Source organism: Lissotriton vulgaris, chromosome 7, assembly GCF_964263255.1.
Source record: "Lissotriton vulgaris chromosome 7, aLisVul1.2, whole genome shotgun sequence".
NCBI classification, from domain to species: Eukaryota; Metazoa; Chordata; class Amphibia; order Caudata; family Salamandridae; genus Lissotriton; species Lissotriton vulgaris.
Genome location: NC_141695.1, coordinates 677,895,675 through 678,039,853, shown reverse-complemented (window position 1 = coordinate 678,039,853; position 144,179 = coordinate 677,895,675).

Below are 144,179 nucleotides of genomic sequence, written 5' to 3'. Positions count from 1 at the left end.
TTATGCTAATAAACCTGCAGCTACTTTTTCCCAACAACAAGTTGTCTTGTCTATTTATTTTCTGATGTACTACATGTTTATTGGGGAGTTGGTGTGCGGGCCGATATTGGCACTATGATGAGCCAGGCTCTCACAACAGCTAAGAGTTGCACAGAACAAGTAGCAACTGGGGCGGTGGGAGGAGCTAGGCAGTGGCCCCTGACTTTCTTTACAACACAGTGACGACATAGTCCTGCAGGGCAAAACGCAGTGGTGGAAGTGCATTTCCAAAAATATAGAAACTGTGATTGTTGACGAATGGCGCGGAATGCTGTTCTTTTATTAGAACCAGTGCAAGTGTATATAGTGTAATAACTGCATAGAAAAACAAGAGAGAGCTAACAGGCACGCAGCCCATGACACAAAAATGTGTTGCAAAACAACTTTCCCTACATATTATGGACAATAATCTCCTCGACGTTTTCCAGTCTGGCTTCATTCAAATTTGCAGCACTGAAACAGCCCTGCTGCAAGTAATTGATGATGCGCTGCATATACTCGACTCTGGGGAATCGTGTCTTCTGATTCTTCTAGACCTCTCTGCAGCCTTTGACACTGTTAATCATAATACCCTCCTTAACACTCTTCAACATAGAATGGGCTTGAAAGGCCCAGTGCTTAAATGGTTTGCCTCTTTTCTCTCTGACAGATCCCAAATGATCAAGATAGTGAACAGTCTGGTGTCTCCATTGGCTGTAGGTCAAGGCGTCCCTCAAGGTTCTATTCTTGCACCCACTTTGTTTAATCTATACCTGGAACCATTAGGTAAGCTCCTAAGTAAATCTGGCATCCATTACCATCTCTAAGCGGATGACACTCAAATCTACCTGAAGGTGTCTTCCACACACGATCTCTCAATACTCCACTCCACTCTCAACTCTATTCACAAGTGGTTATTAGCTCACCAACTCATTCTAAATCCCTTCAAAACTGAATTCCTCCTCCTATCTGCCTCTTTCTCCTCTCCTCCTGTTCAATCTTGGATGGATCTGCTGAACCTACTCAACAAAAAACCCATCATTGTCGACAGCGCCAAATCCCTAGGTGTCATACTTGACAAAAGACTCAACCTAGAATCCCACATCAACTCTATTGCTAAGAACGCACATTACCAGTTGCGCCTTCTGTGGGGGATTCGTCGGTTCTTCCCAGACAAAGACCTAAAAACCTTGGTACAATCACTGGTTCTCTCCAGATTGGATTATTGCAATTCTCTTCTGACAGGACTACCCAATTCCCACCTCTCCCCTGTCAAATCCATACTCCATTCAGCGGCTCCCTTTATTTTCAGGATCTAAACAAAGCAACCACATCACTCCTATCCTGTCTTCTCTTCGATAGCTTCCCATAGAGGCAAGATCTATTTACAAAACTACCTGCATGACCCATAAATCAATGCACACGTCATCCTCTTGTTACCTGGTAAATAAATTGAAATTATCTGGAGGCTCTAGACCTTCTCCCAATGCGGAAACGTTTCTGCTTGAACCCCCCCCCACCCCTTCAAAAGGGACAGATCAACGGCGCAATCCTTCTCAGGTAATGCGGAGAGAATCTGGAACTCGCTTCCTCTATTGCTCTGTGCCACCTCCTCTTCCTGGATCTTCAAAGCAGACCTGAAATCTCTTACCTTCCAAAGACACTCTCAGAACTAATACCTTCATTCTCAGGCCCCTATAGGAAGTTCGCTCTTCATTGTAAATTTGTAAAACAAAAAATTCTGTAAATTCCTCACCCTTGCATTCTGTGCTGATTTTGTCTTTGTGTACCTTACCTTTTTAGTCTCCTGTTTATTTTTGTAAAGTTCTATTGTGTAACACTTTTCTCATGTAAAGTAACGGGTCCTACTGTACGGGTAATGTCCGCGCTATATAAAAATGCACTAAATAAGTAAATAAAAAAACGCAGAACATGGAAATAAATGAAGAGATAAATACATCTACAGAAAATTAAAATGGACACGCTGGGATGAGAGCCAGATGTAGTTTGTTTTTACAGGGACTGGGGTCTCATTAAGAGATGAAGTGCCACATTTATCATCATGCCTGCCTTTAAATAGCGATTGTGGTAAAATGCGTGTACAGGCCAGTGACGACCCTTAGAGGTGGAAAGGGATCGCCATGAAGCCATCTGCCAGGCTTCACAAAGATCCCATGGAGAGGGTGGCCGGGGCTGGGACTGGGACAGGGTCAGAGAGAGGCGTGTGGCGATGAAGCATTTCTCTGGCCAGAGCTTCACTTCCTGGTACTGTGGGGTGTTTCCAGCCCTCCCCAAGTCGTGCCGCAGCCCTTATTGCTTACTGGAAGCAATATTTTAAAAGAAACAAGCAAAGGACTACAGAAGGATGCTCATGGACAGTGCGCTGCTGAAATAACAGAGAAAAGCACATCTGTCAAGGGATGGCCAACCAAGAGGAACCATGCACACAGTGGTAGGGGTGGAGAATTGTAGGATGATGGCGCCCCAAAGAAATCAACAGAAAATATTATCTAGATACAAAGTTAATGTGGTGCTAATGAGCTAGGGAGAACCACCCTATTCCCTAATATGTGGTTATAGACAACATGAAAATGCAAAAGTCGACCTCAAGCACACGCTCAAAAGTATGTCAACAAATGACATCAATTTAAACAGACAGTCGTTTTCTTCTTTTTGTTCTTTATGGATTCTTTATCCAGTAAGTTGTATCACTCTCTAGCCAACACATGTTTTGTCACCTAAATGGAAAGAGATCACACAACTTCCTCTTTAAATGTATTACTCACTAAATTACTTACTTACTTACGTAATTCCGTCCCGAAAGCCATCTGCAAATAATAATTCCCAAATCTCTGTTGTGCAATTTGCATCTGAATTGTTTTCCTCAGTGGGGTGCTCCAAATACGAAGCCTGCTTGTCCCCGTACCCAATCCTTGAATATGAAAACACATTCAGAATTACTCCTTTGGATCTAATGTTCAGCACTAAAGTCACAAAGAGGTGATATCGCAACACATTTCTATAACAACACATTATAGTGATTATTTGTTTTTATATCTGTACTTTCATAGCCCTGAGGAAGTCAGAACATACTTTTGTGTGTGTGAGCGGAGGTTGACTTGTGCAATTTCAAGGAACCATGCACATGTTGAAGTAGTGTGGCTCAGTGTGAAGTAGTGTGGCTCACTGGTTAGAGGCAGCAGACCCGAGAGCAGAGGACGGCCCGGGACCAGGGTTCGAATCCCGGCGCGGCAGGTTTCTGGACCAGGGTCAGCGGACTCGATAATTCTCTCGCCTCGGTGCCCACTCTGATCAGCGATCACACTCGGCAACTCTGGGCATTAGCTTACCTCAACTTCACTAACGGCCCCACCAGACCGCCGGGGATGCCTGGTCTCACCCTGGAGATACCCATTAAGGGACCATCTCTCAGGGAAGCCAGGAAGGGTTTCGCAGCGGTCGAAGCGCCTTGGGACCCTACGGGTAAGTAGTGCGCTATATAAATGCCTACACATTTACACACACACACACATTTACATGGCCGAACCAAAAGAACAATGCAGTGAAATTGCCTGGGTGTCAACGAGGCTCCCAAAGGAGGGACAAAAACATTGAATGCACCAATAAGTAGTCTGCTTTTCTGAATGGCCCAGCAAGTAACGAATGGTAATGATGGGTGTGCCAAAAACACACAGAAGAGACTACAACACGTCTTCCAGACAACACAAGCTCCGTTTTAGGCTCGACCTAAAAAGGAACGGATGGACTATTCACACTGTACATGTGACCATTATAGATATATGAACGTAAACAACAGCACTTCTGGCAGAACTAAAACTCACTCAATATTTAAACCGAAAAATTAGGTCTTCAAAGTGAAATCATTTTGGGATATACAGGGGTATTTCTGGACATTAAATTACGTTTCAATCACATAAAGCAGCAACAAAGTCTCTGACTGCTCATGTGTCCATCAACCCATCACTAAGATTCCTCAACCAGTTTGTGCTTTCACTTCTTGTCGGACCCTTCCCACTCTCTTTGCCTGCTTCCACTCTGTGCCAATTTTTACTTTGTACCCCTCACAAGCTATTTGTTCTCTTCACTTGCTCTTTGTTCCCCTCACAAGCTCCTTGTTCATTATTCACACTGTGCTACATCAATAACACTGTGTGTATTTGTAACATTGTTCACCCATTCCGTTCCCTTATCCTCTCAGTGCCCCTCCATCCATGCTGTACCCTCTCACCCACAGGCCAATGTCACCAACTCTGTCTACCCTACTTTGTGTCACCTTACCCCCTCCACACCCAAGACCTTTTACCCACTTTGTTGTCTCATTCACTGTAAAAACCCATGCATGAAATTTCCCCTCAGCCTTCTGTGCGCTCCTCACCCACTATGTGCCTGTTCATCCACTTTATGCTGACTCCCACTCTATGTGACATCATCCCAATGATTTTTCTTCTTTCACTCTTAAACCGTCTTCCCAGGGATGAACTGGGACTGAAAAGAGGCTTGGGCACCAAAATAAACTGAATTAGATAGCTAAAACAGTGGTGCATGTTTGTAAACTTGGGCAATTTTGATCTTGTAAAGTGTAAGTGTTTTGCAGGGTATGGAAGAATACTTGGATTTAAGGTAGACCTAGGATCACTCTGGTAGCCCTGGTTCAAGTGATGTCAAGCAGTAGGAGAGGCCTCTGAGAACTCAAGGCAGGCTCCAGGCAGCAATGCAGTCCTTCTAGGTGCAACAAAATAGTGTTGCGGAGCATACATCAGGCAGTAGTATAGTGTAGCCCTGATCTTTGGACTGGGTAGGAGTGGTCTGCTTAATTCAGACAATCTGTCCATCACCGCCCCCGTTTTTGAATCGTTTTGTCCACCATAAGCGTGGAAGGGTATACTCAGATGTGAGTCCCTTGCTCACTGCACCATCAGGATTCAAGCAAGCCGGGCCGAAGACGGCTGTAATGCCAGAAACCGGTCCCCGGAAGCTTGTTTCCTTTCCAGTACAAGAATTGGCTTGGTAGTTTGGTCTGCCCTGTACCCATGATGCACTGGGCCAGGGACAGACTAATTTGCATCTAGCCATGTTCTGAGCTGGGATGGTGCAGTGAGCTAAAAAACGGTGATGGATCAAGCCCTGATCTTTAGACTGGGTAGGAGTGGTCTGCTTAATTCAGACAATCTGTCCATCACCACCCCCTTTTCTGAATCGTTTTGTCCACCATAAGCGTGGAAGGGTATACTCAGATGTGAGTCCCTTGCTCACTGCACCATCAGGATTCAAGCAAGCCGGGCCGAAGACGGCTGTAATGCCAGAAACTGGTCCCCGGAAGCTTGTTTCCTTTCCAGTACAAGAATTGGCTTGGTAGTTTGGTCTGCCCTGTACCCATGATGCACTGGGCCGGGAGTCCGAGAAACAAGACCCTGGTTAGAGCATGCCGTAAAGACTATAAATGGAAATTTGCCAAACGCAAGTCTGTTCTGACGGAGGAAGAATGGAGGGAGTTGACTGAGGCAAGTACTCTGAGGAACAGCTCTAGATTCTGGATCATTATTAATATTCCGTTTTTAGAGGATAACGTAGGCATCACATAGGGTGCACACATTACCGAGGATGAGTGGGTATTTTAAAACCATGTTGAATGCTTGCCAGAGTCTATCTGCCACACAGATTGAGGATTAAACCTTTGGGTTGTGGGAGGTTGAGGGGACTTCGCTGGTCCAACAAGTAATAAAGCTCCGGGAACGACAGTATCTCCCCGGACCTATTTAAATCTGACCCAACTTTTTGGGCACCAGTTCTTGCTGCCTTAATTAATGCGGGGGCAAGGAATGGATGCCCTGAGTCCTGGGCTATCTCGACTATTGTATCGGTTTTTAAAAAGGGCGACTGTGACAGTACACACTGATATAGGCCGATCTTTCTTTTGGATTCAGTGGTCAAGGTGGTGGGCCGTGTGCTTTTAGATAGGCTGTCCACCTGGGCAGAGGAACACAAAATACTCTCAGATGTACAGTAAGGGTTCTGCCTAGGTCGGTCCACTGGGAACCAGTGCCTTAATCTTACCATGATTCTCTATAAATAAACTGTTGCATATTCCGTGACCATCTACCTAGCTTTCAAGGACTTATCTTCTGCATTTGACCGTGTGAACAGGGCTAAACTGTGGCAGTCCATAAAAGATATCAGGGTAGACAGTAACATCATCCATTTTTTAGAAGATCTTCACAGGGCAACTAAGGCCAACGTTAGATTCGTAGAATTTTCTTAGAATTTTGATATAAAAAGAGGTGTACACCAAGGATGTATCTTGGCCCCATTTCTGTTTAATCTTTATATCAATGACCTAGATAAGGCCATCTTATCAACAGGGGAGATTACCTGCATGTAGGGCAACGTGGTCTCCCTGTTCTACTCTATGCGGATGACGCAGTTCTTATATCTAGGACTGCTAGGGGGCTTCAAACCCTGCTTGATGCCTTCATGTCAGAACAGGACTTATCTATAAATAACTCAAAATCTTACATCATGCAAGTGGGGACACGCCCCAAAATATGTTTTCAATTAAGGGTAGGCCCTGATAAGGTACCTCGCACTGACACTTTTTCATATTTGGGGGTCATACTGGATGAGCAAATAAAATGGGGGCCTCTTAAAACAAAGAAAGAAGGGGGATCGGGTAAGGGCGAAAGTGGCCATCTTTAACTTCGCCTCTAAACTAGGTAAAAGACCCATTGCAGCTTTGCTGAAGATCTACCAAGCCAATCGTGTTGTGACAGCCTATTATGGGAGCGAAATATGGGGGCACACCTCCACTGACACTCTCCAGGTGGCCGAGAACACATTTTTGAAGCGTTTATTGGGTGTTCCACATGGCCTGTCTAATATGGTGGTACATGAGGACCTGGAAGTCCCTTATTTAATAGACATTTTGTCACTCTGTCCCCTAACATTCTGGCTAAATATCTGGCTGAACGAGGGATTATCAATGATCTAGTCGATTCTAAAAGAGTGTATGACCCTTCACCACGCTCGCAATATACCTTGGCTCCGATATATTAAGAGCAGTATTGAAAAGTTAGGACGAGTTGAACTGTACACCAACCCTGAACAAATACCAAAAAAGGATGTGGGGATAACAAGGGAGTCTTTTAGCAGTTTGAGGAAACTACAAAGGGTATGAGCTGGAACTGCAAAAGACTAGTGTCCGTAGATTTCTCATGTTGAAGACTACATCTCTAGCTGAGCCTTTCCTTATAGGGCTTTTATCTGTCTATGAACGTTTTTTACTGACCAAGTTTCGCCTGGATCATTTTCACCTGCTGCTCGCCATACCTAGTAGTAGAGGTCAGTTGCTCACCCTGTGGCTGCGACTGAGAGTCTCCACAGGTTTTGGTTATGTTATTTTGTAAATTTTATGAGGCCCCCAGGAATTCTTTTATTGTTCCGGTTTTTAAAGGGGATGAATTTTAGGCAGTCTCACCCAGCTCTTCTGTACCTACAACTGCTGAATGATGGTTGTATTTTCTTTGTCCTTGGTTATTTGAAATCTATGGTGAAGTCTAGGGCTTGCATTGACTAAATGCTAACAAGGGTCAGGGTTCAAGATCTCTTTTAAAATGTATATACACCAGTGGGACGTGATAATTTTAGTGGAACCCTTTTTTGCATTTGTATTTTGCATCTTATTTTACATATTACCATGGACTGTTGTGGAAAGTATTTTAACTGGGACAATTTATGTTGCTATTGCATGAAACTTGATCTATTGATAACTTTTATGGTTTTACTTTTATGAAACCGAATAAAGTTGATTGATTGACTAAAAAAGTCATAATCTGGCGGGTGGTGCGCACACAGGTTTGACGATGCAGGAGAGGGACGACGGCATAGCGGTCCCACACCTGCGCCGCCAAACTCATAATCAGCCCTTAGTCTAATCAGTACCAGGGTACTCACACCATTTTGATACTTTCTCCTGTGTATAGTAGAGCATACAATTAGTCTTACATTTTTGTAGTTTTATAGAATGCACTGCACAATCCATGTTCTTTAAGGTACTATGAATTTCTGATGCCAAGATCTCAGAGGTGAGCATCCTGCTCCACTTAGCCACAAGTAGTGGGCTATCATCAATACTATTGAGCCCTTGTTAAATTATGCTAATTAAAGGTTTCATAGGTGCATTAAGTAAGTAAGACCTAATATTCAAACCTTCCATATCAATTGGGTATTTACAGCTCAATAAAAATGTATCCTTTAGCTGTAAGTATTTAAAAAATAAATGATGGGGGAGATCGTATGAGGCCTAAAGCCCAACGAATGAACAGAATCCATTAAGGTTGGAAAACTGACCAACAGTTTCCACCCCATATCTTATCCAAGCCTTACCCATTGGGTCAAGGAGACTTCCAGAAATGCTGGATTATAATGGCAGCCACAATGCAAAAAAGCTAAAGAATATTTTACTCAAATTTCTAGCCACATACGTATAATATCCCTAATGAATTTAAATCTTACGTATTTATAGTAAGTGGGAACCCCTATTCTATAGAAAAATAACCTAAATTTGGGCCCTAATGCTAATCCATAACCAAGAACGAGGCCGGCATATGCTGCCCAAAAATCGAACTTAAAATCAGGTAACTGCAACCCCCCCCCCCCCTCCTATAAGGAAATTTCAGAAAATAAATAGCATGTCTGGTCTGTCTGTAACTCCATATAAAACTGCCTACAGCACCTTCTAGACATTTAAAAATGGCCCCAAATAAATACAAACAGTTCGTCAAGATATTTATTTTTATGATATTGTCACAGCCTATGTCAGAATCCTACTCCAGAACCGTAATTTTAGAGATAACAGAAAGTAGCAGGGGTCATAATTACGTTTAAAAATATTGTATTCACAACTACTCAACAGCTGTTGTAGTTACCCCTGAGATTGATACATCTAGTTGGAAATACAATAGCACTTGTGTTTTAGGCATATTTCACTTATGTTCCAAACTTGGTTGCCTCTTCTATTATGTGAACTAGCGTGGCCAATGGGTTAGATGAAGGAACAGTGGGATCATCAGCATATGGGGTGATTTTAAGTTCACAGTGTCCAGAGATCAATGGCTGAATTCAATCATTCTGCTGTAAAATTGCAGATGTGGCTCCATATAAAGAGCAAATTAAAGAGGAGATCGCGGACACCCCTACTTCGGTATATCTTAAACAGCAATTAATATTTCCCGGCATATATTAACTTGAGACAAGGGATTCTATATAATAACTATACCCATTAACTGAACCCATCCACCACACCAAAAGGTCATATTGTGGCCCAGGAATAGTCCCATACGACCTGATCAAAAGCCTTCTTGGCATCTAATAATAGTATGCAGATTTTTTTATCAGATCTTTCTGCCATGCCAAATGCAGCAATTGCCGTTTTGATGTGACTTGTGGTATCCCTACCTAGTAGAAAGCCGTGCCATTGCTGTGAGACTAGAGTTGTCAAGAAGGGAGCACGTTGGGTGGCTAATATTGTCCAAAAACCTTTGTATCTGCATTTAGTCAAAGAGATGGGTCGGTAGGAGCCTCTGTCATCCGATGCTTTACTTTTCTTCAAATAAAACTATGGGGGTCATTAGTACGGCGGGCAGATCGCACCGCCCGTTTGGCGGTGGCATTCCGCCCACTCTTTCCCACTGCCCGCCTACCATTTGCCCCTGCCATATTACGATGGCGGAGGGGACCCTAGCGAACGGCAAGAAATCTCCTGCCTTAACAGAATGTTACTGTTGTAATTCACTTATTTAGCATAAGCTATGCATGACACTCACATGCTCGGTGAGCTCATGAGAGCTCGAGGTTCCGTGAGTTGGCGGTTGGTCGTAGCTGCGCCTCGCATGGCTTTGCTCTTGTTTACTGAATGAATTGATTGGATTTAAAGAGAGACGCTTCTTCAATTATTACAATTTTGATTACGAGGATGGGATTCAAACCCACGCAAGCAGAGCACAATGGATTAGCATGAAAAGAAGTGGATAGCTGCCCTGACACAGGATTCCACACTTACTGCGGTGAGGGAGATGATTACAAGAGGATTGAGGAGGGAGAGTTCTGTGGCTGAAGGTGTGAGGCCGTTCATAAAAGTGATGGATGAGTTAGCCCACACATACTGATCATTTGTTGTTAAGAAGGGATAAGTTTGTACCACCTTGTGCAATCAGAGTGAAATTAATCAAGTTAGTGCATGAAGGACATCTGGGGCAAACCATGACCCCGAAGATATTGCGTGAGAAGTACTGGTGGCCCCTCTTGGACAGTCAGGTTAAAGAATGGGTTGAGAGATGTGAGGCATGCATGGGGTCGGAGAAACGATTAAGGGTTGGTTTGGGATGGGTGCCGGAAGAGCAGCATGTGGCTGAAGCAAATTGTGTGTGAGATAAAGTTTGTCTGGATTTTGTTGGGCCATTTGGGATACTTCCTGAGCATGAAATATTTGCTGCAGTTTTGGTTAATGCCATGTCCACATGGTTGGAGATGGTTTTTGTGAGGAATATTTCGACTTCACACACAATTTAGATGCTGAGTGAGAATTTTCAGGAGGGAGGGGATACCCTCCTTATTACTTACAGCCAATTGAACTTAGCTCGTTTCGCAGGAGATGAAAACTTTCAGGGAATCATTGGGGATTAGGCGTGCATGTTCTTCTCTGTATTATCCTCACGGAAATGGATTGGTGGAAAGACTTAACAAATTAGTGAAAGGGACTCAGTCAGTCAAAATATCTTTATTCATACTAATGACAGCCATAACAGAACAGATAAATAGATGATAAAATTTCAACCAACCTAATTAATACCCAGGAATTCATTTTCCAACAATATTATGGAGTCGGACTGCAGAGGAGATATACTTATAAACCATGAGACAAGTGAAATAATTGTTTAAAAGAAGTAGATGGCATAATGCAGGATGTCACTTTCTAATGTTTAGCAATCTTAGTAATGGTTTTAAAAAGGTGAATCTCGGATTAAGATACAGTTTACAAAAAAACATAAAGTGCAAAGTGCTCTGTGCAGAAATTGAGTTACATGGAAACAAGTCTAATTTGGCATCACAGTGAACATCACATAGGTACGAAACCAGCAAATGAGCAATATCCATCCTAAACCTAATCAGATAAAAAAAATTGCTTGATTAAAATAAAAAGAGAGATAGGATTCAATTAGGGGGGAGTTAATTAACAATGAATGCTCAACAACCCATTTTTTATGCATCGCTTGGCTATCTCTTACATGCTTCAAAAATAAAAGGAGGTCGCTCTCAAGCTTAGCCTTAGAAATTGCATCTTTCCAAGACTACTAAAACAATCCTGCAATCTCTGTTTCTCCAATTGATCTTGCAAATAAGAGAGCCAAGGAATTTATTTTTGCGTGGTCCAGTTTCAAACAATCTAAAATGATTTGACGATTCAGTGTTGGTTCACCTTTTACCCAGATGCTGCGCCAAAGCATCAAAGGTGCTAATTGAATACGAAAGGACAATGGTGTTATGCCTAATTCGTTATGACACATGGTGGCAGAAGTACTTTTAGGTAGCGTCAACACAAGTTTTAGCACTGTGTTCTCAACTCTCTGGAGGCCCAATGTGTTAGTACAGCCCCAGAGTCCGTAGACATATAAATTGACTGCTCAAGTTTGTGCTTTGTAAATGTCAATAATTACTTTTATGGGGCGTGAGCCTAATTTTTTGGTGAATCTAAAAATGACCTCCATGTTTTTATTAAAGCCCACAATCCTAGCATTAACTAGGTGGGACCAATATTTTTTTTCATTAAAATTTCAACGCAAAAGGAATACCTAAATATGAAAAGGTTGACACCTGACATAATGTTTCATTCTTTATAAAAAAGGTTTTCAATTTAGATGGAGCTTTCCCTGTTACCATGACATGTGATTTTGCAACATTTGTTTTTAACTCGAGATCGCTCATAAAGTTGTTAAAACTGGTTAAAAGCCTTTGTAGTCCCATCCCAGTTCTCAACATTAGAACACCATTGTCTGCATATAGAAGGGCACATGTAGACTATGCCAACAGTCTTTATGCTGGCGCCCCCCTCTACCTCATTGAAAGGTTACAAATTGTTCAGAATGCGGCGGCTAGACTCATTGGAAATATCCCTGTTCGTAACTCTGTAGCCGCTTATCGGAAAGAACTGCACTGGCTCCCCATCTCCCGTCGCATTCAGTTTAAAGTTCTGATCCTTGCCTTTCGTGCTATTAATGGATTAGGCCCTGCTTATCTGAGTAAAAGACTTAAACTATCTGTATCTGTCAGATCATTGAGATCAAACAGCCTACGTCTCTTGGTGGTACCCAGATTTCGTCACGCCAGGAGTGGGGGTAGAACGTTCGGAGTGGCTGCGGCCAAGTATTGGAACAGCCTCCCTCTGGACCTTAGGTTCATTGAGTCAGAGTAAGTATTCCGTCGGAAACGTAAGACCTGGCTGTTTAGTAGTCATTAAAACATCTTTCTTCTGGGGAGGTACTTCGTAGCTCCGTGTTATGATGTACTCGGTAGCTACGTTTCATGATTGACATGTACTCTGTAGCGCCGGGACACCCACTTTGGGGGTAGCTGCGCGCTTTATAAGCTTCTTAAATAAATAAAGGGCTGGTAAAGCCCTGTGGCCTATTGTGGGTGCATCTACAGTTCCAGTTCTGGTGTGATTTTCTAAATGACTTATGGATAAACAGAATAAGAAAGGGGTGAGTACACATCCCTGTCGCTCCCCACAATCCATCTTTATGGGTGGGCTAAGCTTGCCTGCAGCACCACACCTTACTCTGCCTGTGACTCCCTGGTGCATTGCGGCTAACAAATGGACAATGGATGGATCGATGCCCATGAGCAACATTTTCTCCCACAATTTCCCCCTCTGCACCCAGTCAAAGGCGGACGTTAGGTCCATAAACCCAAGGTATTAGGACCCTGGACATAGTTCAAGAATATGGTTTCAAAAGAGTTCTTAAGGTTGCGTTAAATTATTCACAGTTGCGTCACATTTTAGCCAACAGTACCTTTAAATGTGACAAAAGTTTCAAGTGAAAAGCTGTAGCGGTGAAAAGCAAGCGATGCGTCACTCCTGAGGCCCTGGGGAGGTGATGCGACAACCCCGCTCGATGTAGCGGGCATGTTGCGGTGACTACGGTCTGCAAGGGTAGGGATGCGATACCTTGCGTGGATTCCAGTGCACAGGTTACAGTGGAAGCGGCTTGCAAAGGGTACGATGCGACGATCTTCGCGGCGGCGATGATCTCTGGTGCGGCGATGATGCGCGGCTCAGCGTCGATCTTCTACTTGCGTGGTCCCTCGATGCGATGGCTCTGCGACGACTCTCGCAGCAACGTGAAGTGGTCCGCAAGCAAGCGGTGCAACGATCTCACCCAGTGAGGACAGGCTCTGCGACCATACTCACAGCAATGGTAATCTTCCCGCACCGGACTGGTGCGTCCCGCAAACAAAGGATGAGACGCTCTGGCAGCGGCAACAGGCGCTGCGACGATCTCGGCCTTTGTAGAGGCGGGAATTTCCTCGCACTGACGGGGATGCGCTCTGCAAGCGAGCAATGCGTTAAAACTTGCAAAAAGTCTTTAAAATCTTGGTTTCCAGCTTCCCAGCACAGGTACAACTTCCAGAGGCACCACAAATGGGCCAAGCACTCCAGGAAGGACAGAACTCTCTCAGCAGAGTTCCGGAAATCAGGGGGTGAAGTCCTTTTGTTGCTGGGACTTCTTAACAGGGAGCCAGCTTTTCTTCAGGCCCTTGGAGATTCCTTCAAGCAAGGGGACACAGCAAAAAGCAAAGTCCTTCAACTCTCCTTGGCATCAAAGCAACAGCAGGTCAGTACAGCAGAGCAACAGCAGGACAGTCTTCCTTCTTCAATTTCAGCTTTCTCCTTGGCAGAGGTTGCTTCTTGATTCCAGGATGATTCATTTTCTGTTGTCAGGGGTCCTGTACTTACATCCCTAAAAGTCTTTGTTCCCTTTGTGCAGGAGGGCTTGAGCCTGGTCTGAACGAGTTCTGGGTGCTCCTTGAGCACTTTGTTTTCCTGGCCTCTCCTTTCCTTTCAGAGAGTGGGGCAGGGTCATCAGCTGCCCAGTAGGAGATGGAGCCAGCATTGTGGAGGGAGAGCACAGCCCTGGAGCACTTTATTGACATAATTCCTTCTCTCCTTTCACAGTGCAGGGCAGAGACATCAGACGCACCACGGGGGGTGGAGTAAGCACTGTGGGGGGCAGGCACAGTCCTATTCAGGTCCCAGGTAAAACTCCTCCCTCCCATCTAGATGCTGATCTCTCTATTCACCACTGGGCGGACTCATTCTGTCTCCTGGAATCCCCCAGCCCTTTCACTCACAAACCAGACAGTCAATTCACAAACCGCCAAAGCACACAGAAAGGTCAGACAAGAGAACAGCCACTTTCTAGTGCTGTTTTCAAACACAGGATTTAAAAAACACCTTTCCTAAAAGATGTGTTATTAAATTCTGAAGCCCACGTGGCTAAATGCCTATCTAATTTTGTGGAACAATTTGTCTACGTGGATCCCCACCAGGCAGGATTTCGTCCAGCCCACTCTACGGAGTCAGTGATATTAGCAGTGCTGGATAATCTACTTGGTAAAGCAGACATAGGTATCCCACAGGCCCTGGTGCTCCTGGATTTATCCGCCGCATTTGACACGGTCAACCACATGATACTGAGGGACCGTGTCAGACAGGCTGGTATCCAGGGATCTGCCCTCAATTGGATTGAATCCTTCCTAGAGGGTCGCACTCAAGCAGTACGCTTGGCCAACTTCACATCACCCAAGCTAACCAGGACATGTGGGGTCCCGCATTGCTCCTCTCTATCTCCCCACCTGCTTAATTTGTGCCTCCTTCCTCTGATCCAGTCTCTGAGGGTCAGGAATTTGACTACATTTAACTATGCTGATGATCTTCAGCTCACATTCACTATTGACAACTCCCCGAATCCAATTACCAACTTCCAGGAAACCATGCTATACATCCGTAATTAGATGGATCACAATCACCTGAAACTCAACCCAGGTAGGACTGAGGTGCTACTGATAGGGGAAAGCCAGATTTTCTGGGCCCTCAATATTGGCCAGAGGAACTTGGTTCCCCTCCAAAGCCCACTACCTCTGTAAAAAGCCTCGGGGTGACTATTGACAGTGACTTATCACTGAAAGCACATGTAGGTGCAGTGGTATCAACCTGTTTATTTCAACTGCGAAAGATCCAAAAGATCAGCCACTTGCTTACCCATGCAGCACTAATACAGGTGGTGATAGCTCTAGTACTATCCCAACTGGATTATGCCAATTCGATCTATTTGGGGATGCCACTCTTTCTGACTAAGCGGCTCCAGATGGTGGAGAACCAGGCAGCAAGATTGATCCACCAGCAACCTAGGTGGCAATCTGCCAGACCTCTCTTAAAAAGATTACACTGGCTTCCGCTTTAAATCATTAAATAGTCAGAGCCCCATATTTATCAACAACGTGCTATCTAAGTACACCCCTTCTTGTGATCTTTGCTCAAAACATCTTCACCTACTAGCTATCCAAGATTTTGGCTAAATAGGGGAGCGGGGATATAGGGCGGTAATTAGAGTAGTTTAATGGATCCGCTCCAGGTTTTTTTAGAAGAGGGACCACAATGGCATCTTTAAATACTTTAGGGACACAGCCCTGTAGCAGCGATGCATTCAAAAGAGATACAGCAGGCTGTGGAAGAATAGAAAAGATTTCTTGTAAAATGTGCGATGGGAAACAGTCCAATGGAGAATCAGATTTTACTTTGGACAGTAAGGCCAAGAAAGCCTGGGTGCTGATAGCTGGAAGTGTTCCAGTGATAGAGCATTTGTGGATGTGGGAGGGAATAACTCATTGGGGTTAAAGCGTGGAATGCTGGCTATAATTGTGGCAATTTTCTCAAAGAAGAAATTGTTCAGGTTGTCACAAAGCTCCTGAGAGGGAGTAGGTTTCGACAACACTCTGTAGGCGTTTGATAGCTCATTTACAATTGTGAACATTTCCTTCGATTTATTATCGGAATTCAATATTCTAGTGGAGAAGTGAGCTGCCTTTGCTGCAGTGATAGCTTTTTTATATTCTTTCTGCGCCTCTGCATAGAGGAGCTTGTCTTAGGGACCATAATTTAGTCTCCACTTTCTTTCTTTTTGGCGGAGTGCTAACTTCAGTTCTCTTAGTTCTCTAGAGAACGATTTGTGTGCGTCAGCGCAACGATTTAGTCTGAGTTTCTTAGATGGAGCAAACATATTGCTGGCTATTAGGAGCCATGATGAGATGTTCGCTTCATGAAGATCGATATCTTGTTTGAGCATTGGGGTTGAGCTGGACAATGAATTCATAAATTCCTTTTTTATTAAGGGTACCCCAATTCCTTATTATGCCCCCCTCATTGTACCTGTAAGTATGCTTGTTGGTATATTGTCACAGGCCATGGGCACTGGGTCATTTTATTTTTTTTGTCCTTCGAACCCAAGGTGTTTTCATATATTCTTGTTCAGGAGTAGGGTCTAAGGGGGGAGTGGGCATTATGTATTGTTCTGAATGGCTTATTGTTTTATAGGAGGGGAAGTTGTGTTGTAATTCACATATTTGGCACAGGCCCTGCATGACTTTCATGCGCTTGGTGAGCTCATGAGAGCTCGGGGCTCTGTGAGTTGACAGTTGGTCGTGGCTGCACCCACCTGGCAATACTTTGGAGTGGGCTGTGCTCTTGTTTACTGAATAAATTGCTTGGATTTAAAGAGAGATGCTTTTTCAATTATTACAGTTGCCCACATATATTAAGATGGAACGAGGATGCATTGACCTAATATTAGCATTAGCTTTGTTAATGGCAGGCTGATCCCACAGCTGAGGGCACTCTCTACCTCAGCTCTCCTCTGACAGCTGATGGCCACTGCAATGCTGCCCTACTCTGCAATCAGTATGCCGATTGTTACTGGTTGGGATAGCCACTCAAGCCACTGAACTCCGGGGTGACACTGATGTGGCAGCTCTGCGGCTGGGATCTGTGTGGTCTCCCAACCCTCCTTTGGCAAATGCGGCAGACAGCACTTCTGTGTCCTCTTTCTCACACTTTGGCAATCATTATTGGCGACATGGCAACACCATGGAGGCTCCCTAGATGGTGGGAGTCCGCAATCTAGCTAAAGTCTGTGTGGTGGATTTGGACATTGATGAAGCTGCAGAGGATGGGGCTGGCTTCCAGCCACTGCCAGCGGATGGTTGTTTCTCCCAGGTCAGCCACCCAATTCTAAAGCTGCCCAAATCGGTACAAAAACCAGTCTCTTTCAGGCATGTAACAAACAGCAGATTGTTCCAGGAGAAGAGCTCTACCTCATGGATGTTTTAATTGACGCAGCTTAAACTGGGGGGCTGGGGCCTGATACAATGATGGTGTCCACTCCTTCATGATCGACACTTGGAGGTAAACATTGCTGTGAAGGGCTTGGCACCTGTTTGCCTGCAACAAACTATCCCAGCCCTTTTGAACACCTGATGTACTTGCCCAGCTGGCTCTTGGGAATATTACAAATTTGAAGTCAGCAGGGAACCAGAACTCTGAATCCCATGTCAACACAGTGAGTACTAAGCAGGCCAGTGTGGAAGATATTGAGGGTGAGGCTGGGGGTATGGTGGAGGGGGCTAAATGGGTGGATACATCTACCCCTCCTGTGATGTCTGCCATGGTGCTACCCCAACAGGCTATAGACTCTGACTTGTCACTTTTGCCCTCACCACTTCAGCCCCTGCCTCGGTTCATGTTAATGGTGGTAGTAATAATGATAATGTTTTGGATACACTTTGGTATGGCCATATCTCATATTGAGGCACCCAAGGAAGGAGAGGAAAGCAGCCTGTTCAAAAGAGTCAAGGCAATATGAAGAAACGTACTGAATCATCAAAAGCCTCTCAGTTTGGCAAGTCAGTAACCTCACGTGTGAACCATAGGACTGTAAGTTGTAGTACCAAAGGCAGCCCATTGCTGAAATGGGTCACTTCAAAGGGGAAGGTAAAAGCCTTAATTTCCCAGCTGACCACAGTTCATTCAATGGGTAAACCAGTGACAAGGGTTGATAAAAAATTTGCTGCTGAGCAGCACTCTGCATCCCACCTCTTGAAGTCAATCCATGTATTAGGAGCAGCTTTGACTCTTCTTGCAGTGGCCCCTCTGCGTACTCTACACCAGTGGTATCGAAGGAAACCTACATTGCAGATGGAACACAGGAATCCTCTATGTTGGCAATACTAGAGCTCCGACAGGCTCAGTGGTTATAGACGCAACAGCTCTATCCTCAAGTCTGAGCAGACAGCAATCATTGGTCAAAGCACTTTAGTAAGGTAATATCTCTTACCATAGACATGAGCGAACTACAGCAGTGGGTCACTGATGCTGAGGAAGTAAAACGGCCACCATGAAGTTCATTGGGAATCATGAGCGTCAATTGCCATATGTGCAGTCTAAAATTGAAGACTTGGGTAACAGCCAGAGAAGAAACATCATAGGGTGTTTGGAATACCGGAAGGGAAAGAGGGTGATGACCTTCGGCAGTTAATTGATCAACTCTTTGGGAAAGCGTTTTCTGATCTTTGGGATTGGGACATTGTTAGTGTCTTTTTAAAGAACATTTTGATGTGAGTAGGGAGTAATAATTATGTACAACCATTTTAAGGCACTAGCACCTTGCATAAAAAGGTTTAGATTGTAGCAGAAATAGTTATTTGCATCCCTCTAGTTTTTAACTCCTTCCCCAAATTGTGATGTGAGTATGGAGTAATAATTGTGTACAACTATTTTAAGTCACTAGCACCTTGCATAAAACGTTTTGGATTGTAGCAAAAATAGATATTTGCATCCCTCTAGTGTTCAACACCTTCCCCAAATTGGCTTAGGTTGGTGTGGGGATAGTATATGTTACCCCTTTATTGTCCAACATCTTCCCCAAATTGGTATAGATTGGAATGGGAATACTAAATGTCACCCCTTTCGTGTCCAACACTTTCCAGCAATTTCCCTCAAATTAGTTTAACTTGTAGTAAGAATAGTAAATGGCATCCTTATAGTGTCCAACATCTTCATCAAATAGGTATAGATTGGAAGGGTAATAGTAAATGTCATCCTTTTAGTGTCCAACACTTTCTGAAAATTCCTTTAGCCTGGAGTTAAATAGTAAATGCCATCGCTTTTAGTGTTCAACATCTCCCCCTAATTGGTATAGATCGGAGTGGGAATAGTAAATGTCTCACTTTTTGTGTCCAACACCTCCCCCAACTTGGTTTAGAATGATGTGGGAATAGTAAATGTCACCCCTTTAGTGTCTAAAACCTTCTCCAAATTGACATAGATTGGAGTGGGAATAGTAAATGACATTGTTTTAGTGTGAAATACTAAATTTAAACTATATTTGTATGTAGTAGAAATAGTTTGTGTCATTAAATTAGTACTGTTGGTGTTTAGAAATATATTAAAAAATGTTAGGTATATGTTTGTAAAAAAAATATTAACTATTACTTTTAATCAAATTTTTCTATTTTTATTAAATAAAATAATACTTCTATATAAATAAATGAAACATATATAGTAATAAAAAGTAAATTCAATTTAAATATTATTGTATTTTGCAAATTTTTCACTTTTTCCATTGTATCCATTTTCTTAAACACTTATGAAATAATTTTATGTACATATTTTCAACATCATTTTCACATACGTTTTTTTCAGCATATTTGAATTAATTGTATATTTTTCATATTAATATTTAATTTACACTCTACAATTTTTTAACTATTTACAACATTCATTGACATGTTTTAAATGTTTACTATTTTGAAACATTTTAACACACTTATTCAGCATTTTAATATATTTTCCCATTTCTTTCTATGAAGAGAAAGGCTTTTTTGTTTTGTTTCATTTAGCGCCCATTTTCTTTTTTTTCATACCTTCTAATTTCGAGCCTGTTTATGTCATTTGTAGTCTTTTTTCCAGGAGCCAGGTTGCAGTAAGGTGCTGCTTTTCATTGGAACGGGTAGGTCCTTTTAAGGTTTTCCTAAGAGTTTTGAGGTAAGTGGGGGCAAGGGGGAGGTCTAGAGGTTTGTCATAGTGCTGTTTATAGATGTTTTGAACCTTTAGGCCCTTATTACGAGTTTGGCGGTCCAGTGGACTGCCAAACCCATAATGACAGACTGCCAGAGTGGCATTCCGACCTCCACATTAGGACTGCCACAGGACCGCTGCTGTCACCGCAGTAGCACAGTAGTCTGAGGCCTCTAATTTGCTGGTGGTGCAAATTAGGAATTTCATGGCAGTGCCACCGCCATGGAAACAGTGGCGGTGATGCAACAAATGGGGCTCTGTCGGAACTGCCTTTGATGCTCCCAGTGTGGTACCTATGGACCACCAAAGTACCGCCCCCCAGAGTAAAAATAAGTCAGACTCTGGTAGGCAGTCTTAATTGCTGTGGTGGTCTCAGAGCGGGCGGCAGAGTGGCGGCACCACTCCAAGACCGCCAAAGCCATAATAAGGCCCTCATTTGTATTAATAGCAGTGTATTTCACTGCTGTGTATTTTTTCACACACTGTTTTAGTAATGCATTGTTATAATATGTTACTTATTTTATGATAATTAAGTGCCTTATTACGAGTTTGACAGTTCAATCACCTGACCGCCGTGACAGCGGCCTCCATAAGATCACAGTCCCGGTGGTTTCCCACCCACCGTATTATGAAGTTTCCCATGGGTAGGTAGTAGTCTTCCTGGCGGCAGTTAATGTATTTCCAGATAGATCGATGCATGTGTGTACATTATGACTGCACATGTGTTGAATGTACACATATGCATGATACATGTGTAACAATACCACCTGCCCATTGCTGGAGTCTGTCCCCTATATGGCCAGTCCACTCAATGGGTATATGGTACAAAACGGATTTCAGTGCAAACAGGGTTGTTATATTCAAGGTAAAGATGCTGCTGTTGAGGGGGGACCTGGAGGCAGGGATCAACGTCAGAGACTCACAGGAAGAACAGGAATTGGGTACACACCACAAATCCTTCAATTTCGTTGATTCAAAGCAGGCGGTCTGACCGCCATGGTCTGCTCTTCGAAAAGCCAACTTGTGATATGGATGGCGGTGTACTCCTGTAGGCCCTAAGATGTCTGCTTTCCTCCCTCTACCGTGGCGTACGTCTGTGGATGGCTGTTTATGTTGGTGGTTCGCCGGCAGTCTTTCCAACGACAATCCAGCAATATGGCAGTCGAACCGCCACTGTGGCCATGGAGATTTTGTGACTCATAATCAGGCCCAACTCTAATGTATATGTGCTTTTGGGATTGTAATGCGCTTTGCGGGTAGGTTTCTTGTTTACTTTACAGGCTTTTTTTAAACATACGTGCCCTATGGGCATTGTGAGTTACTTTTTTTTCTTTTTTTAGGAAACCACTTTATTTTTAAATAAACCAATATCTGTTACTCTGATTTCCTTTTTTGGGTGTTTCCAGGAGCAAATACCTTTTTTAAATACCTTTTGGAGTGTTTTATGGTTCGTAGATACTTCAGATTCCTTGTAGGTATGTATATTGGGTTCATTTTATTTTTGCTTTTTTTTTCCTTCTTGCCATATTATGTTTGACTACATGGCTACAGAACAGTAATTCAAATTTATTTTATTTCATTTGCATCGGAAATGCCATATTTGATAGTTTGTGTTATATGGTGGTTAATATGATGTGATTGTTATTTGGAAATGTGTGGTTATGTGCTGTATTTATTTATGTGATGGATTGAGTTTGTTCTTTGAGTTTTTTAGTTGGCTAGGTTTACTATTTTTATGTAAATAATTAATATATTATTTTATTATCTGAGTATTATTTCAGATTAGAGTTTTATCAAATACTTAGACTGATTGATTTAATACGATACCTCCTGGCTGTCCCCAGAAGCTCCCCGATATACGGTTGTCATTTGGAGTTGGGTCTGGAGCACATATCTGACATCATCGCTGTTCAACCAATACTGCTACGGCACCGTATTTGGCAAACAAAAGAATGCAAATTGACCCGCTCAATATTCACTGACTGTCTAGTCTTAGAAAATTGGAAAAACATTCCTTGGTTGGCATATGTTCACAATTTTTTGATGGATGCAAATCTAGAGTCTTTCTTTATGACCCCTGAGACCATAGTCGAAGTACCCCGGAAACACCTGAAAACTCTGTGCTTATCACACTTGCGTGAGCTTCGATTAACTAAGGAGATCTCTAAGCCCTCAAATCTTCATCTCCTGACAGTGCAAGTCTCACTTGATGTCCAGCCTTACTTATTGCTTATAACTCCGTCCATCACCACAGCCTTTTGTACCGCTTTTGGCCACCATAAGTGTGGCAGGGTATGCTCAGACGCGAGTCCCTTGCTCACTTTGCCACTGGATTCAAGCAAGCCGGGCTGAAGACGGCTGAAATGCCAGAAACCGGTCCTCGGAAGCTTGTTTCCGGTCCTGGGAAGACATGGCTTGGCAGTTCGGGCTGGACTGTTCCCATGAGGCAGAGGGTCAGACTGATTAGCATATAGCCATGTCTGAACTGGGGAGGCAGAGTGGGCTAAAGAACGGTGATGGATTAAACCCAGATCTTTTGACTGGGTGTGAGTGCTTGATTGATTCAGATGCTCCGTCCATCACCACCCCCTTTTGTACCGCTTTTGGCCGCCATAGGTGTGGCAGGGAAGCGTGAGTCCCTTGCTCACTTTGCCACTGGATTCAAGCAAGCCGGCCTGAAGACGGCTGGAATGCCATAAACTGGTCCTCGGAAGCTTGTTTCCAGTCCAGGGAAGACATGGCTTGGCAGTTCGGGCTGGACTGTTCCCATGAGGCACAAGGTCAGACTGATTTGCATATAGCCATGACTGAACTGGGGTTGCAGAGTGGGCTAAAGAACGGTGATGGATTAAACCCAGATCTTTTGACTGGGTGTGAGTGTTTGATTGATTCAGATGCTCCGTCCATCACGACCCCCTTTTGTACTGCTTTTGGCCGCCATAAGTGAGGCAGGGTATGCTCAGACGTGAGTCCCTTGCTCACTTTGCCACTGGATTCAAGCAAGCCAGGCTGAAGACGGCTGGAATGCCAGAAACCGGTCCTCGGAAGCTTGATTCCGGGCCAGGGAAGACATGGCTTGGCAGTACGGGCTCGACTATTCCCATGAGGCACAGGGTCAGACTGATTTGCATATAGCCATGTCTAAACTGGGGTGGCAGAGTGGGCTAAAGAACGGTGATGGATTAAACCAAGATTTGACTGGGTGTGAGTGTTTGATTGATTCAGATGCTCCGTCCATCACCACCCCCTTTTGTACCGCTTTTAGCCGCCAAAAGTGTGGCAGGGTATGCTCAGACGTGAGTCCCTTGCTCACTTTGCCACTGAATTCAAGCAAGCCGGGCTAAAGACGGCTGGAATGCCAGAAACCGGTCCTCGGAAGCTTGTTTCCGGTCCAGGGAAGACATGGCTTTGCAGTTCGGGCTGGACTGTTCCCATGAGGCACAGGGTCAGACTGATTTGCATATAGCCATGTCTGAACTGGGGTGGCAGAGTGGGCTAAAGAACGGTGATGGATAAAACCCAGATCTTTTGACTGGGTGTGAGTGTTTGATTGATTCAGATGCTCCGTCCATCACCATCCCCTTTTGTACCGCTTTTGGCCGCCATAAGTGTGGCAGGGTATGCTCAGACGTGAGTCCCTTGCTCACTTTGCCACTGGATTCCAGCAAGCCGGGCTGAAGACTGCTGGAATGCCAGAAAAAGGTCCTCGGAAGCTTGTTTCCGGTCCAGGGAAGACATGACTTGGCATTTGGGGCTGGACTGTTCCCATGAGGCACAGGGTCAGACTCATTTGCATGTAGTCATGTCCGAACTAGGGTGGCAGAGTGGGCTAAAGAACGGTGATGGATTAAACCCAGATCTTTTGACTGGGTGTGAGTGTTTGATTGATTCAGATGCTCCGTCCATCACCACCCCCTTTTGTACCGCTTTTGGCTGCCATAACTGTGGCAGGGTATGCTCAGACGTGAGTCCCTTGCTCACTTTGCCACTGGATTCAAACAAGCCGGGCTGAAGACGGCTGGAATGCCAGAAACCGGTCCTCAGAAGCTTGTTTCCGGTCCAGGGAAGACATGGCTTGGCAGTTCGGGCTGGACTGTTCCCATGAGGCACAGGGTCAGACTGATTTGCATATAGCCATGTCTGAACTGGGGTGGAAGAGTGGGCTAAAGAACGGTGATGGATTAAACCCAGATTTGACTGGGGGTGAGTGTTTGATTGATTCAGATGCTCCATCCATCACCACCCCCTTTTGTACCGCTTTTGGCCGCCATAAGTGTGGCAGGGTATGCTCAGACGTGAGTCCCTTACTCACTTTGCCACTGGATTCAATCAAGCCGGGCTGAAGACGGCTGGAATGCCAGAAACCGGTCCTCCGAAACTTGTTTCGGGTCCAGGTAAGACATGGCTTGGCAGTTCGGGCTGGACTGTTCCCATGAGGCACAGGGTCTGACTGATTTGCATATAGCATTGTCTGAACTGGGGTGGCAGAGTGGGCTAAAGAACGGTGATGGATTGAACCCAGATCTTTTGACTGGGTGTGAGTGTTTGACTGATTCAGATGCTTTGTCCATCACCACCCCCTTTTGTACTGCTTTTGGCCGCCATAAGTGTGGCAGGGTATGCTCAGACGCAAGTCCCTTGCTCACTTTGCCACTGGATTCAAGCAAGCCGGGCTGAAGACTGCTGGAATGCCAGAAACCGGTCCTCGGAAGCTTGTTTCCGGTCCAGGGAAGACATGGCTTGGCAGTTCGGGCTGGACTGTTCCCATGAGGCACAGGGTCAGACTGATTTGCATATAGCCATGTCTGAACTGGGGGTGGCAGAGTCGGCTAAAGAACGGTGATGGATTAAACCCATATCATTTGACTGGGTGTGTGTGTTTGATTGATTCAGATGCTACGTCCATCACCACCCCCTTTTGTACCGCTTTTGGCCGCCATAAGTGTGGCAGGGTATGCTCAGACGTGAGTCCCTTGCTCACTTTGCCACTGGATTCCAGCAAGCTGGGCTGAAGGCGGCTGGAATGCCAGAAACCGGTCCTCGGAAGCTTGTTTCCGGTCCAGGGAAGACATGGCCAGGCAGTTCGGGCTGGACTGTTCCCATGAGGCACAGGGTTAGACTGATTTGGATATAGCCATGTCTGAACTGGGGTGGCAGAGTGGGCTAAAGAACGGTGATGGATTAAACCCAGATCTTTTGACTGGGTGTGAGTGTTTCATTGATTCAGATGCTCCGTCCATCACCACCCCCTTTTGTACCGCTTTTGGCCGCCATAAGTGTGGCAGGGTATGCTCAGACGTGAGTCCCTTGCTCACTTTGCCACTGGATTCAAGCAAGCCGGGCTGAAGACGGCTGGAATGCCAGAAACCGGTCCTCGGAAGCTTGTTTCCGGTCCAGGGAAGTCATGGCTTGGCAGATCGGGCTGGACTGTTCCCATGAGGCACAGGATCAGACTGATTTGCATATAGCCATGTCTGAACTGGGGTGGCAGAGTGGGCTAAAGAACGGTGATGGATTAAACCCAGATCTTTTGACTGGGTGTGGGTGTTTGATTGATTCAGATGCTCCGTCCATCACCACCCCCTTTTGTACTGCTGTTGGTGTTGCACAGCGCTTGCTTGAAGAAATATGTAACAGGTGGCATGGCTTCGGTTTCGCACCAAAGAATATGTGGCCAACCACCTGAGTGAGTCCCGGGTAACAGGAGGTGGTCCATCACCTGTACCCCCTTCTACGTCACTGGAGGCAATGGTGGAGACAACCCTGGAGCGAGAGGCAGTTGTGGGATTTGGCAGTCTTGACACGTCAGCACCTGCATGATTGCAAGGTAATGTACCCCTGTGTCACTGTATGGTAGATGCATGTGTATCTAGAACTGAGACGGGCAGATCAGCATGGTACCATTGCACAGCAACAGTAGCCCTCATGGTGCAGCATGGGACTTGTAATGCAAAAATTCAAAGGTACACACAGTGTGAGACATTTATTCAAAATATGGTGTACAACTCAATGGCATCCCCAAACAACAAAAGTAATAGGGTTCCCATTCCTCTAATAGATGCATGTGGTGAGGAAATATATTCTCAAGGTTGGAGTTGTCTCAATGGATGACAAAGGAGCAGTATTTGGAGATTGTGTGCTTTCGACACCTCATGCCCACTCCAGCAGTGCATCATTCTCACCACAGCCACATTCATGTGATGAAGAGGCGCCCGCCCATCCGCCTAACACCATCCAGCCACAAGTTGACATCTTCAAACATCAGCATACTGCAGTGCGTGCTCGTAAGCGCTGTGATAGACCTTATGTGCATACGCCTTCTTGCTTCCAGCTCAGTGCAGGACAGGAATCAATGTTTGGCAATCTTGAAGCATCCATGCTGCATATTCAGCGCAAGCAGCAGAAAGAAATAAAAGGGATGAACCGTAAATTACTTAACATGTAGCATGCTATGTCCCTCGGATGCAATACAATGGCCACTAACATGGACAGGCTGACTGATGTAATTGAAAAATTATGCACACATCTGACAGAGGACAGTACCAACAGAAGACAGAGAGAAAGGGGCAGTGATGTGCGCATGGCTGCCTTAACAAGCTCCATTGGATGTCTTGCACATGTGACCTCATCCTTATCCAAACGCACTGAGAGACTACAGGCCAAAATGGGGCAGGTCAGTGGGGATGTAGCAAGAATCCTTGGCCATATCACCATTGCTGTGGAAACCATACAGAGTGCGCAACTTGATGGTGAGGTTGTTGAATGGCTGCCTGATAGTGAGGTAAGGCCAAGTGTCAGCGGCCTCTGTTGAGAAAAATGTGTGTGCCTTTTATATTGTTTGTTAGATTTGGAGGACTCTAGTTGGCAAAGGTAGGTACTTGTGATAAATAGGGACCCTCTCTTCTAGTCAGGATAAGGTGATTACACTCCTAAAATAACCCCTGCCCACCCTCTAGGTTGCATGGCGCAAGCATTCAAGGCTTATTTCAGAGGCGTTGTAACTTACGCACTTGTGACCACATACAGTAACCCAGTGACAACACTACAAATGGACACCACACAGGTTTTATATAAAAAATAAGTAGACTTTACATAGAGTTACCACAAGATCATAAATGACAAAAAACACACTATGATTCCTTTAAGATGGTAGATTAAAGCTTAGTTCAGTCCAGTTCTTAGATGCGACACTCTGCGTCAAAGTACCTTAAGTTGCGTTGCGCTTCCATGAAAAGCAATGTCGATGGGAAATGCGGCAAAGTTCAGATACAAAGAAATAAAGACGTGACGATCTTCTAGATGCGGGCTGCTTCTCGGGGATGTGAGAAGCTCTCGGTTTGATGCGTGGACTGCAGCGGTGACATCCTTACTAAGCGACGGCAACAGCTCCAGTGGCGACGCTCTTCTTCCACGATGCATGAAGCTTCCGCTTGATGTGACAACTACAGCGGCGACATCCAAGATGCGACGCAGAAGTTCCGCCGGCGGCATGCTTCTCGGGGATGCGAGGGGCTCTTGGTCAATGCGGTGCAATGCGACAGTTCCAGCGGCAACACCCTCCTTCGGAGTTGCGACGGCAGGCACAGCGACGGCGACACGCTTCTTCTCATTGAGTCGCGCTTCCAGCTCCCTCGGAAGGCCCAAAACAGCAGCAGGCACTTCCAAAGAACTCTGGGGAGCTGGGGGGTGAAGTCTGTTGTCCCTGAGACTTCAGCAGGAGGCAAGCTCTTTTCCAAGCCCTTGGAGATCCTTCACAAGTTGAAAGCAAAGTACACAAAGTTCCTTTCTCCTTCCTTCAGCAGTAAGGCAACCACTGCAGGCCAATCCCCCAAGCAGCACTTCAGCCTGGGAATAGTCTCTCCTCAGTTTCTTCAGGGTCCTCTCCTCAGTAAAGGTTTCTTCTTGTAGTCCAAAGTGATCTAATTTCATAGGATCAGGGTCCCAATATTTATACCCCAAAATCCTTTGTTCCCTGAGGGGAGAGGGGCCTTTGCCCAGTCCAAACCCGTTCTGAAGCACTCTGTTTACCAGACTTCTCCTTTCCTTTCACAGTGCAGGGCATGCACATCAGACGCCCCACAGGAGGTGGAGCCAGCATTGTGGAAGGCAAGTCCAGTCCTGGAGCACTTTGTTTACAGGACTCCTTCTCTTCTTTCAGTGTGCAGGACAGAGACATCAGCCGCTCCCCAGGGGGTGGAGCCAGCATTGTGGAAGGCAGGCACAGCCCTATTCAAGGTTCAGGTGCAACTCCTCCCTCCCATCTAGATGCAGATCTCTCTATTCATCACTGGGTGACTCAGCCTGTCTCCTGGAATTCCCCAGCACTGTCACTCACAAAACCAGACATAGGAATACACAACCTAGCAGAGGCAGGTTTGAATGGTTAGACAAGCAAATGCCTACTTTCTAAAAGTGGTATTTGCAAACACAGAATATTAAAATAAACTTCACTAAAATATGTATTGTATTATTCTGAGTTCAGGCATACTAAACTCGAATTTCTACCATGTTCTCAGAGGCAGTTATGACTATAAAAAGTAATAACTCTAACAGCCCTTTCTGGCCTATGGAGAACAGGTAGCCTTGCAATAGTGAAAAACGAAAATGGCTGTAATTCACTATTAGGACATGCCACACACACCAGGGCTTGTCCTACCTTATTCTTACAATGCACCCTGCCCTTGGGCCTACCATAGGGGTGACTGATATGAAGAAAAGGGAAGGTTTAGGGACTGGCAAGTGGGTGCACTTGCCCAGTCAGCATGACAGTACCAGACTGCACGCAGGCTCTGCAATGGCAGACCTTAGACCCATTTTACAAGGCTGCTTCTGTGGGTGGCATAACCAGTGCTGCAGGTCCACCAGCAGTATTTGGATTTACACACCCTGGGCACACTCAGTGCGCTAGACTAAGGTCTGGCAAGTAAAACAAATAGCCAAACATGGAACCACTAATTAATACATCAATTTACAATAGGGAGCACTTGCACTGTGGCACTGGATAACAGTGGCACAGTGCCCAAAGCATCTAACACCAGCAAAAATACATGAGGCAACAGCAAAAATAGAAGGGAGACCCACGCCAATGGTGCCAGGTCTAACACTGTTGATTAAATTGTTTGTATGATTTTATTGGTTAAGGTTCATTATTGTTTAAATTTTATTGCTTAGTTTATTATTAGTTTTAATTTTCTCTATCAGTTATGTCCTTCTATTAGTAAACGCTAATTTTGATTTTGATTATAATGTTTGATATATAGTATGTTAGTTGTAAATATATAATATATATATACATATATATTTAAGTTGTTACATAAATATTTGTAGTTAATGGAAATAATTTTTGGGTTATATTTTTATGAATGTAATCATATATTTTATTGGAGTGATTGAAAATATGTTGGTGAATTAATATATTAATTTTTTATTTAAACGTGTATAAAATGTGTTTTGTTTATTTTAAATAATTGTTTAATGTAAAAAGTTTTTATAATAATGTTAATGTGATTATTATTGTAAGCCAATATTGTGTGAATAAATATTTTTGACATATTATATGTTTCTTTTAAGGTGACGATATTTGTGTTTTTGATATAAATAACAAAAGACACAAGATATAAATAAAACATTATATTTTTAGCAATTATATTTGTGTTCTCCATATGTGTGGTTTTATTATTTAAGTATTGGAAGGCAATATATTTTTTTTCATAAGAATATTTTATTGAATTTAGTACAAACAATGCAATGGGTTGCTCTAACAAAAGAACAGAAAAATCGCACACATATGTCCCTTCAAATTGACCCTCCACTCCCCCATCTATACCTTGAGTTAACTGCTGGTTGGGGATTGCCTCTCAGTCTCATCTGTTCAGGCCATGGTAAATTCACCATTTGCCCTAATGTTTCACATATTTGTGTGGCATCCCTTCACGGTGTAGATGCTGTTCTCCATCTTCGTGCACCAGTTTATGTCGTTCGTCCATGCCCTTAACGGAGGAACAGAAGGGAAGTTCCACTGTTTGGCAATATCTCCTTTTCTCAGAAGTGTGCCGAGCTCTACCAGGATTTTGTCCCCTCGAGGGCTTCCTATGTCATCTAGGATGCCCAGAAGTGCTAGTTTGGGTGTGTCTCTGCGTGTGTGCCCATTACGTGTGACGGGGTAGGTAGAATATTTTCTCAGTGCCTCTTGTGGATAACTAGATAAGACCACACCATGTGGAAGAAGTCACTGTTCGGGTCTTGGCATTTGATGAATGCTGGGGAGGGGAAGATTTGGACTGTCTAAATATTCCTGTTGTAAGTACTTGAATTGTAGAAGTCTACATTGCTCCAAAATGGCTAGCACTTGTGGCGTCATACACGACTTCAACTAGAGTTCCTCCTGCAGCTCCCACTCCCAGTCCTCCCATTTTACCTTGACGGAGCCCATCAGGTCTGCTGAGTGTATAGGCAGTTTGTTTTGAGCAATATTTATTTGTTCGAATTGTTTGTGTTTGAATATTGTGTGCATCAATAATTATGTCAGTGATCCAGCACAGCAGCAGCTTATGTTTCCAAAGTTTGGCAGTTGGGGAAATGCCAGCGGCTAAATAATGTCCAGTACATCTAACGACTTTAAAAGCAGGGGCATAACACAGGCCCCGTATCCCGGGCGGTGCGGGCGCCGCCATGTTCCAGGGGCCTCCCTCCGCACAGCGCTGCGTTCGGATAGCTCCTGATTGAGCTCGGAGGGGGCCCCTCCACTTACCTTGCAGGGGGGTCCCCTCAAGTTCTGTTATGCCACTGTTTTAAGGGACAGCCAATCAGTATGAGGCAGTTACCCTCGCCAGGGAATCCTTTGGGACAGCCCTGTCCCAGAATACTGTGCATTGCAAAAGATGAGAAAGAGAATTGGATGATAGGGTTTGGATTGGTAGACAGCACTCATTCTTCATCTTGCAAATGTTAACTGTAATGTAAATGTTTACAAATGGTTATGTGTAACCCTCGTGACAGGTATACCAGCAATATCCACAAAGCTTTTTACCTTACCGCTTATACTAATGTTCTTGTAGGGTTACGCCACTGATGGCGGTGCAAAATTTTTGTGAATGTTATATTTACTAGCAAAAAGAATAAAAATATAGGAGCCGCTATCAGCCCAGAGCCTCTCCTTTTAAATGACATGTAAAGGCTAGTAAACCACTCTAAGTGTGTCTAGGTACCCTCAAAAGTATACATTAGATTGCCACTAGCCTGTGCTTGAGCTGAGGGTGTTCGGGAGGCTATATCCTGAAGGATGGGAAGAAATATTGTGGATCTCCCCTCCGAAGACACATTCAGTGGGTCGCTCTGAAGACTATCTACCTGCGGTTTGGGGGGTTCCTAATAAATAGGGAACCACAGACTGTTAACAAAAAGTTACTTGTAGGGGGAACTTCAAGAATGAAAGAAAGAATGGTGGCTTGGCTCAGCTGCACAGTGTATCAGGTACTTTCATCATTAGACTTCAACCAAATGTTTGCGTCTTTGCTCACTTGAGAGAGGTGCATGTGGTGTGTGCTTGTCGGGAGTCACTGGCATCACACTCCTCCTATTCTTGTTGGGTATATGATTGGCTCATAGTGAACATTCCCATACACCCCGAGCATTTCTCATATGACTCATACTCGGCAACCACACACAGAAGGAGTCATATGTGATGGTGTTGCCCTCTCATATTTTGCACTATTGCATAGCCTCTCTTTCTAGGGGATTCTGGAACTCTACCTTTTCTAACTTTCTTAGCTCTTCATTGAATGTGTTTTCTCCTTCCAGGCAAGCACTTTATTGATCTTCTGCTATGGCAGCATTCATCTGTTAAGCGACTGGTCACAGACGTTGTGACACATTAAGCGTGACCTGGTATTTTACAGCTTCATTTACACGTACCCGTTTGTAAGATGATTTAAATGTGTGTCTGTAACTTTCTGTCACCATGTCAGCCGTCACCGCCTTTGCTTTCAGTGCTGTCCTGGGATGGCACTTCAGTCATAATTGTCTATCTGCCAAGGAGACCTCATTGTTACTCCCGTTCTCTATTCTTTTGATGTTTCACGTCAACTGGCATGTGTGTTGGGAAGAATTTGTAGGGACTTGTTGGGCAGTCCGACATTTTATGTGACATGGCAAGGCTGTTCCAAGCTGTGTTTTGTCTTCTGCGAGTGTTTGCATTGATTTCCTATTACCAGTTTCAGACTGGGACAATCCTGACCCCTGTATGAGCTCTTTGTTGTTGTATATATATAGGCCAGTTAGTGGCTTCAATTTCTAGACAATGAGACACGTATATTTGTCCGTGACATTTCCCTAAATGCATGAGCGTGTGGGCTGAGACCAATCTGAAAATTTTCTTCCCGAGTTGGAGTTGTAAGGCTTGTGTTTTTGCTGAGAATGGCATGAGGGATGAACCTGTGGTGTGGCATTGTGAATCCATCACCGACAGTAGTTCACTGGCTGGCCCGTTTTCAGGGGTGCGTGTAGATACTACCCTCTCCTAGAACTGCTTTGCAATGGCCTGTCCCAGCCAGTGCCGAAACATCACAGGTGTGTCAATGCTGTTATTGTTACCCCTAGTCAATTTGTGTCATGGGATTTTTTCAGATATAGTTGAGCGCAGTGCTCTGATTGTGTAGGATAGATTGTATTTCGGTTCACAGGCAAAGACATTTGTGAGACGAGGACACTGAATGTCTTTATACGATGCATACTTGTTCTGCATAATGCCTTCCTGTTATCTGCTGGGCTTCAGGGGCGGAGGCTGGATGTACACATCATTGTTGTGAGCTCACATTCATTACTCTGTGTTTTCTTTCTGTTTACTTTATAAGACAGCAGTATAGTGTTTCTTTTATTGCTTTTCCATGCAAATTCGTGGCATCTGCGCCTGCACGCAGAGCCGATGGCACCATGATTGCGTGCTCATTCACAAATACAACAAGCATTGGCATAGCCAATAGGTCTCGCCTTTGGGAACTTATAAGTGTTTAGCCATAGATATTAACTTTACCTCTGTGTTTAAGCTGTGCTGTACAGAAGTTTGCAAAAAACACAGTTGATGGACAGAATGTAGAACAATGTCATACATTCACCCCAGTACAAGGATCTGGGCCTAAATCCATCGTTTTTTTGCACTCCACACCACCCTGGGTTAGACACTGGCTATATGCAAATCAGCTCTGACCCTGTGCCTCATGGGAACAGTCCAGTCCGAACTACCAAGCCATGTCTTTCCCAGACCGGAATCAAGCATCCAAGGACCGGTTTCTGGCTATCAGCCTTCTTCAGCCTGGATAGCTTGACTCCAGTGGTGTGGAGAGCCTGGGACTCACGTCTGAGTATGCCCAGCACACTCGGGTGAAAATTGCAAAAAACACAGTTGAGAGAGTGTGAGAGAGTGTCTGTGAGAGAGTGTCTGTGAGAGACTGTGGGAGAGTGTCTGTGAGAGAGAGAGTCTGAGAGAGAGTCTGTGAGAGAGAGTCTGAGAGAGAGTCTGTGAGAGTGTATGTGAGAGAGAGTCTCAGAGAGAGTCTGTGAGAGAGTCTGAGAGAGTGTCTCTGAGAGAGTGAATCTGTGAGAGAGTGTCTGTGAGTGTCTGTGAGAGTCTGTGAGAGTCTGTGAGAGAGTGTCTGTGAGTGTCTGTGAGTGAGTGTCTGTGAAAGAGTGCCTGTGAGAGAGTGTCTGTGAGAGAGTGTCTGTGAGAGAGTGTCTGTGAGTGTATGTGAGAGAGTGTCTGTGAGAGAGTGTCTGTGAGAGTCTGTGAGAGAGTGTCTATGAGAGAGAGTCTGTGAGAGAGTTCTGTGAGTGAGTGTCTGTGAGTGAGTGTCTGTGAGAGTCTGAGGTAGAGTCTGTGAGAGAGAGTCTGTGAGAGAGTGTCTGTGAGAGTCTGTGAGAGAGTGTCTGTGAGAGTCTGTGAGAGAGTGCCTATGAGAGTCTGTGAGAGAGTGTCCATGAGAGAGTCTGCGAGAGAGTGTCTGTGAGAGAGTGTCTGTGAAAGAGTGTCTGTGAGATTCTTTGAGAGAGTGTCTGTGAGAGTCTTTGAGAGAGTGTCTGCGAGAAAGTCTGTGGGAGAGTGTCTGTGAGAGAGAGTCTGTGAGAGAGTGTCTGTGAGAGAGAGTCTGTGTGAGAGTGTCTGTGAGAGGGTCTATGAGTGTCTATGAGAGTGTCTGTGACAGTCTGTGTGAGAGTGTCTGTGAGAGAGAGTCTGTGATAGAGAGTCTGTGCTAGAGAGTCTGTGAGAGAGAGTCTATGAGAGAGTGTCTGTGAGAGAGTGTCTGTGAGAGAGAGTCTGTGAGAGTGTCTGTGAGAGAGTGTGAGTCTGTGAGAGAGTGTCTTAGAGAGTCTGTGAGTGAGTGTCCGTGATAGTGCCTGTGAGAGTCTGTGAAAGTGTCTGTGAGAGTTTGTGAGAGAGTGTCTGTGAGAGGCTGTGAGAGAGTCTGTGAGAGTCTTTGAGAGAGTGTCTGTGAGAGTCTGTAAAAGAGTGTCTGAGAGTGTGAGATTCTGTGAGAGTGTATGTCAGAGTGTCTGTGAGAGAGTGTCTGTGAGAGAAAGTCTGTGAGAGAGAGTCTCTGAGAGTGCCTGTGAGTGAGTCTGTGAGAGAGTGTCTGTGAGAGGCTCTTTAGTGGCGAGTAGGGTCAGGATTTAATTAACAGTTATAGATGGAAAGCCTACCCAATCTCTATCCCTCAATAGTCAGCCAAGGAGGATGCTTAAGTCCTGGTCTACCATACGAATTGGCCAAGGTTGGATTTCAGCCCCCGTTGTTTCCTATTGCCATTTTTTGACATTTTCTTAAAAATTCGTAACTCCTGTTTCTGATTTTTGTGTTGTTTAAATTATTGTTTTTTTTCCCTTAAATTAGTTTAAGAATTTTTAGTTTATTTGTATTTTTGGATTTCTTAATGTTAATATTGCTTTGGTGCTACCAAAATAATTCATGAGTATTTTCAATGACGGAAACCTTTCGCTTTTAGCCACAAAAGAAGGACTGTACCCCTCGTTGAAACCTGCTTAAACTTATTATGCCCTAAATTGCATAATTTGGCAGGCATTCACATTTGTCTAAGATCCATCCAAGTCATTAAATAGTGACTGAGGATTGTATTATAAAAAATAATTTAACTTTGAAAATGGGGACTTGTAGCATTTTTGCTCAACTGTATATTTATTTTAATGGTGCCTTCTGAAATATGAAATGAGTTATTCTGTTTCATTACGCGTGGATTTTTACAGAGGAACTCATTCCAGCATTTGCAAGAGATGCAGTATCATGCAAATGAGTACTGTAGCTGTTAAACAACAGGAGAGTGAAACAACTGAAAAGTAGGAAACCTCGCAAAAATCATGTGAGGGACAGACAAGAAACAACCAAGGAGAAAAATGGTGAAACAAACACACTATTTATTGAGACTTTCCCTATGATTCCACTCATCACTTGTTTTTAACCAGTGCTGGTTGGACTACTAATAAAATAGTTGACAGTCACAACCTAGCATTTTTAATTCTTTTTCCCCCCCCTTTTTTGCACATCACCGAGCACAATTGGGTTATTCTTATCACCTCAACACACACAAGAACCAGCTTCGCTGTAAACAGGCATTGTAGCACACTGGGAGGACACTAGGTCCTTCCAGTGGGAACCCAAGCATGTCACCACTAGGCTGGTGAGTGAGGATTCTTCCTAACTATCATTCTGTGTGTTTGTTTCACCATTTTTCTCCTTGGTTGTTTCTTGTCTGTCCCTCACATGATTTTTGTGAGGTTTCCTACTTTTCAGTTGTTTCACTCTCCTGTTGTTTATCAATATTAAGACTAGGAGTAAGAGAGTGAATACTTATACCCTTACTCTCTTGTTGTTTGATTGTTCTGTAGCTGTTAGCCATGCCGTGTGCCGTAACAGGGCAGGCACCAAGGCAATAAGCCCCATTCCCATAATACACAGATGAAAGGCGCGGATAAGGAACGCATAACGGTGCTCTGCTGCTTGTGAGCACACAGTGTAAAAGAGGAGAAAGATCATCGCTGGTGATAGACAGTGAGCTTTACAAATGTACAAAATATTTGTGCAAATTGGTGCCATCTGTAGAATTGCATAATATGACAAGTTTTTCTCCCGTCGGTGCGCTCATAGAGATGCCATTTAAATGCACCACAAACGATGCTTGTATTGTTTTCTCAGTTCCGGGCCAAGGATGTTTCGTAACCTCCTCGTCTACAAAACATTGGTGAAAACATTTTAAGCTAGAGAAGTCCTTCTATGCAAGCTCAAGCCACACGCAATATACTAGATCTTCCAGTTGCTGGTGCGAAGCAGTCAGTGACCTTAAGCCCTGAGAGCTTGTGGGCCACAACACTTTCTAAACCATAATACTCTGTTTTAGAGATACATGTCCCTACATGTTGGTGTTCACAGGGGGACTCATTCTGAGTGCTAAGTCAATCCCCAGCAGTAGTCCACCTGTTTCCATTGAAGGAAAGCTGCAGCTATAAATTATTGTCACCTAAACTGCTCCTGCTGCCCCTTTCTCTGACCAATGAATCCCCAGTGGTCCTGTGAAGTGGAGATTAGGACTGACTCAGGGACAGTTTTGTTTACCATGCACGTTCAGTCGGGGTAGTGATGTTTAGGGCTCTAATTGTTTTGGCGTTTTCTCACACACCTGGACATAGGGACAGATATTCACTGATTCATCTGACTATCAAACCCCAGGTCATTAGAAAAACTATGAAAAATGTCAGGCATATCACAGCTCAATGTACGCATTCAATACACATTTGTTGAGGCTCTTGACTCATGAAAATATGCTACGGGTGATTTGTGGTGTGCAGGGCAGCCCGCAAGCTTGCCAGGTCAGAGGAGTTCCTCGCCATGCACTATTGGCAGAGGAATGTTCGCATAGAAACATTTAGAGAACATTTAGAGATCCCCATCTGGCTTGCAGCATCTCAGATGGAAGATCAGCTGTAGGTGCTATGGTTTCACTATATCACAATATGATGTCACATTGTTTGCTAGTCTGCTGTCCATTTTATTTCACTTTTCAGCAATAAAGCCCAAAGCAGGGGGTTTTTCCTGAAAATAAAAACACTGATGAGCAGGGATATTTCTCTTTTTGGTTTAAGGTCAGTCTCGAATTTTCCTTCCCAGGCCTTGCATGGCAATCTCGAGAAGAATGCATCAGTTTCCGAATAATGTGGGCGAGATTTACCGATTCTCGGCTATCCTGCAGTTCCCCCGGGGCACAAGCAGGCATCCACTTCTGTCATTACAGCTGATCGCAGCAAAAGGACAAAAGTGGATGCCTGCTTGTGCCCCGGGGTGACTGACATTAAAAAAACAAGTGCGCTGCGCCTCACGCTCTCAGCAGGGGGGAGGGAGAGAGGAGGGGTTCTGCGCCTGCCTCCCTTACGGGAAGGAGCACTGACACCATGTTTGCAATTTAATTACAAACATATGGTGTCAGCGCTCGAGCCCCCAAGGAAATAACCACACGTGCACACATTGCCATTGAAGGCAATGGAACGCGTGCACTGTTGTGGCTTAAAAAGGGGAACAATGGCTAAAGGTCTCCTCCTAAGCAGCGCATGCGCACTTCAAAGGCGAGACCTAAAAAGGGTTGTGCCTGTAAGTGTGGCATGCATTTTGAAGTATTCAGTCTGCTTGACACAATAGTAACCCCTTTCATCTCTGCTGTCTACCTCCTCCATTTGCTTGATTGGTTTGATTGGTTTGATCTCTTTTTATTGTCAAATGTTGTTTCTTGTTTTGCTGATTGCATGGCTGCTTTCGATCTCATATGAATGTTCCTTCCCAACATCCTTTCACCGTTCCACACTTTTTCTCATTCCACATGACCTCATCTTTCTTTTCACCTGTTTGTTTTGCGCTGGTTGTATTCACTCCACAGACAATGTTGTGGATGGCTGCAACCATCTCGCTGATGTTATGTGCTTGTGAAAAATTCTGCAGGTTTCAATCAATCTTCTTTGAAAATATGCCTATCACAAACTGGGGTTTGCCCGTCAATTTCTACTGTTAATATGTCGACGAGTTGGGTATAAATTACTCAGTCAAACAACACATTTATTTTGTTTCTACCTTGACTATTGTAATTGTTTTTTATACTATTTGCCTGTTTACGTTTTCACTACCCCCTAGAGTATTGTACAATTGAAGCCTCTTATCTGGCCTACCTTTCATCAATCCTCTTCTTTCCAGTAGCCACCATTCTACTCCTACTCATGTTAAATTATGTCATGCAGATTTGTAGAGCACGCCATCACCCGGGACGGTATTCTGGCACTGAACAGTGTGAGTCAAGCAGAGGGTCTAGTGGAACCACTCGAAAAGCCAGGACTTCGGCTTCTTTCGGAATTCAAGAAATGAGAAGAAGGTTCTTAGGTCTATTGGCAAGTCGTTCCATGCTTTGGGAATGATGTAGGAGAAGGCTTGACTGCCGGATCTGGTTTTTCGTATGCTTGGGATGTGTACATGTATGAGTCTGAACAAGCGGAGGTGTCTGGAAGGTTTGTGAAAGCTGATGCAGTTGTTGAGGTATGCTGGCCCATTAGTATGTAGTGCCTTGAAAGTGTGGGTGAGGAGTTTGAATTGTGCTCGTTTGTGTTTAGGGAACCAGTGGAGCTCGTTCAGGTATGATGTAAATGCAGCGTGGGATGCTGAGAGTGATTTTGTGTCCAAAGTCCTGAATGGTCTACAGCTTTCTGGTGCTGATTGGGAGACATTTGAAAATCCTTGTCGGGATCTTCTGGGTGTGGAAGCATCAGGTGGTGACGGTGGTGACAGTGGTGACGGTGGTGACGGTATTGATGTAGGCAGTCATGTTGAGTTTGCTGCCAATGAGGATCCCAAGTTCTTGGCATGAGTGGTGGGGCTGGGAGTGTGTGTGGGTCGTGGCTTTGTTGGCCAACAGGTAAACTGCCACAGTGAAGTGTTTTTCCAGACGATCACGCTTTCAATCTTGTTGGTGGTCAGCTTTAGACTGTTTGTCTTCATCAAGTGAATAATTTTAGTCATGCATCCATTGAACTTGAACAAGGTACTGGGTGTCTTTTCTGTGAGGGACAGAATGAGTTGTGTGTCATCAGTGTAAGAAAGGACGTTGAAGTAGTGAGAGCAGATGCCTTGAAAGTGTGGGTGAGGAGTTTGAATTATGTTCATTTTGTGTATGGGAAGCCAATTGAGCCTCTCAGGTGTGATGTGATGTGAGTGCAGAGTGGAAGGTTGAGAATGATTCTGGCTGCTGAATTCTGAATAGTCTGCAGCCTTCTGGTGAATTTTTGATGATCCAAGTATAGAGGTGTTACCACAGTGTAGGTTGCTTGTGACAAGGGTGTGTGTGTAACGGTTTACCAGGTTCTGATTTGGAGCCATTTGAAAATGGAAAGGGCATGGAAGCATGAGGTGGTGAATGCATTGACTTGGGCGGTCATGTCAAGTTTGCTGTCAATGACGATCATGAGGTTCTTGGCATTGCCGCTCCTAGCTCTGTTGGCTACCAGGTAGAATCCCACAGTGAAGTACTCTTCCTGAAGATTTCAGTTTTGTCAGTGTTCAGCTGTAGACAGTTTGACTTCATTCACTGAGCAGGGCGGCTTGCATGTGAGGGAGAGAATGGTCTGCGCTCCATCAGCGTAAGAGGGTCTGATTTGGAAATATATTTATATATGTGATGTATGTATTATTTAATTATTTTCTTTGTTACAAGATCTTGGGAGACAGCTAAGAAGAGATTCTTGCAACAATGCTTACCATGCAAATCTTCTGCCCCTGCAGTTTATTTGAGGCAGTAACACCAAGATCCTTACCTACAAAGTTAATTATCAAAATACCTATCTATTGGCTTTAATATAAAGGAAACAAATGTGTTTCACCCTTAAACACCTATTGAATTTAACATACACTTTTCCCAATCAATGTCAGGCCTACTGCGTTTATCATACTTTTACATAATAAACATATCAGACCTATGGCACTGGAAATATTTTTCTAAGTGTATCAATAAGGCCTCTAGCTGTTGTCTTTGGCTTGTCACCATAACCAACTCAGACCTACTATGTTGGTTAAAAGTCTTCTCACAAATCAACCCTCAGGTATACCATAATAAATTACAAATATGTACAAAGTGAAGTTCTCAAAACATTATAAAATTGCTACTAATAGAGCTTAATAAGATTCACCATAGTGCAAATCTTCTATCCCCATGGTTTATTTGGAGGAGTCACCAACGCTAAAACCTTTGCCTACTAAGGTAATCTGCAAGATTCCATGTAACAAAATGCCTGCCTACAGATTTTAGCACAGTGTAATAACAATAGGCTCTTAAAAGCCAATTCCCTTTCACAATAAGTAAGCAAAACCTACTTGCTTTTTCATAACTTTTACTTATAAGCAGATCATACCTAAGAAATATGGCATAACGTTTGCCAGTGAACTGATACGACCTCAAGCCTTTACCAATGGTTTTACACTATAAACAGCACAGGCCTATTGAAGTGCGTGTAAACTGGCAACCATTGTGTATAACGTTGTAAAATTACAAAAATTACAAAAGTACAATTGGCAAAACAATATACAACCCCTCTCAAGAGGGCCTCACATGAATCATCACAGTGAAAGTCTGCTCCCAGGGTTTGTCAGAGTGGGCGACCAACATCAAGGCCCTTGTTTACAATGGTAAACTGTGAGATTACATGTCTCAAAATACCTTGCTATGGCCTGTAACATAATGTGATAACAATACACAGTTAGAGACCCATTGACTTTACTGTGTACTTTTCCCACTAGATAAGGAGGCCTACAACCTGTGTAATAACATTTTCATAATAAACAGTCTATACCGATGGTATCTGCCATATTATTTCCCTGCACACCAATCAAGCCTATAGATGTGCTTATTGGCTTTTCACTATAGCCAACCCAGCCCTAATGTACTGTGCGTAAGCTTTTCCACAAGGCAACCATCAGACATAAAGTCAGAAAGCTGCAAAAGCATGTACAGTTACAGTTGAATAGCAAAATAATATATCACCTAACAGGGTTTAGTAAGGATTCTCACAGGGCAAACCTTCTTTAACATGGTCTGTCAGAGGGGGTAACCAACACCAAAACCCTTGCCTACTAAGGAAATCTTCCAAATTCCATGCAAAAAACATTCAGGCTTTAATTCAGAGTAATACAGTCCACCCTTAAATGCTGTTTGATTTTAACATATGCTTTCATATTTGATATGCCAGGCCTGCTTCCATCAATCATCCAGCGTGCAGTCATTAAAGGTACAATTGTATAGAAAACTACAGTTGGCAAAGTAAAATACTATCTCTCCAAAGAGAGCCCAAAAAGGATTATTGTGGTGCATATCTTCTGTCTTCAGAGTTTGTTCGGGTGAATCAACAACAACAGAACCCTTGCCTACTATGGTAATCTGTGAGATTCCATGTAACAAAAGGCCTGCCAACAGGCTTTAGCACAGTGTAATGACATTCCATCCTTAAAAGCAAGTTGCCTTTAACACATGTTTTTACAACAACCAGGTCTGGCCTACTGGCTTTATTAAATTATTTAGTAAGAAACCTGTGAAATCTGGCATAAAGTTTTCCTATGAAGCCTTTACCCTTTATCCTTGGCTTTACACCTTACTCAACACTAGCCTATTCAATTGCTCATAAACTGCCAACCATCATGCATACAGGTAATAAATTACACATATGTACGTGCACATCGCTATCAGGGAGCCACGACTGCGAGAACTGCAAGCCCCAGTATCCAAGGCAGCAGGGGAAGAGCTGACAGCGCCAGTGAGCACTACTGAAGGCCACAATGTTCCCCGAGATGTGGGACACACACATCACTATCAGGGAGCCATGACTGCTAGAACTACGAGTCCCAGTATCCAAGACTGCAAGGAAGGAGCTAACAACGCTGGTAAACAGTACATCAGACTGCACTGTTCCCTTTGACGCGGGCCGCATGTAGGACATGCTATGGTGAAGAGCAGGCCCGTCTGAGCCCGTTCTCGGCTGCCCGAAGCCGAGCTGGGCCATCCACCCATCCACTGTGGCCCCTTAATGTGAACATGCACCCCTTACTGCCACTGCTGCTAAAGACCTCGCTACACTATGGGTAAGAGAACATCTACAGCTCTAACTGCGCCAAAAAGGGACATTTAATAAGTGGCACTATTTCTAGCCTTTTGACGACTGCTATGGGTGCTAAAACTACTTAAATCGAGTGTGTGTGTGAGATACTGGATGCTACTAAGAAAACATTAACTCTGGCCTTATCTAGCGACCCCACCCCAGATAATACACTCATTAACGCAAATGTAGAGCACTCACAGGGACCTTACTGGAGAGTAGCAGTCTGGCACCAGGTAATTCATGTGTATATACCGGGGGCTTGGAAATTATTCTGGAGAGCGAGCTACATAATGGAAGGATGCCATTGGATCACCTCCAACTAAGAAAAAAAGTAATGAACGGCAGGTAAATATTGGTGCAAGGAAAAAACTATCTGGCATCTTTTGGTGTGTTTCCCCTGTCTTTTTTGCTTTTTGAGCTACTGTTTTGATGGCTTAGTTTCTCTGTGCACTTTCTCACTGCAGTTCCCTGTTAAAGTGCAAGTGCTCCTACTGAAAATAGTGATTATTGATGAGTTTGTCCATGTTTAGCTTATTTGATTTACTACTAAGACCCTAGTACAGTGCACTTATTTGATTTACTACTAAGACCCTAGTACAGTGCACTGTGCGTGCCCAAGACCTGTAACTCAAATGCTGCCTAGTGGGCCTGCAGCATTGATTGTGTCACCCACAAAAGTAACCTTTCAAGGGGTTGTTAGACCTGCTACTGCAATGTCTGCACACAGTTTTTACTGCCATGTTGACCTGGCAAGTACACCCACTTGCCAGGCCCTAATCTTTCCTTTTCTTACATGTAAGGAACCCCTCAGGTAGGCCCAAGGTATCCCCATGGGAAGGGTACAGTGTATTTGAAAGGTAGGACATTAACCGGTGTGTGTGTGTCCTGATAGTGAAATTCTGCCAATTTCGTTCAGGCTATCTGTCCCATTATAACATTCTTACAATTATAACATTCCATTGAGACAAGATAGAGAAATGGAGTTTAGACGCTCAGAACTCAGAATGTAATAACACATCTTTTGAGGGAGATAGTTTTTAAACTGGGTGTTTGAAAATGCCACTGTTAGAAACTAGGGGGCAGATTTATGTTAACTGGCGCATCCCCAGGGATGCGCCAGTTAACGTGCGCCACAGTGCGCCACAGCTCCGCCACCCATGGTGCGCCGCATTTATAATGCGGCTCACCATGGTGCAAAAACGGCACAGATGCGTGACGCATCTGTGCCGGAAATGTGGCGCATTGCTGGAGTTGCGTCGCAATTGTGACGCAGCTCCAGCAAGGCTAGGGGGTGCCAGATCTACACAATGCTGCGTCAAAAGCTACACCTGCTTCAAGCAGGCGCAGGGTTTTGACGCAGCATTGCCCTGAAAGTGACTGAGTGAAATCTCATAGATTTCACTCAGCCACTTTCAGGAGGCGTTCCTGCGCAGGAACGCACCCCCCCTGCGCAGGAACGCCTCCTTATGGCGCAGTGCTTTACAACGTAGCACATCTCCTAGATGCGTCACGCTGTAAATAGGGCGCATTGTTTGCGCCGCAGTTGCGTCAAATAAAGTGACGCAATTGCGGCACAAAGAGGCGCAACGGCCTCATAAATCTGCCCCTAGGCATTTTTAGTTTAACATTTTAACATTTCTGTGTGCCTCTGCTGGTTTGTGTACTGGCTGTCTGGTTTTGGAGTGGCAGGGACATGGGATATGTATTCACTGTAGACAGCCACAAGGGGGGTTGAGGTGTGTGTCCTGCCTTTCCTGGGTGACTTATAGTTGGGTAGAATAGGCCTAGTCTGCATTTAGAGTGGGGGATGAGTTTTCACAAGCACCTGAATAGACAATATCTCCTCTGCACAAAGTTGTATCCGCCTCCCGTTGTGAAGCTGGGCAAGAGAGGGAATAACTGGTTTGGACTGGCATCAGAGATCCTTGCCACAAAGAGAACACAGGGAAAATGTGGTATAAATATTGGGACCCTGACCCCAGGATTTTAGAAATCTTTTGGATCAAGGAGCCTGCGTGTGCTTTACTGTGTTGGCATGCAGTGGCTGCTGCTCTCTAGGGCAGAGAAAGGACTGAACTGAACTTTCTGCAACTTCTTTGTTTGAGTTTCTCCAAGGGCTTGAGGAAGAGGTTGCCCCCTCTTCAAGAAGTCTCAGGAAGAGCAAAGACTTCAAGTTGTTCTGCTATCAGCACTGGGAACTGTGTGTTTTGTACTGCAACAGAAGAAAAAGCAACCCAGCACCATCAATGCCACTGCTGCGGCTCCGTGTCCTGAAGGCACTTCAAAGGGCACCAGCGTACTTCGCTCCACAACTCTGGTCTCACAGACGATGACTTCCACCTCCACCACTGAGCCGTTGCTTGCATCATGACCTGTGGGCACCGCACTTCACACTGCCTCGCTTCACACCGCTGCCCTGGTATCTGTGATGCCACCTCTCCACACCCACTTCGACGACCACTTCTTGCACCGTGGTTTGAGGGCACCGCTCGTAAGTTATACATGCCCACCCCATCTCACATCGCAGCCTTAGACTATCGAGGCCGGCGCCATTGACTCCAGTTTGTCAGATGACGACAGCGATTCTGCAATCGCGGTGCCTCTGCCTGCACTGTGACCTGCAAGCACAGGGTACGAGTAGAGCACCATTTTGCACCGCAGCCCTGATCTCCCAACGCCTCTGGACAAATGTTACCGAGCCACTGCCTGCATCACGAGCACTGATGCCTGCCAATGCCAGCGTTCCTGACTTCAACCACACGGAGTTTGATCTGCAACGCATGTAACTTCAAGGGCACTAAAACTCCTGCACCAACCTCCGGCACCATCGTCTGTTGATGCCTACTCTTCTAGGCTCATCGTGAGGTCACTGATGCCCTGCATTTCTAAAGGTGCTGTTTGTGGGTCTTCCCGACACCGTAGCTGGCCCGCGACGCAGCTGTCAGCCACAAGTGTTTTGATTTGTTGTTGATGACACCGTGATAGCCCCAGACGGAAATATTGACTTCAAGGAACAGTTTTTAAAGTCTATTTTTTCTTAATGAGAATTCTAAGAACTCCAAGGTGGATTTTTATTATTTTATGTCTTGTTTTGAACCGATAAAATATTGGATTTTGTTCTAAAAACTAGTGGGTGTCCTTTTATAGTGTTTTTACTGTATTACTACTGGTTATGTGCAAATTCTTTACACACTGCCTCCGAGATAAGCCTGACTGCTCATGCCAAGCTACCAAGGGGGTGAGCAGTGGTTAATTTAGAAGTGTAGTAGCCCCTTACACTGACTAGGAAGAAGGCTCCCTACTTGGACAAGGTATCAACCTGGAACTAGAGAAACCCATTTCAAACATTGGTAGTCAGCTGTGAGGATAGGAGTGGCATTTGCACTTGACCTCCTGTGATTGGTGTACACTACTAACATATCGCAGACCACTATGCACCACATACTGTTTTCTTTTTGGACTATTTTTGTGTTCCCATCTTTTTTAACCTAAACCTCCTACTGCATCATGCCTGAATCAGCAGCATCATCAGTTGCATACCTAGAAGTTGCCTTTGAGGAGGAAAGGTTGGAAACCTAGAATATGAAGGAGTTGAAGGCTATTTGCAAAAGTCCAAATCAGAGGGCTCACCAGGACAGAGGAGCTAAAAAAGGCACTGAGGGCCTGGGTTGCAGCCAGGCATGGCAGTCTGGAGACATTAGTGTGGAGGTGGGGGAGCCTATTCCTAGGGTAGATGTACTTGGGTTAGGGGGCCTTCAGGCCAGGCAGCAGTAGTTTCTCCCAAGAGTAACTGGAGGACAGGAGGGATGCTAGCGTATCAGTAGAGAAGCGTTCCTCTTCCTTATAGCCAAATAAAGTACCACATAGGCTTCAAGACTTAAACCTAGATGAGGACAAGGGTGACCCCACTATTATTTATGTTAAATGCATCGAGGATGCCCTTATAACTTTGTTCAGCCACGTAATCTCAGCTATTAAGGGTCTGGGGAGCCCACAATATACTCATAAAAATAGGAAACCTTTTGAAACAAGGAGATGTTCACAAGAAAAAGTAAAGAGCAATGCATCTGACAAGACATCACGTTTCAGCATCTCTGAACACCATGGCTCATGCCAAAAATTGGAAGCTATTCCTCCATCCTCTGACACTGGCCATACATCTAGCGGGGAAGTTAAAGAACCCCTTGTGACATCATCTTCCACTATTTTACAATTACCTCCAGAGGCCACTTCTCTTGAGGTTGTGCACCAGTGTTGCAGCCAGGACAGTTTGAGGATGAGTTTCAGTTAAAGAAAAAGGTCACCCACTGGATGTGTTCATCACTGGTGAACCTTAGTTGTAACCCCTTACATAAAGAGATTATCACATTACGAAGAGTCTCATGGCTAGGTAATAGCCCTAAAAGGGAGGAAAGAGACTGTATAATTATAAACTTTAGCGACGCACAATTGAAGGGCTTTGTACTGCATAGTTTGTCCAGATTGGCTTGCACTAAAGACAACATACAGACAGTCCATTTCGGCTAATTTTACAGGTCACGTTCTGTTGTTCCGCCTAAAGCTTTTCTACTGAGATCCTCAGTGCCCATATCAATTGACATTTCATTTGTTATTCCAACTTATAGCCGTTTTTCTACTTTAGCAGAAGTTGAATGACTGGATGCTATTTAATCTGTGAATAAATCTGATTATGGGCATTGGCATTAAAAACTTTTCTGCTTCAGTGATGTATGGGGTCAAACGGAGCCACAAGGATTCAAGCCCGATTCATCGGCCCAGTTACGTTTTTCACACGCCTAGCCCTACTCTTATAACAACAGACATTTCTACTCAGAAGAAACCTGTTGCAGTGGCGTAACGAAACTCTATGGGCAAAGTGATTGGATGGTGGCCCCCACACTATGGTCCCTGTCTGGAGCTCTCAGATCCTTCCATGCACAGTGCCAGAGAGGCCCTCCTGGAGCTCGGGCCCCCTTCACCGCTGGGGCTACAGGGCTATTGTTTCGCCACTCACCTGTTGACCTTAAACCCACTCATAATATCTACTGATCTCCAAATAACTGGATCCGAAGCAAAGGATACAACTCCACTCAACAAAAATCATCAGATTTCATCCCCAAACAAACATAGTACACGTATTGTCTCAATTGTGCAGGACAAAAACATTCTCTTTTGGATTATTGCCAGGATTGCAAATAAATTGACCGATGCTAACTGGGTTAACATGATCAATGAATATCATTTTGTTTGCTTACAGGAGACATGATCATGCATAAACCAGAATATTAACTGCTTTTATTCTGTGATGACACCAGCTATGCCAACTACGCAAGGCCATAAAACTGGTGGTCTAATAACTACATTTAATGTTACATTGTCTTGCGAAATAGCAAAATCTTTCTAGAATTGCCCTATTTCCAGGTAATTTACTTATCTCTTTAGCACATCCACTTAACATCTTAATCAGTTTCTATCATAATAATTTTAACTGCAGAAATCCAGCAAGATTGAACTCATTGGATTCCATGCTTAGCAATGTACTAGGCGCAATAAAGGGGAACTATGTTTTAATATGGGGATGGGATTTCAACTGCAGCCTCTTCCCCATATCTAATAATACTGTGTGTGGTTGATGGGATAAAAATGCAGCTGACTATTCGCATTTTGAACATAATCCTTGTGGTGATGCATTGAATTGATTGTTGGTCAGGCAGAATCGTGTTCTTACTGTTGGTCTGACTAAGTAGGCGGTCAACAGACAAGTGACTTCCACTGGAGAGGGAGGTGGCAGTTTACCCAAAGAGTTGGGGGACAAAGTATCAAATTTTACCATTCCCTGTCGCAGTATCAGTGATCACCATACGCTAGCCCTAAACTTATCCCTGGGTCAGTCAATATTGCAACACAAATATACTACCCCTTCAATTGAGTATGTTAAGAAAAAGGTGAGAGCCCTGGTTTAAAAAAGTAGAGAACATTTCATGGTATGTTTAGAGCATGAAGTCAATCCATTAGATATATTGTATGCTCACAGCAAAATTTGTAAATACACCTCAGATTTCTTAATGGCCCCATTGTCGCAAGCAAAGATTGTTGTGTGGTTACATAGGCCTAGGCACTGAACACCACCATTATACATGTCCATGTATAGTCTTTTTTAAACAAAGACTCATTACTCACATTTGCTTGGTTGCCCATATGGGATTATGTACTCTGAAATGACCTTTGCTTATATTTACACTTCTTTGTTGGCATATTATCAAGGCCTTGTACAATCTATAACAGGACTAAGTTCACTGCACAACATTTTTTGTTGTCTGTTCGGCAACGGCTCCACAAGAGTAGAATTAACAATAACAGCAAGACTAGAATGGGGGTAGGGTTGAAGATTATTATAAAAACGTTCCCAGCCTTTTGTTTGGAGAGAGAAACATTTCCCTGGCACTGTTGAGGTGCCCCATAATCAGTAACCCTCATAAGGAACCCCGGGCGGAGATCACCGTTCACCCCACGGAGTGTGCGGAGATTTGCCTTCTGTGGAGAAGTTAAATCTCTGCATACTCCGCAGCGGAGCAGAGTTGGCCAGCCCCCGCCTCCACCCCCCATTATAAAAGGAAAGTAAACATTATTAAAAAAATATTCTACAACCACTTACCTGGTATGTGGTTTTCCCGGGCTACCCTTCTCCTCTTCTTCACCATCTTGCTAATCCATGTGAGAACTGCGCTTGTGCGCGTGCTCGCGTTTGCACATTTCTCACAAGAAATTAGCATTTGCGGGCGCATGCGCAGATCTCACAAGGATTAGCGAGACGGCAAAGAAGAAGAGGAGGGCAGCTCGGGGATGCCGCATGGCTGGTAAGTGGTTTAAAATTATTTTTTAATAATGGTTAATTTCCTTTTATAATGGGAGGTGGAAGCGGGTGGTGTAGCGGAGTTCCACTGAGTTTATATTCAACTCCTTGGACCTCCGCGTAGCCCCGCTACACACACTACACCTGGGGTTACCCATACAGAGGACGATGGCCCTCTACACTAACATGAACTCCCAGAGAACACATACCCTCAGGTATATAGGGAGTTAGACCAGGCTCAAGGTATTTTGGCAGGGCCATACATCCTATGCTTTATAGGATAGGCAGCGCTATGGAGGAGTGCAATTTTATGTATGCATATAATATAATGCACAGGCACAATGGTTTAATTGTTCATTCTGTCACTATTCTTGTAATGTTGGTAGCATTGTTGTGCTCCATTCTATTAATCATTACAGTGCACATATTTTACACAAGACTTGTATTGCTTCAATATATGTTTTAAATGCCATTCCTTGGGCATGCCTAAGTCATTAATGAAAGAGTAGAATTTTTTTTAATGATTTTCTTGGAAATCAGAGTTGTCATTTTCTGAGGCTACAGAGACCATCGGGTACCTTGTAAGGTTTAGAGGTCCAGCTGGCACTCTGTGAGCTAGCCAAGACTAAGGCGAACATATCCTGATGGTGTGTGTGGACTTAGTCCCACACAGGTTTGATGTTGATGTTGTCCAAATGCACAGTCTTGCTGATAAAGTAGGAACCAATTGACAGATCACTGACAGAACATCGACAGCCAAAATATCGAGAGGACAAAAAATCGAGGTAAAAATATCGACTGCAAGAATATCGACTTCCTATCTTCAAACAGGTAAGTACAAAAATATTGACTCCAAAATATCGAGTGTAAAAAACATAGACTGTCAAAAATATCGAATTTTTTAAATGTATTAAAAGTAAATTAAGAGTAAAATAATAATAAATTAAATTAATGTAAACATATTTAAAATACTTAAATAAACGAAAAATTCAGAAATAATTAATGTAACTAAAAAAAATATATATTTTTTTAATATATACATATATATATATATATATATATATATATATATATATATATATATATATATATATATATATATATATATATATATATATATATATATATTCAATGAAAAAACCATTGGTTTTAGGCCATATATAGTTAGGGATTTGCATTTACAAAACCTTATTTTACTCGCATAAAACCATTGAAATTCCATATATAGTTAGATGCGCTAACTATATATCGCGCACCCGCAATCCACTGCTGATGATGTCACATATTACATCATTCATGACATGGTCAGTGACATCACTGATGACAACTCAAATGACATCACTGATGACAACATCCAGTGACTGTATGTTTCTGTAAAGTTAAAATATGTCTTACATATTGAAGAATGAGTGGATGTATAAATGTCTGGATGAAGGATTTAGTAGGTGCATGACTGATTGTATGAGGGAGTGATTAAATGTGTCTCACTGAGTGCATGGGTTAGTGATTAAACTGTATTAATTTGTGCATCATTATATCTGTTGTTCTGTAAACTGCTGCATGTGTTGATCAGTAGCTATATGAATAACTATATGGGTTATTGATTGGTTGCTCAAGTATTTGTATGGGAGACTGAGTATGTGTGTGGGTGGCTGGGAGGTGTGTGACTCTGTGCATAGATGTGTAAGCAGTTGATTCACTAGATGTATGGTTTCAAAAGTGCTACATGTCAAAGTAAGTACATATGTAAAACACAGTACATGTGAGAGTTAACATATATAAATAACTGTGCATTAGAGCCAGTGAATGTGTGAGTGGCTGTATGGATCATTGTGAACATTTATCAAGGATTGTATAAGAGAGTAAATATGTGTTAGAATATGTTTCAATAAGTAAGGTGTGTATAACTGTATAGTTGAGGAATTGGAGGTGTGTTTGATTCTTTGCATGACTGTCTAGGTGTATGAGTAACTCCATGGATGAGTGACAATCTGTGAGTGTCTGTTTTCACTGAGTGTATCTAAGGATATATCAGAGTCTGTAGAGGTTCATCATATTAACACATGAATGATGTCATCTGTGATGTTGTCAGTGATGTCATTTGAGTTGTCATCAGTGATGTCATCAGTGATGTCATTTGAGATGTCATCAGTGATGTCATTTGAGTTGTCATCAGTGATGTCATCAGTGATGTCACTGACCATGTCATGAATGATGTAATATGTGACATCATCAGCAGTGGATTGCGGGTGCGCGATATATAGTTAGCGCATCTAACTATATATGGAATTTCAATGGTTTTATGCGAGTAAAATAAGGTTTTGTAAATGCAAATCCCTAACTATATATGGCCTAAAACCAATGGTTTTTTCATTGAATTTTCAAGGTTTTGTAAATGCAAATTCCTAACTATATATCGACTATAACCTATGGTTTTTTCAGTGAATTTCAATGGTTTTTTAATAGCAAATATGAAAAGCTTTAAAATGTCAAGTACGTGATAGATAAAAACATTTTCGTATTTATGCACGCTGATGTGCTTTGAACGCTGCACCCCCCTTCCCCTCTCTTTTCTCTTAGGAGTACTCTCTCTTTGTAGATAGTGAAGGGTAGTTAACGCAGGCCTTTGCCCCGTTGTAATCCGTCGTGCCTGCTTCTCTCTCCATTTGATTGATTGTTATCCAAGCATTTACTGTTTTAGAATTGGTTCTCTTTGGTTCATTCTCTATTTACAAACAAGCACAGAGTCGCAATACTCTGTTTAGTCTTTGCAGATAGTGAAAAATCGTTTAAAAAAACAAATGGAATCGAGCAAAATCAGTAGGCCACTAATGGGATCTCTTTTTGACCTCGCTAAAATAGAAACATTAACCACAACCCCTCATGAGAAATACGAAACTAGTGAGATGAACTGAGCTCCACACCATGAGGGCTGCAAGACAGCTCGGCTCCGTCACCCATCCCGCCCAAAATAACGACAAACCCTATGCAAATATTAAAAATATAGACAACACACCAGCAAAGAAACAGGGTAAAACATTTTATTAAATAACTATTTACATAACGTTGGTTTATAAGATGATGTCAGTAGTGGACCGATGTGTGAATTGGTCGGATGTAGCACAAGGCGCCAAGATCCGGATGGAAAGTCCTGGATGTTGGGTGCCATAGTTCAGAGTTCTGAGTTTGAGCCTTTTTCAATGCCTGTGCTTTGTTGTTTCCCCTCCATCAAAAACAAAAAAATATATAAAACTGTGCAAAAATACAAAAAAATCAAAAAATGTTTACAAAAGCAGTGCTTGTAAGACTGTCTGAAGCTTATTTCCACCTACTGCAGCTTCACTATTCTCAAAGTAAGTGAGGGTCGTTTGTGGACCTGACTGCATTTGAAAACAATGTTATATGGTACCTCCCTAAACCGCTTGACGGAGGCCCCCGAGGGGCGGTGTGATGGCACGGACTCGGAGAAGACGCTTGGCTCCGACCCCCTCCCCAAGTCTTATAGCACTGGTGTAGCCTGAGATCGCCCCCGACATAGGCGGCTGGCTCCCGGGGTCCGGCGGAACTTTTTGCCTTTTGATGACTCTTCTATTCTGGACTTTGTCCCACAATCCGTTTGACCTGAAGACACGCTGTAGTGGGGCGCCCCTTTACCGTTTTAGTTGCCATTCCGCCCGCTTTTGCTACACTGTGCCTCTTCCGCCATTCAGCTGTTTACCGCCTGCTCTTGCGACTACAGCGTCTCGCTCACCATGTAGTTAAGTTGCTCCCGCTCTTGCGGTGCAGCGATAGGCGGCTGCCACAGGACTCTCAAAATGGCGGCCGGCTCTTCGGTTTTAGGCCTGGTCCACTAAAATGGCCCTGGGACACCTTGGAACTCGGACGCTTCCCTGATAGGGCTTGGGTCCCATTCTCGAAAGCGTCCCCTCAGCCTTGAAGATTCTACAAAAGTCTTGGGGGCGCCCGACTCCCGCAGGCTTCTGGTGGGGAGCGGCTGCCATGTCTGCTCGTGAAATGGCCACGACGGAGCTACGAGATGGTAGTGCTCTCATGCTGACGCCAGCTTTAGTCTGAAACATCCAGAAACACTGTAGACTACCAATTCGATCAGTTCCGGTAGCGCCCCAACATGACCCGGAAGAGAAGAACTTGCCCTCCCCTCTTTGACTGATGGTTCTTGTTGCCTGTCCCCTCTGTTGTCATTTAACAGAACTTTTTGGACTGCTGAAAGGGGTTGTGTTCCGAACGCTGGTTGGTGGAGACATTTTGACTATATTCTTGACCTACGTTGTCACGTAATGCGTTATATGACACGCCGCGTTAGCGCACCCGGAAGTGATCCGGGGCGCGGCGCGCAGCGCGTAACGTAAGCATAACAGGTCATGTGACTTGTTAATAAAACTTTTCATTGGTTCATTTTACTTTTGTTATTTTAATGATGAAAAGCTTGGTCATATGACCTAAAAATTACGCTTTTTATTGTTTTCGAACATTATTTTTTTTTAAACATATATGTTATAATATTCCAGGCTAATGTACTTTCCCGGAAAATTTACAACTGTCCTGCAAGTAAAATATATTCCTTTTTCGAGAAAAAGGGCGTTTCTTCGTTCCATGACGGAGCCGTTGAGTAAAAGAGACTCGGCCTGCTGTCTTAGTCGCCGATACGCCTGATTATCAGATTCTTATCGATCACTTTATGTTGCAGGAGTGGAAAACACAACTGCCCTTGACCATTTATCTTTACTGCGTTCCTACATATTATACCTTTTATCCGTCATGTAATTGGACTGCTTTATTTCACTTGCCTTTTACTGATTCGAAAACAGTGACTAAAAGTAAAAACTTTACCATACTACTACCGTGTTTTGTTTTAAAAACCTTTATTGTGAAAATGTCAGTATACAAATACGGGCCTATAACCACGTGGGCCGGCCACGGAGCAAACTGAAATCGTATATGATGAGGAGACATTTACACTGTAGAGGAACGTTACGAGCGGGCCATTAGGTTGCAAGAACTAAGGTGTCTAACAGTTGCGGAATCGGTGGACGTACATTTTGTAATTAAAATAAGACAGGGCCACTTACAATAAAATTTTCTAGATATACATTTGCGGGCAAGGAGTTACGAGTCCCATTTATACCGGCGCCATTTTGGGCGAGGCCGGGCAGGTCCAAGATATAGTCAAAATGTCTCCACCAACAATCGGCCAGACCAGAACCCCTTTCGGCCCTTTATGCTACAAGATGGTGTCTTCCATTCAGAAAATATTGTTGGCAGCATTTTGAAAGGAAAGTTAAACAGCCGTTCTCCTAGTGAGTCTCACATTGTTACATTTAGGAAGAATGTTGAAGAGTAATATGTGGAAAATCTGAAGCCATTTTTCTACAAACTCTCAATCAGCCTTGGATGGAAAAAAAAATCCTGAAGAATGTACAAACTGAAAACCAATTTTTGTCTGTGTAGCATCAACAGCAACGCTTGAGTCAGCTTTGTGTCAAGCCGCCATTTTCATTCAATCAATAGCGTCCCCCTGCACACATTCAGGAACCTGGTCGTGTCTTCAGGTGAAACGGATTGTGGGACAAGCAGAAAGGAAAAGGAAAAAAGTTCCGCCGGACCTCGGGAGCCGGCCGCCTATGTCATGGGCGATCTTTGGCCACACCAGGGCAATAGTGAAGCTGCAGCAGGTGCAAAAGAGCTTCAGACAGTCTTACAAGCACTGCTTTTCTAAACATTTTTTTGTATTTTTGCACAGTTTTATATTTTTTTTTTGTTTTTGATGGAGGGGAAACAACAAAAAACAGGCATTGAAAAAAGCTCAACAGTGCAGGGCGCCTTGTGCTGGTTCCGACCTATTCACACATCGGTCCACTACTGACATCACCTCATAAGCCAACGGGGCACCCCACACTGACTTTCGGCGCAGCATTGTAGGATGGCCACACCAGTGCGGCAACTTGCTGGACACCACCTCGGTGCCATCCGGATCTCGGCGCGTTCGAGTCACTGTACCGCAAGAGTGACCGGAACTCAGCTGGTCACGCCGTCTTTAGGCGCAGCATTGTAGGATGGCCATACCAGTGCGGCAACTTGCTGGACACCACCTCGGTGCCATCCGGATCTCGGCGCGTTCGAGTCACTGTACCGCAAGAGTGACCGGAACTCAGCTGAACACGCCGTCTTTCGGCGCAGCATTGTAGGATGGCCACACCAGTGCAGCAATTTGCTGGACACCACCTTGGGCAATAGTGAAGCTGCAAAAGGTGCAAATAAGCTTCAGACAGTCTTCAACTTAGTCTGATTCTTATAATAAGCTTCAGATAGTCTTACAAGCACTGCTCAGAACTCTCAACTATGGCACTCAACATCCAGGACTTGCCATTCGGATCTTGGCGCCTTGTGCTGGTTCCGACCTATTCACACATCGGTCCACTACTGACATCACCTCATAAGCCAACGGGGCACCCCACGCCGACTTTCGGCACAGCATTGTAGGATGGCCACACCAGTGCGGCAACTTGCTGGACACAACCTCGGTGCCATCCGGATCTCGGCGCGTTCAAGTCACTGTACCGCAAGAGTGACCGGAACTCAGCTGGACACGCCGTCTTTCGGCGCAGCATTGTAGGATGGCCACACCAGTGCGGCAATTTACTGGACACCACCTCGGTGCCATCCGGATCTCGGCGCGTTGTGCTGCCTTCGTCCTATTTGCACATTGGTCCGCTACTGACGCCGCCTCACGTGCCAACGGATTTTCTACGCTTTTTGTAGCCCTATGCCGCATAACAGGTCATGTGACTTGTTTATAAAACTTTTCATTGGTTCATTTTACTTTTGGTTTCCTAATGATGGAAGGCTTGGTCATGTGACCTAAAAATAACACTTTTCATTGGTTTAGAACATTTTTTTTCCCCAAACGATGAAAGCCCCACCTTGTTTCTGGATGATTCAGACTGAAGCTGGCGTCAGCATGAGAGCACCACCATCTCGTGGCTCCGTCGTGGTCATTCCGCGAGCAATCATGGCAGCCGCTCCCCACCGGAAGCCTGCAGGAGTCGAGGGCCCCCAAGACTTTTGTAGAATCTTCACGGCTGAGGGGACGCTTTTCGAGAATGGAGCCCAAACCCTAGCAGGCAAGCGTCCGAGTTCCAAGGTGTCCCAGGGCCATTTTAGTGGACCAGGCCCAAAACCGAAGAGCCGTCCGCCATTTTAAGAGTCATGTGGCAGCCGCCTATCGCTGCACTGCAAGAGTGGGAGCAACTCAACAACATGGTGAGCGAGACGCTGTAGCCGCAAGAGCGGGCGCAACTCAGCTGGATGGCCGCCACCTGGGGAGGCCCGTTCACGCCGCCTCCCCCACGCCCCCCCCCGCCCGGGCCGCCCCACGCCAATTTTCGGAGCAGCATTGTAGGATACCAAAACCAGTGCGGCAGTTTACTGGACATCACCTGGGTGCCATCAACATCTCAGCGCGTTCTGCTGCCTTGGGACTATTCGCACAACAGACCGCTACTGACGAGGCCTCCCTCCGCAACACCCTGGACTCCCAACGCTGTTTTTCTTCGCTGCATTGTAGGATCCCAAAAACCAGTGCGGCACCGAGATGACATCACCTGGGTGCCGTCCAGAACTCAGCACGTTGTGCTGCCTTGGGACTATTCGCACAAAAGACAGCTTCTGACCATTGTTGCTTTTTTTTGTGAAAAATGTTTAAATGTTTTTACAGTTTTTGTTCCGTTTGTTATATTTAAAAGTTAATAAAGTTTTATAATCCCACTTTGTTTGAGTGCTATATATCTTTAAAAAATCGGGTGAATGGGGCCTTGAATCGGGTTATTGTCATGTGTGGGCTTTGCAAGTATACTGCTACAGGATCGGACATTTCAAACTCAAATGCACGTTCTTTTTCTTACCTTTCCGAAGCATGGAGCGCAATAGCAGACAGAGAATGGGTGATGCAAGTGTTGAACACTGCCTGGCCTGGCAAGTTGCTGGCAGTGCCCCCCCCCCCGCCCGCCCGCTCCTGAAAGAGGACACACCGCCGCCCCGAGTACTTCACAGATCTTTAAAAGACCATGCGCTTGTTCATGAGGCTTAAATGGTTTATCACCCCTTCTAGAACCCCTGCATCGACCCTCTGACGTTTCCTGGAACAATTACCACGTAACACAATACCAAGCCTTTTCAGCTGAAACCCCCGAGGAATCGTAGGGCATATTATCAAGGGGGTTTATCTCCGCTTTTTTGGCTTTTAAAGCCAAGAAAGCGGAGATAAAATTATCTCCCTATTACCAAGCTGTCGCTAACACCAGTTAGTGACAGCTAAAAGGAGATAGCGACCATCTTGGGCCCCGCTTTGCATGTCAGTGATATTTATCACTAATGACATGCAAAGTGGGCGTGCCAAGATGTTAGCGACTGGAAACAGTCCCTAACATCGCTATCTCCTATTACCAACTTTTGAAGATATTCGCGCTAAGCACGAATATCTCAAAAAGCTAACACCTGCCCTGAGCACTTCTTAGCCATGTTTTCCAATGGGAGGTGGATAACATGGCTAAGAGCATTTGCTCGATAATGCATGAATATCGCTGACTTTTCAGCGATATTCATGCATTGCGGCCGTTTTTTATCGCATTTGCGATAAACCTTGCTAATAGCAAGGTTTATCTGCGATAAAAATCGCCGATGTGCGGCGATAATTTTTGTCTCTAAACAAGTTAGAGACAAAAATTATCGCCAGTTGTTGGTAATATGCCCCCGGGTTTTTGCTTGCAGAAATCGGGAGGCGGGAGACTAGCACTGAAATCAGTAGTCTCACGCCTGAATCGGGAGGGTTGGCATGTCTCGATTCTCTACAGCTGGGGCCATAAACTACATCCGCAGGGCTAGGTGATAGCCTGGGACCAGCCTGGCATCTAAAATGGCTGCCGTGCACGACAAAATTGTGGCATTGGAAAAAAGGCAAGATGGCGCAGACAATGTTTATCAATAAGGATTCATTTATAACAAAATATTTTATCACACTGACAAATTGGCGGTCAACACTTCCTGATTTCCATCGAATCGAACGTTAACAGACGTCACGCAGCAAAAAAAAAAAAAAGCTCACGCACAGCCGCTGGAAGAGATGTATCAACATATATGAGCCTCCTCAGCCACCCTCAGGAAACATAGGGGATTAGGATACGTCTCCTGCACCCCCTTATACCTAGTAATTTAATTAAAACGAAGCACAAAATGGCGAATTCCCGTTTCGCTACCAGTTTGCGGCCCAGTTCGCGGCCCGTGAAGCGCTTCTACCGTGAAAAATCATTTTTTTTTTATTTTCCCCACGGGACCCTTTAATAACCCCAACAACATTCCTAGGGGGTCAAGAGGGGTATACCTTGCCCCCTTTCATTAAATTCCCCCTTCGTTTTTCACCTCTTCTTCTCTCTCGATCCTACCGAGAGATAAGATGGCGGCCGCTCCGGACTGTTTAGAATGTTGACAGACACCGGAGAGCCAATCAGCTTTCTGCGCGCAAAGTTCCGTTTCGCGAAAAGTAAGCGAACCGGAGCGCAGCCCGGAGCGCTGTTACAGATATATATCTTGTTTTGAACGTTAATTTCTCAAAAACTACTGGAGCACATATATTGAGACCTAGCAAAGGCACATCGGGCTAACAGTCCCTACAATTTTGCCAAGTTTCGTGCAAATCCATTTAGCCATTCGAGCTAAAAGTGAGGCCAAAGGCCCTATGGAAATTAACATGGGAAAAACGCGTTTTGGGACCCCCCTTTTTTCTCTGCCCCCCCTTGAGGAAACCCCCCCAAATTTTCAGGGGCTGCTCAGAAACAAAATGTGCCATTTTCCTGAAAATTTCAGCCGATTCCGTCCACAAACGCCAAAGTTATTAGACATAGAATTTTCAGAAATCCCATAGGGAAAAAATCCTAACTATATATACCTACTGGCGACCGCCAGTAGGTAATATATATATATATATATGTATATATATATATATATATATATATATATATATATATATATATATATATATATATATATATATATATATATATATATATATATATATATATATCTATATGTCACAAAGGGAGCGGCACACCAAATTTCTTTTAGAAGCCTTTTAATCAGCGCTTCACCCCACCAACGCGTTTCAGCCTCACAGGGCTTTGTTCACTGTGAGGCTGAAACGCGTTGGTGGGGTGAAGCGCTGATTAAAAGGCTTCTAAAAGAAATTTGGTGTGCCGCTCCCTTTGTGACATAAACTCTAATTTGGGTCAGGATCCGACCCCTGAGCCGAGCACACGCTGTTGAGCGCATCGACTGTCTGCAGGATCACTTTGTGGCAAAAAAAAAATATATATATATACATATATATATATATATATATATATATATATATATATATATATATATATAATTAACAAAACATATACAATATTTTTTACGTAGGATAGCAAAAGGGTTACATTTACTGTAATGACTCCAGTGAGTGCAACAGTAGAGAAAGCAGAAAGCATTGGATAGCGTAGAGGTAAAAATTACTATTCCCACTCCAGCAAGTGCAACAGTAGGGAAAGCGTTGGATAGCGTAGGGGTAAAAATTACTATTCCCACTCCAGAGAGTGCAACAGTAGGGAAAACATTGGATAGCGTAGGGGTAAAAATTACTATTCCTACTCCAAAGAGTGCAACAGTAAGGAAAGCGTTGGATAGCGTAGGGATAAAAATTACTATTCCCACTCCAGTGAGTGCAACAGTAGGGAAAGCGTTGGATAGCGTAGGGGTTAAAATTATTATTCCAACTCCAGTGAGTGCAACAGTAGGGAAAGCGTTGGATAGCGTATGGTTAAAAATTCCTATTCCCACTCCAGCGAGTGCAACAGTAGGGAAAACATTGGATAGCGTAGGGGCAAAAATTACTATTCCCACTCCAGTGAGTGCAACAGTATGAAAAGCATTGGATAGCGTAGGGGTAAAAATTACTATTCCCACTCCAGTGAGTACAACAGTAGGGAAAGCGTTGGATAGCGTAGGGTTTTAAATTACTATTCCAACTCCAGTGAGTGTAACAGTAGGGTAAGCCTTGGATAGCGTATAGGTAAAAATTACTATTCCAACTCCAGAGAGTGCAACAGTAGGGAATACATTGGATAGCGTAAGGGTTTAAATTACTATTCCAACTCCAGTGAGTGTAACAGTAGGGTAAGCGATGGATAGCGTAGGGGTAAAAATTACTATTCCCACTCCAGAGAGTGCAACAGTAGGGAAAGCGTTGGATAGCGTAGGGGTTTAATTTACTATTCCACTCTAGTGAGTGCAACAGTAGGGTAAGCATTGGATAGCGTAGGGTTAAAATTACTATTCCCACTCCAGTGAGTGCAACAGTAGGAATAGCGTTGGATAGTGTAGGGGTAAAAATTACTATTCCAACTCCAGTGAGTGCAACAGTAAGGAAAGTGTTGGATAGCGTAGTTGTAAAAATTACTATTCCCACTCCAGCGAGTGCAACAGTAGGGAAAGCGTTGGATAGCGTAGTCAATTTAAAATACAAATAAAAATGATTTAATAATAAAAATTAACTACTAATACTAATTATTTACCTATTAATAATAAAATAATTAACAATTTAAACGTATTTTGTAAAAATGTAATTACTTACAATTAAATTACTTCACAATCTATTCCCCTAAAAACACACAACCCACTACAGAAATGTATTTAATAAAAGTAACATAATTATCAATGAATCAATTACAATAAATTACAAAATATATTTTATTTAATTAAAAACTAATAATTAATTTACAATTAATTCTAAATAAATACCAATACTCAAAAAAACATATTTAATTAGTTATAATAAATTACTTGCCACCCTATTCCCCTATAATCCCACAACCCGCTACAGAAAATAAATTACTAAAATTAACATATTTATCAATTAATCAATAAAATGTAACTACCAATTATATTTTAATTAATTGCCAGTTAATAATTAATTAACAATTAATTCTAAATAAATACCCAAAAATTAAATTACATATTTAATTAATTATAATAAAAATACTTCCCACCCTATTCCCCTATAAACCCACAACCCGCTACAGAAAATAAATTAATAAAAGTAAAATATTTATAAATTAATCAATTAAAATTAATTAGCAATTATAATTTAATTAATTACCAATTAATAATAATTCACCAATTCATTCTAAATAAATACCAATAAATAAAATAACATATTTAATTAATTATAATTAAATTATTCCCACCCTATTCCCCTATAAACCCACAACCCGCTACAGAATTATATTACACAAAAATTAAATATTAATATTAACTTACCTTAAATTCGATATTTTTGTTGTCTATATTCTGTCTAGTCGATATTATGTCCATTCTATATTTTTGATTCAATATTTTTGCTCTTATAGTCGATATAAATTTTTTCTAGTCGATATTTTTGTAATCTATATTATCAGTCGATATTGTCTATTCTATATTTTTAACTCGATATTATGTCTAGTCGAAATTAAAAACTCGATATTTTGGCTAGTTACCCCAATTGACATGACGCCACCAACATTTTAGCTTGGGTACTTATTTAATGGGTCCTCTGAGTAGTATTTATTTTTTGTGCCCAAAACCCTACTCACCAATTGGCCAAAGACGCCCGTGGTGTTAGGGATAAATCCTCCTCAACAAAGTAGGAAGCCACATTTTTTAGCTGAAGGTTGTTCATGCTTGAATATTTAAAAGGGTTACCCCACAATAGTTACCCTCTCTTAATCCCACATTTTCAAATGGCTAATATGGGACAAATGGTTTTACCACTAAATTGCAGACATGATTTAACAAAAATGTTTACACAACATGGACTCCGTCAAGCAGTAGGAGATGTTACCTTCCTGGTGGAGGCCCACAAAGCATGTAGAACAGAGGTATTCTATTCATGGGCTACATGCACGGCAGTTAATGCCAACATAGGGAATTTTCACTCATACACTGAATCAGCAGTACCAAACAACTATAGACCATATGAGGATTTAGAAATTCTATTAACAGATCAGGAACACATGAACTGGTTCCTAGGTGCCCCACCAAATACATTGGAAAATGTCAAAATGGGTCCCCTCAGTAATGATGGAGCAACATGGCCAGTCATAGAACTGTAATGCTATTAGCACATATAGTTACACTATAGAGACGACTAATACAATTAATTATACGAACAATAACAGCAATCCCAGCAAGGGCTGTTCAAGCTCCACAACCACAATTGGCAATGTGCAGAATTAGTCAGGGAACTATTAATGCAACTATGTGTAAGGCTCCAGTCAGATGCAGAAAGATTCTGTTCTAGATTGCACAACAAACAAACTGAAGTAGTGTTTTTCCGTACGGGACCCCCATCAAATTCTCACAATGTGTCTTCCTTTAGGGATGCTTCCCCCAGTAGAAAGCTGTTGTGCCTCATGGGGCACAGTCTTGGCTGCAATCTATACCAGAACGATCGCACACCATTGTTGGCTTTTTTGCAGGAAGTGCTTAAACAGATTCAAAGTGAATACGGAGCTGTCCCAGCCCTGGAATTAGAGATGAAATAATGGGCAATTTTGCTACAGTATCCTCAAGGATATTAAGTAATAATAAAAGGGAAGCAGCAGCATTGGCAATGCACCAATGCCTTGCACAGGTTGCTTCGGGAGAATGAGAGCGTGAACTATCTAAAATATTGCAGAAGCCCATTCCTAAATAGGGCAAGATAATTTGGGAGTAAGACCTAATAAACCACAACTAAAGGGTAATTCTGATAAGGATAACTCAAAACATGCACCGAGTCTTCTAAAAAATGCTGGGATAATAGGAAAAATAAAGGAAAGACTAAACCAAGGGATGGAGCTCCTCAACAGGAATCCTCAGAGAAGTGCTACAACTTGAAAAACTGTAAAACAATGACACAGCCTGATAGATATCAGGATACCAATACACATCCTTCTCTTTCCTTACTGGAATCTAATGTAAAATACTTGGAGAGAGGGAGACAATCAGAACACTGGTCGGAGGAGTACATGAAACCGAAGAAGGACTCACAACACTCTTCTGACTTCATAATAAAAATGGAAGAAATCTTCCACAGCAATAGCCTCAATTTAAAAAGAAGAAGGTGGCTGGTAGAAAAGTTAAACATGCCACACATATTGATGCCTCAGCTGCTGAACGGGGAGTGGGATCTGACTCTGCTGGACAGTGTAGCAGAAGTCATGATAGTCTGCCAGAATCGTATGAAGTGTCTGGGGGCAGCAGCAACGAACGAGAAACTAAGGGGCGACTCTGATCCGGTAAAAAGCCGTTCGGAGCGTTTATCCCATACGAATCGTACCCTGCAACGTCCCCCGTATGTATGACGAAGTACGATTCGTACCAGGAGCTGGACTCCGTACGAATCGTACAGAGACCGTACGAATCAAATCCCCGTACGAGAATCACTCGGAACCCGCTGTACGCGACTTCTGTGCAGTTTGCGGCTGGTTTATACGACCCGGCACATACGATTTGTGTCGGGTACGCACCGTACGACCCTTTTCTACGGGAGCTGAAAACAGCCATAAAAGCAGAGTTCACCCCGAAACAGGTATGGTACGCCCCCCGTGTACGCCGCGTACCCCCATGATTGCAGGGGTATGGCACGTACCCCTGCGATCATGGGGTACCCGCCGTATACCCAGCATACATGGGGTACGCACCATACCCCATGCACGCAGGGTGTACGGCGCGTACCCCATGTACGCTAGGTGTACAGCCGTACCCCCCATGATCGGAGGGGTACGCGCCGTACCCCTGCGATCATGGGGGGTACGCGCCGTACGGTGTGTATGTGATTGTGCGCTTTTCCGTACGAATCGCCCTTACCTGACGGCATGTGTACGAGTCGTACGGAGACAGCTTCGGATGCGATTCGTATGGACGGTAATTTTACCGGATCAGAATCGGCCGCCTAGGTGCCCCAAGTCAATTATATGAATTCCAGCTCTAAATGAAGGGTGATATACCTTACACTCTTGACTTTCTCTTTTGGTAGAACTTCTCATTTGGTTCTGAAATGTTCTTGGCTGAAAAAAATTGGGCACCTGAGGTTGTTAGACAAGTCTTAGAGGGAGAAACTGTAATCTTACCAGCTTTTTCCGACCTCGTTCCAGAATCAGCTAAACATACATACGCAAAGGAGGGGGCCCTTGCGCAGGCCAAAGTTTTATACCAAAATCATGTAGGTTAGGTTGAAGATTCACCTTACCAAAAAATACTGGTAAGGCACAGCCTTCAAGTGCAACCACAATACCCCATTAAATGTGAAGCCAAACAACAGGTTAGAGAAATACTCATGCAACTTGAATACCAGGGTGTAATAGAAAGTACCACCTCACCAATGAACAATGCTTTGTTTCCAGTAATGAAACCATATCATTAATATCCCTTTGTCATAGACTATAGACAATTGAACAGCGCTATACACTCATTTGCAGTACAAAATGCACATGGCATTGCACTAATGAGCAGCATAGTGCGCAAGAAATATAAAACCACATTAGACATTTCAAATGGGTTTTTCTGCCAAAACTTAGCACCTGAAAGCAGGTATCAGGACTTAATTTACCACCTTAGTCTCTCAAAAACAAATTTGTCAATTGCCGCAAGGGCATAAGAATAGCCTTGGATTGTTCTCAGCCCTTGTAACAGAACTGTTACAAGCATTTGATGATGAAGCATTATCCTATGTCGATGGCATATACTTACCGGATTATGACTTAGCAACACGATTGAAAAGAGTACATCGTGCAATCCTGGGATTTGCTTGCTTAGGTTACAAATTTACCTTAAAAAAAATCAAAAATCGCCTATCTTAGGGGGCCCATTACGATGTCGGGCGGATTGCCCCCGACAGGCTGGCGATAGCCACTGCCAGCCTGGCGGGGGCAATCCGCCCGACATCCACACTTGTTTTCCCCCCGCCATATTAGTATGGCAGGGGGGACCTCGGCGGACGGAAAGACTGTACGCCGCTTTTTCACCCCGGTCGCCTTGCGGCCGGGCGGAAAAGGAATAATATGGTGGCGGTGTCTATCAGACACCGCCAGCCATATTAGGATGGGTAATTGTGGATGCCTTTCCCTGGTGGCAATGCTGCCACGGAAAGACATGCAGTCTTCACTCTGGGGGCCCCTATGGGCCCCCAGAGTGAAAAAGGGGTGGGGGTTGCACATGGGGGGGTACCTGTGGTACCCCCTTCATTTGCATAAACAAAGCGGCAGGCATCGCCTGTTATCCTAATAGGCCCCTTAGTGTCCTGTTCTTGTAATACGAGTTGTCAAATGAAAGCAAGAGCTTAATGACACATTTTCTAGAGTAGTGCGCGCTTTTACAATCACCAACCACAATAAAAATGTTACAATGGTTTTTAGGTTTTCTGAATGTTGGAAGAACACACATACCATATTATGCACCTTAGGTTTAACTATTTATATGAACTGATTCATCCAGGCTATGTCACAATCAACGATGGTGACACTGTACCAAATACATATAAATGACGGATATTCAAATGCAGAAATGCGTTTTGCAGCAACCACAAAAAAGTCTGACTGCGGTACAAGCAGCTGAAAGAAAGATCACTGAGTCAGGGAAAACGCATAGTTGTGGTAACCCCAATTCCAGCCTTAGAGGCTGTCACTAAGGCCAGCTTTCCCAACTCAAAAGCCTTACATCATAGATGGATATAGTGGGCCAATTCACTTACAGAAACAGATGTAGATTTTGTATTTGAGTTAACACTACAAATGCAAGCATACCTACAATATGAACAAGATTATCCCCTATCCAGTGAAATAGTGCTTCTAGATCAGTATGACTTCATAATTTATACTGATGGTTCTGCCCAGCCTGCAGTTGTAACAAAATACCAATACTCTGCCACTTGCACAGCAGTAAAGGGTAAAATGAGGAATGGCGAATTCCTACCACTTAAAACATACACACATTCACTGTAGTACAGCTGGTTGAACTTAAAGCTCTCATTTTGGCACTTGAGAATACTGATCCAAAATTCCCAACACTTATAGGGAATGATTATGACTTTGGTGATGCGGTGCTGGGTCTGCCCCGCTGCTGCACCACCAAAGTCGTGGTCAGACCGCCGGCCAGATTAAGAGCATCCTACTGCTTTTTTTGGGCGTTCCCACAGCGGTTTCTCTAAAAACGGGCACTGCAATGGGAATGCCAAAAACAGTTCCTGCATGGCATGGACTTAAACGTCCATGCCATGCAGGAACTGGTGTGCATGCACACAGGGGGCCACTAGAACTAAGGATAAAGACATGTTTTGACAGGTCCTGTTCAAAATCACATAGTTCCTTAATGAGGGCTCTGAAGTGGACAACCAGAAATTGTGAAGAAATAAAACTTTGTAGACCTCAGTATAAGGCCATAATCAGGGCAAAAAGGGGTTCATTAGGAAAGAAGGCCTGGGAACAGTTAGAGAATGCAAGTACCACTTATGATCTGTTCCTGTTCTGGAAAGTGGTGAATTAATCCTTCTGTGAAAGTAGTTACAATGCTAGTACTGGCATGTCTATGCTGTCATCAGCATGGGTGACACAATTCACCAAGGCCTTTGAACCTAAACACTTGAGAAAGTGAATAACCACGTGGTTGAAAGAATACGTACCCCATGGGAAGGAGGCCCCTTGTTATTTTCATCAAAAGAAATCATTTCAGCAGTGAGACGATGCACAAGTGACAAAACCCCAAACCGGGATGGGGTTCCCATTGATCTTTTAAAAAGCAATCTTGAGCTTTTTGCCCCACTCTTAGAAAATTTACTGCACAGAGCAATTGAGCATGACCCACTCAGGTCTTGATGAAACTTAGTTAACAACACTATTTTCGAGAAAGGGAAAGGAGGGGATGCCTTCTGTTACCGCCCTATCTCACTAATTGATTCGACAACAAAAGTGATGGTCAGGATCCTGTTGGATCACTTGGAGAATTCGGTCACTGAGAAGGGTATTTTAACGGCAGCACAGTATGGGTTCAGACAAGGGTTGGGAACCATAAATCAGTGCCTGACTCTTGACCTCATGGTTAGCATGTATGTTCCTATCAAGGGTGGGTCTCTATACCTTGCCTTCATGGACCTTTGGCTCGGCATTTGACAATATTGATGAAGGTGAAATATGATTGAGGAGGTTGGCAATGGGTGCTGATCCCAAGATTGTAAATCTAGTATACAAATTACATGAGATAGTAGTGGGATGTGTTAGACATGGGCCCAAAGGAGAATGTGCACCCCCCCATTAAGATCGGGCTGGTGTTAGGCAGTGCTGTGTTCTTCCCCTCTTCTTGTTTAGCCTCTACATTAGCAATCTGGAGACCTTTCTGTTAGGGGTAGGGACGGACCCTCCAACGGCCCGAACAAAATTTCGATCAGTCCTCATGTATGCCGATGATTGTGTCCTGATGACCAAAACAGTGGTACGTCTCCAAAGGTTGCTGCACCGATTTGTATAGTTCATGGATGGCCTGGAGTTGCCACGAACAAATCTAAAACCTTTAAAATGCTAGGTGATTAAACTTAGAAGAAGGTGAGTCCATTTTATAAAAGCAAACTGTAGACTGTCCTGACCTTTACATACCTGGGGATCCCATTCGAAGTTAAGTGCACCCGGATACATCCGATAAAAGTGAGGTGCAGGCAATTTGAGCAGAGGAGGGTATAAATATTTAATATTGCAAAGAAACTGGGCTTGACACTCTTCAGGAGACAATTAGCATATATAAGGCTAGATGATCTGGCACAGCTATGGGTTGGTGAAAATAGTTTTCTGCAAAAACTCCTCTGACTACCTAGGAGTGTCCCAGATTTTGTATGTCATGAAGAATTGCCCTACAACATCTTGGGGATATTGTAAAGCTAACCCCGACCCTGTTATGGATATCGATTTGGAACAGACCGGAACCTACACGTAATCAATTGGTGATTGCAGATAGCATACATTTAAATAAAGTGTGTAACATCCAGTGGCTACAGTATGTGAAGGCCCAATTGTACTCAATTGGGCAACAAGATTTTTTTGACAACCCACAGAATCTTGAAATGTGATCTAAAGCACTTGCCTAAATAGACCTACCATCTACCATGGCAAGAAAGAGAGCTGAAGCTGAGTGTGGCAAAAAGATGGTGGAGGCCTATGCATTACTAACCACGACCAATCAAATGGAGCCATCTCTTTAAAGTGTACCAAGTGACCAGAGATACTACTTAGTAAGATTTTGCCTCAATAATCATTATGGCCATTCGTTGCTTTCATATCGTACACAGACATACTGCGAAAATGATCTTGTGGCCTGCCCTTTAGATTCCCTATCTACTCAATCTCAGTTGCACTTTCTCTCTTTTTGTGATTTATACTGGGTGCCAAGGAAAAATATCTTAACACCTTTGCTTGGAAAGCTTAACATCAGAACTTGTAGACTAGCTCTGTCACATCTGCAAATGCTACAAACCGAAATGGTATTTCTTCCAGTATATAGGGTTATCACATCTGGTGGAAGGCTGTGTAAAATGGTTGGCAGATAACTGCACTGTGACATAAGCACTTTACATTTTAATTGTCAATATCTCATTATACCTTCTGTACTTGGTTTTGGGCTTCCTGGGTGGACTTTGGTTCTTTGGCACTGGTTATTAAAATCAAGTGCACATATTGGACTTGGCCCTTTTGGCAGGTTCACCCCTAAACTTTTTGCGTTCTCCTAGCCTTTTTCTGTAACCTGGTGTTGGTGATTTTAGGCCTCTGCTCACTTTAGCACTGTGGCCCATGGTAAAGTGCGTGCATGCATGGGGGAGATGTGTGTCCCTGGTAGTTCCTGGTATGAGAGACGTGCAGGGGCAAGTTCCGGGAAACCCTTTTTGGGTAGCTGCGCGGATTGGTGTCGTTACAACGCAGGCTATTACAACGCGGTTTTTACATCGCATACCATTACAACACATAGTGCTTTTAAGCGCTGGATAGTGAATTATTTAATTTACTATTCCAACTCCAGTCCCCATGGATAGTAGGGAAGGTGTTGGATAGTAAATTAAATATATTCCCTATCCTAGAGCGCCCCCCAGCGCAATGCGTTGTAATGGTTTGAGTTGTAATGGTTGCGTTGTAATGGTAGTGCGTTGTAATAAATGCGTTGTAAGTGATGTTTCCCAGCTGCGCGCCTTATAAATGTATAAAATAAAATAAAAAATAAAATAAATAAATAGTATGTGCGAACTCGTGAGAATAAATGCCACGCAATGGTGTGCGCAGATTTATTATGACTAGTGGAGAAGTGCAATTTTTAGAAGATGGCATTTCTGTGTGCAGTGTGTCTAACTGCCTGATGTGAATTGCATGTCTGGCTTGTGATTGACAGGGGCAGGCTGGTGTGGTTGGCTCCAGGAGCCAGGATTGGTCTGCCCGGTGGTGAATAGGGAGATCTGCATGTAGATGGGAGTGAGGAGTTGCACCTGGACTTGAATAGGGCTGTGCCTTCCCTCCACAATGCTGGCTCCACCTCCTGTGCTGCGTCTGATGTCCCTAGCCTGTCCTGTGAATAGAAGAGAGGAGCTGAGCAAAACAAAGTGCTCAGGAGCTTCCCTGAACTAGTTGTATCTGGTTCCCCAGACCCTGCACCTTTTAGACAAAGGAAATGCTGTATTAAAGAAGGGGCTGTGACCCCATGAGGTGGTTCACTCTGGTGTGCTGTTCCTGCGGGGTGTGCTGCTGGTGGGGCCCAGGAGAGACCACCATGGGGGCTGCCTCCCTGCTGGAGGGCCCTGTGTGCTGACCCCTGGGCCCTGGCATTGCCCCTGTATACCTAAATGACTTTTTGAGACCTGGTGCTTTGTTTTCTAGAACCCAGGACCTTTGGTTGTTGTCTCCTGCGCCCTGTGAGGGCTTGGCTTTATTTTGAATAGCACTTGGCTCTTTGTTGCTGAGGGAGAGCCTGGAGGGATGTGCAGCGCTGCATCCCCTTTAGAAGGGAACCCCTAGCGTAGGGGTTGCCCCGTGATGCCGGCCGAGGCGTGTGTCCATCCCTCATTTTGCTGTTGATTAGGAGGGAGCCTACCCCTCATTGCCGTTTTCGCGATGGGCACGAATGCGAGTGCCCACCCCGCTTATTTATGTGAATTGTGGGTGCCCACCCAGCATGGCTGCTGCACTTATGTTGTTATTTAAATTGTGGATGCCCACCCCATGTTTTGCCGCTGTTTAAAGCACCGCGGCTGTCCGAGTTGCAGACAGGGCGGAAGTCAGGCAACACTGAGCCTGACGCCGGGCGTGACTTACGGTTTTGCAAGGGAAGTCCCGGAGTGAGAGACGTGCCTGTGCGGGGCTCCCTTTGCTAAGGGAGAGCCCCGCCGGCGCCAACTAGTAGAGTCTGAAGGCGGAGGGGGTTTGAGGCACATTGCCGGTGCCTGACCCCACTGGGTGCATGAGGGAAGAGTGCCAGTCCCGCTCCAGAGCCCGGAGGAGGCCCGCCAAAGAGCCCAGGTGAGTGGGGCTCGAGTTACTTGGTGCCGGGCAGAGGCACAGAGTCAGAGCGGCCCGTCTCTCAGCAGGCTGCCCCTGCAAGAGGAGCATGATGGTTTTAGTGCCCAGTGTGGCTCTCACGTTGGGCATTGTGGTGTCCAGAGCCCGTCTGGCTCCCTAGGGGCATAGTTATTCTTAGAGCCTGCGGGCTCCAATGACGGGTGTAATTATTTCCCAGCGGGCCCAGAGGGGCCCATGTTCTTCCCCATGGTGTGGCACAGTGGTGCCCACGTTTTTGCAGTGATTAAGAGAGTCCCTGAGAAGGACAGAAGCAGCACAGGCGCAATTTTTTGGGGGCATGTCTGAGTTAGGAATGAGTTGCACTCCTGTGCCCCGGATATTCTCAGCTGACCAGCAAGTAGTGGGCAGCTGCAACGTTTAGGTTTGCACAGTGGAGCACCCTTGACGTTCGCTGCTTTGGCAGCGCGCCCTGACTCTGGGACATAGGGCATTTGAGCCCCTGTTTGTGATGGCCAGTTGGCCTGGGGGGGCTGTTGGTATTGTAGAGCACCAGGCCCAATGTGAAGTGGTGCTAGGAAATGTAATGCATTTAGTATGTTTTATGCACCCTGTTTGATACCTTTAAATATGGTTTATGATTATGAGGTTGTTCTACATATCATGATTTATGCTAGTGAGATTATGTTTCACTGTGTGATGTACCGCCCTAATGTTAGTTAAGCTTAGGAGGTTAGGGTCTAATGTGTTTAGACTTGAGAGATGATTGCATAAGGTGTTTATGCTGGTGAGGTAGGCGCAGAATGTAATTCGCGCCTGATGTGATACTGTGCATTATGTAGTTTATGTTACAGGCTGATGCTAAGCACAGTGATTACCAGTAGTTACTGGTGGTGCTCTACATTTATTATTTGTGCTACATTTACAATTGGTGATTTGTGATTGTTCTGACAGTGGCTCAATTGACCTTGTCATGTGTATATATTCCCCTGTAGATACTACACAGTGCCAGTTGGCACAGTATAAATTGTGTGATTATGATCTAATGTGTTTATAGTAATACAAAGGCTAATTGTATATAAAACCTTGTGTGGAGTTCCTTTTGTGGTGTGGCTAGTGTGTTGCTGCTGTTGTGTGTATGTTGCGCAAACGCTTTACACATTGCCTCCAGCATAAGCCTGACTGCTTGTGCCAAGCTACCAAGAGGGGGAGCAGGGGTTATTTTTGGCGTGTAACTCCCCAGCCCTGACTAGAGTGGTGGTCTCTGCCTGGCTTTGGGGCAAGCCTCCGCCAACCAGGGATCCCTTTTCTAACAGCACTTGTCTGCTTTTATAAGTGATTGTCAATGTATGTGGACTTTGAATTTGAATATTGAACTATTCTCTTTAAAGGCAGATATGTTTTTTCTTGTTTTTAATGGTTGAGTTTTTAATGCAATGTCATTTTATATTGTACATAATAAATTGCACTGTGTTCTTTCATGGTTTCTTAACCCTTTCGATGCTCATGATGAGCTCAGCTCGTAATGATGCACAGTTGAGCTGTGCTGATGACGAGCTGCGCTCGTCATGACACCAGCAAAATGGCAATTTTCAGCACAGGAGGGGGAAAACACCTAGCAGCCAAGGTGTTAAAGATCTTTTACTACTACTACTACACATATGCAGAAAAATATGGCTTGCATTTCAGAGTGGGAGGCCAACATCAAAACCCTTGCTACTATGGCAATCTGTGAGATTACATGCAATAAAATACCCATCTGTAGCCTGTAACACAATGTGATACCTATTAAAGGCATATAGGCTTTAGCAAATGCTTTTCACAATTAATAAGGTTGGTTAAATGCATATGTCATAACGTTTCATGAAAAGCAGACCAGATCTATAGCACTTGACATATTGTTCCGTCTGCACCAACAGGCCTATAACTTTTCACCATAACAAACTCAGGCCTACAGTTTTGAGTATACATTTTTCCACCATGAAACCATCAGACACACAATCAAAACATTAGAAAGGTATACAAAATTAAAGTTTGCTAAGCAAAGTTTTATCTATCCTAAGACGGCCTAACAAAGATTTGCACAGAGCAAATTGTCTAGATACACAGTTTGTCATGGGGTGACAAAAACTAAAATCATTGCCTACTATAATAATCTGTGAGAACCATGTAACATAATTCCTATCACTAGGCTTTAATGTAGTCCTATAACAATCCACACTTAAATGCCTATTGATTTAACTTATGCTTTTCACAATAAATGGGTCAGGCCTAGTGCCTTTATCATATCATTTCATAATAAACAGATCCGGCCGATAGCCACGATCATTGGCATGCCACCACCCACAACCAACTCCTATGGTATCAAATATAAGCTTTACCACAAGCCAATATGTGCCATAAAAGTAGTCGTTTTAGTTAATGCACACTTATTAGGCTCAATCAAATCCTGTAAATAGTTGAACCAACATGAAGATGGCACATAGTCCCCCCTCTTAATTGTACTCTGAAACTTATTTTTTGAGTGTCAAAAAGTTCATCCTGCAATGTCAAGCCAGGCCTAAATATTCATGTAGATTAGTGTGGTCCTGGGCATCCCATACTGCCTGCAAACACATAACAGCACTATGAATTCTAAACTTAATGATGACAGGGAGATGCTAGAACCGCAATACATTCCTTAAGGTTACTTTCCTACCATCTGTGCTGCTGCCAGAGAAAAACAAATGACATAAGCTATGTAGTTAGTTAAGACCATTTACCAGCATTACAATGTCATGGGTGCATTTTCAAAGTTTAAACTGAGGTAGCTGGATAAAGAAACAAAATGATCACAGTTGCGTGAAATACAAGCACTTTTTTTGTGGAAGAACACAACTTCTGTCCAATCAAAACATGTACTCCTGGAGGAGCCAAAGCCCCTCTCCTGGTAGTGCTTTTAAATTAAATTAAAGCCCTTTTTAGGTTCATCGCATAATGATCTGGCGACAGCTACACTGTCAAGCCAGGCCTAAATTGGATACTTTTGGAAAAAATATTGTTTGCCTGGGAGAGTACTGAGGAGTGTATCTGCAGCTAGGAATGTGAAGGCTACTCTGAGCGCCATGTTCTCTAATCTCCTGCTTATCCACAGGACAAAGAGGCAACAGAGTGACCACTGCGATGCCCACCCCTTCTAAGATAGTGGAGAAAAGTAGGCTCCAAGGGACAGACAGAGTGTGTTACAGCTTCTTTGAGAAAACAAAACAGCAGGTCCACTGGGAAATAGATGTGTGGCTGTGGTTCTGAAGAACGTGTTCGAGGAGGCTGCCATTTAAAAGGTTGGCCTGTTAGGCTGGTGCTCTAAAAGAAATGAAAGGAAAGCTGGGCATATTTGGAGCAGCAGAACAGGAATCACAACTGATGATTTTGACATTTCCTCCAACACTGACTTTTGAAACGTACTTAAGGAGCATCATATATTATGTCAGGTTGGAATTTAACGAGACAAGGCTCGGCGCAGTTTATTGTTTCTGATTATTCTATAATTAATTATTCAACAGTTGTTTTTTTAATAGGACTTTATTTATTCTTGTATGGCTTATTCGCTCAAATAAATAAAATATCGATTGATTAATCGATTGAAACATTTACTGCAAATGAATAAGACACATGTTCTGCTGGCCATAGTGACTTTTTCAAAAAGGGCAATCAAGTCACTGTCACACTAACATTCATACGTCAGATTTATTTTTAAATGCAAAAAGTAAGCATACTTTATACATTTTTCCTCATCACTACATCAGTTTTACTTAATGTTTGTCGCCCTTTTAGTTATTAACATGCTCTCTTTTTAAATATCTGGTTTGGGAATTTTTTCTATTTTATTACTTGACTTTACTGTTGTTTTTACTGCTAAAGACCTCTCTCTCTCTTTCTCTCTCTCTCTCTCTCTAGCACAGAGACTTTTACTTGTATATGGTAGATTGTTTGATTTTGCTGGAGCAAAACAGCTGTCACCGGGATTTAGGGTAGTCACCTTCTCAGCTATCAGTCAAGGTCCCTACAATATCCCATTTATAGTCTACTTAGGTTCCGTTTTTAAAGCTTCGGTTTTGTGCTCCAGATTAAAAGAAAATCCTGTTTTAGAAACGTATGTGAGGAACACCATCTGCAGAGTCCCTAACCCCGATGGTTTTGCCTATTGTTGGCCACGTCTTTGGGAGTCGCGCTTTGCAAGTGAAAAGTAAGTGTGTATGTACATTGAAACCCGCTTACACCCAGTTTGACGCCCATAGCAGTTTGTTCTTAATTTATCATATGTATGAAATCTGGCATAGTTTTCCCAAGTGATGCCTTTAGTGTTTGCGAATTACGTACATGCTCTGGAAGTTGCATTAACTTTTACAGTTTATACTGGAACCAATCAAACGTTTTCCGGATCACATCCATTTTACACAGCACACTTTGCACCTTCTAACTGCCCCATAGCTTTCTCCCTGTGCTCAAAAGGTGTGAGAATGATTCAAACCCTATTTTCTATGCAGTGCAATAAATTCAGGTTTCTGGTTATTGGAGAAAGTGATTACAAAGGATCAGAAATGAAGCTTGTCGATTTCCCCATTCTTGATGATTATGAATGACCACATCAATTCTTCACTGTAATCTGCAATGTCTACAGCAGTGAGAGTTTGATGATATATTTATAAACCTCACCAACTAAGAAAAGGTCAAGCGGTAGCTCAGATCAGAACATTTTGTCCTGAAAGATTAGTATCAGTAACAGAACAAAAAGACTAGCTGCATACTGGATAAGATATCTGCAAAATCTATACACCAACATATTTCCAATGTACTCAGAAAGTAATAAACCGAGAGCACATGGCAACCTTCACATTCTGCACAGATGTCTTGGTTACCTACTGCTCAGTAATTAACGCAAAAGTGGATATATATTACAGTGGGCTCAGTGGCGGCTCCTCCGCTAAAGCGGAGGAGTGTCGCTCCACGGCTTTTCTGCAGTGTAAATAAAGGAAAAATAAAATGCTAATAACTCGATGTTACAATAATTTTAATACTTCATGCTGCAGCAGCATTGTGGACAGGATGGGATGCTCTGCTGACAGAGGAGCAGGGGAGGAGTGTTGGCACTCAGTAAGTGCGCATGAATGTTTGGTTGGAAACTTTCATGTGCACTTTGCATTTTCTCCACCCAGGGTGCATTACAGACTGGGTGGAGAACATGCCCAGGCTCCCAGTCCCTTTCTGAGCGCTGTTCCATGGTGTTCAGACCAATCACAACATTGCACTACAGTGTTGTGATTGTCTTAGGGGAGCCTGGGTGCTTCCGGTTCTGTCCGCAGCGTAGGGACAACGAGAAGAGACGCGGCTAAGAGGTGAGTGTAATTTTCTTTTTCTTCTGCCACTGAGTGGGTTAGAGGGTATACCTCAGGGATTATCTACAAGGGGTAACCCAGTAATTATTAGTTTTAGTGTGGCTGGGAATTCTTATAAAAAATTAAGATGACCCCTCACCCACTAAGGGGCATGTTTCATCATCTGGTTGTCTCATCCGACCAACAGTTGTTTAGGGTGGAGGATGGGCTCCCTGATGCGTTAGGAACGACTTCGTTTTGAATCAGTGAATCCCACTTCATCGTGAGATAAGGGACCCTAAGACAATGATTGAAAATCCCTTTAGAAAAAACTGTAACAGAAGTTTATTATTGGTTTGTTGAGCGATATTAAGAACACCAAAGGAATCATGCAGGTACTCTGGCCCTGCTTCTACTCAGTCCCATGGGGCACCTCATGTTTTTAAATTGATTGAACTCTTTGGTGTGCTTTTTGTACTTTGTACTTTGATTGTGCCACATTTTCCCCTGATTAGCAGGAGCCTCTTGCTTCTGTCGCGCACCCCGGTACACCACGGTCTATACAGTTTGCGTCGAGGGTGAAGGCGGCTCAATTGCTCCTCGGCTGGCAGGCGAAGGGGAGGAGACAGGGGGGTTAGCGCTCTAGTGCACGGAACCTTTATAAACAGCCTGCCTTTCTGCCGCGTTACTACAGATGCATGGAGATACTCTGGCCCTGCTTCTACTCAGTCCCATGGGGCACCTCATGTTTTCAAATTGATTGAACCTTTGGTGTACTTTTTAAATTGATTGTACTTTGATTGTGCCACATTTTACCTGATTAGCAGAAGCCTCTTGCTTCTGCCGCGCACCCCGTCCACCGCGGTCTATACCGTTTGCGTGGAGGGTGAAGGCGGCTCCATTGCTCCTCGGCCAGTTCGCAAAGGGGCGGAGACAGGGGAGTTAGCGCTCTAGTGCGCGGAACCTTTCTAAACAGCCTGCAATCCTGCCGCGTTACTGCAGATGCATGCAGGTACTCTGGCCCTGCTTCTGCTCAGTCCCATGGGGCACCTCATGTTTTTAAATTGATTGAACTCTTTGCTGTGCTTTTTAAATTGATTGTACTTTGATCGTGCCACATTTTACCTGATTAGCAGGAGCTTCTTGCTTCTGCCCCGCACCCCGGTCCACCGCAGTCAATACCGTTTGCATGGAGGGTGAAGGCGGCTCCATTGCTCGTCGGCCGGCTGGCCTAGGGGCGGAGACATGGGGGTTAGCGCTCTAGTGAGCTGAACCTGTTTCCTCATATAAACAGCATGCTCTGTTCCCCGCGCAGTGGACGCGCACAGCAGGCCAAAGGCAAGCCCGTCTGCGCCTGTCCGCGCCACGATCGTGCCAGGGGCCATGGATGCTGCCTCTCTGCCACAAGTCCTCCGCCCCAAGTTAATGTATTCAAGGGGGGTTCTTTTAGATCTGGGTAGGAGGAATCCGCAGCTCTGTGATCACATCGCAAATATTGAAACGCTGGTTAGAAAGGGGCCCGCCGCTTGCATGCGGTGTGTCCTTTGCTTTACGGGCTGAGAAGTGAACAGCCATTCTAATATGAAAACCAGAGCAATCCCAACAGGAAGGAGGAAGACTCTACAGGGATTTCTCATCAAATCTAGGTCCCTGATTCAAAACAATGTGGCTTTTAAAGATTTTGTTCTTCAGCATTCTCCTGATTGGGTATTTTTAACCGAAACCTTAGTTTTCCGTTCCTGAGCTTGTAGAAGCTATTCCATCTGGATATCGCCTCACCAGACTGGACAGGGAGGGCCTGATATGGGGGGATCTAGCCATCTTGGTCAGGGATACCTGTACTTGTAGGTCAGAACCGCTCACCTCGACGCCCGACTCATACCAGGCACTATACTTTTCGATAAATTCAACCGCTATGAAAAGTTTTTCAAGGGTCCTTTGTTATAGGCAACACGTTTTGCCAGGACCTGTGCAACCGGTTAGAGCCCTATTTAGAAAGAATGAATTTTACTCTTCTTGGGGATTTTAACTTTCATTTAGAAAACAAAATGAATCATGACACTCAAACGCTTCTGGAATGCATGAATGGTTGCAGCTTTTCACAATTAGTTAAATCTTTCACACATGTGGCGGGCCATACCCTAGATAGGATTTTTTCTAATGACCATCGGATCGTGGTGGGTGTGCTTCTCCTGTTAGTGTGGTCTGAACATTGTGCTATTCCTTTTGAAATAAGGGTTACAACTCTCAAGCTGCAAACGTGAAAGCCGCCGATAAGCGTAACCTTAATTTGATTACTAATGAAGAGGTCGCCATTGCTTTTGCTGATTTTCAGCACCTGGAACATCCTTCAGCCTGATTCATGTACATGCCGTTTTGCGTGTCCCTAATAGCGAATCATAGCGAATCGCTATTGAGGACACGCAAAACGGCATTCATGTAGGAATTGCTACTTAAATAGCAATTCCTACATGTTCTTTATTTGCGAGTAGCAATTTGCTACTCGCAAATACTCCCCAATCATTCCTATGGGCCAAGAGGCCCATTGGAATGAATGGGGATTTGCGAGTAGCAATTTGCTACTTGCAACTGAGATAGCGATTTTAAGGGTGCCAGGGGTGTCCAAAGGACGCCCTGCAGCACCCCTAAAATGCACTTTTGGACAGGTGTTGCGCACACACATGTCCAAAGGACATGTGTGTGTGCTACATGCAACTTTGAATGATGCTTTTAAAAGCATTTTTCTGAGTTTTTGCTATTTACCGACAGGTCTGACCTGTCGGTAAATAGCGGCCCCAAAAGTCCAAAATCGCAATTTTGTTGTGTGTCATGAATAGCATTTGAGGAATCTCTATTAGAGATTCCTTAAATGCCATTCCTCGCAAATATGCGAATTCTTACATAGCGATTTTTGCATTCAATCATGAATACCAAATGCGAAAATCGCACTCGCTAAGGGCCAGATTCTGAGAATCTGGCCCTTTGCGAGTGCAATTTACCTACATGAATCAGGCTGATAAATCGCAATTTTGTTGTGTGTCATGAATAGCATTTGAGGAATCTCTATTAGAGATTCCTTAAATGCCATTCCACGCAAATATGCGAATTCTTACATAGCGATTTTTGCATTTGGTATCATGAATACCAAATGCAAAAATCGCACTCGCTAAGGGCCAGATTCTGAGAATCTGGCCCTTTGAGAGTGCCATTTACCTACATGAATCAGGCTGTTAGTGCTGATACAGCTGCTGCTTGCTTTGGATGGACACTCTCGCCCCTAAAAAACCTCACTACTCGGCTAGGAAGAAGCCCTCTGCACCCTGATTCTCTGACCGTTAGCATAGGATGAGACAAGAGTGCAGAAGGAAGAAAAGACTCTGGTGGAGGGATCTGGCTCCTCTGGGCAGTGAGTTACACAAACAATCCCTGAAGGCATACAGAGCAGCTATTATTGAGGAAAAGGGAAGCTACTACTCAAAGATTTCAGAGGACCTCACTTCATCTAAGGAGCTTTTTAACATCTTTAACTCCTTTGCTGCGCCCACGATCTCGGATTCGGTGGAACCATCTCAGGCACTTTGTGATAGTCTTTCCTCCTTTTCTGCTCTAAGATATCTGATACTTAAGCTCAGTTGGAGATCTTAAATTCTAATCAGATATCCGATGTCCTGTCTGAAACTTATCCTAGCGATAGCCCGAGCAATTTGGCATCGGCAAGTCTCTGTGCCTTTCCAAAGCTTACTCCTGAAACAGTTGTGAACTTACTTGATGGAGTTAAGTCGGGGTCGCTCCTGGATCCCTGTCCCTTAAAAGTTCAGAAAATGGCTAAGGCGGCGCTGATCCTGCATTTCACCACGGTTCTAAATTTAGCCATCTCACGGGGCCAGTATCCTCTGACTTGGAAGGCGGCAGTGGTTAGGCCACTTTTAAAAAAGCCCTCATTAGACCTGTCAAATTTGAAGAATTTCCGTCCCATCTCCCTTCTGCCAGTCCAAGCGAAAATCTTAGAATCCCACCTGAACTTTCACTTGAGTGCTTACCTGAGGGAGCATCAGATTCTGGATGGCTCTCAACACGGATTCAGAAGGTCTCACAGCACGGAGTCTGCCCTCACTGGGGTTTTGGATAACATACGAGTCCAGGTGGATGCGGGTCATACCACCCTCCTGATCTTACTCGATCTCACCCCAGCATTCGATACCCTGTCTCCCCAGAGATTGGTGGAGCGTCTCAGGGAGATAGGGGTTGGGGTTTGGCCCTGGACCTACTGGCTTCCTTTCTGGGTGAGCGGTCTCAAGCAGTCAAATTGGGAAGCTTTAAGGGTGGTTAAGTCATTTGGGCTCGAAGTGCTGTCCTATGCGGACGACACCCAAATCATTTAATCAATCAAGCAAAATGTCAGGGACTCCATGCAGAATTTTTAAAAATGCATGTCAGCAGTCTCGTCATGGATGGTACAAAACTATCTAAAATTGAATGGAGAGAAGACGGAAGTACTGTTTTTAGGGGTCAGGTCTGACATTTGGTCTAGGAAGTGGTGGGCTGACTCCCTGGGCACCTGTCCAACTCCCATCTCCCACGGTAGAAATTTAGGAGTTGTGGTAGATGACTACCTATCCATGAATTTGCAGGTCTCTAGGACAGTGGCCACATGGTTTGGGTTTATTCGGATTATAAGGAAAGCTTCTCAGTTCCTTTCATTCGAAGCACGCAAAAGAGTGGTGGTGGCATTAATATTGTCTAGATTGGACTATTGGAACGCCCTCTATTTAGGCATCAACAAAGGCCAGCTGCGCCGCCTGCAGTTGTTGCAAAATGCAGCTGCAAGGCTGATGATGGATCTACCCAAACATCATTCGGTCTTGTCTTCCCTTGGTTTGTTGCACTGGCTCCCGGTGGATCGCAGAATTGTGTTTAAGACCCTCTGCCTCACTCACAACGCATACTTTTGCCTGGGCCCTTCGGGCATTAAGACCATATTCCAACAGTATGTGCCCTCTATGAACCTGAGGTCAGCAAAACAGAACCTCCTTGTGGTTCCTAATGTCAAAAAAATGAGATAGGGCGGGAGGGCTTTTTCATTTGCTGCTGCCAATGTTTGGAACCGTCTCCTGGATTTTATTTCGGGGCAACAAGTACACTCAATCTTTCGAAAGACTCTGAAGACGTGTCTGTTTCCCAAGAGACGGGTTTGAGTAGGAAATCAGTTTTGTGTGCATGCTGGCCTGTATTGCAGTGCCTTAATTCCCTTGTGCTAAGTCCGCGCTTTAAAAATTTCACATTCATTCATTCAAAGGAGGATAGACGGGATCAATATTGCTTCCATATCTCCCGGGTCGACTTCAAGCCAAACTTACGCCTCCCCAGGGAGTCTACCATGGCTATCTTCAGAACCAAGATCCCTACTAACAACCATATTCCATGCATATCATGCACTCACACTCACTAATTCGTAATGTATGTACTTCGCACTGTAGATTTAGCACTTTTTACGAAAATTTCTTGTAGAGATATAAAGACTATAAGAAAAAAAAAGCACAAAACCATGCATGCATGGTAGTTCATATCACTACATGCTGATTCATGATGTCTGTGATTAAAAAAGGGAACAAAGTCATTTAAAAGCAAGATGAAGGAATCGCCGCACTACAAACACGTTCAAAGCTGTGCTGATGAAAGGGACTGTGAAACATTGAAAAACGCGATAGCACCCCATACAGTGATGCTAATATATTTGTGAGGCAATCATTCACATTCTTACCTCGTATTTATAAGTTTATTGTCCCCTGAAGGGAAAGCACGAGGCATCACCTGTAATCACACAGTGAATGACATTGATAAAAACGCATTACAGATAGCTCTGGTCACGTGGAATATCGGGGTCCCATACATGGAGAACGCCACACTGTTGAGGTGAGCCACGCATCACTAACCTATTTGGCGTCTTTACTCGGGATGTTAGGGTTCAGTGTGGAAATGCTGTACAAGAAATGGAACTCCACAGAAGGGTTTTGGGTAGGCTTCTAGGATGATGTAAGATGTAGAAAACTTGCAGATGTCAGACGTATCTGGAACTGGAACACTATCTTTGTTCAGTGTCTCTAAGCAGCTCATGTGAGGTGGTGTCATGACAGCATTATGCTCGTGATGACGTCAGATGCAAATGTGATACTGACTTTACAATGGTGTCTTAATGCTACCTCAATTATTGAAACTGGGGTTATGCGAGTTTAAAATATCTTGGAAAGGAACATTCTTTGGGGGAACATTGTATAATAATAATTGAAGATTAAATATTTGTGTTGGACAGATCGTCCATGAGCCCATCTGGGCTTTAGTGTGGTAATAAAAATCGTATAGTAGGGGAGCTCAAAGATGCCCTCCATACAGCAAAGAACATGAGGAGGTAGATTAATTACACTCAACGGAGAGAACATTACAGGCCAATAGCACTTTGATTGATATTCAATACAGAAGGAGTGTCTCTTATTGCCCACTAATCAATTAGTTGACATAATCGATTAATATTAATGGTGGAGGGAGTTCTAAACACGTTAGGTATAAACCAAAAGACCAGAGCACAACATTTCCCTAAAATCTAACTACCCAGAATCAAATGATATCCCTTCTACCCCTGATGCACAGCGTTTCAGCTATATGCACACAGCGACAGGATGCCCGTAGGGTTGCAGAGCTCTTTATAAATACTATAAATAAATAAGTAAATAAATTACAAAAAAAATAGCTGGTGCAGAGGTAAGTTCCATGTTGTCAGATTAAGTAGCTTACCATGACCTAGGGCAGTGCTGGTGCTAATGAGAACAGATATGAACCAGTATACCAGCCCTGAACTCCTAGGATGCCCAAGAACAAAATAATTCAGTACATCAACAGATGAATGGAAGAACAAACAACATATAAACAAGACAAAGTAACAAGCCCCGAAGGGACCAGGGCAAGAGTTAACCTGAGGAGGAACCAGGAAGGAGGTAGATAACTAATGTGGGAGAAGCAAGGTCGGCAAAAATGGGGAGCTGATAAAACCATTAAATATTGCAGGCAAGGAGATGTATGCCATGTGCTTGAGTACTTATTCTACGATTATTGAACCATGTGAGAACCCCTGATCCAGGAAGTCCCCACACACCAGCGGTTAGCAGTATAGTATTTCTTAAACACCATTGTCCTGTCGTCCACAGTCTCTAGTCATTTTCCTCTCTCAATTGAGGTATTCTATGACTGCAGTGAGAGGTGTTAAGGTGCTGCTGTGGTTGTGTACCACAGGTCTGAACAGATCGTGCCATGTGTAAATGTCTCTGTGGCACCTTCCTAGCTAGTTCCTGAGCTGAAAGCTGGACAGCCAGAGCCCCTTCCATCTATACCTCATGCCTTGAATGCAAGTTACCAGAGCCTAAGTAGTCAGAATTAACGCTTACACTCCATCAGTAACTTGAGTTCCAGGAATTTCACTCCTACACCTTGCTCAAATGATTGCAGGTATTCTTTTTTTTCAGTTCAAGAAAATGTTATTTGATATTAAAAAGGAAAAACAAGGTGTCAATACAAAGTACAGTAAAAGTATGAAATATTGAAAACTGTGGTAAATAGAACAAGCCTAAAAGTTATAAATAGTAACAAAAGGAAAATCTGGACAATGGAATTAATAAAGAAAAGGAATCAGAAACATTAATCGTAAAAGCAATGAAAGTACCTGGAGGGAGTATAAACATAATATAATGAAGAAAAAAAATGGAATGTAATGAGCAATTAAGGAGGTTTAAGGACTTCTTGTTGTGAAGGCGGTGGATGGAACAGACGAGTAGCACAACTATCCAAGTAAAGCGTGATAGGGAGCCATAAGTCCATACGTTTTGCAGCCATGTGAACTGGAAAAACAAAAGCAGTATCAAGTCTGTGGTTGTGGCATATGTTAAACCACCATGCCTTAAAGGAGATATTGGAAGTGTCTTTCCAATTCACCGTTATCTGCTGGAATGCAGCAGCCAATAATAAATCAATAATCTAAGGCTTTAGTTCAACATTGTCCCAACAAGGGGAAAGGCTGCCCAAAAAAATGTTAGTATGAGAATAAGGAATACATGTATGAAAAATCACATTGATTTGAGCCCAAACCTGTAACCAAAAGTCATGAACAGATGTACATAAGAATAACATGTGAAACAAAGTTGCTTGTGGGGATGAGCAGGACCAGCATGTATGAGAAGTGTTTGGAAATCGCTTATGAAGGTCAAAGGGTGTATAGAGAAGTCTGTTATAAATAAAGAACAGGGACTGTGTTAAAGTTGGCGCTCTTGAGGATTTGCAGATCTTATTCCATATCTTGTCCCATAACGAAATTGGCCAGGACGTGGAGAGATGATGTTCCCAACATTCCTCCACTTTGGATTTCGGTCTAACAGAGTCAGTAGTATGGAGGTATTTGTAAATGGAAGAAGCCTTAGGGGTATTACGCAAAAAGGAGTGGAGCAAGGAGGTGGGAGTGGGAGAAATAGGAGAGGAATGTAACTGAGAAAGCCGAGTGTAAGTTGTCAATACGGCTTCTCTAAGTAAGTGGTAATTACGGGTACAGGAGGCAGGTAAACCATACAGGGAATGAAGAGTGGTAAAAGGTAAGAAAGAGGATTGAGAAAAGAGTTGAGAAATCCATATCAGCCCCCTGTGACGCCATGCCTTCCAAAAGAAGGGTTTGTTACGTATAAGTAGGGCAGTATTATGCCAAATGGTAGAGGAAAGAAAATCAGCAATAGTTGTAGGGGGGGAGTGAGAAGAAGATAGGAGCAATTTAGTAGTGAATTTGTGAATGGGAGTAGAAATGGAGGAGGGTTTACGGGAGAAGGAGAGATATTCATCGAAAGAAAAAGGAGAAAGTAGAAGGCGTTCAAATTTAGCCCATAAAGGACAAGGAGTGCTAGGGTCTTGCAACCAGAAGGAAGCTTGTCGTAGTAAAAACGCCTTATGGTAAGCAGGGAAATCTGGGAAAGTAACTCCGCCTTCCGCCTTAGGGCGAATCAATCGAGCAAGGGACATTCTAGGTTCTTTCTTATTCCAAAGAAAGGACATCAAAATGGAGTTAATCTTTTTAAAAAATTTATAAGGGATAGATACTGGAATATTAGAAATAGTATAAAGGACTATGGGAGACAACATCATTTTAATAGTATCAAGACGGCCCCATCAGGATAAGTAAAGAGGATGCCATCTGGACGTTAAATCCACCAATTTTTTAGTACATTTGGACAAACAGAGGGCAACAGTATCTGGGATAGAAGGAGTAACATGCAGACCAAGGTATTTGATATGGGAAGAGTTCCATGTAAAGTTAGAGGCAGCGAAATCAGGTTTAAATGTGAATTTCATTAAGGGTAGGATCTCACATTTATCGTTGTTAAGTTTATAACCAGATATTTGGGAGTAATCTTTCACTTCAGCAAGGAAAGCGGGAACTGAATCAATGGGATTATTTATAAAAAGGAGGATGTCGTCCGCATAAGCGGCCAGTTTAACATGGGAGTCTGATATTTGAAAGCCCTGTATATTAGGATTCTGACGAAGTCTAGATAAGAAGGGTTCTAGGGCTAGGTTGAAAAGAAAAGGAGATATGGGACATCCTTGACGGACACCTCTTCCCAAATCAAAAAAGGAAGAAACTTGGCCATTAGCACAAACTGCTGCACGTGGATTAGAGTAAAGTAAGGAGAACAGAGAAATGAATTTAGAACCAAAACCAAACCATTGAAGGGTGTGAAAGAGATAGGTCCATTCAACCCTATCAAATGCTTTTTCAGCGTCCAGGGCAATGGCCGCAAGAGGGTGAGGTAAATGACGGGACTTAGATAAGACATTAAATAGAAGTCGAGTGTTGTCAGTTATGAAACGACCCTTGACAAAGCCTGATTGTTCCTCACCCAGAAGGTCTGGGAGAAGAAGATCAAGACGTGCTGCAAGAGATTTTGCAAATATTTTATAATCAATATTAACCAAAGAGATTGGCCTATAGTTTTTACAATATTGAACATCTTTCCCTTCCTTGGGTATCAGACAAATGTGTGCGTCCGAAAAAGAACCTGAGGAGGCACCTAAAGTGAGGAAAGTGTCAATGAGGGAGTGTAATTTTGGGACGAGAAGTTTCAAAAAGTGAAGGAAAAATTCAACCGTAAAGCCATTCGGCCCAGGGGCCTTATCTTTTTTGAGATTTTGAAGTGCTGTGAGTAACTCTTGTTGAGAGATGTCAAGCTCTAAGTGAAAAAGATCAAGAGGGAAGTGGGCTGGCTTCTGTATGGTGGAGAAAAAGCGGTCTAAGGATTGAGAGGAGGGTTGGGTTTCGGAAGAGTATAAAGTTTTGTAAAAAGCAGAGAATGCAGCAAGAATGTCTGCGTCCTTATGTTTGAGAACAGAGTGTGTATCATAGATTGACTCAATATTTAATTTGTTATGCTTTACTTTCAGATAATTAGCCAAAACCTTTCCAGCCTTATTTTTGCCCCCATAAAACTTTGCACTCGATTTCAGTAAATATAAAGACGCATCTTCCGTAGACTTCTTGTTAAATTTCATTTTAGCATTAATCAGGGCTGCTAAACTGTCTTGCGAAAGGGAAGTGAAATAATAGTGCTCCAATTTCTTAATATCAAGGAGTAGAGCAGCTGTGAAGCAACAAGCAGTTTTTCCGTTTCTTCGCCACAAAGCCAATTATAAAATCTCTTGCCGCAGCCTTGAAAGCATCGCAAATGGTATGTTTGGGAATGGAGGGGGTATCATTCAGCAAAAAAAATTCATCTGAAAATTCAGTGAAAGAAGCAGTGAACTTGGGATCCAAGAGAAGTGCATTATTAAAGCGCCAACGTTTGGGTCCAGCTGATTTAGGAAGGATGTCAAGCTGAACTAAAGTGAGGGCGTGATCCGAGAGTAAAATCGGACCAATCTCAGCATGAGTAAGGGTTTGGGCAATGTTATGAGTGACAAAAATTAAGTCGATCCGGGATTGGGAATGATGACAAGGAGAATAAAAAGTGAATTCTTGCACCTCTGGATTACACAGGCGCCAGGCATCAGTGAGCTTATGTTGGGAAATAGCTTGGGAAAAGAGTTTATGGGACTTATTGGGAACAAAATGAGCCTTAGAGTGTCGATCCAGGAAAGGGTCAAGGGGCTGATTGCAATCTCCCGCCAGGATAAAGTTGTCATCAATAAATCTGGTGATATGATGGGAAAATGTATGCCAAAAAGTGGGGTCCCCACCAGTGGGGGCATAAACATTTTGAAAGGAAATTGGAACATTCTTAATAGACAGATTAACATATGTCCAACGTCCACCATCATCTGATTCCTGAGCAAGCAACGAATGAGACAAATGTTTGTGACATAAAATAGCTACTCCATTACGTTTACCATCCCCCTGAGAGTAGTAAACGTCACCCACCCAACCTCTTTTCAATTTAACAAATTCTTCAGCAGACAAATGAGTTTCTTGCAAAAAAGCAACATCAACATTCAAACGAGCAAGGTGGGATAGAATTCTATGCCGTTTGATTGGAGAATTAATGCCCTTAACATTCCATGTAACTATTTTTAACGACATAATATGAAAGATGTAGAGAAAATATCAATAGAAAAAGAGGCAAAATAAGAGCTCAAAGGAAAAAATAAGCGGAAAAGAGAAAGGTATACTGGAAAGACAGGAAGGATGAATGTGATACGAGATCTAGAGCTATTAAGGAGGAGGTTCAAATGAGTTAGCAAAATAGGTGATGGAAGTATAAGAAAAAATGAAGAAAGAAGATACAGGAGAAAAAAGAGTCAGGTCCAGAGTAAATGAAAAGCAATAAGCAAAAGAGCAGAAGAAAAAAGGAGAGAGTAGAGAAATGCGAATAAAAAAGTAATAGTGAAAGCCAGTTGAATGAGGAAACAAAGGAGAAGAATGCAGGTGAGAAAGAAAAAGACATGAAGAAGGTAAAGACAAAAGGGTCGATGCGAACTAGGAAAAGGAGACACCTTTGAACAAAGGGGAACTAGGGAAAAAAACAGGATCCAAGATAAAAAGGAAATAGCAAACAGCAAGGGGAGGCAGGAGAACATACTTACGAAGGGTGGACGATCAAGAGGGAAAGGAGATGAGGAGAAAAAACTGAGGGGAGGAGCACCAACTGGAGGAGGCAAAACAACCGATGTAAATGAACCACCAGACCGGGGAGGAAACACACAATAAACTGTAGAACCTGTGAGAGAAAAGAAAAAAAAATAAAGACATGAGGAGAAGAAAACATCGAGAGACTCAACAATGAGAATGTGCTACCAAACAAGAATGGGAAGCATATGAACAAGTTATAGAACCATAAGGGAACAAATAAAAACACAAGGAGGATCATATAGAAAGAGGATAAAACAACATGACAAGTGCGAACAAAGATAAAGTCAGCATCAACTGTGCAGACAAATTAGTGAACATCGGCAACTCATTAAAGTCATGGAGGGAAAGCTGACGAGGAGCCGGAGAGGTCCATATCAGATGTTTGAGAGGAATTTAGGAAGCTTCGAAGGCGAACAGGATCCTCATAGGTCGTCGTTTTGTTGTTATCAGTAACTCTAAAAAGACAAGGATGGAAGAGGCCATATGTGGCGCCAATGGAAAGGAGCTCTGGTCACATATACAAGAAAGCTTTTCGGTGGCTGGCTGTAGCTCAGGAGTAATCTTGCGCGAAGAAGAGGGTAGATCCGGACCACGTGAGGCGAGGAGAAGCGCGGGCCGCTGAGAGGACTTTAAGAAGATCAGTATATTCCAGGAAATACATGATGACGCCTCTTGGTCTCGGAGAGGCAGAAGAAGGTGAAGAGATGCGACCAAGCCTATGAGCTCGCTGAATATTAAGCGCGGTACCTTCGGGTAGATGTAGGAGCTTAGGTAGAAAGGATTTGAAGAAAGCAATGGGGTCGCTCCCCTCACAATTCTCCGCCAGGCCGTAAATTCGGAGGTTGTTGCTCCGATTACGGTTCTCAAGCTCTTCAACCTGCTTCTGGAGAGAAGAAATCTGCAACTGCATGTGCGTCACCTTGGAAGATGACTCCTGGAGAGAAGATATGGTGCGTTCAACCGTCGTCACTCTCACATCCATCTGTGACCAGTTATCAGTTAAGACATGCAACTTGGAGTTAGTTTCCTCCATGAAAGGCCGAAGAGCACGTATCTCTTCCAACAACAACTCCATAGATACAGCTGAGGTGGAGCCCGTCGGCGATGGAGGATCCTTTTTGAGGCGTTTCATGGTGGCCTTCCCTGAGGGTTGAACTGGACGTTCCGCGTTGGACTGCGACATTTGGGCGACAAGTGCCTGAGAGGCTTCCAGCCGTGCCAATGCAGAAAAAACTTTTGAATTCTTGATAAAGATGCGTCGTGGAGTTTTAGAAACACGACCAGTTGAACCACTCTCCATATGATGGAAGCCTCCTCCAGAGAGAAAACAAAAGGTAAACTAGCACCTGGAATACTAAGTAGGGAAGCTAAGGGCAGCATCAGCGTAGATATAGAGAAATTGGCTCACCATGAGCAGCTTCAGAGGTCTGGGGCATCGTAGGAGGCCAGCATGGTTCGGAGCAGGCAGCGCGGTAGACGCGCGAGACAAAAACAAGATGGTGGCGGCGTCCGTCAGGAAGCCGCGACCGCTTGTTGCCTCGTCAGAAAAACAATGAGAATGGCCAGAAAACGCCTCGGTTCAACGCCAAAACACTTCCCTCATGTTCCGATGCAATATTCTTCACCTGGAAGATAACGACAGCAGGTAAAAGAGGGTGAAACCTCCGGTCGGCACGGAGCGCTCACATCGGAGCCGCCGTCCACGCCGGATGCTAAGCAACGCCCCAATTGCAGGTATTCTTGATAGTCAAAAATGTATTTTAATGCACCAGGTCTCTCTTTCTACTCATAGTTCTAAGGACCAGCTTTACTTCACCTTTAAATAAAAGTTTTAGGAAACTGTCCAAACACCAGATGGACAATAAGCCTTATGTGTTTGATTTCTGTACTCAAATACCCAATCATCTAATTGCTTCCACATACCTTGCAGGATGAGACTTAGCTGTCTGTTCAGGGTGGCTGACTTCCAATCATGTGTGAAGGCCTGGGATAACCCAAGCCTGCATGATGCACAGCCTTAGTCCCTAAAGTTTCAAGATATCAGTACATTTAATACAATATTAATGAAATTGAAACAAAGTAATACCAAAACGGTTCAAAAAACTTATATTGTACTGCTCAAACAATTTTCAATGAACACGAATCTCTATAACTAAACTTGAAAGTAAACATATGCAACTGTCCATTGCATGCCACTGTGCTTTAATAAACACATGTATCCAAAAGTTCAGAAATCAGTTCCAATGCATTTCGGGTTATTTTAACCCTTCTTCAGGGGTGCTTCCGGATAAAGATGTGAAGATTAGTATTACATGTTCCCTCCGTGGAACTACAACAAAACAGGAAATTGGGAGAAATGTCACTAGGTAGCAAAACATAATCTGAAAAAAGGTAGGATTTGCACATAAGAGCAGTTGTGAATATACATGAATATTGTGAGTGGTAGATCACACCAGTGTATTATGTTGCAACTTTCTATCAAAGATAAGCTGTGCTTCCGATCAAGTGGGCTACTTGGTTCAGGTGCCACTGGCAACATGTGCTGGAAAGAAGACTTGTGCAGGAAGGCAATCATGGATATGGACTCAATCCGTTCTGTAATACTCTAGTTAAGCAGTGTCTATCTTTCATGCAAAGGATGTGAGCTCAAGTACTGCCCAATTAAAGACGATACAAGGCAAAGACTTAGCCGCGTATCAAGTTACCTCGACAACAATAACTTCACTAAAAGATACAAAATAATAGGACGTAAAAAAAAAGTGAAAGTGTCCAAACGGGCACTCGATGATGGTGATTACCAATGCAGGGTTATGCAAAATATGGGCTTACCGAGGACCAAACGGTTAAAGGCATGAAGCTGAAAAATACAATGCTAAACGGTCCTTCGTGAACTAACGTAGTAATGTTTTATATTGGTATGCTGAGTAGTGGCATCTATAATACTTTGTACAGGATTTGCACATGTACATTTTATCCTGCACAGGATTTGCACAAGTACACGTAGCTTTGTTTCAGACCGTTTGGTCCTCGGTAAGCCCATATTTTGCATAACCCTGCATTGGAGATGGAGGACAGCCCAGTGACTGCAGCCAAAAGTTGGAATTCCAATGATTCGCTGGGCCACCAGTGAGAATCAGCTCAGTGTTATCGGGGTTTAGCCTCATCCAATTGCTAATAAATAGCATGGTAGACTGGAAGGTTTTTGGGTCTGGAAAAAATTCCCTTTGGTGTATTATGTAAACATACCAATCATGCACTCACACCACACATACCACTCGGGACCGTATCTCAGTTACCAGTAAGTCAATTCTCTCTCAAATTTCTGAAAAAATATTTGAAAAAATGATTTTATTCAGTTAGTTCAAGAGAACATATGCTCATGAAAACATCTATTTGTATTATACATAATAAATCATGATGCACGTTAAAAACATAACAAATTAAGAACTATTTTAAAATTTCATAAATAACAAAAGGTTCCAGGTTCATTTACTTCAGAACACAATGGCATACAACACTAGATTCAGTAATGTGTTCTTAAATTCTATCAGTTAACACAAACACAACGTGTATTCATAGGCCAAGAAAAAGCGACGCGTTTCAGAGGGTTTACAAAGGTCCAACCTCCTTCTTCAGGCTGCTCAACTCTTGGTTATGACAGCAGTATCTATATACAGAAAAACATTTTTACAAATGCTGCAATTTATAACATCAAGTGCATATAAAAACATGTTAAAACATATTAAAACATGAAGCATCCATATTTTATCGTCCTATATATTGACAGTATTATTACTTAATAATATCACTATCCTGAGTAATTTTCGAAAGAGGCTCGTAAATCTGAACACTTGAGGTGCTGGTACTGATCAATCCCAAAGACCCTTCAAGCATCCAGTTAGAGGGGACCATTTCACTTGGACCATCTAGCCCACTCAACATAATTCACAACCATACTTACATTCACTCATTAAATCCAAACAACTATAGCGAGATGGGCTGATTATGCTCCATCGTAGCTGCGTAAAGTTCAATATGTGAAGTATAGGGTCTACATAACCATGCACCTATGTTCCTAGAGTGCTTGTATAGTGAAATCATAACATTCCGTGATGTGAAAACGAGAGAGAATCCATTTCTCATCCCCCTGCATGTTCTCAGATAAACAATGCACTAGCATTGTCTAACCAAACAGCCTCATTCAGCAAGATGGGCTACTTACACTCCATCTAAACTATTATATCATGCCTATCTGCAGAGAGGGCATATCCTTACACCTGTTGCTATAAAATGCTCTAATTGTAATGACAAGGATCTGTATAGGCTAGATAGAGTAGTGCTACTTTCTCGTTACATGTTAGTAGCAATTGATACACACATATATATATATATATATATATATATATGTAATGGCTATCGGTATACTAACTGATGGGTTTGCACCGTAACATCTCATCACAAATCAATAATAAATTATCAATAGGAAACCATTTTTGCATTGGTTTGACAGTATGGGGGGGTGCAACAATAGTATATACATACCCACCAGATTATCACTCAATCCATGTGTCATGTTCTCTAAATCTTTTGACTCAAGATTTGTCCTTTCAGGATTTTGTTAAAATCAGGCTAAAAGGTTGCTGCTAATGCCGGTTGCTTTCATTGAATTCCGAAGTCCAAACTCTATATATCCTACAATAAAAATTACTCGATCAGTACTTTAAAATGTTATATTCACTATCAATTGCATAATTGACTAAAGTCACACCCGACAATGCAATCCACAGGTAACTGTAAATATTAAAATTATAGCCTACCATCAGAGTTGATAGTTGGTGCGTACAGGCGAAGAAAAGTCACACTAATTAAAAGGCTCATACAACTGCAAATTGTCAATCCTGCAAGTAAAAGAGCGGTCCACATATCAATATTCTACTCTTAGTGTGGCAACATCCTTTATAGTTAATTTCTAACAGATGTGAAGTATAGCACATACCGTTATCTTATGGAAAAAGTGCCCAAATTCTAACATCCTATTGCACTAGTAGTTGTATAAAGATTATTCAGGTGCTCTATTTTAAAGAACATATTATGTCAGAATGACATCAACATCATATTTGACCAAGTGTACATAAATAGTAATACCCAGCACAATACGAAAATAGGTCAGCAATCACCACTACATTACCCTAATTAATCCATGAGTATAAATTAAACTGCGGACCATGAACACCATACACTGAATTGCTCGCTCACACTTGGTCATCTCAAGGGTTATAAGTAAACACGCCGTCGATCTCTAGTGCTGTGTGATATTGTGCCCCTGTACATAACAATTTACTCTACCCGAGTCTCATATTTTAATGAGCACACGCCCAATTAGCTACTACCGGTGTACAGGGAGAAACGTTACCATAGTCTCATGCCAAGTCCCAATGGGCCTCTTCTGGAAATAAAGTATGTCTCAAGTATTAACTGTCATCACTGCATGATTCTCGCAATGTTCTAGATGGAAAATAACCTTACACAATGCCCCTGGGTCGTGTTCCGTTCTATCACTATGTATATTACCGTGAACATCCTCAAACTGCTGCCCTACATGAACTGACAGTTTAAATATAAACCCCGGCATGCAAAATACCTAATTTCAATAAAAAAACAAGTTTACCGGGATAAAAACATCGCATGCATGCACTTCGCCCACATCTGTTCATCTAAGCGTCTCCACCGCTTCCTTTTATTTACGGGATAATCAGGCTAAAAAGGCGCCAACCCACATACTTCCTCAAAAGACATTGAGGTAAGACTATGGTCACTGTACACATAACGTCATCTCTACCACCAATATACAGAACAGACTTAACACTCTAAGGGCCAAACACCATCTTAGCGTGGTGTGATAAAAAAATAGCCCAAAGTGCCCTTGCACGGGTCCGTAATACTTATTAAATCTCTATCCCTATTTTGATGTAAAAATATTTTTACGTTCATGCAGTCGCACGCAAAAGAATCCCATTATATAACACCTACATCAAACCCATGTCTGTCTTGTAAAAAATCTGCATCCACATCCATGGGCATGTATATCCGGCTTGATACCCATGTTAATATCTATTCTAATTACAGCGTGTGCCGAGAAACCGGCATCACACTCACAATTATATTCAGGTCCTAAAGTCAAGCCAATATTTTTCCACCATCTGCTGGCAATTCCAGAAACCTCGAAGTAAAATGCAAGACTAACTAAGGGCCATATGTAGGTTGCCAAATACCGGTCGGTAACGGCCGATTTCGGCCGTTACCGACCGGTATTTGGAGTTTGAGATGTAGGGGCCTTAAAAATTACAGATTCGGTAAGTTTACCGATTCGGTAATTTACCGAATCAGTATTTACCAAATCTGTAATTTGAGATGTAGGTGGCACTGTAAACAGTGCCACAGGGCCTTAAGGATTCGTTATTTACCACCAATTATTAGTTGGTGGTAAATAACGAATACCTGTGTATATGAAAATCTGAGCATGTACACCTGTGCCATGTGACACACATACATGCCCTAAGGGCATGTATGTGTGTCACATGGCACAGGTGTACATGCCCTAAGGGCATGTATGTGTGTCACATGGCACACAAGCACTGATCAGGGGTGCAACAGGGAGTCAAAGTGACACCCTGCCACCCTTGACTATTCGGTAATTTTTCAGAATCGGTATTTGCCATTAATTCCTATGGGCCTCAAGGTTCATAGGAATCAATGGCAATTACCGAATCGGTAAATACTGATTCGGTAATTACCGAATCTTAACGATTCGGTAATTTCTAACGAATATTTACCTACATAGCATTTACCGATTTGTAAATACCGAATCGGTAAAATTCGGTATTTACAAATCGGTAAATACCATTTACCTACATGAGGCCCTAAGTCGTCATGTGTTGGGAAGGGAAGTCTGCCTGTCTCTGGAGCGAGTGCTTCCCCTGCCTTATGCTAATCTCCAGGCAAGTCACTAAAAAACGACTGTACTGTTTCTAGATCCCTACCTCAGTGAGCATGACAATCATACATGTCCACTGAGGGTCTCCCTGTTTACATGGATTGAGACCCTAGAGCTTGGCTCTGAGGTCGAGGGGGCATGCTTAGTTCACCCCTATTTTTCAGAGAGTGGCTACTGCCCTCTATATTAAGGCTGTGGTAGACTGACAGTGGTGGCAGCAATAAATCTATAGTCAGGAGGGGTGAGTTCCTAGGCACCCTCCTGACCAAATCTGTGCAGTTTGCCATGCCTGTGGGCCTGTTGCCTTTGTCTGCCTGATGTATGTTTGAGAGCCCGTGGGTGTACAGGGGAAGAATGGTGATTTGAGCCAGTGTGAGAAATGCAAGCTGTCCTGCTGGACATCCCAGCTCCCCCGTGCCCCTCCCTATTTCCTTGGAAAGGCCTGTTGGGCTGGGGTAGACACTCAGCTCTTATCTGGGTTTAGCTGCACTAACTCTGCGAAGAGGACCTGCTCCCACTAGTCAGGGCCTCCTGGGCTGGAGTTAATTAAAATTCCTCTCTAGAGTGTTGCACAGCCTGAAACCAGGGGAATATGGGGGTGGACTGGGGCATGCTTTACCCTCGCATTGAACACCCCATGAATGGTTTGTGATTGGAGGTGTATTCAGGATGCAAAAGTAGCAGACCCTATGGTTCAAAAGCTACATACTTATCTAAGGGACACTTTAGATGTATTGAATCTATTGAAAGAAATACCATTCAACCCTGAGGAGGAATTCCTAATAGGGCTGGACATCGAAGCCCTATATACAAACATTGCACAGCGGGAAACCCTCAGGGTTTTAGAAACATTACTTTTTGAACGGGAGTGGCCATATGAAATACCGCAGACCTTCATTCTACATTTGGCCGAAATTGCCTTAACCAGGAACTTTTTCGAATTTGAGGGGTCTATCTATCTTCAAACCCATGGGACCTCAATGGGGAGTGTTTTCGCCCCCAGCCTGGCAGGGCTATATGTAGGCGCCTTTGAGCAAATGACTATCCTGGATGTCAATGGACCTTGGACCAACAACCTGCGATTATGGCGTCGCTACATTGATGACGTCCTAATAATCTGGAGGGGTGATAAACCATCAGTAACATCACTTCTTGGAATGGCTCAATGCCCAAAATCCCTTCCTGCAATTCACCTCCACTGTCACCAAAATGCAACTACCTTTCCTGGACCTGGTGATTGAACCCTCCAACGGTACCTTAAAGACTAAGGTTTTCCACAAATCTACTGATAAGAATTCCTTATTGGAATTTGGGAGCTTCCACCCTCGCTCCCTGCGGGAGAATTTACCTGTGAGACAATTCTTCGGATCCGGCGAAATTGTGCAGAAACAGAAGATTTCCAAGCCGAATCAGAGGTACTGACAAATAAACTCCAGCAAAGAGGGTACCCACCTAGAATAATCAAAAAGGCTAAGAAAAGGGCCCTCAATACCAATCGAGAGTCATTACTTGTGAAAACTGTTAAACCTGAAATGAATAAGCCAGTGTCTGTGTCAACTTTTAATACGGCTTCACACCATATAAAACGCTTGGTCATGCATAACTGGAAAATCCTGATCACCGAGGGGATGAACATTCCACCACCACTCTTTTCATTCAGACGTAGCCAAAATCTGAAGGATTTACTGGTACATACCAGACCCAGGGATCTGGGGGGAGTGAGGGAGACCAACACACTACCAGGTTTACCTAGATTGATTGGCCACACAAGGTGCGGTTCATGCAGTGTCTGTCATCTCACACGTAATTCCAAAACCATTGACCTTGGCCTTCGCACCCCCTGGGAACAGAGATCCCATACCAACTGCAATTCCCAGGGGGTGATATACTTGATCACATGCCCTTGCCAACAAAGGTATGTGGGGATGACAAGAAGGAAGGTTCGTGTGAGAATAACTGAACATCGCAGCACCATCAGATGCGGGAAGACCAATACTCGACTCACAGCTCACTTCCAGGAAAAAGGACATGGTATAGAAGATCTGGAGTGGACTGTTACAGAAAAAATTCAACTAGGGAGATATCAAGCAGACGATCAGAATCTGTTGCTCCGGCGGGAGCAAAGATGGGTGTATCGACTGAAGAGCCATCTGGTAGGACTGAATGATGACATCCCCTGGCAGGCGCTGAGTAGACAATAATTCCTTATTCAGTGATGAAGCTATGTCTTTCCGACACACTAATTAGCCTGTTCCAGCATGAGGGTCTGGCTTTAGAATTAGATGGGGCCAGTTGTTATACAAAACCCTTTTAGGATTCTTGAATACATTCAAGCGCTTAGAATAACTTATACCAGCATCTGCCGAGTGGTCGATGTTGAGCCATGAGTGAATGTGAGGGATGTCCTGTTCTAAATCTATGGAGGGGGAATTGCTGATCTACTACTAGTGTCTCCTCTTTGGAATTCCTGTACATGTTTACTCTTATGAAGAAGAGCTGACGTATGAGACTCCTAAGCATCATATACCTTTCAGGGTCTGACTTATAATGCTAGCTGGGGGAACCAGGTTTAGTAATGAGCATTACTTGTCTCCTATTTAGATTGATCAGGAACCTACGTCAACGTAGTTGGCCGATCGCTGAGTTCTACCTACCAAGTCTTATTTTAGACTTGGGATGGAATATGGGATATTGTGTGTGTCTTGTTAATAAAATATGTGCACAACAACTGTTAACAAGGGGAAGTTGCCATAGGAGAATCGAACCCCTGTCATAAGGTACACTCTCGGCAACAATCTTATTTCCCACGATCTCCCAACAGCGACTCTGATTTCCTGATACAGCTCTTTCCTTCCATTAACGTTTTTGTCTTGGGGCGAAATAGGGACAATTAGTAAATAACACCTTATCATATGACATATTCTGTCAGATCTCAGGGAACATGACAGCGTCATCGGAGTCTCGAACCCTGAACGCGTAGTGTCATTTGCTCCGCACACTACATTTCCCAAAGATCTTGGGAGGTGCGTGGGGAACGCGATGACGTCCTTTGACGCGATCACGTGGGATGCCAATGCCGTCTCACAACATTAAGAACCCGGGTTAACATGGCGTATTTGATCTACGCGGTGCCACGGGTCGTGTAAGATACAGCCAGGACAAGCCTTCGGAACGGTAAAGTGGGGGCCTTGATACGAGGGGGTAACGCGCACACTTAAAAACGAGGGTTATAAGAGCGGACTGGAATACTAGAGTGTTCGGACGTATACGAGGGGGTTGGACCTTTCAGTTTACATCTCCCTCACTATTTACTTTCCAGATTGTGTTCTTTGGCGTCCTCTACACCAGACACCAGTACGAGTATATTAATGACATAAACTCGGAAAGTGAAACGTCTGGCTATAACAACCGCAGTGGGGTGCCTACAATAGTAACAGTTGGATATTGTTGTATTAGAACGGCCCTTGAGCTGTTCTAAGTGTAACTGGGTACTTGGTACAAGTGTCTGTACGAAGGCAGAGAAATGGTCTAGTATAAGGCAGCAGGCCTTATATACACCGGACTACATAGGGACAATTAATATTTGTAATAGAAGCCCATGCACAAACTTGAATTTGGGGCCTCCTAAACAACACTAGACACACTATTTTAGTGGCTATAGACAATGTATATAATTGAAAGATTGAATAGGTGGATCCTTACAAGGGTTCCTTATCCACCCTTCTTGTTTCTCTTTCTTTGCCACAGTGATTTATTTCCCGCATTTGAGGGGACACTCTCCATATATTACACAGGAGTGGTATGGATTAATTGGACCTACCTCCCTGTTGGGGTAATAATTTTTCTCCGAAACACGGGGGAACCCTGAGTGAAACCGAATGCGACGGTCCTGAAGAAGACCGGAGTGACCTTACAGGCGCATCAAGAGCGGTCGAAACATGTTGACTCTGGCAGTGGTAGGAGGGAAGCCTTGAGGTTCCTAATTATCTCCTGAAGGCGCTTTCCCATCCTTTGTTCACTTATTTTTAATCCTGGTAGAGGTGCCAAGAAAAGTCTAATAAAGTGTGTATTCTGGTTGACACCTTTAATCAGTTTTAAATCACTCATCATACTGCACAATTCCTTTGTCGCACTTTTCGGTTGGAAACACTTGGTGTTTGCACTATTTCACCTCATTGGATGTGTTAAGTGTTGTGTTCTTTCAGTCTGTTTTGACTATATGTTGTGTTAAGAGAAATTTATTATTTTTTCCCCCTCCCTTATGCTCCGCCCTGTGTGGGGTACACCAGGGCGTATTGTAAGCAGGCCCAATGATGAAGCATGTCACATACCTTGGTATGTGAGTGAGGGCAGTTTTCTCAAATAGAGTGATTTGCCCTATTGGGGCTTGCTCTATTCCTTGCTGTATGAGTATATATGGTTTTGTTATTTACTCTACACACCCCTTTTGTGTGTACAATTATAGGTCTCCGGGAGTTCGGGGTGGCAGAGTCTAAACTTATTTGACCCTCGCCCCTCTTTTGTGATTGTAACCTGTGATCAGATCCCTGACACCACTAGAGCGGTGTCCTCACTCACAACGGGAGGGCACTTCTGTTGCTTTGGGTATGGGGTTATGGAGCTGATCAAGAACATTAGGCTTCACATCATATGCTCAAACTATATCCTTTCAATCCAAAGATTGGTATCAAGGCTCTAGTGAATGAGAGCAGCCCTGTGTAACATGATCTGTAATATGCAACGCTTACTGTGTGTTTACATGTTAACTGTGTTTTTATAGTGCTTGGCGTCTAGGCTCCATAATACTGTTAGGGGTCAGAACTCTGCCCCAGAGGGTTGTAGAGACATCTGTAGAGACATCTGGTTTTCACTGTTTATCCTAGTTTTATGTGTAGTATAATTATCTTGTGTGCATTAAAGAACTTTTCTTTCATAAAAAGTAAAGCACTGACTGGACATTGAGTTTATCAGCTGGTGGTACGGTTTACACTGTATTCTGAATGTCTAACCCCACCTCACCACCTTGAGTAAGGCTTGGACCGCTCTGCCTCGCTACCCTGAGAGAGTCAAGTGCTGGAGAGGAGTACTTGGTTATCCAGCTTTGGGTCCACTAGTACTGAGGCCCCAGGACATCAGTGAGGGAACACTCCAGTTGATGCGACTGGAGCGCCGTTACCCATGAGTGCCCTGGTGCCCAGGAAGCCAGGTCTAACATCATGCCAACATTGAATTCAAAGGTGATGGACATTATAGGTGAGTAAATGTATATAAATCAAGTAGAAAAAACATATCAGGTAGAAAAAACATAAATGGCTCAAATGGCCCAAATGCCCAAATAGAGAGTAGATCCACCACTACCATGTACAAATACCATTTTCAAGTCTATTGGACTTACTCAACCTAGTCCAATCATCTAATCAATTTTTCCCACTCTTCCCTAGAATTCAAGCCTTGCCTCACTGTGTTAAAAATGTATATATACCATTGTTCTTTAAGTTTTCGTTTCTCTTCAAGTTTCTGCCTCTTTTATCCAAACTTACTTTTTCAAGAATGAACCACTTAAACTCATTTTCTTTGTGTCCATGTTCAAAAAAAGGTGATACTAAGGGAGCATTGAATTTTTTTGTCCTGATGGCTGACTTATGTTCAACCAATCGGGTCCTTAGTTCACGACTTGTCTCTCCTATATAGGCTAACCCACATGGGCAGCGCAATAAATAAATTACATTTTTACTGTGGCAATTGATCAATGTGTGGGCCTTTACAGTGCTACCAAAGTGGATGATGGACGGAGCGTTTGAGCAAATCAAACACTCACCCCCAGTCAACTGATCTGGGTTTAATCTATCACCATTCTTTAGCTCACTCCACCACCCCAGTTCAGACATGGCCATATGCAAATCAGCCTGACCCTGTGCCTCATGGGAACAGTCCAGCCCGAACTGCCAAGCCATGTCTTCCCTGGACCGGAAACAAGCATCCTGGGACCGGTTTTGGATTCATAATCCTCATCAGCCAGGATATCTTGAATTCAGTGGTAGAGTGAGCAAGGGACTAAGCATGGGCGGAAAATCCGTTCCGCTCGCGGATTTTCGGTAAATTCGCAATCCGCGAACGCTCGCGAATTTACCAAAAATCCGCAAATTCGCACGCAGCGGATTTTTTTTCTTGGTGATACAATTTTGCGGCATGCGGTGTAAGTTCGCAACTGCGAACATGTAGGTGCGGCGGGCAGCAACAATCTCGCACTCGCGAAATTACAAAAATTGCAATTCTGCACAAGAAATCTACTAGCAAGCAGCATAGACCTTCTGAAAATGATGATTTTTATCAGAATAACTCCTCAGGTTGACATTTGCCTGCACTTTTTTGGATTTGAGGCATTTTGATTTTCTTTGGATAACTTTTGGATTAGAAATCAACTTTCTCATATAAGCTTGTTTGGGGCATTACAGTTGCTGTAATGCTGTTCTGCAGAAAAACGAGTTTTGCAAAAGTGAAAGCATTCAGCAGGTTCAAAAGTTCAAACTCATCATTAGTAACCATTCCCTGTAGTGCTTCCTGACAAGGGCCCCTCCAGAGTTCAGTTGCTAGTTGCAACAATTGTATGACCCTGCTCTGACCCTCACAGCAGGCTCATAGAATAGCTACAAGTAGGCCACAAAGGTCCTGGAAAAAAAAACTTGCACTGCAACAGAAAGCAAATTACAGATAAGGAAGCAGGTGCCAGACTGGAATTTTAAAACAGTGACACATTAATAAATCAACCCCAAATTAATTCATGTCAGTTGAAGCAGGCAGGTGTGCTTGCTTTTTCCCCCCATAATCTACAGTGATGATGAACCAGAGGGTGGCATTGATGTACCAGAGGGTGGCATGGGTGAAACAGAGGGTGACAGGGGTTAAACAGAGGGTGCTGGGAACCTGTGATGATGAACCAGACGTAGAAACAACATAATCGCGATAGTTGCAAGCCGACATGTAAGTTCGCAATTGCGAACTGGTACAAAACCCTCGCGAACTGGCAGAAATCCTTGCAAACTGGCAGAAATCCTTGCGAACACACAAAAAAAATCTGCAAATTCGCGAGAATTCGCGGATTTTGCGGATTGCGACTTCGCAAATTCGCAAAATTCACGAACGCCAAATTCGCCCATGCTTACATGGGACCCACGTCTGGGCATACCCTGCCAACTTAGGGCGAACAAAGCGATACCAAAGGGGATGATGGACGGAGCGTTTGAGCAAATCAAACACTCACCCCCAGTCAACTGATCTGGGTTTAATCCATCACCATTCTTTAGCTCACTCCACCACCCCAGTTCAGACATGGCCATATGCAAATCAGCCTGACCCTGTGCCTCATGGGAACAGTCCAGCCCGAACTGCCAAGCCATGTCTTCCCTGGACCGGAAACAAGCATCCTGGGACCGGTTTCGGATTCATAAACCTCATCAGCCAGGATATGAATCCAGTGGTAGAGTGAGCAAGGGACCCACGTCTGGGTATACCCTGCCAACTTAGGGCGAACAAAGCGATGGCAAGTGCTGCCATTAAGCTGTAATGTTTTAGTGAACAGACATTGTTCACACATAGAACATGTACCACATGCGACATTCCCCTTCGCGGTGGTATTATCTAGGGTTCTCTGTTTCTGTTTGGGGATGTCCCTGTAAGTGTGTACCAATCGACTACGTAAATTTTAGTTTTTTTTAAAGACCAAACAATGGTCTCTCCAGTCTAACCTCTTCTTCATAATTCAAAATATTCCAGTTCCTATTCACTGCGTTCTTTATTTTCTTACTAATAGAGCTAAACTGACTGACAAAAACAATTCTCTGCTGTCCTTGTTGTTTTTTAGAATTCCTAAACATCGCTTCACGGTGAAAAAATCTGACCCGCTTGAAGGAATGGGATATTAATTTCTTGGGGTATCCTCTGTCTCTAAGCTTAGTTTTGAGCACATCCGAATGCTTATAAAAATCTTGCAGATCCATACAATTCCTTCTTAAATGTAGGAACTGACTAAATGGTATGTGGTATGTAAATGGCGATTTTGTGTGAAAACTCGAATAATGCAAAAGTGTGTTCTTAGCCATTGGCTTGGTGAATAATTCTACTGCCAGTTTACCTTCAACCTCCTTGATAGTGATATCCAGATAATGTACGCTATCTGGGCTAGAATGTGCTGTAAATTTAAGATTCATATCCCCCAGATTTAGCCAAGCAAGAAAATCTGAGAGAAGCTCAATAGGACCTTCCCAAATAACGAAAACATTGTCAATAAAACAATGCCATTCAAGGACATTCTCATAAAATGGCGCAAGCTTGTTGTAAATATGCCGATTCTCAAATTCACCCGCATAAAGGCATGCCAGGCTGGGTCACAAGTGGCCCCCATACTGGCCCCCTTCTTCTGGCGATATAATTGGTCTTTGAAAAGGAAGATATTATTTTTCAAGACCATTTCCATACATTCAAGTATGAATTCTTTGCTCACACCTTCCAGAGTTATGTTCTCCAAAATATTCTCAATAACCTCCACAGTTGTTTGCTGGGGAATATTTGTGTAGAGAGACTCAATGTCTAGTGTAACTAGACACTGAATCCCCCTCACAAAGGGCTTACTCTCAACCATACCAATAATGAGAGAGGAGTCTCTCACAAAGGACCTCAACTTAGATACCAATGGGCTGGGAAAAAATCAACGTATTTACTTAAAGGCTCCAAAAGAGACCACAAACAACTAACAATGGGTCGCATAGGGGTGTCTATGTCGTCCTTGTGTACTTTTGGGAGCCCATAGTGGGAAGGAATTTTCAGATTTTGGTTATTAAGGAATCTCCACTCAGCCTCACAAATCCAATTCTTCTCCCTAGCTTCTAGCAATTGGTCATTACATCTCTTGGTTAAAGCCGTGAGTTCATTGCTCTGTACTTTCTCATATAGGCTCCTGCACTTCCAATAATTTCAAATTTTTCGGTCATAGTCAAACGCGTTAAAAATTACCACTCCCCCGCCTCTATCGGCGGGTTTTATGGTAATTGACATATCTTCTTTCAAGGTACTAATAGCTATCCTTTGTCTCTTATTGAGGTTAAGTTCAAAAAGCTTCTCTTTCTTAAGGATGTTCTGGATCTCTATCTCCATCACCCGTTCAAAGGTCTCTATGTTTTTACCTACCTGTGAGATAGAGGGGGTAAATAAAGATTTCGGCTTAAAGCCTGTGACGTTATTGGATTCATTATAGGTCTTATCTTCAAAAAATCTCCTAAGCCTAATTTTTCTAAAAAACATTCCGAGGTCTCTCTCTAATTGGAACCTATTAATCTTTGCTGTAGGAACAAAACTAAAGCCTCTTCCTAGTATCTCTGTTTCATCTTTATTTAGGGATCTTTTAGACAAATTAATAATGGGAATTTTGTCTAACGCCAATAGCTCTGTTTCCTGGTCCGAATGTATTCCTGGGGCGGTTGACTTCGAGTTGGTTGGGTTCGCATCTGATTTCCATTGTATCGCCCCCTCCTGTTCTTTTGCTCTAAAAAATCACTGTATTTTCATTAGGCCCTCTATTGGTTTGTTCAGCTCTCTCTATTGGCTCCTCATCCCCACTGGACCCAGAGGTATCAGAGAAAGTCACTCCCTTTCTCCCTCCTCTCGTATACCTGGGTCGTCTAAAGGAATTACCTTCCAATCGCTGATCTTGTTTTTGTTCCTAATAATGTTCTTTTAAGTAAGGATATGCCAGTTCTGCGCTGAACCTACTTATATCTTTTTTCAATGTATTAATTTTTTTGATTATTAAGTAGTCCCTATACCCATCAACATCTTTGTTGATCTCCTCCAATTTTAGTTTAGCCTCATCCAGAGCTTGCTTCTCTTTTAGTTCTACTTCCATCTTCTCTATTGCCTCCCTTTCAAGAATAATTACTTCCTGTTCAGTTTCAATTATGAGGAGCATCCAGTCACGGCTGCAGCGATTGGATATCTGTGACCAGGTCTCAAGAAATTTTCTATGGTCCACAAAGACACCAGGTTCATTTCGAACCTGGAGTCCTATGGGGATCACACCCGACCTTACGTAATCAATTAAAAAGTCTGCATGTGCCTCTGTTCTTACTAATTTCTTTTTTAAATTCATTAGAGTTCCCCATTTTTTGCCTTTGTTTGTGATCACCGTAAGCTTATTACCTTTTCTTGTATTGATAATTTTGTCAAATTGGTCATCATTAAAACCAAAGGTTTTCAATTGATCCATCTGCACTAGGGCTAGGACAAAAAACACTATGTGTAAATACGTGAGGGAAAAGCCCAGAACTCTCTCAGTCACGAAAACTGTGCTTAGAACCTCTAAAAAAAGAGAGGTGTCCAAAACTCCAAAGGGACAGCACAGCCCAAAAACGATTAGGTTAGGAAAAAACTCCCTTTGGGGTATTATGTAAACATACCAATCATGCACTCACACCACACATACCACTCAGTTTCAACTCGGGTCTGTATCTCAGTTACCAGTAAGTGAATTCTCACTCAAATTTCTGAAAAAATATAAACATTTTTTTATTTTATTCAGTTAGTTCAAGAGAATATATGCTCATAAAAATATCTATTTGTATTAGATATAATACATTATGATGCATGTTAAAAACATAACAAATTAAGAATTATTTTAAGATTTCATAAATAACAAAAGGTTCCAGGTTCATTTACTTAAGAACACAATGGCATACAACAATAGATTCAGTAATGTGTCCTTAAATTCTATCAGTTAACACAAACACAACGTGTATTCATAGGCCAAGAAAAAGCGACGCGTTTTGGAGGGTTTACAAAGGTCCAACCTCCTTTTTCAGGCTTCTCAACACTTGGTTAAGACAGCAGTATCTATATACAGAAAAACATTTTTACAAATGCTGCAATTTATAACAACAAGTGCATATAAAAACATGTTAAAACATATTAAAATATGAACCAACCATATTTTATCGTCCTATACATTAACAGTATTATTACCTAATATTATCACTATCCTGAGTAATTTTCAAAAGAGGCTCGTAAGTCTGAACCCTTGAGTTGCTGGTACTGAACTCTCCCAAGGACCTTTCAAGCATCCGGTTAGAGGGGACCATCTCACTTGGATCATCTAGCCCACTCAACATAATTCACAACCATACTTACATTCACTCATTAAATCCAAACAACTATAGCAAGATTGTGCTCCATCCTAGCTGCATAAAGTTCAATATGTGAAGTATAGGATCTACATAACCATGCACCTATGTTCCTAGAGTGCATGTATAATGAAATCATAACATTCTGTGATGTGAAAATGAGAGAGAACCCATTTCTCATCCCCCTGCATGCTCTCAGATAAACAATGCACTAACATTGTCTAACCAAAACAGCCTAATTTGTGGCAAAATCCTTTATAGTTAACCCTTGTTTATTCCCCCATAATCCCTACCTATTTAAAAGTAAGTATTTTGCAGTTTGCAGTCACTCCCCTGGTTCCTCTCGCATTTACTACCAAAATGTATACCTACGTGTGAAGAAATCTCCACACACATAGCGGAGATCTCTATACAGAAAAGAGTGGCGGAGGAGAAGGTTTCCGCACGTAGGTTGGTGAATAGCACTTAATACTAAATCAGTAGAATTAATGTAGTTCTACATGGTCCTTAACTGAAGCCATGGTCAACTACTATAACTTGCAGGTTTAGATTGATGACTCTGTTACCTAAGCTCTTCATTGAAGTGTGCCTTTAGTATTGCACTTTCGGTGACCCAACTTTCATTATCTAAAAAAGGCTATTGTATCATAGAAAGCACCACTGCTATACATGTACTCTGAAGATAAGCCCCATAATAAGACATTTGTAGTGAAACCCAGGGCACCCATTCCCAGCCCCACTCCTAAAGTTGGTGCAAGGGAATATCCCAGCTTTTGGACTTTGCCCTCTCTGCAATGTCATCCCCAAACATTTTAACCTCATCCCTTCTATTTTTGCTGAATTCATGTTTGTTGGATTAATGACTCTTTGCACTTTACCACTACTAATCAGTGCAAACGTGAGTGTATTCACTCCCTAAAACATGGTAAAATTGATTGACATATGACTGACATTTTTAATTAACTTATACATCCCTAGTAGAGTTATGTTATGTTAAAAATAATTTATAAAGTGCACATTCACCAGCGGTTTCTTAGACAAATAACCACATTTTAAGAGACTTTCTAAACTGGAGGTAAGAAGTAGACAGTCGCAATTCAGGAGAAAGAGAGTTCCAAAATTGTGGTCCCAGAAATGAGAATCTTAAACCTCCTTGTTTTTTGCGCTTATATGGACAAGGAGTCAGCAAATTCTTATTTGCTGACTGTAAGTCACGGGACAGAACATAGCCCCGTACTTTAGAAGAAATGAAAGCCGGGCCGCGGGCAGAGAGGGCTTTATAAATTGTGCAGCTGAGATTGAAAAGGCAGCGTTGGGTGACTGGAAGCCAATGTAGCTTTTTCAACAGAGGTTTTACATGATAAGATTTCGGTTGGCCTCAGACAAGCCTAGCGGCTTGGTTCTACACTAGTTGAAGCTGCCGTAATTGGTAAGCTGGAATGCTGGTATATAAAGAGTTAGCATAATCAATACGCAACATAACCAGAGCCAGTATGACAAAAATCCTAGTCTCAGTGTTTAAATATGTGCTTATTTTGTGAATTCTCCGGAGATGAAAAAAAAAGCAGAGACCACAGTGCTTATCTGTGCCTTCATCGTAAGGTCATCGCTATCACAATTCCCAAACTCTTAACGGAGCTGACAGGAGATGGAGGGCAGCCCCGTGACTGTGGCTAAAAGTTGGAATTCAAGGATTCGCTGGGCGACCAGTGAGAATCAGCTCAGTTTCATCGGGGTTTAGCTTCAGATGGTTCGCATTCATCCAATTGCTAATAAATAGCATGGTATACTGGAAGCTTTCCCTAGATGAAGGGGAGGTGTCAACGTTGAACACCAACTGGAGGTCGTCAGCGTAATTAAATATAACCACCTCTCTTTTTTTAAGGGTCAAAATTAAAGGACAGAACGAGGAGCCCTGAGGAACCCCGCACGTCAACTTCCTTTTCTCCGCGAGAAAGCCAGCTAGACAAACTGCTTGAAAACGATCACCGAGGAAGGAGGATACCCATTTCACTGGGAGGCCCTGGATCCCCGCGCTCTCGACACGGTCGACCAGCAGACGGTGGCGGACCGCATCAAAGGCCGTCGAAAGGTCCAGGAGTACCAGAGCTTGCATAGAGATGTGGTCGGCCCCCCTGCGTAATTTATCCAGGACTGCTAAAATAACAGACTCCGTGACTGCTCGACAAAGGTACTAAGACAGTTGGCCACATGGGCTTTCAAGATTTTCTCCAAGAAGGGCAACAATGAAATTGGGCGAAAGTTGCTGGGTATTGACAGGTCAGCACCCGGTTTCTTTAAAATAGGTACAACTTCTGCACTCTTGTTCGGATTAGTGACAATGCCCTTGATGACGGAATTATTAAGAAGTGACATCGGGGCTCCGGACATTGAAGAAAGACTTCCCGAAGAATCTGAGGGGGGCAACTGTCTGTAGGGGAGTCAGAGGACATCTTCTTAAGTAAGGAGAAAAAAACCTCTTGGGTAATGAGAGGAAATTCATCCAGGTGGCAAGAGTTGGAATATGAGCCATGAGGATCTAAAGGTGCCGAGGACTGAGGGATCCTGGATTTAATGTTTGCAATTTTTTCAGCAAAATAAGTATTCAGGGAGTCACATAAGAATTGAGACGGAGTAGGCTTTACTATAACACGATCAGGCTTGACAAGTTCATCTACGATCGTAAATATGTCCTTGGCCTTATTAGTAGTCTCTGGGACTTTAGAGGAAAAATATTCAGATTTAGTCCTAAGAATGGCGCTTTTGTAATATTTAAGTGCTGTCATAAAGATGATCTTTTTCTGAGATCAATAATCCTGTCGCCATTTCCTTTCGGTTTGCCGCAAGGCCAATTTCATTGCCTTCAGATTGTCAGAAAACCATTGTTGTGCATCATGGGGTCTCTTATTCTTAATGGTCTTCAAAGGGGCAATGATAGCTCGGGTAGATTCCAGCCAGGCATTAATATTCTCTGCCGGGGTATGAGGAGATAACGTCAAATCTGACGGTTTAGATGCTACAAATAGGGTAATAAATTCCTTAGTATCAACTCGACTCCAGTTCCTGGCCATGAAAGGGCCTAAGGAGGAGACTTTCGGGATAGAAATATTTGGAAGGGAGAAGGTAATAAAGTGATGGTCTGACCATGAACAGGGAGAAATTTGCAGGTCAGCTATCTCCAGATTGGCAGACCACACCTGGTCTAGGATGTGTCCCTTAATATGGGTGGGGCCTTTGATGTGCTGGACATAGTTGATGCCTGTCAGTAGATTAGTAAATTTGGCTGAATGATGGCATTCCCGCGCATTGTTAGGCCAGTAATTAAAATCGCCAACAATCAGTACTTTGGCATGGTTTATGGCCAGTTCAGCAATCGCCATACTCAGCGACTGCAGAAAAGTGGGCATAGAGACAGGGGGCCGGTAAAATACGGCACAGACCAAAGAAAAATGATCAGCGTCGAGTTTAAACAAAAGCTAGTCAACGTGGGATTGAAGTTGTGACAAGGGAAGTCAATTTCTGATTCTGTAAAATCACTTCTGCTACCCTCCCCCCCCCTCCCCGGCTCTATTATTTGGCCTGTTAGAGTGGAGGATGTAATAATTGCCCAGCATGGCTGCCCGCATGTCAGGGCTAGACTCATCTGTCAACCAGGTTTCAGATAAAAAAGTATATCTTGCATGTTGGTGTCAAGGAGATAAAAGATCTCAAGTTGATGTTTTACCATCGAACGGGTGTTTAGATAGCAGATAGACAAAGTCCCCTGTCTCAAGCAGGCCGGGCTAGATGGGTGTTTAAGGGCTGCACTGTGCTCAGGGTAATTGGGATCAAGGTCCCGATTACCCTGAAAGGATTTTAATTCAGCAGTCGAATAGTATAAAAAAAGGATGTAGTCCGTGGTTCCTGGCTTGCCTTAGGCGTGACTTAGGCGCGCTAGTGGCACGCCCGCTGCGTGCTCGCCTTTCCATGACTGCTTTATGCTCCCTTTAAAAAGGAAAACAGTCCCTGAGCTTAAGGATATCCCTTACGTCGAAGTGTTCCTTGCCTCAACTAATAAGGTGAGACACCACCCGACTCAAAGAACAACCCTATGGTCAAGTAACAACAATAAGACTCAGCTCACCACTAGCTGAGCGTCAGTTTCGTTGGGTGCTCAGTATCGCATAAAGTCTTGCAGCATTACAAAACAACCTTATGTGCATAAGTGATAAAAACAGTAGTTTATTAAAAAGAATTTTTCATTACAGTACATGAATTTCAATATTGCACAATCATACAAACAATTACAATAAAAACCAAAAAGTCGACGCGGCGTTTCGGTGTCTTGTATGGATAGGTACACCTTCTTCAGGACGGTTTTTAAAATCACTAAAAAGAATGCCACAATTAAAAATAGTTTCAGACTTAAGACAGAGTCCCAATTAATCCTGACGTTTATAACAAACTTTTAGCTTTTGCTCCTTTATCACACAATGTTCCAAGGAGATCTATTATTAGGTCATTATAGTCATAGACTTATAACAAAGTCTCAATCCCTCCTAGTATTTACATCAAACAAATAGTTTTACACCTTTGGCGCACGGTATTCTTCTACTGTATCCCATTGTTGTGACAAGTAATTATTCACATCACCTTTAATTGCTTGTAAATAAGTTGAATCACTTTTCCATAACATGCTTCAAGAATTTAAGCAAATCAGACAATTCGGGCTTTCTCACTTTTTTAGTATGATAGATTCTAAATTGTCATGCTGCATTACCCTGCTATGTCATATCATAAGTATGAATGTCTGTAATCAACAACAAAAGTTATTTAGACATCAATAGATTCACAATCAGAAATCAATTTAATCACATACCTCAAATTTTGAGCGAATCTAGTTGCAAAGATCTACCTTTTATGACAACCATTTCTTATTCCATTAGTTGCATATTTTCTGCTCAGTGGATTTTATTAAAAACGTTTCCACCTAAAAAGTAGATATTATGGCATGATTTGTTAACCATTCTTTATCACAGACCTGAAATATATAATAAAATAATGGCACTGCGTCATACCTGGATCCAGATGTTTACATAAACTGGATAGGTTCGCTGTACCAGGGGTGACCACCGTATGGGTAATGTACTCACATACACACTTGCTGAGAATAGACAGAAATGCACAGGATATTAGAGTAATGCTCGATTTATAAGCTCAATTGCGTCTTTCTGTTAAAGTCAGAAAGATTTTGGATTATAATACCTTAAAACAAGTTGATTATAGCCCCATCATGGAATCTGGAGGAGCTATATATCTGTTCTCCTATTGCCAGCCGGAAGCGTCTTGATTCGTGCTTCCTTTTGCTATCCGAATTTCAAAGAGATAAATTGGCGAATAGTACCCAAATGGGCACTATGTGTAAAAAACAGATAGGACATATACAAACCGCACATAGGAGCCACTGAATAACGTTGAAATAATAATGGGCAGTTGAAAACGTATAGCTAATACATAATTCATATTAATGCCGCAGAAAAAAAACGAAATTCGGATAGCAGAAGGAAGCAGGAATCAAGACGCTTCCGGCTGGCAATAGGAGAACAGATATATAGCTCCTCCAGATTCCATGATGGAGCTGTAATCAACTTGTTTTAAGGTATTATAATTAACCCTGGGCGGAGTTGGCGGAGTGGGGCTTCGCGGAGCTACGCGAAGTGGGCGAGAAACTACGCCCACCTCCGCACTCCGCGTAGCCCCACTCCGCAAACACCACTGGCCGCCAGCCCCGCCACCCGCCTCCCTCCCGCCCTCCCTAAATACTTTCAAATAAAGGAATCAAATAATTTAAAAAGCACTTACCTTGCCGCCGCTGCCCGCCGCGTCCCCGGGGCTCGCTATCTTCCGTCTTCCGTCTTCTTTAGTAATGCGCATGCGAGGGCGGCCGCGCATGCGCATTTTCTCGTGAAAATGCGCATGCGCGGCCGCCCGCGGCGGGCAGCGGCGGGCAAGGTAAGTGCTTTTTAAATTATTTGATTCCTTTATTTGTAAGTATTTAGGGAGGGCGGGAGGGAGGCGGGTGGCGGCCAGCTAGGCTCCGTCTGCGGAGCGTGCGTAGTGCCGCCTGGCTACGCCAGCTCCGCAAAATGCGGAGTAGGCGGCACTACGCACACTCCGTGCACGGAGCGTAGCTGGCCGCCCACCGTTAATTATAATCCAAAATCTTTTTGACTTTAACAGAAAGACGCTATTGAGCTTATAAATCGAGCATTACTCTAATATCCCGTGCATTTCTGTCTATTCTCAGCAAGTGTGTATGTGAGTACATTACCCATACGGTGGTCACCCCTGGTACAGCGAACCTATCCAGTTTATGTAAACATCTGGATCCAGGTATGACACAGTGCCATTATTTTATTATATATTTCAGGTCTGTGATAAAGAATGGTTAACAAATCATGCCATAATATCTACTTTTTAGGTGGAAAAGTTTGTAATAAAATCCACTGAGCAGAAAATATGCAACTAATGGAATAAGAAATGGTTGTCATAAAAGGTAGATCTTTGCAACTAGATTCGCTCAAAATTTGAGGTATGTGATTAAATTGATTTCTGATTGTGAATCTATCGATGTCTAAATAACTTTTGTTGTTGATTACAGACATTCATACTTATGATATGACATAGCAGGGTAATGCAGCATGACAATTTAGAATCTATCATACTAAAAAAGTGAGAAAGCCCGAATTGTCTGATTTGCTTAAATTCTTGAAGCATGTTATGGAAAAGTGATTCAACTTATTTACAAGCAATTAAAGGTGATGTGAATAATTACTTGCCACAACAATGGGATACAGTAGAAGAATACCGTGCGCCAAAGGTGTAAAACTATTTGTTTGATGTAAATACTAGGAGGGATTGAGACTTTGTTATAAGTCTATGACTATAATGACCTAATAATAGATCTCCTTGGAACATTGTGTGATAAAGGAGCAAAAGCTAAATGTTTGTTATAAACGTCAGGATTAATTAGGACTCTGTCATAAGTCTAAAACTATTTTTAATTGTGGCATTCTTTTTTTAGTGATTTTAAAAACCATCCTGAAGAAGGTGTACCTATCCATACAAGACACCGAAACGCCACGTCGACTTTTTGGTTTTTATTGTAATTGTTTGTATGATTGTGCAATATTGAAATTCATGTACTGTAATGAAAAATTCTTTTTAATAAACTACTGTTTTTATCACTTATGCACATAAGGTTGTTTTGTAATGCTGCAGGACTTTATGCGATACTGAGTACCCAACGAAACGGACGCTCAGCTAGTGGTGAGCTGAGTCTTATTGTTGTTACTTGACCATAGGGTTGTTCTTTGAGTCGGGTGGTGTCTCACCTTATTAGTTGAGGCAAGGAACACTTCGACGTAAGGGATATCCTTAAGCTCAGGGACTGTTTTCTTTTTTAAAGACTGATTCACCTTGTCCCATATTGGTTCATAGGGTACCTCCCTTGTTTGTTCTTTGCTTTATGCTCCCCCACCCGGAAGTGCACCAGCTGGGCCGCCAACCACTGCCAACCACAACGGCGGCCGTCCCAGCGAGAAACCCTGAGTGGTTGAAGGTTTGACACACCCTCTCCGCTCAAACGGCAAGCCGAGGCGGACCGGAGGGTGTAACAAAGTGAATGCACCACAATATTATTAAAAAGCCCTCACAAGCCCCAAACAGAGTACTATACAAAAATAAAGTGGTATCCCAAAATACCCAGGACCTGTAAAGTAACTGCTACCAGTTGGCTTGCAGGACTAATTGTTCAATCCATTAAAGTAGCCTCTTAAAACATGTCACAGGTCTGCCATTGCAGCCTGTATACAGTTTTTTAACTGGGAATTCGACCTGGCAAAACAAAAACCTTGCCAAGCCTTAAACTCCCCTTTAATTAGATATTTGTCACCCCTATGGTAGGCCCTAGGTAGCCCATAGGGCAGGTTGCATTGTAAACGTTTGGGCATGTACTTTTAAGTGTTACATATCCTGGTAGTGAAAAACTCCTACATTTGTTTATCACTACTGTGAGGCCTACCTCATCATTAAAATAACATTGGGTTGCCTTATTACATTTAATAAGTGCTAAACTTTTGATTGGGAACAGGAAACGATTTCAGGTTTTGTAGTGTAGTTCCTATTTTCCCTATAGGCCCTGCGCATTGGAATAACATAAACAGCAGTTTGGACGTAGAAGTGCGGTCTTCCAGGTCTCTACTGACTATGCTAAACTTAATTGGGTTTGTACCAACTAGCTCAGAGGTCACTGGAAACTTTCTTGACTGAATAGGAAGTGATCAGCTCCCCTGGCTCAGACAAGAAGGGATTCAGTTTTCCAACAACCGCATAAACATGACAACTTTGCTCCTTAGAATAAGAGTCAATCTCTAGAGTCGTGTAAAAACAATAGACAGTTATTTTACTCAGTCAGTTGTGCAGATTACTTTCACCAAGATGCAGATAATAGAGAGACGGGCGTTTTCAATAAAAGGTATTATTTATTGAACAGTCTTTCTTCTCATGCAAGAGGAATGAATTGCCACAATTGCAAGACTTGTTATTATAAAAAGTGCGTACAGTAAAAGGAGGATTGCGAAATAATACTGTAAAAGCATTGATATGGTTTCTTAGCCATACAATGGTTAAAATGAATAAAATATATACATTCATATATACATTTAGCTAACGTACTCAACTGGTGCTTCTAACTACGCCTACCCCAGTGTACCTGACCTAAGCCTAATACTTGGGAGGGAGTAAGTAAGTAGCAGTTTAAGTTAAGTTGGTTTTGCCAAGGTTTGCTTCAAGAATTCTCTCTAAGGGTTTAGTCAACACCATACCTCTGGAATAGAATGTTGGAGGTCTTGTATCTCCTTTCAGGACTCGATATCCCAGTCACTCGCAAGAGTAGGCTGGAAACGCCAGAGCTGGATTTTCTCGGCAAGAGAAAAGACAGCGTCTCTCTCAGCGTGTCGAGGAGGAGGAGGGGCAGCCGCCGTGGGCTGCTTGCATCTGCTGGGCTCTGCAAGGGACAGCTGTTCTGATCCTGTATTCACCACACCATCGTTATCGTCGTTGCACTTGCTTAAGGCAACGTTGGTAATGTTTATACCTGAAAGGTGCCTTGTTTGACGTATGTTTTTGGACATAAGACGTCAATAAAGATGTCACTAGAAAGTGATCGTCCTTCCAGTGCTCATTAGAGTTCTATTACTAATCAAAACATAGCAAGCAGGGCTTTCCCAGGTTGCTGAGTTTTATCTTGGTGAACGGGGGAATAGAGTGCCAACGCTTTTCAGCAGTTTTTGTTGATCAAAACTGAAGGCCGAATTCAGAGTTCATGGGAACGCTGTGTGTCGGAATGCTTTAAAAAAATTATTGTTTCTGTTCAGGGGAGAACATCATATCAGACAGGCTCTCAAGGTGACAGTTCGACCAAGTTCGATAATGCTGTAACTTGGCAGGTGTGAGAATGATTGCTATCATCAGTGTCTGGATCAGCAATGCTCACAGAAGGTCGTACCTGGGTGATGTTGCTTTTATTTCTCGCTCCACTGTCACCACCTAGTCGTAGCACAGGAGTCTCAAGGAATGCCGTCATCAGGATTGGTAGCCGCTGGGGACAACACAATGCGTGAGCCGTTACAGGACTTAGCAAAGTATCGATATCCATTGGTACTGCTGATGGAAGTGCAAGACAGGTGTCCAACGCGCATTCATCTCCGCATAGCATACATCGAAGCACAGGTAAGATGCAGGTCTGCCATATAGGTCTGAATGAAAGAAACTAGGTCATGTTCAGATCTCTCAGCCTGGCCAATTCAAGGACTCCAGTTGTGCGGTCCCGGTAGCGTACTGCTAGGATCGTTTCTTCCATCCTTGCCGGAGTCATGTCTGTGTTTTGGCTTGCCATATCGGAGCAGGAGGGTCAAAAATAAAATGCCTGCTACAAGTCCCAAAATTAGGGGTATGCCGCCAAAGACTGAATGGACAAAATTAGGAATGATTCCTAGAATTGCTTTGAATGGTGTTAACAGTCCCGAAAAAATGGTCTTAAATATGCCTGGGATGCCTATGACACTTGACATATTTAGAATTTGGCTAAGCATTTCTGTGAAATGCACGGGGCAATTTGTAGATAAAAGGTCATGAATCTCCGATGCTGTCCTTGCAACTTGGAGATCATACGTCTCTTTTGATGACGTGATGGGCACTGTTGTCTGCAAAAGCACAGATTTCATTCTGCTTAAAGTATCAATTCGTATAGAAGAGACATTCAAACGAGGCCATATGGGAGTCTCGGAGTCTCCAGGGCCGCTTGGAAACAATGCTTGCATACAGCATTTGACCATAGAAGTTACTTGTACGAGATATGCTTTCCCTGGCATAAGGCCACAACAGCTGTGATCCGTTATTAGAATGTAACTCCCGTTAGCAAGTTGTCTAAAGAACGGCTCTATCTGCATTGCAGGTGTGACATGTTGGTGGCATGAAAGGTTGTTCGAATTCCCTTCACAGGCCCCGTGTAAATTAATACCCAGGCACAAAAGTATACCGCTTAGTGAATGTTTGCAGTTTTCACCACTAAGAAATACATTTTTGTTGCTGTCACTATAGCATGTGTGTGTATATGGTAATTTCAATGCTGACTTAATGTACCCTTTACCCAAATGTTCATACTGGCCAGTCGGTATGTATTCAAGGCAATTTTTAAATCGGAAAGTTGTTATCGGAATTGTGATAATCCCGTGTATTATCCGTTCAATGACAGGACTTTCTGACATTGTCAATGGTAATCTCTCAAGTTTTTCGATGCTCAGGATTGTATAGTCTGCTCCTTTCTGTGCCAAGCTGATTTGCTTATCAGTAAGGTTAAAGATGGAAAACAATGACGTTGTGTTGATTAAACGCCATGGCACATAGCCTGAACGAAGATTTTGCAGCGTCCAGCCTAACTGTACAATAGAACGCAATTGTGACTGGCCATGCTGTAACATTAGCAAGTCTTTATCTATTATATCTATGGCAGATGATACAATACTGTTCAGTGAATATATTCTGGAGGACAGAGTCATTAACCCATTGTCCACAACAGAAAGTGATTTTTCCAAATTAATACGATCAATTTCTCGTATTTTTTCAGCTGTTTCAATTTGTGTTACTTTCCAAGCCTCGTTGTAAGCCGCATATATACTGGTCGCTATGAAACGCTTTTGACGCTGTTTGCGTGGTCCCAGAATGAAATCGCGCAAATCAGCACCATCTTTAAGTAAAGATAAGTGTTGCTTAATTTCTGCAAGTGTGGATGATTCTAGCCATTCAAGGCACAGCTTCCCTACACTGTATGTTGTTACTATCCCTGGATGTTGTCTCTGGGAGTATCTAGGGTCTGGTCTGGTAACTGTTAACCCCTGTGTTTTGTTCAGGAATCTATCTTGACAGTTATTTGTGTCAGTAGGCCAGATTAACCACTTTTTCCAATCAGGATGTGTTCTGTTTAGATGTAAAATTGTTGATACGTCTATTTCAATATCTGTAGTTGCATTATCAGGTATTGGCTTTGGAATAGACGGTTTGTTAAGGTCTTTAATCTTAGCTAGGCCAAGACAGGTTGTTTGGTGAATTGTGTCATTTAAGAACATTATTTGTTCTGGGATCATGCAGGCTCGAAATAATGCTTCAAAGCCTTGTACCTGCCAATCTTTTGTACCCCAGATTGTTTTTGTTTCAATGTTATTTTTCCAGAAATCAAAACCAAATGTCATCATTTTTTCATAAAATGCTTCTGAATTTATCAATTTAGTATTTGTCAGCATTGTTTTCAACTCTGTTTTATCCAACAGTTTATAATAAAAAGTTTCTGCATCACTTGTGTTAAACTGGAATTTCTCATAGAATGTTTTAGAACTGCTTTTAGGTGGAGTAGCACAATGTTCCCATTGGTTATATTTAAAAACATTTCTAGGTTGTGCAGATTTATGTAAGTAATGGTCTCCGTAATGTGAGAAGCAATACATTTGTTCATAATTAGACGAACCTTGTAAATAATCATGTTCTGTAAATCTCGCTGACAACACTAAATCAGACATCATATTATTAATACTTTCAAAATCCCAATCATCAGAAAATGTACTTGGTTTTACAAAGTCACTTAAGGAAACCTTGAACTGGTGAGGATATTTCAGGATTTCGACCGGACCATATATTTCATAGTCAGTTTTGTCCCATACTACCCTGCCGGGTATTGGAATGGCTGTGACATTTACTGTGATAGTTCTCTTTTCTTCACGTGGGATGATCTGTGTGGTTTGAGGACTAAGTTGATGTTCTGACTTGCTGTGTCCATTGAAATGTAATAAACTTTCCTAAAATTAATACTAAAATTAGGCATAGTAGGAGTATAAGTACTCCTGAGATAATCCAATGCTCAATCAATGGTGCATCCAGATATACGTCTTTGATTTGATGAAAGAGTTCTGTTGTTTTTTCTTTAAAAGTCTCTGTTTCTGGTTTCACTTCGGTGTCGTTCTGATCTTCAGAAAAGGTATCGAAGTTGATGAAGTAGCCAGAGGCAGTTCTGTCAATTGTTGGAATTGTTTTCTCAATTTGTCTTTCGGTAGCACATTCTGATGCCACATCATTGTAGACTGGTGTTTCATGACGAACTGTTTCAATCTGTGTTTCAAGAGGCACGAGTTCCATGGCATTATTGCATAGTCTCTCTCTGTGCACTGTAGGTTTATCAAATGTGATTAGTCTTTCAGTTTGAACCTCTTGGATTGTTGCAAATTTGGGTATTCTGTTGTTTCTTGGGAGTCCACTGGGCCTACTGTTGATTATAGGCCACATGATTGTGGTTTTACCAGGTCGATTGATACAACTCTGTTCTCCTTTTTACCAGCAAGGGGCGGTAGTACCACTGATCTTGTTCCGTTGATTGCCAAGGCAGGTACCGCTTTTCTGTAAGAAGGCCCAAATTCCTTCTTCACCGCAATTTTTTCTCTGACTAGATCCCCAATCTTTGGAATCCAGACAGGCCTTGCTGGGGCAGGTGGTGCCTCTTCAGTGGTAGTTGGCTGTTGCTTTCACTTTATGTTGCTTAAGGATTTTCTTGTTTCATTCAAGTCCTGTAAAACAGCCAAACGATCTTTGATGTCAAAGTCTTTATTCTTATCTTCTACCACTGATACCTGACTATCTAAGTCCTGAATGTGCAGTCTAGTTCCGAACAATAGTTCGTATGGGCTGAAACCTTTTAGAGAATTTCTTGGCAAATTGTTTAGACTAAGTTGGACACTTATTAAATGTTTGACCCAACCATCACCCGAACCTAATACCTTCGCTGTTATAGATTGCTTTATGTCCCGGTTTTTTCTTTCCACTACACTGTTCCCTTCGGGGTGTGATGGACAAGAGTATCGCAACCCAACGCCCATACTGGCCATGGCCTCCTTATAAGCTCAAGAGCTGAAAGCAGGACCCTGGTCAGAATGGAACATGGCAATCGCGTATGTGCCGATAAAGACTCGCAGATCTTTTATAACAGTTTTGGTGTCTGCCGAGCGCTGGGGCCACATTTTTTAAGTGAATTTTAGTCTTAAATGATATACAATGGGACGCATTTCTCTTGTTTGATTATGCGTATAGATCGCCTTATGCTTTCTATTAGGGTTCCTGACACTACGCTGGCCGGTTCTCCACTGCGATTTCTGTTGCAGTCTTCACAATTTTTTGCAAAATAATGATTATCTACGCTCATTCCCGGCCACCAGTACTCTGATCGTAATTCTTTCAGAGATTCCCTGATTGTTTGGTGTCTCAGACCCAACCCCATATGTGCTTCCTGTAATAGGAAGCTTCTCCTGTTCATATTTGGAATTACCCTATCCCCCACTCCAGGGATTCGAGCAAAAGGAATGGAGTTTGCATCAATTACGTATGCATAATTGAGTGGATAGTTCACGGGTAGTGCTGCACAGCTGCCCTTTGAGGACGTTTTTACTGCCAGCATAGTTTCCCCGTCTATGTATTTTTCTGAACGCTTTTTTGTGGCTACGGAAGCCGGTTTAGTTGCTTCCGCTGCGGCTGTATTAGCCAATGAATTCCCTGCAACGTGAACGCCATCACGTTGATGACTCAGAGTGTGTATCACGTGAGTCTTTTGTAGTTCTTTCTGTAAAAGAACTACCTGTTTCCAAAGCATTTTATGCTTGATTGTTGCACCTGTTTCATCTTTGTAATCATTTTGAATCCAGCTCTGCAACTTATTGTTGTAAGAGTTGACGCAGAAATGTGAATCGCACACGATTAGTGTCGGGAATTCACGTTCTGTATTTTCAAGCGCCATCTTTAAAGATCTTATTTCAGCTCTCTGAGCCGAACAGTTTCTCACTGATTCAGTTTTTGTTATTTTTTGTCTGAATTTACCACACAGCCAGCGACCTTTAACAATCGCGCAGGCTGCATCGTAGGATTTGTTCTCTACGTTGTAATGCTGTACAAATCTGTCTGTATAGATTATACAAGAGTATTGTTGGAGAGGCAGAATTTCGATTGGCAGAGGATATTCTTGTTCATATTTTAAATTATTCAGTTTTTCAATTGCGGAGCAAAATAGTATTTCACGTCGTCCGCAGCAAGAGAATTTTCCCACTGTATCCATTTCGGATCCAGTGACACTGTAGGCAGGTTTACTGGGCTGAATAGCGCCTCAAAGGCGGATTCCGCTGTGAGGACATTGATCCTTTTGCCGTGTGCTAGTTCTCGTTCATTAGCTATTGCAGTTAGTACTGCTTTCACAGTATTTTCTGTGAGACTGAATGTTTTTTTCTGCTTGTGTGTACAAGTGAGAGTTTTAAGCTATTGGTACCTTTTCTCCCTCATTAGAAGTCAGGTACGTGAATCTGCATCTTCCTGGGATGACTCGGATTACAAGGTTGCTTGTATTGTCAAGTGTGACTAATTTTGTTTTTGCTAACATGTCTGTTTGCAGTGATCTCAAAATTTCTGTGTGTTTTTGAGTCCAGTTGATTGGTTTAAAATCAGGTTTAATTAGTTCGTAGAGAGGTTTAACCCTCTCCGCATAATTTAGGATGTAAGTTCTTCCGAAATTCAGGAAACCTAGAATCGATTGTAAGTTCTTCAGCGTTTTTGGTGCTTGGAGTACAGCGCACTTCTCTAAGAAGTTGTCCGCTAGGCTTTTTCCTTCACTTGATAATTCGTATCCCAAAAATAATACTGTCAGATGGGCAATTCGAGACTTTTTAAAGTTGAATTTGTAACCCTCTGCAGCGAGCCCAAGTATTATGGCGTTCACTCTTTTCAAGTGAGTCTCCAAGTCGTCGTCTGTGAGATAGATATCCTCTACATAAGATAATGCCTCATCATCATACATTTGTAGTAACTCTGTTACTCTTGCTGAAAATAGTCCTGGGCTGTTCTTGAATCCCTGTGGGAGCCTACAGAAATTTTCCTGTGACCCCATTACTGAGAAAGCAGTCAAGTATCTGCTTTCTGGTGCAATATTTTGACAAAAGAAACCATTAGATATGTCTAATGTCTTTTTATATTTTTTCCAAACTATGTTATTCATTAGTGCAGCACTGTGCGAATTTTGTACTGCAAATGTTTTGCAACATGAGTTTAGGTGTCTGTAGTCCAAGACTAGACGATATGAATCGTCCGGTTTGGAGACAGGAAACAAAGGATTGTTCATTTGAGAGGTGCATGTTTCAATCACTCCTTGGTATTCAAGTTGATTTAAAATCTCCCTGACTTTTTTTTTAGCTTCTTGCTTAATTGGATACTGCCTTTGTGCAGTTGGTTGACTTTTTAACTGGATTTTGTGAGGAGGAGAGTCCTCATCCCATCCTACATGGTTTTTATATAGTGCTGGTGCCTGGGCCACTGCCCATTTCCTTGCATATATATATTTAGTGTGAATCGGAATGTGATTCGAGAAGGCAGGCATAATCATTTCTTCGCCACGAGGGCACTCCCTGACAAACTCTGGGGGCCAATCTTTTTCAGCTAACAGTATGTCATAGCCTTTTGAGAGTTTATCCCAAAATAGACCCTTTATTTTCCTAGTCTTATCACCCTCTATACGCAGTGTTATTTCGTATATTTTATGAGGTTCGCTAACTCTGGTGTCAGCAGTTTCTACTTGAATGTATTCATTCGTGTCCACTGTCTCCAGATGACTCATCAGGATCTTGCGAGCTATGCTGATTTCTGCTGCGCTGTCTAGCATTGTCTGTGCCCACTAACCGTTTTTCAAGTGTGTCCTCAGTATTCTCGGCATGTTCGATTACTCTAATACTGGCTACCTTCTTTCTTGGAAATTGTGATTTTCTACTTTGAGCAGGTTCCTTGTCTTTGAACTTGGTATGCTCTCCTGGGTCTGACCGTCCTCTTCTTTCCGATTTCTGCGAAAAAGATCGAGAGGGACGTGTATCAATACTTTGATATCTATCAGGCTTCTTCAATTTATCCCTATTTCTAAGGTTATATCTTTTCTCAGAGGGCTCCCTTTGGGGACACTGGTGTTCTCGAGTCGGAGTTCAAACCCTCCGTCGAGGAGACCTTCCTCTGGACTGTAAAACTTTTTCCTTGGGGGTGGATTGTTTATTTCCATCCCAGTTCTTTTTAGGAGTGTTTGAATTATTTTTAATAAATAATTTTTCAGGATTTTCGAGTAGTTGGGGTTTCACTGGTTTCCCACCCAAGCTGTCTCTTCCTAATTCTTCATAACATTTTTCTATAATTCTGGCAAGCTCAATTGGTTGATCTGTTATATCTGTTTCCTTCAATTTCTGGCGGATCGCCACAGATGCTGCTTCTCCTTTTATATTGGCTAGTAATATAGCCGAGACCTGCTCGAAGTCTTTCAGTAATTTCATACCAAGAGTTAAAGCAGGTTCTGGACCGTATTCATTCTGAATCTGTTTTAGCACATCTGGTATTACCGCCATTGACGGAACACCATGTGTTTTTGTGTAAATGGAAGCAAAGACTGTACCCCAAGTGTCACAGTCCTCCACGTGTGGTGCGACCCCCATTGAAAGGCAGATGGTCAGGATTCTGTGTTTCTCAATAGGGGTAGTATTCGGAAATACTGCCTCTATTTGAGTAATTTTCTGCGCTAACCAGAAAGGAATTTGTTCCCGTTTTATGGGTGTTTTACCAAGACATGATTGTATGTTCTATGGTGTAATTTTATTGGTGTTCCCCTGATGAGGGGTCAGCTGTGGAACATTAACAGCTGTTTGGACTGAAGCAGTCCGCATTACATATTGGACTAATTGTCTATGTATTTTAATTCATGTTTTTAGCTGTACTAACAGCTCTTCTTTTGACATTTTTGCAATGTCCGGATGTGGTGTGTAGCTGGCTAGAACCGGCCACGTTGCTCCTGGTCTACCTAGTGGACCGAGCCTGGTAATATGTTCATTATGTTTTAGGGAGCCTTTAAACCAGAGCAGGTGCTCTTGGAATTTTAATGGGATTTCAATCTCCTCGAAAGGAGCGTACTCATCCGGTGATTCCCCTATTTTGTAATAGTGGAACTCGTTTGTTGCAGCGTTTGCTGCTGGAAATTTTATCCATGAATATAATACCTCTGTCTGCCGATATTTGTGTGCCTCTATCACGAAGACGACTGTGCCACCTTGTGTGGTCAGTCCATTGTCTATAAGTTCTAACGCTATAGATTTTCTTAAATGTACCGGAATGATTATCGCATCCGGTGGGTATGTTCCTGTTTCATCGGAAGCCTGCTGAGGTGCATTTACTGCGGCTCCAGTGGTTCCATTCTCTAAGTCTGACATTGTATGAAATGCAGGTTTTTTGCAGAGCAGGTCTCCAAGGAAACAAAGATTAGGTGCACAATATTTTGGAACACTGTATCCTTCAACGTTGAATAAACCAGAGCTTTACATAGGAATCTCTTCCTACTAAGTTCGGGCGGATTTTAACCTTTCACCCACTCCAGACGTCTATTGGAGTATTTACGGGAGAAAGGGTCTGTGTGAAAAATGCACGACTGAGTTACTCAAACGTCTTGCGTTAGTTTTATCGCCTTACCAAACGTTGGGCGCCATTTAGTCTAGTTCCTATTTTCCCTATAGGCCCTGCGCATTGGAATAACATAAACAGCAGTTTGGACGTAGAAGTGCGGTCTTCCAGGTTTGTACCAACTAGCTCAGAGGTCACTGGAAACTTTCTTGACTGAATAGGAAGTGATCAGCTCCCCTGACTCAGACAAGAAGGGATTCAGTTTTCCAACAACCGCATAAACATGACAACTTTGCTCCTTCAAATAAGAGTCAATCTCTTGAGTCGTGTGAAACAATAGACAGTTATTTTACTCAGTCAGTTGTGCAGATTACTTTCACCAAGATGCAGAGAATAGAGAGACGGGCGTTTTCAATAAAAGGTATTATTTATTGAACAGTCTTTCTTCTCATGCAAGAAAAATGAATTGCCACAATTGCAAGACTTGTTATTATAAAAAGTGCGTACAGTAAAAGGAGGATTGCGAAATAATACTGTAAAAGCATTGATATGGTTTCTTAGCCATACAATGGTTAAAATGAATAAAATATATACATTCATATATACATTTAGCTAACGTACTCAACTGGTGCTTCTAACTACGCCTACCCCAGTGTACCTGACCTAAGCCTAATACTTGGGAGGGAGTAAGTAAGTAGCAGTTTAAGTTAAGTTGGTTTTGCCAAGGTTTGCTTCAAGAATTCTCTCTAAGGGTTTAGTCAACACCATACCTCTGGAATAGAATGTTGGAGGTCTTGTATCTCCTTTCAGGACTCGATATCCCAGTCACTTGCAAGAGTAGGCTGGAAACGCCAGAGCTGGATTTTCTCGGCAAGAGAAAAGACAGCGTCTCTCTCAGCGCGTCAAGGAGGAGGAGGGGCAGCGGCCGTGGGCTGCTTGCATCTGCTGGGCTCTGCAAGGGACAGCTGTTCTGCTCCTGTATTCACCACACCATCGTTATCGTCGTCGCACTTGCTTAAGGCAACGTTGGTAATATTTATACCTGAAAGGTGCCTTGTTTGACGTAAGTTTTTGGACATAAGACGTCAATAAAGATGTCACTAGGAAGTGATCGTCCTTTCAGTGCTCATTAGAGTTCTTTTACTAATCAAAACATAGCAAGTGGGACTTTCCCAGGTTGCTGAGTTTTATTTTGTTGAAGAACTCGGAGTGTAATCTAGGAATCTAAGATAGTGGCTTCTGCTGTGTCATCTACTGTAATGAGCTGCAGAGGCGAGTTTCAGAAATATGGCTGAAATATGGCTCTGATCGTTTATGCCATTATAGGGGTATGAATGGATTATAGCCGTATAGGGGCATAAGGTCACAGTATTGATCAGGGTCCTAGATTACAACGCGACAGTTTGGGCTAAAAAAATGTAATTTAAAATCCTCTTTAATGGTAAAGTCAAATTTAATGTCACATTTTTGAAAATGCCACTTTTAGAATGTTTTGGGCTACCCAATCTTCTCTTGTGGGCTTGGGTGATTAAAGTCATCGAGTAGAGATGTCTACAAGGGATGTTATTTGAAAAACTAAAGTATATACAAGCGGTCTCTTATGCTCGACCTAAAAAGGACAATTTGTCACAATTTCAATCTGGCCCATTGCACAAGGCGTGTATGCGGTTCAGATGGTGAGACTCAGGGACTACTTTCACAGAAGAAATGCTGCTGGGCCATAGAACCTTCCCATACTTTAAATGCAGAGTTCACAGGCAGCATATTTTGGTGAATTGTTAAAGGCTGGATTAAATGTCAAGTCTCATTGTGCCATGGCTGAAACTTTCTCACTGATGCATATCTAGCGGTGGGGGTTGGGTGTTTGTGTGCTACCTATCTCAGTAAATTGTGAAGGATGTTTTTTTATAGTACTTGCTCTCCTAAGAGCCTGTTTATAAGCACCCCTAAAATTTACAAATATGAAACTAAAGGCATAAGTAGATTGTGATGCCTATTCTATTTCATTCCAAATCAATAATTGCTATTTACTTTGTACACTTAACTTACCAAAAATGGCGATAGCAAGCAGAGAAGGCTTACCCCGAAGTGTGAGATAGGAATAGCGACTCAGATACAGTATAATACAGTATGGGAAAATCACATTAGCCATCACAGTTGGCCAAGCCCCTTACAGCGGTCATTTTCCCTATAGCCTCAACTAGAAAATTGTCGAATGCATGAAGGAACTGATTCGTTTATTTTAGAAATTTTGGCCCTCATCAGCAAAAATAGCTTAGCTCAAGTGGCATGTCATCCTATGTCGGAAGGGTATGCCCAGACATAGGGCCCGCCCCAGGATGCTTGTTTCAGGTCCAGGGAGGACCTGGCCTGGCAGTTCGAGTTGGACTGTTCTCATTGGGAGCAGGGTCTAGACTGATTTGCATAGAGTTGGGTTAAACTGGGGTGGCATGGTGACCAAAGAATGATGGATTTAACCCAAATCTGTGACTGGGGGTGAATGATTGACAATGTTCAACATTCCATCCATCATCTTTTTTGTGTTGCTAAAGTCACCTCAAGAGGGAAGGGTATGCCCAGATCTGGGTTCTGTGCTCACTGTACCACTGGATTCAAGCTAGTTCGGCTGATGAGGGGTGATACCCCAAAATATGCTCCAGGATGCTTGTTTCCCTTCCAGTGAGGACCTGGCCTGGCATTTCAGGCTGGACTGCATCTATGGGGAGCAGAGTCAATATCGATTTGCATATGGCTGGGTTCACACATGGAGTGGCATGGGGAGCAAAAAATGATGGATTTAACCTAGATCTGTGACCGAAGGAGAATGTTTGACGATGTTCAGCATTCCGTCTATCATCTTTTTTGTGTTGCGATGGTTCTTTATACAGCACTCATCAAAGGAGTTTGGTTTGGACTGTACCAATTCTGCTAATTTTGGGGAATATTGTTTTGGCAATCCACGGCTAGATACAAGTTTCACGTCAGCGCCCTACCGGTTTTAGGAATTAATGAAATATTTTATAGTTGTGAACAAGAACAAACAATTGACTGTGCAAGAAATATGCTGTAATTGAGAAATTTGATCTACTGACTGTACATATGGCTTAGTGAGGTAGTGTGCTTACAGAAATTTAATTGTGGTTAATTCTTGCTTCCATTTTTAAATCTATCTTTTCCTTTGTTTTTTTATAGTTCAGACTTTATATGTGGTGTGATGTTCATGATACCACATTTAGGATTTTTCATATCAATTTCACTGTGTCTTTGATATGCCTTTGTGTCATCAGATGTTTTTTTTTCAGTTTACTGTATCAATTTCCTCTCTCAAGCTCAAAAAGCACTGACCAAGCCAACAGGTCAGGCTTTTGCTAAAACCTTTTTGCTTTGTCAATACTCTCTTTATTTTGTCATGATTCTGCAAATCTTTATTTTCAGGGAAGCTGCCATGCCCTTATTAACCTAAGAGAAAAATTGGCTAGAAGTAAAAATATGTTTTGGACTCAACAAGCACACATTGCCATTGGAGTCCCAGGCACTGAAGGGAGCTACTTTGTGTGTGCGGAAATGCTCCTTGTGAAAGGGAAAAACGCCTTTATTTACAGTGAAGTTAACCTGTTTCTGAAGTGGGCTAGCCCAGGCTGTATGTTGGAGAAGCAGAAGAAAATTGTGAATGACACAATAACAAGCCAATGGATGAAGAGGGTGGGATAAAAGCCCCTGTTGGTAAGTATACTATACATATAATTTGTTTAAAATCCAAAGGTCTTCGCCTACACCTGACCTAATAAAAAGGTGCATTGTTTTCCTACATCTGCAAATTAATAAGTTATGTTGATAAGCAAAGTTAATCATCTCCTGGCACGCCCATAGGAAGAGGTGTTGGCCTAACGACTAGGGCAGTCGACCTCAAATCTAAGGAACTGGGTTTGTGTCTCGGTAAGGACGTGAAACTTCCTGTGATTCTGGGCAAATCACTTAATCTCCCTGTGACTAACAAAAATGAATGTGTCCTCATACAACACAACTGAGGCTTGTGTAAAGCGATCTGATACCTGTTACCTTCGGGTCAAGTTTGCTCTATATGAAGCTCCATAAAAAAAAGAAAAAAACAGCATTTGCACGCAAAAAACAAATGGTCGAATTTGGAAGTTTGGGTCATGACCCTGGTCAATTGTTACAAATCCAAGTCCTGCCTCTTGGGCATTAAACGACTGATTCACTTCATACCTCTTCCTTTTTGTTGGTATGGGTCGATGATAACAGGCATGATTAAATTGGGAATCAAGAGTGAGGCTTGCATATTCACCTGAAGGAGATTGAAGGATTAGTCTGCAACTCCCTATAACTACCTAAATATCGCACTTATTCATTTACTATAATTCATGATTATATATGCCAACACCATCCAGAAAGTCAATGACAAGGATGCATGTAGAATATTAACCTTTTTATGTCATTTATATATTAGATTCAACATTGCTAAGAGAAAAATACATCTTCTTACAATTATTTACACAATTGTGTTCTGATTCAGGGAGCACCTGGCTTGGCATTTCGGCCTGCACTGTTCCCATTGGAGCAGGGTCAAGACTGATTTGCACATAGCTAGGTCTAAACTGAGATGGCATGGTGGGCAAAATAATGATGACTGGGACATGGCCACTAGTAATAACCAGTGGCTGAGGTTAATTCAAGCACTCTATCCGTCACTATTTGTATACTTTTGAATGTCACCCTATAGGTGAGGGATATACCCAGACATGGGTCCTGTGCACATTGTGTCACTGGAACTAAGCTATACCTGGCTGATGAACCTTAACCAAGGCAAGACCAGTCCTGGGTTGCCTGTGTTCTAATTCAAGGAGGATCCGGCTTGGCAGCTCGGTCTGGACTGTCCCATTGGAGCAGCATCAAGACTAATTTGCATGTGGTTGGGTCCAAATTGAGTTGGCATGGTGTGCAAAATAACAATGGACAGGAATGTGGCCCCAATTAATTACCAGTGGTTCAGACTAATTCAAGCATAACACTATTGAACGTTTCCCTGATTCCCTTTTTGTTGATCAATTTTACAATAGTCGTTTTGGGAGGCTCAAAAACTATTTAATTTTCTTCACTCACGACACCCCATCTTAGTCCACCAGTTTATATAATTCCCTCAACATCACCTCCTTCTCCTCTATGCCTCATCGGAAACAACTAAAAATGTCCCCCTCTGCGTATTTCAACGGCTCCCTCACTATCTCACTCCATAACAACGGTACTGTTATGATCCAAGGCAAAGACACCTGTCTCTCTCTCTTTGACCACCTCTTCCCCTCCCTAATCCCCTCCTCTGCGACCGGGTTATCCCCTGACTCTCCATCTAGCTTCACCCATTACTCCCTTTCTCCACCCCTGACCCCCCTATACTCCAATAGGCTGCACCCTTGAGAAGCACAGGTCGGGCCTCTTCCCTCAGCCTCCCCTGCGCCCTCCTCTCCCATTCCTCCCCTTCACAGTATGCCCCCCCTTCATCATTTCATCCTTACCTCTAGCTAATATGCTCCTCATTCAATGTGCACCGTCCAGGTACTCCAATCTAATCTCCTCCCCCCTATTCCTACCCGCCACCCCCTTTTCAGTTCACCTCTCCTCCAGCCTTCTCCCCCAGCTAACTTTCCTTATGCTCCCCTCATTCCTCCCTCCCCCCTTATCTACCCCCTCCTCCCCTCACTTTTTACCCCGATTTTTCCACAGACCCATTGCATCTCTCTCCTTCCCCCCACTCCTCCAGCAATGCTGTGCTACCTCTTTTCTCCCCTTGGTAACCCTTTCCATTTCCCTCCCTCGGGCCCGGCTGAACCATTTCCTTTCTTCAACTTCCCTTTCTCCCAACCCCCCTCACTCTGCCAGATGCTCGTTCCCTCACAGCCACCTCTTCTAGCTGAGAGGACCTCTCCAACCACCACCCCTCTTTTCCTCCCAAACCTCCTACATTCCTATGACTCCACACAGTCCTCCCCTCTCCTTCTACCCCACCACCTTGATCCACACCCATCTCCCCCTAATTATGTCCTTTATTCCTTTCCTTCGTGCAACGCCAACAAACACAACTCTCCCTCCACCTCTGATACACCAACTCCGCTCTCAACCTCCACCTTTCCCCACCTATGAACCCTATACCTATACCCCAGCTCTCCTCCTGTCCCCCCACCTCTCTCTGCCTTCCTCTACCAATTTTACCCCTCCTGTGGCCAGCGAGCCACAATACCTTCGGTGCTCTGCCCTACTCTCTCTTGAAAATAAGCTAGGCTCTCTTATCACCTCCATCTGCCAGCTTGTAGCTACCATTTTCACTTTTAAGCTCCAAGATTTCCATGTTTCCACTCACCTCAACACCTTTGGAAAACTCTCACCTTCCCACAAGATGCACTTCGCCCCCTTACCCCATCATAGCCAAGCATAACCTGTTGTCTGCAAACATCGTTAACTCACACAAGCCCTTGAACGCCACCCTTCAACTTGCATCTCCTAGTAAACCTACTACCTTCACTATTCCAACCATCTCCTCCTCTGTCAGAAGCAGGCATCCACCTAAACCCTCATGAGAACCCCCGTATAAGTACAATATCCCTATCACCCTTCATAGCCCAAGTGCCCCCGTCACCAAAACAATCTTGACAGAGCTGCGCTGTCTGCTCCACAACTGCTGATCTGCAATAAAACACAAACTTGAAATCTCCGATACCATCACCCTTCAAAATATTGACATGCTCTTCCTCACAGAGACCTGGTTCAACGATACCTCTCACTCTATGTTTGATCTCCTAGTACCCACAGGCTATTCTATATTCAGGAATGACAGAATTGTCAAAGTTGGGGGAGGTGTTGCAGTCATCTTTAGAAACTCCCTTCACTTAAGGCTTGTCCTATCAGCTCCTTCCGCACTTTTGAATGCCTGTCTCTTGAGCTTCAATTACACCACCGCTCACCCCTCAGATTCCATGCCATCTACCGCCCGCCTTGTAGCCGCCCTTCGTTTATGGACGAACTCACTGACTTCATCAGTGACCAATACTCGCAAAGTAACAATTGTACCTTCGTGGGTGACTTCAATCTCCAATGGGGCTCATCGCAAGACTCTTCTGTGAATTTTCTGGCCACCTTCCTCTCTGAAAATGATCTTATCCAACACTGCACAGAATCAACACATTCTAAGGGGCTCAATTCTGGACCTTGTTATTTCTAAAGCAGGCATGCTTTCTATTGCTACCCCTATTCAAGTTGACTGGTCTGACCACCTCCTCATCCCATTCTCGCTTCACCTATCACACTCTATAACCCTTGGCCAACCCAAGAGGGCTACCTCCTGGTTCCGTGACACTAAAATCTGTAAATCAGCTTTGCTATCACATCCTAGGCTAGACCCGAACCTAGATGTTGACAAACTCACCTCCCATTGCCTCACAGTCTTTGCAGTCGAAATCAATAACGTTGGTCCTCTCCAAGGCAAAAAGAAAAGACCCACTCCCTCAGCACCTTGGTTCAACAAATCCCTATATGAAGAAAGGAAGCACCTAAGATTCCTGGAGAAACAATGGAGGCAAGCGCCCTCCACCGATAATTTGACCATGCTTCGTTCAGCAAGTTCCAAGTACAACAAGCACATCTTCCTTGGGAAATCGTGTCACTTTAGATCCCTCATTGACTCAGCCAAAAAAAGACCCAAAAAACTATTAGATCTCATCAAGAATCCTAGCTGCTCTCCCCGAACCTCCAAGTTGGAATATTCTACAAAGAAAGCAGCAGATTTCTCTATCCTTTGACGAAAAAGTGAAATCACTTGTAGATCAGGTTGTTCATCCTACCCCTCCAGAGGAGCGTAAATCCTTAGCCATTTGGCAGAACTTTGACCCCATCCTTGAAGATGCCCTCCTCAATTGCATCCTCGAAACAAAGCCCTCCAACTATTCTCTTGACCCCATCCCTGGTGCCATTGCCACGGACTTCTATACCCATTCACTTTCCTATTGGACCACTCTGGTCAACCTATCCCTCTGTCAAGGCTCCCTTCCTGTCTTCTTCAAAAATGGGCAGGTCACCCCTCTGCTTAAAAAACCCACTGCTGATGCGAATGACCTCAACAACTTCCGCCCCATCACTAACTTACCCTTTCTTGCGAAGATCACAGAAAGATGTGTAGTGAAACAACTCTCTCTTTATATCATAGACAATGATCTTCTTGAGAATTTTCAATTCGGCTTCATCCAAAACTGCAGTACTGAAACAGCAATGCTGCAACTGATTGATGACGTGCTGCGGATACTCGATTCGGGGGGGTCTTGTCTTCTAATTCTCCTTGACCTTTCTGCAGCCTTTGACACAGTCAATCACAACACACTCCTCAACACTCTTCAACAGAGAATGGGCAAGGAGGGCACTGTGCTTAAATGGTTTGCTTCCTTCCACTCTGATAGATCCCAAATGATCAAAATAGTGAACAGTCTTTCATCTCCTTTGGCAGGAGGTCAAGGAGTTCCTCAAGGCTCTATACTTGCACCCACACTGTTCAATATCTATTTAGAACAACTGGGAAATCTCCTAAGTAAATCTGGGATCCACTATCATCTCTATGCAGACGACACTCAAATCTACCTCTAGGTTGCCTCCACTCACGATCTCTCCATCCTAAGCTCTACTCTCCACTCCATTCAAAACTGGATGTCAACTCATTAACTGATTCTAAATCCCTCCTAAACTGAATTCCATCTCCTCTCCTCCTCACTTTCTCCTCCCCCGGTTCAATCATGGATGGATCATATGAATCTACTGAACAATAAACCCATCATTGTCGACAGCACAAAATCCCTTGGTGTCATACTCGACACAAAACTCAATCTACTCTCCCACATTAATTAAATTACAAAGTCTGCTCGATACCAACTGCGCCTTCTTTGGAGGATTTGTCTCTTCTTCCCAGAGCATGACCTTAAAACCCTGGTCCAATCGCTGGTTCTCTCCAGACTGGACTACTGCAATTCTCTTCTTACTGGCCTCCCCAAAACCCACCGGCCTCCCCAAACCCCACCTGTCCCCCCTTAAATCTGTTCTCCATTCAGTCGCTCGTTTCATTTATGGGGCCAAAAGAAGCGATCACATCACACCCATGTTATCCACCCTCCGCTGGCTTCCCATTGAGGCAAGATCTATTTACAAGACTGCCTGTTTCATCCATAAAGCCTTAAACTCCTCCTCTCCTTGATACCTGGCGAATAAACTGAAACTCTCTAGAGGCTCTAGACCATCACGCAATGCGGAAAATGTACTGCTCGAACCTCCCACTTTCAAGAAGGAAAGATCGATGGCCCAATCCTTTTCAGACAACGCGGTGAGAATCTGGAACTCACTTCCTCCTCAGCTCTGGACCACCTCTTCCTCCCAGGCCTTCAAAACTGACCTCAAAGTTCTCCTCCTTCAGAGACACTTCCAAATTTAATTCACTCCCTTTTCATTATCTGTAGGAAGATCTTCCATTATTGAAAATTCTATTCTAATCCATCACTATGGAAGTGCCTTTCCAGTGTGTTCTTGTAGTTTGAGAGTCGGCCATTTATTGCAGTACTATCCTTTTACCTGTGTTTGGTACTCTTTTGTAACATGCACACGTCACTTTTCTCTTGTAACAGACTGTTTAGTACCTCTTACATTTTGTTTGCTTTAGATACTTGCACAAGTGCCACCATTGCCTAGGTAACGTTTGTTCTTTTGCTTGAGTGTCTGCCATTTATTGCAGTATTATAACTCTACTTGTACTTTGTACGCTTTTGTAACTTGCACACGTCACTTTTTCCTCCTGTAATGTACCTTTGCTACCTCATGTATTTTGTTTGCTCAAAATTGTCACTTTTGCCTCATGTAACTTAACATTTGCTTTTGTAATTTGTTCACTTGTAATTTTCTCCTCTTGGATAAGTACTGTTCCTACTGTGAAGCGCTCTGACACCTGCGCTATATAAAAATGCATAAAATTAAAATAAAGCATTCCATCCATCACTTTTTAGGTCTCGCTAGCAAATGCGGTGCAGCTGCTTTGCTAACAAGACTATTGCTGTCGCTTTCTGTCCGGAAGGGAAACAGGAGGTGGCACGCATACACAGGAGATATGCATGCCGTACGCATGCACATCTTCTGTCCGCGTGTGACAATTCCTGTCTCCCTTCAGCAGAGAAACCGGTGGCACAGCGTGCTCATCGAGCACTTTCATTTCCCCTCCCTCCCCTTCAAGAACCTGGACATTCCACAGCTTGTTTCTTAAGTTTATGGATCGGCGGGAAGGCACCTCATTCCAAAGGTCGTGTATGAGGAGAGGCATGTGGGAGATTCCTGCTGAGGAATCCCTCCCTCCCGCCACGGGGAAAAGCCCCATGAATGAGGTGTCCTGCTCGCAAGAGTTATAGCACCTCTCACAGTGCAGCTCCCTTCACCCTCACCGTACCCAGGGACTTTGGAAATGTCCAGTATGATAGGATTCTCCCAGACCTCAAAAAATCCTCTGGGCACCTATATTCTACGGGTGAACGCACAGCGATGGTAAACATGCCGCCGGTCACCCCACCCCCTGCACGCTTGTGGACCTTACAGGAAGGACAGGATGACGGGCGCCTGAGTCCGTTACCTCCATCAACCCGAGGGAAATAACGGCGATTTATTGAGCGAAACTAAATCAGCATAACATCCAAACTACAAGCACGGACGTCAGAATATCAGGAGCACAGACTGAGGTACCCAACCACAGCCAAAGAAAACCGCAAAGCCAAGAAACGGTCTTCAAAACAAGACCAAGACAGACGCGAAGAGGGGTAGTAATGGTGCCGCACAGGTGCTAGCCCTGGTAGGAGAAGATCGGGCCCCGAGAAGAGGAGAGTGAGAAGGACCGACAACAGAGCACTCACCTGTGCTACCAAGCCAGATTAGTGCTAAGAGTGTGGCAAAAAGAGAGCACTAAACTGCTAAAAAGGACTAAATAAGCAAACGGGGCAAAACGAAACTGAAGGTGCACACTGGCAGTGGCCATCCTGGCCAGCACACACACGCCGGAAGCAACAAGGTAGGCGGAAAAGCACAGAAGTACATAGGTCCGCCTGCGACATCGGGGACAAAACGGAGGGGAAACATCTGAAAGCACAACCCCGTGAGCCGGCGAGCCTGCGACCCCGAGAGTGCGAACAAGTAATACATATCAAATGGCAACAAGACAACAGGGAATACGAAACTGAAGGTGCACACTGAGAGCGGCCATCTTAGCCAGCAGACACCCACCAAATATATGAACAACCCTGGGAGATGAAGTGCTGGAGAGCCGTGAGTGCGAACAAGTACAACGAATCAAACGACAACAAGACAACGGTGAATACGAAACTGTAGGTGCACACTGGAAGCAACCATCGTAGCCAGCATCAAGTCAACCGGTCCACACGAAACTGACCCACCTAGTGCGACAAAGAAGGCGAACAAGAGCAGAAGGCAAAACGAGTCCGGTCCGGTGGGCGCAAGTAAGGAACGTAAGAAACGGCAAAAAACTACGGGGATTACAGCAATAGACCCACGGCGAATACAAAACTGAAGGTGCACACTGGCAGCAGCCATTTTGGCCTCCACACACGCCCAGGGGGCACAAAGTAAGAAAAGTAAGAAACTGCAACAAAAAGACGGCGATTACAGCAACAGCCCCACGGGGAATACGAAACTGAAGGTGAACACTGGCAGCAGCCATTTTGGCCAGCACAAACGCATCCAAGGCGACAAGCTCGGCGACAAGCTGGGTGAACAAAAGCAGATCAGCCCAGTGGGCGTAAACGACAACAGAACCATGGCCATTACTGCAACGTAACCACAGTGACTACGAAACTGAAGGCGCACACTGGCAACAAAGTGGGGAAGCAGCTAACAGTCCTGTCTGGGGGCGCAAGTAAGGAACGTAAGAAACAGCAAAAACGATGGCGATTACAGCAATAGACCCACGGCATATACGAAACTGAAGGTGCACACTGGCAGCAGCCATTTTGGCTACCACACACGCTATCAACGTGTCAAGCTCGCTGAACAGAAGCAGATCGATCCAGTGGGTGCAAACGTTAGGAAATACAACAGAACCACTGCGATTATAGCAACAAACTACGGTAAATACGAAAATGAAGGTGCACACTGGAAGCAGCCATCGTAGCTAGCATCAAGTCAACCGGTCCACACGAAACTGAAGGTGTCCACAGGAAGTAGGCTCCCGGGCCCACACGGACCCATCCAGCGCGACAAAGTAGGCGAACAAGAGCAGAAGGCAAAACGAGCGCCTGCACAAAAGTGGGAAAGCAGCTAGCAGTCCGGCCCAGGGGGCGCAAAGTAAGAAAAGTAAGAAACTGCAACAAAAAGACGGCGATTACAGCAACAGCCCCACGGGGAATACGAAACTGAAGGTGCACACTGACAGCAGCCATCTTGCCCAGCACAAACGCACTTTGCGCGACTAGCTCGGCGAACAAAAGCAGATCAGCCCGGTGGGCATAAACGACAACAGAACCACGGCGATTACGGCAACGTAACCACAGTGAATACGAAACTGAAGGCACACACTGGCAGCAACCACCCCGCACAGTAGACACCAATCCCAGGCCACTAAATCGGTGAACAAAGCGCAGCAGACACAAACAAGGGCTAGTGCTGGCAACAGCGGGGGAAGTCTTTAACACACCAGCCCAGCAGCAGCAAGCAGAGCGCACCGAGGGGGAAGCAAACCCGAAAGTGCGGAGAAGAAGAGGCCACCTTGGCCAATAAACAGCAAGGGAGCACGCATAGAACGGAAATACCTCAGCTAACACCCTCAAGAGGAACTTGCGGGAGCAAAAACAAGAACAAGAGGCACCTGAGAACCTAGCAGGTACAGACTAGACCGCCAGCACACGAGCAAAGCCACACCGGGTCTAAGAGGAAAACACTCTAGCTCTGCCACACAACGTAAAGGCGGCAGATTGGACAGCTACCTAGCCAGAAGGCGCCTTAGCAAGATGTCTAACCAAGAAGGAAAAGTAGCCAACATAGTAAAGAAATACAAAAACAATCCTGACTCGCCCTTGAAGCTCAAAAATGACACAACTCTGGACACAATCCTCAGGAAAGTCAATGAAGGCAACGAGGTTGCTAGATTCCCCAAACAAACAATTGACAACATGCAACTAGAGCTAGCAGCCATTAGAGCAGACCAACACAATACAAACACCAGGATTGACACAGGGGAAGTGAGAATCAGCGAGATTGAGGACGCCAACACAAAATCTAGCAGAGCCCTGCTGTCAGTCTCCAAAGCCACCTACAGCCTACAGAAACAGCTGGCTGAGCAAGACGACCGCACAAGAAGAGGCAACATAAGACTTCTCGGCATACCAGAAGGGGAAGAGGACAAACCCGGATCCTGCGCAGCCCTCCTAGAGGAGCTCATCCCGCATATCACTGGTCTCAGCTTTGACAAACACTTCGAACTAGGCAAGGCCTATCAAGTAATAGCGATGAAACTCCAAAGCGCACGTGGCCCCCGGCCCGATTATTTGCAGACCCGTTAGATCGCAGCACACCGAGGCAATATTTGCAGTGGCCAGGAAGAACCAAACACTAAAGTGGAAAGATACCAAAATAATAATCACCCAAGACTTCTCGCGCCAAACTGTCGAAACAAGGAAAGGCTTCCTAGCTCTGAGAGACAGACTGAGGAATGAGAATCGTGGACAAGGGCATCCACTGATCTTCGATGACCCAGGATAACTGAGAAGACACTTACGCTGCCCCCCGGTGGAGGACATGGAGTCGCAATGCACAGAGACTGCGAAGAGAAGAGCATCATCGGATAACACGAGTGCAACAGACCAGGCCTGCAATGGACAATAGCCAGGCATACAAAAGAACTCAAGCACATGATCAACGTTTCTACCTCAAATAACACTCTACCTCACGGTATAGCCTGTATCTAGAACATGAACTCAAAAAGAAGACGTTCGCCTGTCCCGGGGTGCACCCTGTCATTGACTCTACAAACTGACTCTACCTCAAGGTAGCTCGCCTACCTCAGCCACCCTGGGACGAGTGGGAGCCCAACACAGTTCATCTTCCGCACCGACCAAATGTATATCCTTTACTGATGATCCCGGGTTTAGCCCGGGGCAAATATTGTAGACAACTGCTAACCCTCGGGAGAGGAGTGGGGGGAGGGAACTTTGCTGTCGCACACCCATTATTGAAATGCGGGGGGAGGGAGGGAGGGGCGGTGGTGGGCTGGGAGTCGGAGGGGTCGCCCAGTACAGACCATATATTCCTTTTTCTTTCTTTCTCTACTTCTTACATTCTCAACGGACACACATTCCCAGCCATCACGCTTTGCAGACAGTCCAGACGGGGCATGCAGGGAGGCACCAGGAGAGGGGTGGATAGACCAAAACGCAGAGGACCCAACTTCTTACTGACAGCACCAAACAAGAGCGATAATATACACTTACCATGAAAACGCACAGTGACCCCCAACTACTATCAGACCTGAAAATAACCTAACTTAATGTCAGAGGGCTCAACCACCCGATAAAGAGGAGGAAGATAATGAACTATTTAACAAACTAAAAAGCAATGTATATGTCCTGCAGGAAACAAAACATTCCGAAGAGGACGCACAGCGCCTAAAGGCGAACTGGGTTGAACTAACCCTGTGCTCGCCATCCATTCACAAAAAAAGAGGAGTAGTAACGCTAATAAACAAGAAAGCCAGACTGACCCTACTCGAGCACCAGGCAGACGAGGATGGACTAAGCATGAGCGGATTTTGCGGATTGGCAATCCGCGAATTTTGCGGATTTGCGGATTCGCAATCCGCAAAATCCGCGAATTCCCGCGAATTTGCGGATTTTTTTTTTTTGTGTTCGCCCGTGTTTCTGCCAGTTCGCGAGGGTTTTTACAATTTCGCAATTTGCGAACTTACCTGTCGGGTCGCAAGTTTTGCGAACTTGTTGTTTCTACGTGTCCAGCCTGTTTGGGACACTCTTCTTCATCACTGCCACTCTCTGTCACCACTGCCACTCTCTGACTACTCATGCCACCCTCTGGCCCACCCATGCCACCCTCTGTTTCATCACCACACCCTCTGGTTGTCCAGTGTACATTATTTTCGGCAAAGCAAAGCACACCTTCCCTGCCTCAAGTGACCTGAATTAATTTGGGGCTGATTAATGTGTCACAGAATATTTTTTTAGCTGGCACCTGCTTCCTTAGTGCTCCCTGATTAGTGATCTTTTGCACTTGCTAAGTGCTTTCATTGTTGCAAAATTAGTTACAACACCTGCCCTGCCCCAACTGACAATAATGAATTAGGGGCTGATTAATGGATTTTAACTTCCAGCCTGGCTCCTGCTTGTCTCCCTTAGCTGTAATTCAGGACCTTTGTGGCATATGTGTAACTATTCTGAGGTTCAGAGCAGGGTCACATAATAGTTTCAACTGGCAACTGAACTCTGGAGGGGCCCCTCAGGAAGCACTACAGGAAATGGCTACTAATGATGTGCCTGAACTTTTGAACCTGGTAAGTAGTTACTTTCAGTTTTGCTAAAATCGTATTTCTGCAATTTTGCACTTATTCGCGGGGCGCGAACTCACGCGAACAGTGCGAGCAGCGCGAGCAAAATCCGCTGCTCGCGGATTTGCGGATTTTGCGGGAAATTCGCAAATCTCGCGGATTGCGGATTTCCCGAAAATCCGCAAAATCCGCGAGCGTAACGGATTTTCCGCCCATGCTTAGGATGGACTCCTGCTAATAACCAGCCTGAAGCGGGGAGAGGAAACGATACACATCGCCAACATCTACGGCCCCAACACGGAGGACGAGTCCTTCTAGGGAGAAGTGGGAGACATACTCGGCAGTCTCCCCCAAGAGGAACTACTGATAGTAGCAGGGGATCTCAACCAGGTATTGGACCAAACTCTAGACAGACACCCACAAAGGACCAGTCAGCAAACACACCCCCAACACACACTCAGGAACCTATGCGCCAAACTCCACCTCAGAGATCCATGGAGACTCCAGAACCCAGACGCCAGAGACTACACCTTTTACTCCCCCCCCCATAACTCGTACAGCAGAATTGACTACATCTTAATATCTGCCACTCACACTCACCTCATAGAACAGACAGAGATTGCACCAAGAACAGTGTCTGACCACTCCCTCATTAGCCTAACACTTAGCGGTCGCCACAACGAACAAACTAGCTGTAGAAGGAGATTCAATAGCGATGTCATTATGGATCCAACCAATGCAGCAGCCATAGAGGAAGCCATCAAAGAAAATTTAGAAATTAACGACAAGCCAAACATAGACAAGGGAGTACTCTGGGATGCTATGAAGGCCACAATAAGAGGGAAAATAATAAGCATCAAGGCCAAGATGAACAGGGACAGGAACAAAACAATAGCAGAACTAGAGAGACAAATCAAAGACCTGGAGATGCACCAGTGTCAACCTAGCCAACAGGAACACACTAACTACCCTGACCAGGAAAAAATACGAACTAAATAAGAATCTAAGCAAGAGAGCAGGCACATGGATCAACGGGTACAAAGCCATAAATCTATGTTCAGCAAACAAAGCAGGCAAGGCCCTGGCCTCCTACCTTAAAAGCAAGCAAAGACAACACGCCATAGCAGCCATGACCGACGCCAACAAGAAATCTCAAACAATCAACAAAGAGATTCTCAGAGTTTTCAAAGAATTCCATGAGGAATTATACAAAGAGGACAAAGACCTCAACCCCGATGGGGGGGCAACCCTCCTGGGCAAGCTAACCTACCCAAACTAACAGAGTCACAATGTGCATCACTAGAGTCAGAAATAACAGGGGCAGAAATAGATATGGCAGTAGCGGCCCTAAAAGATAATAAGGCACCGGGGCCGGACGGCTACACAGCCAAATTTTACAAACACTTCCTCCCCCAAATTAGAAACACACTGAAAGAGGTTTTCGCACATTGCATCAAAGTAGGGAAAATGACAAACTCAATGGCAGAGGCCAATATCATAGTCCTCCCCAAAGAAGGCAAGGACACGCAAGTTCTGCAGAACTATAGACCCATCTCTCTAATTAACGTAGACTGCAAAATATACGCAAAAATACTAGCGGGTAGACTCAACGCACAACTTCCAAACCTCATACACAAAACGAAAGTGGGCTACCTGAAAAACAGACTATCCCAAGACAACACAAGACTCCTCTGCCACATAATTAACTGTGCCTCCTCCAACACTAAACCAGCAGTGATGATCGCGCTAGATGCAGAAAAGGCCTTCGACAGAGTTTCATGGCTCTTCCTTGACCAGTGTATGCAGAAGTTTGGCCTAGGAGAGAAGTATAGGTCAATGGTCATGGCACTGTACAAGGCACCCAAAGCCCGAGTTGTGATGAATGGAGGCACATCAGAGGCCCTATCTCTGGAAAGAGGAACCAGACAAGGCTGCCCACTATCCCCGGCTCTGTTCCTACTGACCCTAGAACCTCCACTGACCATGATCATGAACAATGCCGAGATCAAGGGAGTGAAGGTCAATGGGAACACGGTCAAACTAGCAGCATATGCAGATGATATACTCATCATGACAGAGAACCCAGAGCCCTCAATAGAAGCACTAATGATCACCATCGAAGTGTATGCCAAGGTAGCAGGGTACAAGCTTAACAGAAGCAAGTTCGAATGCAAGCCACTCAATGTCCATACCGCCAGGGAAGTGATAGGAAACTCCGGCCTACTGTGGCAGAAGGGGGCATTAAAATACCTAGGTATCTACTTTGACAGGGACCTCAAGTCAACACTTGAGCATAACGACAAATCAATACTAAACAAAATAAAAGACAGACTAGACACGTGGTCCCCCAAGTACATCAGTTGGTGGGGCAGAGTAGAAACTATTAAAATGATGTTAACCCCCATGGTCAACTACCTGCTGAGTATACTGCCACTGATAGTTACGGAAGAATTCCATAAAAAACTGAACAAAATGATAAACTCGTTCCTCTGGAGAGGTAAAAAAGCCAGGATTAGCCTCCAGAAACTCGGGCTCAGCAAGGACCTAGGGGGGCTCAACGTAACAAACTTTAAGACTTTCCAAACAGCCTGCCTCGCCAGGCAAGGCATATACTGGCTCACACAGGAACAGGGTTACACACCAGCTTGGCTGGAACTAGAGAAAGCTCTGCTGGGAGGCATAAACCTGGCGGCCCCCTCACGGCTAACAAATACCCGGAAGCCAACAACATAATCCTCAGAAACACAAAAAATGCCCTCCTGCAAGTAGACAAAAGAATGGGAAAGAGTATAAAAACACAAAACACGAATCCATTTGGTTCAACACAAAAATTAAATACAAGAACAGCGTACTTAATATAACCCCCTGGCTCCAGCGAGGTATCCACACCCCACCCCAACTAGAAGAACAAGGGTCCCCTTCCACGTTCTCCAACCAACAAAAAGCGCATGACCTCCTAGACATAGAATTATATGACTTCCTCAAAATCAAAGCAGCTATCACTAGAGCAAAATTAAGCACAGCGGTGCCAACAATACACCAATACATGTTAAATCTCAACAAACTTGGGTACCAAACATCTTATCTATACAAATTACTTAGGGCCAAAACTACCAATTTAAACAGGAAAGTCATAGATCACTGGGAAATACTAAACTCAGGGAGGTTTAGCAAAAAAGAAAAAGCCCTCCTCTGGGCCTCGGCAAGCAGGAACAAAGTCACCTCCAAACTAGCACAAACAAAATTCTGGCTCCTGCACAGAGCGTACTGGACCCCGGCACGCCTAGCAGCGGTCGGGCTCACTGAACTGTCAGAAACAGAGAGGTGACCTAGAACACATGATAGTCCAATGCCCTAAAGTTAAACATTTCTGGGGGAAAGTAACAGATTTCATCCACAATGTGTCTCGGTACACTCCAAAACTGGACCTCCTCAGCATAGCAAACGCATTCACGGCGCTGGAGATTCAATCTGCCAACTATAGGATCCTCATTGACCTGCTCCTCACGGCGGCAACCAAGGTAATCCTGTCTAACTGGAAAGATACAGGGAAGGCCACTTTCAAAGTATGGCTCAACTGGGTCACCTTCCTAAGGGGAGCAGACAACATAATGAAAAATCTAACACCACAAGTTGGACGCAGCAATGAGATGTGGCTCTCCCTGGACGAATACCTTGCCTCTCAAAAACCGCTGTGAATGCACCATTTGGCCCTACACAGACCCGTATGTATTATTACCAATACCTATGTTTACATTTACCAGTGCTTCCCTCGATCGGCTTACTCTGTACTGTTTTGTAAAAACTTCTTCTAATAAAATCTTTTGAAACAAAAAAAAAGAAATGTTAAAACATACAGCCTCGTTCCAGCTGCAGCCAAGAAAGCATGAAGTGAGTGTGGGGGAGTGGGCCTAGAGCGCACGTGATGACTGATGTGCTAATGACAGGGCTGCTGGCTCTCTCAATGGTCTCTCGGTGGGTGGACAGAACCTCATTTATAAGACAGAACATACAATTTGCCATGTATTATTTTCCTAC